At 34.4% G+C, this 120534-nt stretch overlaps 3 protein-coding genes across 8 annotated transcripts; all 3 read left to right on the top strand.

The window, feature by feature from the left end:
- Window positions 1-8691: 8691 nt before the first annotated feature.
- Window positions 8692-14975, top strand: LOC120636388 (nuclear receptor subfamily 2 group E member 1-like). The gene is made up of 4 exons (XM_039907845.1): window positions 8692-8751; window positions 13598-13834; window positions 13914-14626; window positions 14708-14975. Exons 1-4 carry the CDS (start codon window positions 8721-8723, stop codon window positions 14888-14890), a joined length of 1164 nt encoding a protein of 387 aa, XP_039763779.1. The 5' UTR covers window positions 8692-8720; the 3' UTR covers window positions 14891-14975.
- A 15594-nt stretch (window positions 14976-30569) lies between these two features.
- On the top strand, window positions 30570-49428 carry LOC120636700. Of its 4 annotated transcripts, XM_039908287.1 has the most exons (7): window positions 30570-30762; window positions 30855-30956; window positions 31294-31622; window positions 32070-32264; window positions 35172-35254; window positions 47052-47197; window positions 48251-49428. In XM_039908287.1, exons 4-7 carry the CDS (start codon window positions 32084-32086, stop codon window positions 48261-48263), a joined length of 423 nt encoding a protein of 140 aa, XP_039764221.1. In that variant the 5' UTR covers window positions 30570-30762; window positions 30855-30956; window positions 31294-31622; window positions 32070-32083; the 3' UTR covers window positions 48264-49428. The 4 variants fall into 4 exon arrangements, 1 of the variants encoding a protein (XP_039764221.1); XR_005659392.1 differs by lacking the exons at window positions 47052-47197; window positions 48251-49428 and adding an exon at window positions 42983-43003 and having other exon boundaries at window positions 31294-32264; XR_005659391.1 differs by lacking the exons at window positions 47052-47197; window positions 48251-49428 and adding an exon at window positions 41412-41972 and having other exon boundaries at window positions 31294-32264.
- Window positions 49429-55683: 6255 nt separating this feature from the next.
- LOC120636364 (calcium-binding mitochondrial carrier protein SCaMC-2) lies at window positions 55684-107919 on the top strand. Of its 3 annotated transcripts, XM_039907813.1 has the most exons (7): window positions 55684-56111; window positions 58800-58923; window positions 59316-59403; window positions 63066-63177; window positions 105362-105520; window positions 105977-106553; window positions 107372-107919. In XM_039907813.1, the coding sequence occupies exons 1-7, from the start codon at window positions 55938-55940 to the stop codon at window positions 107554-107556; spliced, it is 1419 nt and encodes a 472-aa protein (XP_039763747.1). In that variant the 5' UTR covers window positions 55684-55937; the 3' UTR covers window positions 107557-107919. The 3 variants fall into 3 exon arrangements, with proteins under 3 accessions (XP_039763747.1, XP_039763748.1, XP_039763749.1); XM_039907814.1 differs by lacking the exons at window positions 55684-56111; window positions 58800-58923; window positions 59316-59403; window positions 63066-63177 and adding an exon at window positions 85849-86180; XM_039907815.1 differs by lacking the exons at window positions 55684-56111; window positions 58800-58923; window positions 59316-59403; window positions 63066-63177 and adding an exon at window positions 86230-86334.
- The last annotated feature ends 12615 nt before the right edge of the window (window positions 107920-120534 follow it).

Below are 120534 nucleotides of genomic sequence, written 5' to 3' on the forward strand. Positions count from 1 at the left end.
TTTACAATGAATACTTAATTGTTACGAAATTATTAATCACAGATTCTCCTGATTTTCGCGGAGTATATAAAGCTTAATTTTCATAGTTACCATTGGCAAAGTAGCGCCTGCTTCTATTCAATACATCAGATTAATACAAAAATAAACTAAGTCCCTAGAATTTACTTGAATTCGCTAATATAGCGATATAAGTACAACAAACTTTAAACGTTTAAGTGCGAGTCGGACTTGGTCAAAAAGGGTCCCGTACCAACGTGCATCATGAAACACTACAAAGTATTAAAATTATTATTTTTTAAACATAAAATCACGTTTTTTGTATGGGGACATTTTTAATGTTCAATATATTTATATAATGTGTATTTGGTGTAATATCCTCACTAATACTCTGTAAAATATATCAACATCTACCTATAACATGAGATACCTACAGCCCGCCGACATATACACACACATCAGGGGTTAAGTAATAGGCACCCTTCGGGTATGGTACCGTGAAAATCGGTAATTCAGAAACTTCTCTATTATAATTTTATGGTACGACAGATCAAATTTCGCAAATTAGTATGCCAATTATAATATAAGTTAGATCTGAGAAAGTATTAATTAAATCAGTAAATAAATATCAATTTCATATTGGTTAATGGCTGTCTGACTGATCTTCCCTCTAGACCTATAAATATAGACCTATATCTTTAAATTATCACGAGAACTTACTATAATTCAAAAACCTTAATAGTAATTTCAGCTCGTTTAGATTTAACTTTAAAAATAATAATAAGTAATGTAACAATGTCGCTACCTACCAATAATTATTTTAAGCTAAAAGGTTTAAACTTTAAAGCTTATAGGTGAGCGGAGAGAAAGTTGGAAAGAAAAATTAGGAGTTCGGTTGAAGTCATTCGGTGAATTGTCTGAAATAATAATGTGAGTGATATTGAGTGCGAATTTTATCAAAGCAATTCTTAATAATATATACTAATTTATTATATGGGACCAGTTCAAAGAGCTAAAATCTATCAAGTTTGATACCTTTCAGATCTTAGATTCATTCCAATCTGGTTAACTTACATTGAACAAGAATCGAGTACAAAACTATTAAAATTTGTATAAGACCTCTTTAGCTATTGTCTTTACGGCACGATAATCGATATAAGTAATCATTAATTTTACTATCACATATTTAAATCGGAAATTAATTAAAAAACTACGTATGGTTTCACCGATTTCTGAATGCTATATACAAAATTAACGTGATTATTCCGCTTATCAATTTTTCACACACAATAGGCCGGGCGGCGTAGTCACCCCGCGCGGGAATTGGGGATGAAACTCCGCAGCCTGCGCGTGCGTCATTTCACCACCGACCGACGTAAACAACGTAGGTACATCATCCACAGTACGTCATTTTTTATTGCCACTTAGTGAAGTTGTGTGCTGTGCCGTGCTGTGACTTATTGTGATGTTTTGTGATTAATGTAATTGGTAAGTACATTGTTACTTTGCTGTGCTACTTATATATTTTTATTTCTAGCGATTTTGCGCGATTTTATATCTGCCTTGCGAAATTTTCATCTCTTTTTATTTACATCTTAAATTATTAGACATGCTTGTTATAACGTTGTAGGTTAATGATATACCTATAATATAATGAAAGCTTTTCAGGTTCCTTTTAAAATTTCATTACGTTAGTAGGTAGTTAATTGATGGGATGATTTTTAATTCGTTAGATGTACCTGAGGTATTAAGTAAACAGATAACATTATGATTTTATAAATTTGACTATTAAACAGCCTCTTAATTAAGTCGATTTTCTTCGGTTACTTTTCTTTTATGCCTTGACTGTATTACATAAAGCATATTTTCTTTATCTTTATTTATATGATATTTATAAGTATTTTTACCTACCTTGAGCTTTGCCAATTTGTTTTATTATGAATCTCTAATAATGTAAAGATTTATTTACTTCTTCCCTTTGCAAATATTTCCTGGATATAGTTTTTTAGTGCTTTATTTATTCTGCGATAATTATTATTAAAGTTTCTGTAATAGTATGCCTACTATAAAAAAACAAACCATTAATATATATAAATAAATGTTTTAACTCATAGCCGTTCAAATGCCGTTTTAATTTTTTTTTCTTTCATCTATAAAGTACTTATAACTGTAACGAATCATTAGTTCAGTAATTAACTTCTTACTTAAAAATAACAAGATGTAAACATGCTATATGTAATAACAGTTACTCCATGATAAAGAAAGATTGTATTATAGGAAGCTACAAAGGTTTCACAATATTTTTTATACGAGAAAGTCTAGCTAGTTTTAAAGTCAGAACACTGAATTACAGATTCAATACAGCATTAAATCTAAAAAGAATTAATTTAATGTTTATAACTACGGTGTAGCGCTGATAGCTCAGTGGACATCGGCTTCACTTTCGGGTGGCCGAGTTCGAATCCCAGCACTCACGTCTAACTTTCTAATTTACGTTCGTTTGAAGCAACTGGAATTTCACATTCTTCAACGGGAAAACATCGTGCATGCCTGACAGTGATCCATAATGTTCTTAAAGGCGTGTGGAGTCCACCAATAAGCACTATGTCAGCGTGGTGGACTACTGCCTAAACCCTTCTCATTTTGGGAGGAGACCCGTGTCCGTGTCCGTCCGTCCGTGTCCGTGTCGCGTGATATGATGATGATGATTATATAACTAAGTCTCCGGACCAGCCAGCTTAGAAATTGCACCTCCACCACTTATCCGTCTTCAGTTTGACTCTTGATTATGTATTCTTATCGATTGCTGTTATTCGTCTTATATTAGCCAAAGATGTAAAGAAGACGATGCAATTTTTTAACGACGTTTTCTTGTGTATGTTATTCATACATATTATCCCTATCCCTATCCCTACTAATATTATAAATGTCAATGTAAGTTTGTTTGTTACGCTTTCACACAAAAACTACTTAACCGATCCTCATGAAACTTTGTAATCATATTCTTGGAAGTGTTAGAAGTAATATAGGATACTTTTTATCCCGACGTTAAGCTCGGTTCCTTTGGGAGAGGGGATGTTGTTTTTGACGATTTTACACCATAACTCCGACAAATTATAACCGATTTAAATAATTACTTTTGTACTATGGAGGTTATGATATGTGTTTAATTTTGCCCAAACCGTGGTTGGAGATAGAGGACAGAACTCCTCAGCGGACAGCAGCAAATCCCTCATTTAAGGCTTAGCGATACTGAATACTTTAATTTTTTTTAGAACTACAACTAATTATAATGCCACATAAAAAAACAAAATCAAACGAAGACGAAGTCGCGGGCAACAGCTAGTCATGAATAAAGAATGAAATTAATGGGTTATCATTTTTTTTTTCTTTTTGCAACACATAGGTACAGACTTGCCATTTTACTTTATTATATATTTACATATATTACGTATATGCCCAATTTATAGCGAACATGTGTTTGTAAACTAATATATACCTATCACTTATGCTTGATCATAAAAAATAAAAACAAATTAAAAAATTAAAAAATTTAAAAACCCCCGCCTTTTGATATATTGTACATTATTCTACTAGTCAAGTCCTTTCATTTGATAGCCATATTGAGGGAGCTGTGAAAAAAGAATGTAATTAAAATGAATAATTAGCGATCGAGTTAGTTTGGTTATTGGTATTTTACAAACTCCTGCCTCGGATAACACATTGAGCCATCGGTCCCGGTTATTATCACAAACATATCACAATATGTACAATAATAGTGATGAGCCCGCCAACCCTTATAGGTGTAGCGTGGAGGGTCTTAGCTTCTTCTTATGAGAGCTGTGTCCAGAAGTTGTACATTAATAGGGAATATATTTAAATGGAAATTAATTCGATGTTTTTACGATAATAAACAACACATTAAACGCTTAAAGAGCTTAGGTATATAAAAAAGAATATTTATATATATTATTTTGTAAATGAAAATTTTAATCAAATCTTCTGTGTAGGTACTATAGAAGTTTTTAAGATTAGCTATTTCAAATAGGTAGGCGGTGAAATAATAATTAGGTATTATATATAGGGGTTGTTAGTGTAAAATTTAGAAGGAAAGTTGCTGCGGTAGGTCGCCACAGCATCAGCTCGAATGTCAAGGATCCTTTGTCAAGTATGCGGGTGTTGAGAGGAATACTTTAGAATCAAAATATCATATTATGTTCGTGATAGATACTAAAAGCTAAATAAATAAAAAAAAAAAACAAGATGTAGGTACAACGCGTATGTAGTTTATATTACAAGCATAATTTTTGTTTGCGTCTCAATAGAATATGTTTATTGCTTGTATACAATGCCACCCAGCTGTGCCCCGCCCGTGTCACTCGTGGTGATCATCTGTAAACGAAATTAATTTTTAAGGTAATCACGTGTAAATAATTGTTCATCACGGGGAACACCGCGGTTCGCACTAAGTAAAAATTTAATTTTGAAGATTTCTGTGACAAACTATATCTATTGTTAAAGGACATCAACGTGTTTTCCAAAAATCTTTAATGAACTACGCATGGCCTATGTCTTAATTGAGGTTAAAATTTATCTCAACTTTAAATGCCAGTAAATTCCATTCTGTACATTTTGCTTAAGATAGTAACAAACATCCATACATCCATCATCATCTTCATATCAACTCATTACCGGGAACGGGTCTCCTACCACAATGCTACCGGGTTTAGGCCGTAGTCCACCACGCTGGCCCAGTGCCGATTGATCACATACTTTTACAAACATTTTTCTACGAGTAGAACAACTAAGTACTATTTAATACTTTTAAATCTGAGCTATACTACGCTGTAATTCAGTCTGACATTGAAACGATACTCTCTTAGAAACTGTAGTAATAAGTCTGAGCTCCATCCATTATTTTTAATATGGAAACTACAATATGGACGTATCTTATAAGCCAGAATGAATATTTTTAATTCAATCAGCTGTTAGAAGGTATACCACATAAACACATAAACATCCTCTTGAAATCATGTCTTTATCAATAGGAGGATATAAAGTTAAGACCTACCACGCTGTTCCAATGCGGGTTAGATGTCTTAGGTTACACTAAGTTTAAATTATCTATTGTTTTAACATGCTTCCCGAGACACAGGAATGGTACACCAAAAATACCCATTTTAGTTATCGAAAAGTCAATCGATCACTTTGCACAGTCCTATTTAGGCCACAACAAAACACTGAATTTCAAACTGTATTTAATTTTTTTAAACCAATACAAATACATTTATTTCAGACGAATTTCTACGTTAATACAAATACTTTTATTTAAAACGAATTTCTACGTTTTCGTAACAAAGCCTATTTTTTTTCAACTGTCTGGTAAACTATAAATTATCCGTGCTCAACTCTTTCATTTCTTCTAATTCCACATTCCTACAAAAATTGAACTTAAAAAAAATTGCAAGTATATGTAGTATTTCAGTATTATTTTATTCATATACCTACCTAATTAATTCCATATATACGGTGGCTCGTGTATGTATAACGTTTATTTAAACATCAATTATATTGTTTAGAAGTTAACTTCTTCTTATACCGTATAGTAAATTAAAACATTTTTCACACAATTGATTCTTATCGTGATATTTTTGAAACAGGTTCCAGTTAAATTATTTTTATAGTGCCTATAAGGAATTTTCGTTTTTGAAGTTAAGATTCAGTCAAATTCTGATCAGATTATAAGCTTGACTGGTTCATTTTAACCAGCTACTGCCTATGGGATTATACATTATAAATGTAGATGATTTACCTACTTCTACTTTTGCGGTGGGTTCGGGAGTTGTTGTGTTCGTTTGTGTGTGATACATTCATTACATTTCATTTACATAGATAGCCTATAAGGTTTAGTTTAGGGCTGCATTTGTTTTTAGGATTTATATATTGTATGTATTTATATGTTTAGGTATGTATGTAATGTATCTACACTTCACATAAGTAGATGTCTAGTATGTATCGTAAGTATACCACAGATGTGAGATTTCTCTCGTGTACCTAATGGTAATTTCTAGCGTTAAATTAATTTACAATTTTATTGAAATCGATAACTGGCGACCGTGTTAATATTCTAAATTAATTTTCATTCACTTGTCAACTCGTAAAAGTTTCGCCAGTAATGTGCTTTGGTCACGGTTATTGACAGTTAATTTTGTGTTGTTTTATCATAAATCAGAGTTGACAACTGCTTTAGACTCAGATTATAGACCAATTTCGTCATTTAAGAATAAGATAGTTACATATTTTTTCCTTAATCTCAAAAAAAAATATTTTTACAACGTTGGAAAGAAACCTATTCGGTTTGTAAAGAAACCTAATTATTCAGTGATATCAGTACAATCATCATCATCATCATTATCATAAAAACCCTTTACCGGCCCACTACAGGGCACTGGTCCCCTCCCACATTGAAAAGCGGTTAAGGCCGCCACGCTGGCCCTGTGAGGTTTGGTGGACTCCACACACCTTTGAGAACATTACGGAGAATTCTTAGGTTTCCTCAAAATTTTTTCCTTCAGCGTTGAAGCAAGTGATATTTTAATTGGTTAGATGTGCGTGCTGGGATTCGAACACGGCCCCGCTAAGTCCTTCCCATTGAGATAGTACGATAGTACCGTTTAAATCAAAGCCTTTTACTTCCTTAGGTACCAAATTTTTAGAATGTTTCCGAAATTCTCAATTTAGTAGAGAGTTTTGTACAACCGAATTAGCACAAATATCTAAACTAAACCAAATTGCCAGGACTTAAAATAGAAAAAAGGTTTTGCTGGGACGTTTGGAAAGAACGGCACTTTCAATTTAGTTCAGAACGTTGTGTACGTACGGCCGCATTATTAATATCGGATCATAACTAAATTGGTGAGACTAAAAATAATGGGCTGTGGTAGCCTTGCTTGCTTCCTTGGAACCAAAAAAAATACCATTTTATAATTAATATAATTGAAATAGATAGTCAGTATGTCCATACTTGTATGTTCTATTTTATTTTATACTGACAACATTATTAAATAATCAAACAATGAAAGTATTTAGTGAGTGCAGTCAGCTCTATGCATTATCCTTACGGCGTATTTTTTGTATCTCAATTTTAAAAGCAAGAAGCTACCGACTTTCCGATGTTATTATTGAGCATGCTTTTGTTGTAAACCCTCCGATGAACACCGGGCCTATTCGATCCGGCCAGACTCATCCGTGCTTTTGTGCTTGCGTACTTATCGGGATTATCCCTAGATAATTACCTGTTTTGCGAAACTGTAATAATTATGTATAAAAAAAACAACTTTGGCTTCTCAGTGTCCGACAAACAAACAATGAAGTGCGAAGTCCGAGCTACTGTGGATTGCAACGAATTTTCTGTTGACTCAAATACAATGTTCTTTGTGGACTCAGATTAGGAATTAGGATATTCTCAGAATCGTAACCACAGACCAGAATAATAAGACAATTTTATAGCTACTGAACAAAGCATAAGCTTCAATTATGGAAAAACTAGTAATTAAATACTTTTATTTTATATACTTACGTACTAATCTATAGTCAGAATATTTATTCTCACTTCAATGCCAGATAGCATAAAAATGGAAGTGACTGTGCAAACCGATATAGTAAAACTAATTGTCAAGTAAATGTAGATGCCTTTTTTGGATTGTTCATTACATTTTCAAGACGTTTCTGATTTCTGATCTAAGTATATACAGGCTCTTATATTAAAAGAGGGCGAAATCTCAGTTACAGATAAGAAGAACTAACCATATTGTGTACAAGTTCATGAACCGCCAAAATTTTGTCATTGGGTTTTATTGCGCCATTGGTTGCCTAGAAGAGAGCGCTATGCAGCGATAGATTTACTTTTCTGTAAATTGTTTCTTGGTGTACAGCAAAAACTGTATTAATTATATAATTTTATTTATTCATAAGTGTGTAACTACATTCATAAAAAAAAAATTATGCGTTAGAATTACAAATTCTGTCTTGTGCCATTACAATAATCAGTTATAGGCATTATATATACGGCATTATCGTTGTTATCTCCGGTCAAAATTGCTTCATTGGTCACAATAATTCATTGCTTTGCATAAATGTTCATTCACTATTTATATTACTCCATCCACAATGAGACATGTGAATTTCAGTGCTAACCAGAGTTTTATCTCAAACTTATTAATTTTAATTTTGTTAAAGTTTTTTTTTAATACTAAAGTTTCTCACACATTTACAATTACTACTTTGGGAAAACTGCAAGTGCTTAAAAGAATTAAGTGTTAACTACTCAATAGTACTTAGGGGTAAAAGCCGTTTAGTTCAACGAATAGCCACTAGAACAATGTGAATAATGAACAAAATCAGAAGTACCACTCAGCTTTATGCCAAAAAGATGTCAGCTCTCTCGCAGGAACAATAGTTCATTATTTTCGTACATTTGTTGCGATTATTACGTTTTCTTTTCTTTTTCTTTACACTTTGTATTATTTTTAAGGGTCCTTATAAACCACAAGGGATCGCGCGCCACTTGAAGGTTAAATTCGCATGCAACTAGTGTGTGAAAATCTTACCGTTTATTTTGTTACTTATTAGAAGCTAAGCTCTTTTCGTAGTTTGAGATGTTCATGTCATAAAATGGAAATATTCTTTGTTGCAGATGATGGTAGAAATATAAATAATTCAGAATGGAAATGCAATCAATACAGGCGTCTTCGAGTAAGTACCTACCAAGTAAACTTTAATAATTACTTTTGTTTTCTAGTGAAACTTAACTGTCAAATAATCAGCATTAAGTGATTTTTGTGACAGTTGTAAACTAGCCTACAACTGTCATCATTATATTAGGTACGTGATTTGTATTGTAAACGAACTAACTGCTATCATGTCTGATTACGTATTATAAAGTCTGGGTACGCAAAGAAAATTGTAAGTTAGGAACCTATTAAGTTTTAGTGTCAAGAAATTTAATATCAGTTTTATTATAGAGCGGCGCGAAGTATGAGATTTTCACTGTCTAGCCCAGTACCCCGAAGAGAACTCTAAACTATCGGTTGATTGGACGGAATTTGACGGAACTGTGTGTGTGTGTGTGTGTGTACTAATCGTTAAATACCACTAGTTCGCACTGGAGCAGTGTAACGACGTCGACGTCTACAAAACTCTTTATTCCCCTCCCCAATGAAAGACCTCCTCTTTATTTCTCTTAAGGATGCAGATGCAGACGACCTGTGGCCTACTTGTTGGAAAGTTGCTATATCGATTAAGTATGGTCATCGGAATATCTAAAGCTAAAGAGCTTGTTTATTTAGTAGTGAGAGTCTCTTGAAAAGCATAGTTTTAACTAAAAAACTCAAGTTGCAATCTTTCTATCTAGCTAGAAAAATAATACCGACTTAATTGTTACTTGTTACAAAAATACGCAATTTCGGTTGAAGTATCCATGTAATATTTTTCTTTCGGTTACTTTGATTTGAAAACAAAACGACTATAAAATAAAATAAACCAAATCGGTTTATAAATGACGGACCTCTGAAGTAACATTAAAAAAAAAGTGGAACAGAATTTATATTTTCCCACCTTTTTTTGAAAGTCGGTTTTAATATATCATAGTGACACTGTGTTTCTCGTTTACGTGATCATTTTGTTATTAGTTACTGGGAACATATTTTTGTTGTTAGCGACTAGCGAGATGACGTGTCACACCTAATTTAGCTACAGGTATTCCCACGAGCGTCGCCTGCGCATCTGCCTCCGCTCTCAGCTCTCACCCTCCATCACCCCGCAAATTGGGCTATTGATAACAATACTGGCTATTATTTCTACCTTGCTGATGTATGTTCAATAATTAAGTAGGTACTTAGCGTTGAGTAGCCTGTTATGCTTAATATTTCATAGGATTGAGAAGTTTATCCGTTTTTGCATTATGTGACAGGGAATTCCAAAAATAATTTCTCGTAAACGTTTGATTTCGGAATATAATAAAGTGATAGTTTATCCACTGAGATACCCGATCAACTATCGTTTGCGAAAGATGCAGAAGTCATTTGTGGGATTGAGTATATGCTTTTATAATATTATTATGATTCCCAAGGTGATTTTGAACCTACCAATGCATTATTTAAAACAATGTGTGAAACACATTTAATAAATCGTGGTTACTATATGCTTGAGGAATTTAATAACGACAAGGCTGCTTGGAAGCAGGCTTTGCGCAGGCAAAATAGAAAACTGTAAAATGATGTTCAAAATGAGCAATCTACTGAGTTTCGTGCAGGCCCTTCTCGGTGGAATCTGCCTTCCAAACCGGTAGTGTCCTGGTAGAGTCACTACAAACAGACTGACTTAACGTCTCATGAGCGCCAATAAACTGGGCCTACTTGAAATAAATGAATTTCGATGAATTGATGATTTAGGTTCAAACTATGTACTGTAGGTTCTAAAATAAGTAAACTGTTACTATAGGTAAAAACAACATAGGTTCATCATCAACCTATTAAGGACCATGCGGACCAGGGGTACGGACATAATCTTTCTTAAGGATTAAGAGTTCTAACTCTCACATTATCACATACCTATTAAGAGATGATAAACCCGAAGGACGGGGGCCGTCACAATTTCCTTACTTCGATCTGGTTCTACGAATTTCTTACTTTTATTCGAAGGAACGTAATCCTTAGTGCGCGATTCTAAGATAAGTTAAAGTAACGTCGTATCAAGAACGGCTTTTCAAGTATCGTAAATTTTAAAGTGTGATGTCTGTATAGACCTGACGGCCGACTGGCGCAGTGGGCAGCGAACCTGCTTTCTGAGTCCAAGGCCGTGGGTTCGATTCCCACAGCTGGAAAATGTTTGTGTGATGGACATTAATGTTTTTCAGTGTCTGGGTGTTTATCTGTATATTATAAGTATTTTGTCCCTACCTATATAATTCGTTAAAATATTCGCCAGTAATCTTAGTACCCATAACACAAGCTACGCTTACTTTGGGGCTAGGTGGCGATGTCGTAGTATATATGTATATTAAAATAAAAATAAGTATTAAATTTTATTAAACTATTTTTAGAGTATTTTATTGACGTGGGAATAGAATAACTCATTTCTAAATACATTTTAAAAGACCCGGATCCCTATCGGTGGCAATTAATAGTGAGGTTCGATTAGCCATGCGTAGGTCACGCGATGCTTAGACACAGGTGACTGGTCCCACGGGGGATGGCAGGGATGATAGCCATCGCTAAAAAGGGATAATTTTATGATACACTTGCGTTTGCCCGTGTCTTTGTATGCATACCATTATATATATATACAAATGAATCATTGAATACTTTTTAATACCTTCACTTCAAGTAATTATATAAGCGCAAGAGTGTGTGTGTTTATTTATACTTTTGCTTGCTCGTTACCGATGGTCGGTTTGACATCTACACCGATATTGATGAAACACACACATACCTGGACACATAAATACCTGGACCTTTATCCCGAAAACGTACGCGGGATCCTTCCTCGGAGGGTTTAAATAACGTTTGTTACCTATGTACGGCTTCACGCAGCAAAACAGATATCGGCTAAATTTTGTATAGAGATAAATTGTTTGCTGGAGACGGATTACTATAACCGACTTGATCTAAAATCTAACGGTTCCCGATTTTTGAAAAAAAAACCACTGAAAACACTGACTTCGGCAATTAATGGCTTCCTTTCCTTATTTTGAAATACGAGTACTTACACTAAGAGGTAAGTAAGATTTAAAAAAAAGAACGAATAGAGTAGTTCGTATACTCATTTAATAATTTAGGTTATTGGTGGTCCAAAATTGAAATAAAATGTGTTCTTTTTTTTGCTTTGTGTTGCTATGGTAGAGTTATAATAAACTCCAATTAGATGTGATCTTATGATTTTTATCAGTTAACTGCCGTCAATGGCCTTTTCATCCCGATATTATAAATTGTTCTCAAGCCCCACTTCTTGGCTTTTATACCACCATTGTCTATAGCGGGGAGTTTTGTGAATCTTTTTTTTATCATGTAATATTCGACACCGCGTTTCCTGCCCCGCAAGTGTAGGCATTCATGTGCACCGTCTTATTCGGTATGTCTTATTGTATGGAAGTGCCTTTGTGCCTTTTCGACTATAGCCCTGTTTGGAGGTGTATTAATATAGACATATTATCTGCTCTTGCCTCTTGCTGAACGGTTTGTTGTGCCGATGCCGTGGGACCGTATTGAGGATACGCGGACAAAGGAGATTAAAATGTACGATTTTTTCATTTTGTTCCTCGTCGCATAATAGTTGGAATCGGAATCGGTTTGAATACTGATTATGAGTACTTATGCATTTGCAATTTGATAACTGACGACCTCTTTTCTGCATCGGTGTGCGCTTTGTGTTTTAGGTCAACGGTTTCGCGGGCTTACCTATCTGACGCGGACGGTGAGACCACAAACTTTTCATTCACTAAAAAAAAATGTCAGATAACTGCGTATCATATTTACGTTCCGAGAATTCCGAATCTAGGTATAAGGTAAAAAACTGGGTTTGTTGGATATATCCCTTTTAGGTCAGTAAAATAGATTGTACTTCTATTAATTGATTGGTTTAAAAGCCTACAATGCTAGGTATATTTTAAATAGATTTATTTAGCAATACTAACTGACGTTCTAATCAAAACGTCATTTTCAATGTAAGTAATGAGTTATTGTAATGATAAATTGCGGGGTGGAGTTACCCTCGTCCGGGGTGGGACTTCTACCACCCTATTTAGATTCGCTTGCACTTCCTTGTGTCATATTAAAACTTTAAAAGTGTCAAACACTTATCTACCTAAAGTAGATTTATGATTGTTGTTAAATCGTTACGTTATATCATATACTTTCTGGCTATTTCCGTTTCAATACGTTATTGCGTTGTTTCTTTAAACAAACTAGATTGTACTGCCTACCTTAGTACATCGATTTCTATGATGTTTCTATAAATCGTTACCTTAACAAATATTTCTTTGTTGGTTCTGCTCCGAAACTAAATAGAAAGCAAAGTTACCCCGAGGTAACTTAGCCTAAATATAGTTTAAGAAAAATTAGACATCCTTAAGAAAATTGTAATAATGTAACTCAAAGTACCAACATTTTACATATAAAATTAATTATTTGAGAAATTATAGGCTTTTTAAATAAACTATTTCAAAAACTATCGCTAGCTAATTCGTGGGCAACAGCTAGTATGAGACATTTGAATGATTGCCAAACCAACATAACTGCCTGGTTACTGGCAGACTGGCATGTCGGACACATCACAGATCTCAAGGATAGCTTTATTTCCGTGAAGGATCCAAAATTATAATTTGTGTGTTTACGAGTTTAACGAACTAATTGGTGTATTCCACCCCAACGCATCGGAGAGCCGTCGGTCACGGTTATAAAGCTAGCCTATTGTAATAATTATCGCTAAAGTTCTTAACCTCTCTTTTATGAAACAGTGTTGTGCTCAGCAATGCAACTTTAATAGATAGATGAACAATCTCATAGTTATATTTTTTAATCTTTTGTTTTGTATTGATTCTTAGGTCGCATACTCTACGACGTGCCTTGTGCGGTATGTCGAGATCACTCATCAGGTAAACATTACGGAGTGTTTGCGTGCGATGGTTGCGCCGGCTTCTTCAAACGCTCGGTGAGACGGGACCGCCGATACGCGTGCAAATCTAGAAACCCTGGCGCCTGTTTAGTAGATAAGGCGCATCGCAATCAATGCCGCGCTTGCCGTTTGGCTAAATGTCTGGATGCAGGCATGAATAAGGATGGTAAGTCAGCCATTTCTGGCTTACTTAAAATATATGAGTCATTTTAAGTAAGTTATTTAACTTTAAACTTCTTTTTCAGCCGTACAGCACGAAAGAGGGCCAAGAAATTCTACCATACGAAGACAAATGGCATTATTTTTAAAAGATCCCCTTCCATCAACAGACATCGGCTTATCTCCACCGGTTCTAGATTTAGCTCTACCTAAACATAATCTGCTCCCACCATTACCTTCTTTGCCACTTTTTCACAGCCCCTATTATTCTTATAACAGGCTAAATCTTATGGGCTCTGTACCCTCGTGCCACGCAAAAGTTATGTCGTCCCCAGTTACACCAACTATTCCAATTACAACCGATCCTGAAGCAATGTGTGAAGCGGCAGCTAGACTTCTGTTTATGAATGTGAAATGGGCTAAAAGTGATCCGTCTTTCAGTTCCCTATCTTTATCCGATAGACTAGTATTATTAGAGGAGTCGTGGCGCGATCTTTTCATTATAGGTTGTGCTCAATTTCTCTACCCTCTCAATTTAAAAATTCTTCTTAATGGGAAAAATACGATTTTACATTCCAAAGATGTGGATGAGTTTCAAATAATGTTAGCTGAACTGTCGAAAATTCGTCCAGATACAAATGAGTATGCATGTATGCGGGCGATTGTTTTGTTTAAAACCACTTTTAGTGACAAAAACCCCATGGACAGTCCCTCCCAAGCAAATGTTGAAGTGAAAAAACTTCAGGATCTTCCCGCCGTTGCTGCTTTGCAGGATCATTCTAAACATGTTCTAAATGAGGTAAACTTGCTTTTTTTTCTGAGATACTTCATACCGAATGAAATAATATTATGTTACTGACCATTTTGTCTTTTTTTGCAGTACACCGCTAGAATGTATCCACTCGACATTACGCGCTCCAGTTGTTTGCTTCAAATTATGTCTGACATCCGAAGAGTTTCAAGTGTGACAATCGTGGAGCTCTTCTTCCGGGCAACTATAGGAAACATTCCTATTGAGAGAATCATAAGTGACATGTACAGAAGTGCTAAAGATATGACATAAAAGAAATGTACGAGTAGGTATATATTTGACGCACATCATAAAGAAAAATAGACTTATATTACCTAAACCTAAATAATAAACGTTATCTTGGTAAGTGTGTGATAAAACCTAGTTTTCATTAAAATGAAATGTAACATTAAGTATTTTTTTTAATTGTATTTCTGTAGGTACATAAATGATTGTCTTTCTTTTTACATTATAACCTAACCTAATGTAGCTTTTGACCATTGAGCAGAATATTTTTTTTATATTTAATGAAGGGATTCAACATTGTTATTATTACTTAGTGCCTAAAATAATTATGTCTACTTTATCTACTTGTGGTTTACTAACTTGTGCGTACTTCAAAGTCAGGATTTTGTATTATACCTATATTATCTGAGAAATTCTGTTCGAAAGCTCGAACGCTGCTTTATGATCACTGTAATAGACAGAAATTATGTGGATGAGATCCTGACCTCTAGTTATGAAGAATAATTAAAAGATATAAATTATCCGTTAAATAATTCAAAGAAAGTGCAACGGTGCTACGTGGCTCTTAAATAAGTCATACATTCGGTATACCAAATTGTCAAGTTAAGAAATTACTGTTTACATTAAATTATTTTCTGTTGCGTTTGCGTTGTTATTGAGTTTGCGGTTCTTACTGCAACTGAAAAGTTTGCTCGCGTATAGCTTATTCTGAGATTCGAGCAAAACCTTCAACATGCCAATTTTTTTATCCTGATAAGGAAAATCTCGACTGTAGGCCTCAAAGGTAGTCTCTCAGAGTAATGAATATCTAGCCCGCACAGAACTCAGATTTTGTTCTGAATTCGGTGGTTTTTTGATATTTTTACAACATGCCCCACTTAAACAATATGATACTCCTTTCGAAGCGGTCAGTTTGGTTTGATTTGTGTATTGTCTAGTCAAAATTTGTAGATACCCACCCATTATTTGGGATAAGTAGCGTATGATAATAATCGTATGACTTGGAATTATTATAGTACTTTTAAATTCTACTCTTAACCACAATTTGTTTCTTAAAAATTGAGTCTGTGTATGAAGCGATGGGATAAAGGTTTAAAGAAACAAAGGACTGTGTAAGTATCATTACGCTTTTGTAGTGGAACCTGAGTAACATATTAAATCAATGAGTAGTAAACGCTTGACGTAGCCTGACGTAGGCTGACGTAGGCCGAAGATGTCGAAGATTTTTTGGGGTTACTAAAGCTAAACTTTCCGTTTGTCTGTCTGTCCGTCTGTCACCAGGCTGTATCTCACGAACCGTGGTAGTTAGCTAAAATTTTCACAGATGATGCCGCTATAACATCAAATACTAAAAAATAGATGTTGCAGATGTTTGTCATCGGCGTTTATTAAAATTTCTAAAATCGCATACGAACCGTTTGTTTTCTTTCAATAAAAAGTAGCCCATTTAGCCCTCTGTCCTATCAACTCACTCTATGCTAAACTCAACTTGTAACTTAGTTGGGGCGTGAATGAAGGAAGGATGAAACACCCTTTGGCATGTTTCATTAGTAAGGATTCCACGGAACCCTTCCTGCATTTTTCGGCAGGTTTTTTATTGTATTAGATGCTTGTCGTTTGGACGCCTCATGAAAAGCAACGATGACGGATAAGTATTTAAAAAAAATGGGCCTACCCACTCTTGCCTTGAGGTTACCCAAGTTATACGTAGAGGAAACACAGACGCCGGAACGCCGGCGTTTCACACTTTAGCGGTTCATGACAGATACGTGGATGAAATGCAAACCACGTATAGTTGCCATGTAGATTCCTGCGATAAAATGGTGACAAAGCATCATTATAAAAACGTTCAAATTTACTCAACAAAATGCATTTCTTGCACAGATAAGATTTCTATGCCAAGGGAAATCAGGGTCCTGCTCTATGCTTTGTGAGTGCCATTTATTTAGTACAACAATTACGTCCAGGTTTAATTTAGGCAGACGTAACGTAGTTTTAAATATACATTTAAAGTACTTATTTAACTAAGCTGTAAGTTCTACGATTAAGATTAGTACGAAAATAGCGATAAGTACATATACTTATTACTTATGTAAATAAATAAATAATTAAACCTATTTCAATTTTATTTATGTAGGTACTTATTTTAGATGTAAAAGGTGATATTATATTTAAATACTTATATGAAATAAAATATTTTCTGAACTACTACATTCGTGATTATTTTTTTTATTTCTCTAAGTAAAAATTTTGGTTTACTTCCAGTATAACCCGCTTAATAGCCGCGAAATGGCACTGATCAAGTTTCGGAGCCGTAAGTTGATTGATTATTATTATTTTATTATTATTCATCTTGATATACGCATAGTTCGAAGAACGTGTCTTCAGGCCCTTTTCGTAGTTTAAAAAATTATAGTCAGATAAATATTACACTTCCTAACTAAGTTAAAACATAAAAACATTGAAAATTTAGGTACTCTGTTGCAGCCTAAAAGAAAGAACACAGTTTTATTAAAATAAGATTTTTTGCCCTTTCAAACGTCCGCCTTGAACAATCTTTATAATTTTTTTTTATTAATAAGCTCCTATAAAAAAGAGGTAATGGTAGGTGGTAGGTGTTATAAATTTGATGTATATATCTATGTGACTACCTATTATCTACTTGTACTATAACAAAAAGAGGACATTTTTCCAAAGTAAAAGTAAATAATAGATCTGTCCATATCTTCCGGTTCGATATATAGATATGTTATCAATCAATACAAAATGATCAATTACAAAATGATCTTTCATAGATATCACTAAGTACTTTATTAGTACGGTCCGGTCCGCCGCTGTCCGCTGTTTGTTTGTTTGGGGGACTTTTGTATGCTGTAGGGAGGGAATTAAAATCCCTCATGTGCATTATTCGATGCAGTCATCAGTGATCTATTTTGAGGGTTAAAACAGTAACCAAAGGAGTAGGTATTAGTACTGATTTTCGTCTTCGCAAATCATATATCAGCTTATGTCCAAATTTTAACGATGTTATCCATAATTATTTTTGGAACTAGGTAGGTACTAATTTTTCCCAAACTTTGTCTTTACGTTTACAGTAAACAATTTTAAAGCATAGGCATTGTGTAATTACTATATTAGGAACAAAAATGTCTGATTGAAAATTATTGATATTTGTTGTAGATAGGTACTTCGTTCTTACCTACTATTAACAGTAATGTTTTGCAGGTTCTTTAAAGAATTGATTAATTTAGTTTCGTTAGAAGCCTTACAACCTTGTGTTGTCTCTTTTAATAAAAGCATCAAACACATTTACATTTTATTCATTAAGTACCTATAGGTAATTTTTTACCTACTTAGTTACCCTCCGGTAGTGATGTCATCGGCAAACAAACCCAGTTCATCTCGCGAAGCCGTGACATGTGTGTGCTTCGTTTATATTGTGTCTAAATCCCCGTTTAATCTCCAAATTTTATCAGCTTTTGTTCACTCCCATTCATTTTTTTCGCAAGGCTGGGGTCTGACAACAATGATTTCTAGACTACAATACGAAATCAACCTTTACTCAAAGGAATACAGTCGAAAATAAATAGGCGAATTTGTGAAAGGGAATTAAGGTAGTTTTAACTTTATTTTTATAGAAATAGGATTGACTTCGTAACGGAAGTTATATTGCAGCGACTGCCCGCATTAACTTTTGGAGTTTAGTATGTCGGTCACGTCAGTCAATTTGTGTATTGTCAATCTGACATAATAGCGATACCATCCCTATCCCCACGGATTTATTGGTGAAAACCCGATGAAATTTACCTCGGGGTTTAGACAAATTTATTTAGCATCCCTGTTCCGCCCGTCTGTTGGATATTGGTAAAAAGAGATAAAGATAGTGTAAAATTTGTACAAAAGAATTATTTATCCAGATATGGCCCGATTATTAAGTGATTTCATAAAGTTAGTATAATGGTAACACTCTATTATGTCTCTTTGACAGTCATAGCGAAATCTGGGGATGTTTTATAGACTCTGCATGTTTATCAGACACAGTAGGTAGGTATTTTATATAGGTTCTCATCGGTTTACATGTTATGTCGTATTGCTGATTGGTACAGACCTCCTGACCGATTTTAGATTGCGATTTAGAGCGAAGTTCGCCACGCTGCTCCATTTCAAGTAGATGGCCTTGTCGATTATTAACATTTATTACGAGACCAATGTTTCGTAGTATTAGAGTTTTTGTGACAGAGCTTTTCCAGGGGAGTACCTACTACCGCCATGCTTAGTTCTGCCGCAAAGCAGCATTGCTGTGAGACCATAAGGTCATAACAGGTAGGTACATGAATAAAGCTTAACAACTACACTAAGCCAGAGAATGATGCACACGCCAAGCAGGGCGGAACTTTGCAAAACGTGTCCCTGCGAAGTGTTGCTCTGTTACAGGCGATGGATTTCAGCTTATATATTAATAAAAAAAAATAATAGAACGCTTTTAGCAACTTTTTAAAACCGTTAGTCAAACCCACGACTTCATGAACGTAGGTACCTTGCACTAAGAGTACCTACCCAAGCCTAAAGGGTTATTACCTACACTATCTGATATCAAGGGACCGTTACCGTAAATCTGACAGGTGTAATATGAAACGGGAGTAAGGGGCGCTAATTAGAGCGACCGGCAGGGTGATTACGTATCTCGCGACAGCAATGCGATAGGCGTAAATCTTGCAATCACTGTTGCCAACGTCACTTTTGTTTATTTATTGTATGGAAAAGTGACGTTTGACAGTGGGGATTGCAAGATTTACGCCTGTCGCATTCAGCCGACCAGGCATATAATAAGTAATAACATTTAAAACAATGAAAAAACTTTTTAACAAATGCAATAACTTTTAAGATAGAGGGGACCACAGCGTTGTACAAGGAAGAACGGTGAATGCAGTCGTACCCATCCAGATCGCGCAAGCATTTTGATCTATACTTTCAAAGAAACTTACTTATCTACATTTACAAGATTATCGAAGTGTCTATTAAAAGTTAAATGGGTGTAGAAAGAAATCACGCCCACCAACTCGCTTTGGCGCAGCGTGGTGGATCTATGCTCTAAAATCTATGAGAGCGGTATAAAACAGTCGACATTCGCTGAGAGATAGGACTATGTCCAGCTATGGAACGTTAATAGGCTGATTTGATCATAGTGATAATGTTTATGATGATAAAGGTGGTGATGCTAATGGTGACGATGATGATAATGATGTTCCAAGAATACTTACTGAATACTTATTCGAAAGCTTTTCTCTCATACAAAATACTGTTTCACCCGTTTTCCTTCCCTTCTATTTGGGATTCCACAACCGAAGGGTGCAGACGGGTTTAACAATACCTAAAAAAAATACCCTGAGGATACCCCACGTTAAAAAAAATATAAATGGGCGAAAGCCTTAAGAGAAAAATGTTACATTCTGTTCCAGTACCTATCTTGTTTTCTTTAAAGAAATATTCCTGAGGTATAAACAATGCATATGTCTTACATTTTGTATGAAGGCTTCCGTCCCTTCGTGCGAGTCTGACTTGCACTTGAATGGTTTATTTATTGGCAAATTTTTCGCTTTAATAGTGACGGTACCACAAACAAACATTTTGCGACGTACGAACTCATCACGAGTTAGGGCATGATTGATAATGTAAGGGTAGTGTAATAAGTTACACAATATCTTCGCGTTCCCACCCACCCGGTAAACAGGGTCCTAAATAACCTGTAGCTAAGTGTAATGGGAGTTTAGGTAATAGCGCTCTACGTGCTGGCCGTGGGACAGTCGAACAGCACGAATTTACGCATAATTTGATTGAAATTAAGAGTAGACAGACGGTCGCGTCTTCCCATGTATTGTTTTTTTTTTAATATATTTCTGTAATGTGCTTCACCATTAGCGCTGGTAAAAGTCCCGTGGCCAGCATGTTGTACCCATTTCACTTGAGAAATTGTTATAAATGTGTATAATAAATAATGGAATTTTAGATTCGATGAGAGAAACGAAACGAAAATCTGTTTACAGCTGCGTTGGAAGAATTATTTCGGTACGATAGTAACGTATTAAATCAAGGCTTTAAGATGGATGTGTTACGTCACTTATACCTACAGATCAGCATAATTACAGCATAATATATCATGCATGCATTGTATGCATATATTTATGACGCCAATTTTCATCTGAGACCCAGAAGCTAAAACATTAAACGAACAACAGTTATTAGGTATACTAATCTTTCGACCAAGCTGAAAATATTGTGATGTTATTCCTATTCAAACGTTTTTGTAATGAAATTAAAGCTGATCTCGTCAGGATTCAGAGCTTAACAGCTTAAATAATATTATTTGTATGTATCAAGCTTACATACCAAAATATAACAATTTAACAAAATATTCAATTTCAAACATATAGATTTCAATAGAAAAATTTAATTAAACATACTAAACTTATTCCTCTATTTAAATTTGGCAATACAAACTACATTAACAATTACAGACCCATTTCAATCTTACCAGCTCTTAGTAAGGTCTTTGAAAAAATTATATTAAATCAACTTTTGAACCACTTTAATGTAAATAACTTACTACATCCGGAGCAGTACGGTTTTACTAAAGGTCGTAGCCCTACGGATGCAGGCGCTAAACTTTTAAAACATGTGTACGATGCCTGGGAACGTTCGCATAATGCCATTGGTGTTTTTTGTTATCTATCCAAAGCATTCGATTGTGTTGATCATAAAACCATGCTCTTAAACTAGCCCACTATGATATCAAAAACGTTGCACTAAATTTGGTTGCCTCTTATCTCAGTGACAGAACCCAAAGACAGGTTTGCATAAAAGACATTAAGTCGCAGGGGTCAGCTACGTCAATGGGTGTCCCACAGGGTTAAATTTTGGGTCCCTTTCTATTTTTGGTGTATATAAATGATCTACCACACCATGTTAGTGAAACCTGTGACATTGTACTGTTTGCAGATGATACATCTCTAATTTTTAAAACTGATTGAGGTAGAGATAACTGACGATGAAAGCCGTGCTATGTCGCATGTGTCGCACTGGTTTACTGTCAATAATTTACTTTTAAATGCAAAAAAAACTAAGTTTGTGGAATTTATTTTACCAAATGTAAAGAAAGTTAATAAAAATATAATAATAAATGGAGAATCACTAAAAATGGAAGATTCCACAGTTTTTCTGGGCATGACCTTAGATTGTAAACTTCAGTGGGGTACCCATATAGATACACTAGCAGGTAAACTAAGCTCGGCTGCCTACGCTGTCAGGAAAATTAGACAGATTACTGACGTAGAAACGGCAAGACTTGTTTACTTTGCGTACTTTCATAGTGTGATGTCTTACGGGATCTTATTATGGGGCAAAGCTGCTGATATTGAAACTATATTCATAATGCAGAAAAGAGTTGTACGGTCAATATATAAACTTAAATCACGTGAATCCCTCCGTGAAAAATTTAAAGAAATAATTATCCTTACGTAGCCTCACAATATATTTATAACAATATAGTATTTGTAAGACAACATATTAGTCTTTATAAACAAAAAGTGGATATAAACAGTCGACTTACAAGAAAGGTGCAGAAGTCATTTGTGGGATTGAGTATACGCTTTTATAATATGATTTCTAAGGTAATTTTGGACCTACCAATGCATTACTTTAAGTTGGATATATTTTTTTTACTATTACGCTAACTTTGGCTCTTCTATTTTGGACATTGATTTAAACATAGTGATTAAGCTCAATTTTTGTGTTTGTCGTTATATAGTACGAACTCTGTTTCAACATGTTGAAAAGTGGACGAACAATCAACAGCCAGTCACGCGAATTGGTTGTGAAGTTAAAGGAATACTTTAACGAACGAACACTTTACAATACATAATCATATCGATCAAGTACTGATACAAAGTTGAAACGGTTTATCGTGAGTATCGACTACCGAGTCGTATGGTTCCATAACTAGTTACGTCGCGATGACAAATGTCAAAACGGGCCTATTACTTTTTTACGACTATACACATACAATATTAATTGGATATTATTTCCACTCGTGCGCCAAACGAAAAGCTGTAGGAGAAGATAAATTTGTATCCATTCCCGGTAGAGATAGATCATTGTCTCCTGCCCATGCTAGCCTTGCTGATACATTTGTAATGAACAGTATTTTGTGGTCAATTGTGGTAGATTTACCAATCAATACTACTTTTTACCTGCGGGAGAGTTTGCCCACCACACCGGGCAGAAGACTGGTCTATGATCTCTGTAGATTGCAGTAGTAACACGGAGGACGCTGCTACCAGTTCTTCATTAGTCTCTGTAGTAGTCACCTCGTAAGACACCAGCGGTGGTGGTGACTACTGATCTGCCGTCGCGAGTATCCTTAATTTGGCTATCTTCTGACTTCAGTCTTTTAATAATGTCCGACTATTTTGAAAAGGCCTCCTCTCATGGGAGGAAGGGTTTTAGAACATAGATCTATCGATCTGAGAATCTGAGAATTCTTAGCAAATAAACTCAATACCTAACAATTCCTTTCCCTGGAATGGAAACCAGGACCTCGTATCGAACATGTTACATACCAACAAGTGAAGTAAGCCAAAAGTACGAAACCAACATTGTAAAGCTATTAAAGTAGGTGAATATGTACATGGGGCTGGGATGACAAGCGGTCAGAGTGGGGGATTTGACCGTTCACTTCTTAATATCCGAGGCTTCTCAATATATGAGGCTCCAGGAATACGGCATCAAACGGCAGTTTTATGTGGCACATGCTCACAGCCAGACAAATCAGTTTGGGGAAGCATTTTCCACGGGTGCGATCTTAAGAGATCCCGGAGCTTCCAATCATGTGCCGAGGTACAGTGCGCAGAAGTCCCAGAAATCTCAATTTTCTCCCCCAAGAAGTCTGGTATCTTGTAATCACGAGATTTTTTCTCCGTCAACAGAATAAAATGTATCTCATAGTACTATTTTTGATATTACATATGATTCGGAAAGACGGTTAATTTAAAAGCCCGTGCAGTCGATACAAATCTTTTTATTGGTTTTCAAACGTTTACAACAATAAGATAATATCCTAAAATTAAACTTAATGAACTAAGCACTTATACTCACATTAATTTATCACTGTGCTATGTAAAGGGATTCCTGCTTTGTAAGTAAGAATATGTTGTCCTACACAATTCCGTGAAATGGTTATTATATAGGCCGCCACTGGTACCCAGGTATATCGTTGTTAATATTTGATTAAATACTGAAAGGTAGCTTGTATACTATAAGATTTATATAACTTTGATAACGAAATGACGGGGTTTTAGATTATTACTAACATTTAAAAAATACTATAGGCAGGTTAAGCGGGCAATAGTAAAAAGGTTAGGTAAGGTAATGATATTAAAGCTAAGGTTCTTGATTTGGCCAGAGTCTGTCGTAAGATTTATAACCCGTATTGGAAAGTATTTTTCCATTTTACATGATCTTAACGCCTTAATAGTCAATAGTCAATAGTCATTTATTCATAAATATTAATATTAAAAAATAAGCTATTTTTGTAACGTTTTAGTTAATTATAGCTATTTATTAAATCCATGGCTCGTTTGTTCATACTAAATTATTTATTAGAAAAAGCGTACTCATTAGATTTTATTGAAAGCCGACGCCAAGCAAATGAGATTCGTAATTTTCAATAATTTCATAGGTATGCACACACTTTGTTTTTAATTACTTTCTGATAAATGTAATTTTAAATTAGATAGGTACCTACCTAAACAGTTATTACGGTCACTCTCTTTGCCAGTGGAAGTGATCAAAGTATATTTAGGAAGAATATTAATTCTTACATGTCGCAGCCTTCGGCTTCCCGTTGTATACATGCAGTGGTTAAAGCAGTTGAAGCTGTATTAAAAGTGTAGTTGAAACATTGAACGTAATAAAATTTTAGGTTCTTCAAATAAAACGTAAAGCATAAGCCAAGCATAATAATAATAATAATAATAATAAAAGCATCAATTTAAACATTTATTTTATTTTAACAATCATAAATAGGTATTAACAATTATTAACAATCTTAAATAGGTATTACATTTCAACTTATTTCTACTTAGTATTTCCAAAGTAACAACTGTTTTGGTACAAAATTACTTTTTATACTAGACACTGGTTATTGGATTGGCATTGATGCTCTCCAGCATAAGCCTCTCCAAGCGTTCTCCACAAAGATCTATCCCTTGCTTTTCTCTTCCAAATTGTTCCTGCCACTTTTTAATATCGTCTTCCCACCTACAATACTGTCTACCCTTACTTCTCTTTTTACACGCTTTTTATTAGCTTCACCTGTATGTTTGTTTGTAACCAACTTCTTTGGGTGCGATTTTGACCCACTTTGAACAATCAGATTTGATTCAAACTTTGTAGACATATCGAGGATCGATGACAATACACTAATCTGAGAAGATTATTCCAATTTTCAATAAATTATAGTTAAAAAAAAATTAAAAACACACTTTTATAGAAAACCGAACTAAAAAATAGAAAATAAATTTTAATAAATTTAAATTAAGAATAGTGTTAAAAATTTCAATAAATATAAATTAATAATACTGTGAATAAAAAATATATTTTATTTAAAAAAAAGCGTGGAGTGCTTTTTAAGATATCAAAATAATAATCACTCTACTCATATCTGTCAATAAAATATTTATAACTATTGACACCATGCACCCCATGCTTTTTTTACAACAAAATATATTTTACTTCCTAATTGTTGTTAACCTAATTTTATCTTTTAGTTTTATGTTTAATATACTTCTTTCCATTCTGTGTTGGCAAACTTCAAGTGATTTAATGTTTTTATTTGTGCAACTCCTTTTTGTATAACTGGGTTTGGTTTTTTTAATTGGTATATCTGGGTTTTTCATGGCATCTTTTAGAGCCCAATATCTTTTCCATCCTATGCTTATTCTATTTTGGATTTCTTTTGTTGTGAGGCCTATGAGAGATATTATTTGGCCAAGGTATGTATGCTCATTTACATATTCCAATTCAGTAACATTGTTAGGTATAATAGGAATTTTAATGTAATTTGTCACTACTTTAGTTTCGCTGATGTTCATGAGCAGTCCAACCTTATCGCTTTCATGTACTAGTTGTTCAATGATGTCCTGTAAGATTTTAGGGTCTTCGCATACTAGTATTAGATCATCGGCGAAGCCAAGCATAAACATTTATTAATATTGTTAGCATAATATGTAAAATATGATAAAAAACTTTGCCCAATGCTGCCACGTCTTCACACAGACTCCCAGGCAACTAAGTTGCATTACCAGTGTCTCCCAGGATCTTCGGGCTACATATATTGGGCACTAGGCACTTTACAGAAAACTTTTGCGGGGATTGGGTTTTTCTCTAAAAACTACTTGAGCACGAGAGGGATGCGACGGTCTTTCCATGGTGCTAAAGTTAGTTATTGTTAAAAAAAAAATAATATATATCTAATTTTAATTAAAGAAAAAGTTTAACAATATGTATATTTTTCTTCTTTATTCTAGTTTTTTTTTTTTTTTTTTTTAATGGCTTGCGTTTGTACCAATTGGGTACGATTTACTTCGCCAATGTCACGTGGGAAGGGGGAGACACGCTTTTCAGAATCGATCGGTGAAATATGAGGAAGACCAAATTTTAATCTTGACGCATTTAAATAAGTAGCAGATTTTTTTGCTTCTCCTTTATGAGTTAATTTCCAACAGAAAAACAGATAATTAGAATGTTAGTCGGTTGGAGATAGGAATGTTCTTACATATATATTTACAACTTAATATTATTACACTTAACATATTTACATAGGAATCTACAGAATGGGCTAAACACAGACATTAACAGACACTCAACATTTAGAGGACGAGGAACTTGGACTGGGAGAACATCATAGAGGGGATGAAGGAGTTTAGGGCAAGAGAAGAGGATATGGGAGACAGTGCCTTCTTCCAAGCCACATTCACATATAAAGTGATCCCTTATTCTAATCTTATTCAGGTGAACAGGCGTGCAGGCATGGCCAAGGCGTAAACGGCATATTGTAGATGTAACCCACCTATCAGCATATTTACAAGAGAAGAACCATGGACGTCTAGGGATATCAGTTTGGACAGAAGCGTAATATTTACCTTTAACCGATTTGGAATCATTCCAAAGTGACTTCCAGGATCTGATTAGATATGTTTTTGCCAGTGCGCTGATATCCTCAGAACTGTTTTTGAAATGCTCCAGGGAGCCCAAATGAACAGCTGATTTAGCACATAAGTCAGCAGTTTCATTACCCGTGATGCCAGAGTGCCCTGGTATCCAGACCAATAATAGAGCTAATCCATTTTGATGGCAGAAGTACAGAGCCTCCCTGATCCTTAGAGCAATAGGGAATCTAGACTTACTCCGGAATGGGTTTTCCTTAATGGAGTATAAACAGCTAAGAGAGTCTGTAAAAATAACAGTTTGTTTTATGTTATGGGATCGGACAAATAAGATTGCCTCCAGCAAGGCAACAGCCTCCCCTGTAAATACCGAAGACTCTGGAGGACACTTAAATTGCAGAGCAATTCTAAAGCTTGGAACCCAGGAGGCTGCACCAACATAGCTTTCCGGGGAAAACTTTGATGCATCAGTGTAAATAAGGAGGTGGTTTGGCCAATTTTGACAAACTATGTTATTAAACTTTACATTAGTATCAAGGGCTCCTTTAACTAGCCCAAGATCTGTGACCACGGCAGGATAAAAGACTAGGGTTTCAATTCAATTCAATTCAATTCTTGTTTATGGCTTTTGTCTGCGCCAACTGGGCACAAGGTATTTCGCCAATGTCTTGTAGATGACGAAGGCACGAAGGAGATTGATCGGTGAAACTAATGAAAAGTTAATTTTGAATTTGTACCAAGAAATAGTTGTTATTAGCTAGTTAGCTCTTTAACCTAAGGACACAGACAACATATGCATATATATCTTACACGGATATTTTTTGTACATTATACTTTAATTTTATTACTTACTATATATTTACATAAAAATCTACAATAAGGACTGAAAACAAACATTAAAAAACATTTAACACTCAAAGGACGGGGGACTTTGGGAGGAAGAATGGTGGGATTATGAAGGTTAACTCATGTTTCTTGGGACGTAAACTTTTACAGTTCCACTGTAGCAGGGTTATTGGGCCCATTTTGGAGTAGTTTAAAAAGTTGGCTTAAGTTTTTGGCAACGTTGGGCGGTAAGGGAATTTCACTACATGGAGCGACAATACTAAGTAGAAATTCAGAGATAAACTCAAGCATTTTACCTTGGGAGGGAGGGTTCTCAACATTGTTGTTGAGAGCGCATCCATTAGGAAGGGATGAGGAGTAATCACCGACAATAGTCTGAACAGCTTTTTTATCGTAGCCCTTTGCTAGAGGAGCTCGGGGACGAGGAGAGCGGAAAACTGTTTGCCGGTAGGAGGTTTTGGAGGAAGTTACATTAGTAGGAGTAAACATTTCTTTTGTTATCTCAGCATAGGACCTGCGGACAGGAGGAAACTGAGATGATGCTTCAATGTAAGATTTATTATTCTGAGACATGACCATTTTAATAGATTGCTGCCTGGAGAATTCTGGGCAGTCTTTATCAGTAGCAAAATGACTACCAGAGCAGTGTAAACATGTAGATAATTCCTTGATGACCAAACATGAGTCACCTGTATGGGGCTGAGCACATCTGTAGCATCTGGGCTTAGATCTGCAGATTGTTTTAATGTGGCCAAAACGGCAGCAGTTCTGGCACTGTATTGTTGGAAGTTTATATGTTTCAACTGGCAGTGAGGTGTGGTATGAATATACCTTAGCAGGAAGCATTTGCCCCCTGAAGGTTAGGACAACAGATTGGGTAGGCACCCAAGTGATGACACCCTCTGTGACAGATTTTCTGTTCAGTCGCCTTGATTTCAGAACCTCACCACAGCCAGGCGGGAGCTCTAGCGAATCAACAAGCTCGTCCATCGACCAGTCCACGGGAACTCCTTTCACCAGCCCCATTCTGGTTATGTTGTATGTGGGAATTATAGCTCTATATTTGCATAACTTCAAAACTGGACTAACCAGAAAGTTGTTGGCAGCTTGGGCAGAAGTAAACTCTACAGTAATTTTGTTGCGGCCTATATTTTTGACGCCGTCGTGGATAATTGAACCAATTTTGTGTTTGTGCAAGAATTGACCGAAATTTATAGCCCGTAATGACGCTCCAGAGGATGGGTCCTCCACTTCCCGTGAGACTTGGACGATAAAAGGCCCATTATCATCGTCAGAGTATGACTTGGCGCCTTCGGTGAAGGAAGGATGTATGTAAAGGCTTTGAACGGATGGGTTTACCAGAGTAGGATCAGTTATAGTTTTTTTGGCCGCATATACGTTGGTATCCTCTCCTTGTCGTTTGCGAGACGAGGCTGATGCCCCCGGGTCGGGCGGCTCAGGAGGTGTATCTAGATCCATTTTACTGGAAACACTATAACTACAGACACATAATAAATATTTAACCAACACCAAATACGGTTAGATTTATACGAATATCACCAATAACAACTATTTCTGCTGCTGTGTAAATTCACATAAAACACCGAAATTACACCGGAATCTCACTAACACGTGTGCACAAATTGACAGGCCAAGTTACAGTTCAATATAAACAACACCAAATCCTTTTCAAGACGAGTTTACAGTAAAATCAAAGAAAAATTTGAGAAAACCGCGTCCGCCATGTACGAAGTTTCCCGCCGAAAAAACAAAGACTAGGGTTTATTCTAGTTATTTATTTCCTAAATAAACTTCAATCTCGAATTCACATTAACTGTCACTTATACATTTTTTAATGTAAGGCAAAGATATTTCGTCATACAGCCTATATAAATGTTATTTCAGTATTTTAATCATCAAAAATTCTGATTTATTTTTTATAGCCTACATAACAAACTAATAAAATACTAAATTAAGGAATTAATACAAAATAACTACGTGTTTTTATAAAAGAAGGATATAATATTTTACCGATTCGTTTATTACAACTAAGGCCATCTCTATTTCTTCGAGCTTCGAATTCGAAACTCACTTCAGTTCGCAAGTGCGTGTCAGGTGTTTAGAGAATATCATATCAAGGTCATGTGAGATCGCTTTCGATGTGATCTTTCTCACTTAAGTGAGCTTCGATATCGAGCTGGCATTATTCAGAATAGCCTTGCTGGAGTACTTGTGTAATAAAATACAGACCAATATTTTTTGGCCGTGAACCACCGCGAATTTATTGTTGGGCTGTCAAACGTATGTCATAAAACGTAAATTATGATAACAGCCCTATTGTTTCGAGGCCCCGTTGGCTGATTTTGAAGTTGGCCCTTAATGTTATAAACTTAAATAAAGTATTTAGTTTTTCCATAATTTCAAATGTGATTTCCAACTGTTTATAGAACAACACCTACTTTTCTGTTTTGTGAAATGAATTTCATTGATTTTATCTACAATTTTTGATTTATGCCACATTTCCTAGTGCTCGCAAGATTTAGTATAGTACTTGGTATCGAATCGAAAGTATCGAGTATTTACTAGGATCTCTCCGGAACGTCTCTACCAGGCGTCACTGAGCGTGCGCGGTGCGCGCAGCCTAGCTATATGTAAACTCTAGTCAGTTATTGATTGATTGTTTAACGCCATTTTAACATTCGAGTACATTTGGTTGAATATTAACGTTTCGTTTCATATATTCTTGAGCAACTGTTTGTAACAACTTGATTAACGATGCCCATAAAACGCTTAGTTATATTGAAAAGGTCAAACTAATAATAGAATGACGTGGTTAGTATACTTTGTAGTGTAGTCCATGGAGTTAAAATGGCGTCGTAAATTGAATTAATTGTGTATTACTTTAAAAACTCTTTATGTTTAAGGTTAATGTATGGAATGGCAGCCTTGAAATCGGCGTTACCATTTTGGATCCCGAATATATGGAGCTTCCCGCAACGGCCACCAAACTCCGGAATACAGCCTGCGTATTTTCTTTATTTATTTTTAATTTCAGTATACTTTCTAGAATTAATTTTCTAGACCTATTTCTATAACCAATCATCTGAGCAACACAATAAAGAAAATACAACACAATAAATAAAGAATATAGTATATATATAGCTCAGATGATTGGCTATAGAAATAGGTCTAGAAAAGTAATTCTAGAAAGTTAGTACTAGTCTAGTAGTATTGATTGTATATATATATATGGTCTCAGTTTATCATATATATATATTCTATAATTAAGTTTAATGGCAAAACATCAAATATACTTAAATCAAAAATTCATAAATCAAATTATATTGTATACTTCTTTTACAGATAATGTCTGGCAGTTCTCAATTGCTTCATTTAAAAGGGCAGAAAAGTCCGCTGTTTACCCTCATGGTCTGTTCGTGTGGGATATTGCCAGGAGCTTTCCCGTCGTGGTACTAGGTCCTGTGGGTGGGACGTCAAATTCAATGCATCGTCTCCTGTAGGTGGGACGTGAAATTCAATGCGTCGTCCTCTTCGTCGCCACTGATGCCTGCGTTAACCAGGCACCAGCACCATTAATGTTGGAAGTAAGAACTCACGAGGCACTGGAAGCCAATTAAGGTCCTGTTTGGATCAGGGCTACTCGGTGGAGGTGTGTTCTTTCAGATAAAAAGGTAAATAAGGTGCTGCTTTGAACAGATAGGTGGTTGTTGCAGCGGCGAGAACATTCCCGAATAGGGTTGACGTCAAGAGGCCGGATTAAAAAATACACCGAATCCAAAAAAAATAAGGCAAGGAATGAGAAAACAATATTTATCACCCCTGAAGGGCACATACGAGTAATAATGTTAATTTGGCCCTTAGGTCTTATCCATGTCAAATTAATATTTTCAAACTTTAGAAGTATGGAGTAACAAAGATTATTTTTTATGATTTGTTTAATGGACTAAATAAACTGAATTTAAAAAAAATAATTAACTATCCCAAATAAATAACCGGAAAATCTAAATTGGCAATTCTGTATGGGAATTGAGACTTCGGATTACATTCAATAGCTGGGCGTTCTTCATGTCGTATGAAGTTCACCGGACCATCTCGTTCAATATAATAAAATGTTGCAGTTCCAAACGACTTGATGCAGAACGTCAAAGTGGAAGAGGTGATTTGTGTAGTTGCAATCATCAACATCGACTCAACTGAAATGGGTTCTTTGTTGGTTCCCGTAGTTCCTGTCAGCGAGACACGTCGAAGAAGGGCCGCCTTGCCTTACACCTTCCACTACATACATGGAGGGAACATCAAACTTTGCAGTTCAGGTATTTTCTTTTTATTTGACACTCAAACCATCATTATCATCATCAACCGATGACCGGCCCACTATAGAACACGGGTCGCCTTCAGAAGGGTTTAGGCCGTAATCAATCACGCTGGCCAAGTGCGGATTGGCAGACTTCAAACAACTTTGAGAACATTATGGAGGACTCTTAGGAATGCAGCCCCAACCACTGGGCTACACTTAATTACTTGGACATTTTGTCAGAAACCAATTTCAAATGAAACTTTCAACTCACCACTGCAACAAACCTTGATAACCAATGAACATAGAATTTCAACTAAAGGTTAGTTTAAAATGTTTTGCGCACAGGTAGCAAGAAGGCAAACAGATTGTCAATTTTTTAAAACTTATTTCAGCTGTGCCCTTAGGAAATTGCTTTAAAGCACATTAGTTTCATAACTTAAACATTCAATAAGATATATTAGTTTATTTATATATCTAAAAGAAAGTGAGGTCAGTCTAAATATAGCCAAAAGAAAGCTAAACAATCACGAAGTAACATAGGCTATAATTGATTTTCTTTTTCTAAGCTAAAAACTACATCCGATTTGTTTTTTTTTACAAAAATATGCGTTAAAAACAAAAACAAACGCGGACGAAGTAGGCGGGCAACAGCTATTTATACCATTAAAATAATCTAAGATACGCTTTGGAATAAGTCGCCTTAAGACATGTTCTTTATAAATAGCTCCTGAATTAACTAAGTTGGTAAATATAAATTCCGGTAGCACTTGGTCCGTACAATAGAGCAGACAACTTTATAGTTTATTACATAGTAGCTGCTATTCGCAACTTCATTCTTTTTTTATTTATTTTAAATCCCACAGGTAGTTTTTTTGGGATATAAAGTGCTAGCGAATACCCGTGACTAGGTCTGCGTTGGATTTCAGAATCTTCTCCAAGGAGGCTGTACTCAATGATATGTATCAGAGCAGTTCGGTGTCGGTCGTTTCGCTGTTCAGCCGACCTGGACTAGGTTTCAAGAAACCAGTTCTTTGAAAAGAAGACCAAGATCATCGAAGAAGAAAACTATGTACTGAACTGAGACGATGGATATCTTGTGAGACAAGCTTTACGAAATTATAAGATTATCAAAAACAATCTTGAAGATGTTAGAAATGTGAGTGTTAGCGTATGGACTTTCAGGAGGAGACTTCTAAAATAGAGAGACCGTAGAATAGAGCAAGATTATATTTTCAGATGAAGCTAGAATCTCTTTATTTGGTGAGGACCGATGTTGTAAAGTGCTAAGAAGACCAGGAGAGCTTTTTTTAAAGAAATTAAGCCGTACGGTGGAGCCGTACGGTGGAGCCGTACGTATGTTTTGGGCTGGCATAACTTCAGAAGATCGTACAGAGTTAGTTTTCGTAGAAAATGTAGAAAATGGCTCTCCAAATGCACAACGCCACATAATGAAACTCTTAATTCCTCATGCTCAACCAGCGTTGGCTGCTACAGGAAGTGCTGCTGTGTTTATTGAAGAAAATGCTTGAGCGCACCAAGCGAGGTAGATGCTTACTTAAGAGAAGTTGGGATTGGCAAGCACGAAGTACCGACCTCAATCCGATTGAGCATGTATGGGACTTCCCAAAACGACGTGTTACATCTGTACAACCAGCCCCACAGAACATGCTGGAGCTTTAAATTGCTACTACGGCCGAATCGTACTTTCATAGTGTTATGTCCTATGGAATCTTGTTATGGGGTAAAGCAGCTGATATCGAAACTATATTTATATTGCAGAAAAGAGCTGTACGGTCAATATATAAACTTAAATCACGCGAATCCCTCCGTGAGAAGTTTAAAGAAATAGGCATACTTACTGTAGCTTCACAATATATTTATAACAATATAGTATTTGTAAGACAACATTTTAGTCTTTATAAACAAAAAGTGGACATAAACAGTCGACTTACAAGAAATGGTCATAAATTAGTGTCATCTGCATATCGTCTGCGTAAGGTACAGGGATCATTTGTGGGATCATTTGTGGGATGATTCCTAAGGTGATTTTGGACCTGCCAATGCACAAGTTTAAAGAATTTGTTAAAACACATTTATTACAGCGAGGTTACTATACAATTGATGAATTTTTTAATGACAAGGTTGCTTGGAAGTATCCGGCTCCGCTTTCAGCTCTCACAAGATAGAAAAATGAATGTTAAAATGCAAAATGTAAATTGTTGATGTTGGAAAAGAGCAACTGCTGAGTTTCTTGCCGGCTTCTTCCCGGTAGAATCTGCCTTCCGAACCGGTGGTAGAATCACTACAAACAGACAGACTTGACGTTTCAAAAGTGCTTATATTAGGCCTACTTGAAATAAATGAATTTTGAATTTTGAATTTTTTGAATTTCGGAACGCATTCCCCAGGAACTCATGAAAAACCTCGCCCAAAGCATGCCACGAAGAATTGCAGCAGTTATTTCAGCCAGAGGAGATCACACTCGATATAATTTTTTTATGTTATTGTTAGTAACTTTTAGTAAATAAAGGAGAAAGCCATTTGCGGTTTCTTATTTTTTTGTTCAAAAAGAGTAATATCCTAAAAATAAAAAATAAAACAAATTAAGATTGACTTATTAACAAACAGAAGCTTTTTAACATCAGGAAATAGTATTTTTTTGCATCATATGCCTTTTCTTAACTGTTTAACATTACTCAAAGTACTGAAATAAATCAAAAGTGCCAGTGTAAACGTCAAAGTTTGTGTACATTATTATTTTTATGTTAATGTTTTGATAAGAATTAATTTAATACCATAAAAAAGTCATAAATTTTAAAAAATGGTTTTAATTTATAACCTATTATACTAAAGTGTTAGGGAGGAAAACTAGCTGCTGTAACAGTATGTGTTGTAATTAATTCGATGTCAAATAAATTTTCAGACACAGTGGCAATGCGTACGTCGGGATATCAAGATGCAGTCGCCATTGTCAGCCAGCCTCTACGTCGCGGTCGTCGGTTTAGGGTGAGATTTGAACAGATCTTGTAGTTTGTAGGTAAAATTTGCATTCATAAATTCTTTAGAACAAACAGGACGCGAACTTTTATTACGTAATTTCGCTTAACAATTTTTTTGGCCGGTTGTTGTGTCGTGTCGTATTTCAATTCCCATACCATCCAGGGGGGATGGTATTTAAGTATCATATCACGCCGAGTATCATACCACGCTTAAAATAGCGTTTTATTTCGACGCTATTTAATCTTAAGTATCTTTATAGTATTATTAGGAATTCTGTGTAGATTACAATTGTCCTTTCTAGTATATTTTAGAATAAAACAGGAACCGAAAAAATAATCCAGCGGCCGCGTATTTGCTTCGTATTGTGTAACGAAAGGTCAGCTGCAAACATTGTTTATAAAGTACATAATTCTATAATCAAAGACGTCTGTATTCTTCTTTTTTATACCCGTGCGAAGCTGGGACGGATCGCTTGTTACTAATTGTTTTTAAATTAAGTTTCACAATCCGTATTGCACAATAAGTAGCCTGAGTACAAAATTTGCCGTCAAAAATCGAGAAGCCGTTTTCGCATATCAAACGCGACGCGTGTATTGTCAAAGTATAACGGACCTAATGTCAATGGATTAAAATCGGGGATTCTTTTACTTCTGATTTTGTTATACAAATGTTCCATATAAGCCTGTGCTAAAGACTTGTAGGTGAACTTGAACTTTAATAAAAAGGAAATACTTACACTATATAAGCTATCTGGCTGGGCGCAGTGTTTTCATGTTTTCACCAATGGACAGATAGATTCTTGAGGAAGGTCCATGGATCCCTCATGCGTATTTTGTTTGAACTTGCTAATCGGCTATTTATGCATCACCCTAGTACCCATAAAAAATGCAGGTGAAACGCAGAAAACTGCTAGGTGCAATAATCGTCTCAAATCAAAACAATAATACTTAATATACCTGTCACAGTTACTTTTTACAAGAACTACAATCTATAACTAAAAGCTGCCTGAGTTCTTAGTGGGGTTTAAGGTCGTTGAATGGTTTTTACACTTCAAAACTGAGTATATTATCATTTTTGGTTCACGGATAATAAGTTCCCTTTAAGCTTTCTCCCGTCCTGTTTACTCTAAAGTTAATTGGAATGAATTATACAAACTCATATCTGCAAATACTGCGATTTTTTTTGGCTAGTTTATGTAGTTTTTTTGACAGCAATAATCCGATTCTTATTGTTTCATATACAAATAGCTATCATACAGATGGTTAAATACCTTTCAGTATCAATTCGCAATTCCATTATATTTCAGTGGGCGTTGTAGGTCGAAGTTGTAACACTCAACTTACCGGTCGCCATAAAACTGTATGTATTTGCTGTCTATTTCGGATCGGATCATTGATGGTTAAATATTTCTATTGTTATCATGAATACAAATTTATGGTAAATTCATAGCTTATTCGTTACTGCGAATTCAGTAAAAATCTTAGAGACAGTACGGCCCAGATAAATTGTCTTTGCTAAGCGATATCTTAAGCAAAGTAAGCATTACATTAATTAGATTGACTTTAGCATCTACTTTCGTCTTAAGTCAACCTAATACTAAGCCAATGCTTAACTTAGCCATACTACAGAGTTATGTGGACTTTTAAGCATAGATTTCCCACATTGTTCAGAACTTTCAAAACGTTTTCACTTTAATACGACAGAATGCATGTTGTCCTATGCCACAACTCCGGCGGTATCGATTAGGCAAACGTAGTCGAGGAATTTCATAAAATCTCACAAAATAATCATTAAAAAATTCACTATAAAAATCCAAACTCCCAACAACAACAGACGTACTAATAAATAATAAATAAATAAATAAATATACTACGACAATACACACATCGCCACCTAGCCCCAAACTAAGCGTAGCTTGTGTTATGGGTACTAAGATAGCTATTGAATATTTTTATGAATATAATACATAAATACTTATAATATACATATAAACACCCAGACACTGAAAAACATTCATGTTCATCACACAAACATTTTCCAGTTGTGGGAATCGAACCCACGACCTTGGACTCAGAGAGCAGGGTCGCTGCAAACTGCGCCAATCGGCCGTCAAATCGTAATGGTCATTGATCGAACAGAACGACAAAAGCACACAGTTACATTAACGCATTTCAAATTTCTCGAAGTCATATCATAACGTAACGTCGATTTTAAAATATTGTAAAAATTCTAGACTACACTAGTTTTAAATACAATGTTGATGAGTGTTGTATATTTACGTGAGATTCAATAATAATCATTGAAAATAAAAATTGTGCTCAGCAAAACTATTCTCTTAATCCCGTTTATTTAAGTTGGTATGAGTGTCAATGCTTAGTCAAACTAGTTCCTCGCGGAGTTATACTTTTGAATAACGTAAATAATGACTATTTATCTGGGCGTAAGTGTTCAATAAAGGTATTTACTACTAGCTGTTGCCCGCGACATCGTCTGTGTTTGATTTGTTTTTTGATGTGGCATTAAAATGAGGGGTTTGCTAAAATCTCTAACCACAGTTTGGGCAAAATTAAACACATATTATAACCTCTATAGTACAAAAATAATTATTTAAATCGGTTATAATATGTGGAAGTTATGGTGTAAAATCGTCAAACACTAATCCCCTGTCCCAAAGGAACCGAGCTTAATGTCGGAATAAAAAGTATATATATATATTACTTTTAACACTTCCAAGAATATGTGTACAAAAGTTTTATGAGGATCGGTTAAGTAGTTTTTGCGTGAAAGCGTAACAAAGAAACTTACATTGACGTTTATAATATTAGTAGGGATGGATTGATATTCAATGGTAACAATAACATTAAGCGAAACAAAGACTATACTTATTGTTCAAACCTTCTTTTGAGTGAGTGTTTTGGCATGGGCATAATAAACTCTGCACGTAAAAAAATCTCCCATTCGTTGTCTACCCTTTGGGACTTACCGCGATAAATTTTGGATTTCCCATTCCCAAATCAAAAGAATGTTGGTAGTTGGTACCTTTAATTAAAAAAAAATTAAGGACTTTCATACAGACTATGCAACCCCTTATTAGAATGATGAATCAGATTTTTGTTTTTATATACAACGTGTAACGGAATTACGAAATAAGTATATTTAATGAGGAATCACCCTTTAAGAATAAGATTTCAATAGAGGAATATTAATTTTTCCATAGAAACTAATTTAAAACATTTTAAGTGTTTAAAGCCTTATTGAAGATAAAAGATCGACACGTGCATAGTACCTACGCTACGCAACGCGTACTTTATTAAAGTGACAGGAGTCACTTGATTTTACTTTTGCATGTGATGTTAGGGCTGTATCTGATTTCTTCCAGTAAAACTATGGCAATGGTTTACTCAAAAAATTTTAGCGTTTCTGTTTCACAGATAAGTCTCAGAGACAGTAAATAATGAACCGCTAAAGCCTTTGAAGTATTATTTCGGTTTTCATTTACACGTTGTATATAGATTGTGATGTTGATGTTGTAGCATGAGTTAACGTGAAACATATATATTTTAATTTCAGTTATTTTTTTTTCATGGTTCCAATTAGAGCATCGAGAACTTATCTTTAAAGTACCGGTATCATCAATTCCAGCATTAGAACCGTGCCGAAAAAGAAATGATTACTTACAGTTATTGTTTTTTCATATAATATTTATATAAAGAGTGAAGGGAGATTGATTGATACAACGACGAAAGAATGAACAGCATAATTAATTTGTATCACAACTTAACATCAATTGACCCACTTGCTCGTTTGCCCGGTATTAATATACAAATAAGCACTTTTGACAAGTCAACAGAGGCATGAGATACATAAGGAATATGTTGCCACTCGAAAAAACATGGGTTTTCATGTTATAAGACACAAGGTCTAGAAAATCCTAGAACAGAATATTTTTTGTTATTTTATTTTAGAACACAGTTCCGATGCTCTAGTTGTAATATTTACGAGTATAACTTGATTTAGATTGAGCGAAAGCAGAGTATCATTTTAATGACACTGGTGATACCTGTGCTTCTGCTACTTGTTGTATTGTTTACTCGGAAATATGATTTATTGCTGAAGTGTATTTGCTTGCTGTTGTACTATTTTTACATATTATATTCTCTGCGCTTTACCGTAGGTTAGGTAGAACTTAATTGTACTTTATTTTATGTCATTATGCGAAAGTGCGCTGCGATTTTGATATTGCGATGCGAATGTATGTAAATGTGTGCTAGCGTAATATTAATAATGCTTGCGATTGATGGTTCAATTCACTGCTAAATTGTTCTTCTTCATTTTCTTAAGCTTTTATACGGTGCTGTCTTAATTAGGCGTTTCTTATTTCCATTAAAAGTATTAATGCTGCTGGATCTGTCATCACGTCTTCGGATTGTATTGCTCCAATTAGCACGTTATTGCTTCAGCTAAAACGTTGATCGCCTATGGTTTTAGTCAATTGACAAGAAGAGTATAAACAAATAGTGATCAATACAAAATACTGTCGTGAATCAGACTAATAAATTCTGATGTATACCAGCAAAATAAAAGGCAGTTCATAATATTTGCATCTGGTTCTTCTTTTTCTTCTGCTCCTGGACTTATTTCCGTACTTAGTTGACTGGAACAGTCCGTTGTATACAGTACCACCACCACCACTGGTAAGGCTCCCCGTTGGGTCACTAACCAATCGAGCGCACTCAAGAAGCTTAGCTCTTATTTTAGGTCGGTTAAACCTAAAGAAAACCTTAGTTTGTCGGATGCGTCATTACCATAACATCTCAGGTTTACTTTGGTTGTTTTTGTTAGAGTTTGTAAGGCTCTATGACAGTTCAGTAATGGTTTGGATGAGGTCGCGCGTCATTGGCTAAGGCTTTCAGTACTGCCTGCCTGTCATTGTTTATGTTTATATTTAAACCTATTCTGTCCTTTCCGATCACCAGAGCTGTGAAAGACACGAGTTGTTCTTACAGACAGAAATTATGCCACAATTTGGTAACTTTCTGCCTCACGACTTTCTTGGATTGGCATTGTCCCGGCCTTTTCCGATTCTAGTGGTGTCTTAACCTTTGTCTTTTTCTTACTAGGTCTGGATCTCACCAACAATGTTTTGGTGCTTGCTTTGTTTTCTGTCTTTAGTGTGCAGTTTTTCATAGCATTCCGTAATTTGTCGAACGTTTTGATTTCGAGTATTTCGTTGTTACCTGTGTTTTCACATATCAGGACTTTGTATTGCTGTGTGTTTGTTTTACTCGAAATTTCCCCGGGTGTTTATTGTGCATTGCATCTTGTTATCGACTTGTTTTAGAATCAAGACAGTTGCTGGTATTTTCAGACATAACCCTTGAGATTAAAGGAATATTCTTTTATTGACGTTTGTTAACGTTTCATTATCTTTTAGAAGGTTGAGGGCAGGCTTTAATATGTTTAGTGTATTGGGCCGCAGTCTTGCAAAAACATTTTAATATGTATGGCGCTTTGGGCTTGTACTTGCGTTGTAGTATATAAAGGGCTTTAGTCATACAACATATAGGTATTGATATTAGACCTCGTTCCTGCAGAAACATTGTAATATATTATGTTGGGCTTTGGCTTAGCAGTTACGTTATAAAATGTATAAGCTTCTGGACCTTGCAGCCACAACCGGCGTGGTCTTGCGCTGTAACTTTGCAGATACATAATATTAGGTAAAGGGATTCGTTCGATCAATTATTTACTAACCGTCCGGTCTAACATAAGCGTTTAAGATCAGTCTCGAACGTCTCGCTTCGTTTGACCGAGTTAGAGGTAAGGTTCGGTGAACGATCGTGTAAGACGAGTTCTTAGTCTGTCTCAGTCAGAAAATCTGTCTCCACATGGTCTCAAACTTCAGGTGGATTACGTTTCTGTTAGAAGTATTTTTAGAGCGGAGTATAATGGCTAGTATCAATATAGTTTCAGTAGTATACATTTCAATACTCTGTTTAAGTATCAAGATATTTTTGTTGAATTGAATCATCAGAACCGTACTTTGCGAATTTATTTTTATGCTCTTTTTTATATACATGTTGTTTAGTATTTATATATACTTTTTCTTCTTCGATTGCTGTATAGGAAAATTAGCAAAAGGTCTCTTTACTTATTTTCCTAGACATACCTACGTCGAAGTTGATTGTCACTTGCCACGCAACTAGATATGGGCGCCGCCATATTGTCCCCCCGCCGGCGCCACCTGTTGTCACGCGGCGTGAATGACGTGAGGACGTTGATTAATCAACATCTCTTAAACAGACTAATACTCAAGCTACTGTGTCAGCTGAAATTTTATATAACCAACGAATAGCTGGTTTCATACATTTTAATTAAAAATTATTATCATGACCCTCAAAGAAAAAGATCGTTTAGGGAGCCAAAATTTGACCAGGACTTCTTAATTTTTTTTTTTATAATTAAATTACATTATAACGGGATTGGCCACAATAACAAAGTAGACAGAAATTGTGGATACTACAGGCAACGGCAGCAACGCAGCTGATAGCTTTTGCGCAAACTATCTAAAGAAAATGGCGTTAGCGTGTTTTTAGAGAGCAAAATTTGACCAGAACTTCTCTTCTTTCTTCTCACGAAGAAGACTTCTGACCCTTAATAGTCGAAAGAACTATTATCTAAACATCTATTTTAACTTTAAATCAAAGACACGTGATTTGCGACTCGTATACAGAGTGTATTAAGAATGAAATTGAGCAAAAAAACTAGCCAGTGAGATAATAATCAAAAACATCCACGCCGCCGACACTTGATGGCGGCGCCCATGTCTAATGACCCAACAAAACACTGTTTAATAAGTTGAATTGTCATATAACAAAAAATCTTTTTTTAAACAAGTGAACAAGCATTCGAGCATGTTTCACCTCACAAAAAAGTTCATAATTTCAAGAATCAAATGTTCTTAAATACCAGTACGTTAAAATTCGGTTCATTAGTTGTATGGCATTTAACTGGACATTTAAAAATAGGTAAAATAGTCAAAATTCTTACTCAAATGATGACTCACACACACTACATTATATTTTGCTTTAAACATTAACACATTGCATTAAACATTAACACCTTCAAATTACATAAAAGGCATGATGACTAATTTTGAAATCGGCTTCTCTCTAGAGGATCGTTAGATTTTGCTTTTTTTAACTGAAAATAATACCTATTTAACTTCCAAAATAAATAAAAATACGTTTTTATAGTACATTAATCATATATGATTAGATAAATTCATCATTCAGTTATCATGCCTATTGCTTGCGCTAGTCCTTAAGAAAAAATAGGTATTAGTATTGCGATTGCCGATTTATGATATTGCTGGGCGATTATGCTTGCAAGCAGACTTTGACGAGCTCAGCGTCGACCATATGTTCGATTCTTGGTGATTTATAATGTATTGCTTAAGTTTGTTTTTGGGGTTATCAACCGCGGGACATTGCAACCCTACTCCAAATTAAAGAAGGAACGTTAGCTCTGCTTATAAGCATAATAGTTTTTGATATAATATTGTACATTTACTGCCAATGTTGTAATTCTAGCTATTAAGCAGAACGATATTTTTTCCCTTAAGGCTAACATTACTAAGTCCCGAAGCTACGATAGATAACCTCTAGGTAGACAACCTCGCGCTTACGTATGTGTTGTATGGCAATAGTTTAGCAAAAAAAACTTTTATTTCAGGTCGGGCACTCGATATAAAAGAGCATTTATACAAATTAAATTGTTAAGATTAGCTAAATAAATATTAAACTCGTATAAACTTGATATTTTTATCATTGACCACTTGATCTATTTTTTTATAGTATGTGAGACATTTTAATATTATATTCTCATTCACAATACCTTTTCTTTTAATTATATGGTGTTATTATATATTTTTAATATAACTGTAACTGAATTATATATTTTCATGTACTTTGTTTACTTTTAAGGAAACATTACACTTAAATAGAATAGTTAAATATGAAAAACGTTTGTATTAGTGTAAGTGTTTACAAGTAAACCTAATAAATAAAATAAAAGTCAGATAAAACAAACAAGTTAAACAATTAAAAAACAAAAGTAACATTAAAAATACAAAATTTACCGCGAAATATTTCGTTTTACTAAAAGGTACTCACGGATTAGCTTGTGTTGTTTAAGTGTTATAAGAGTGGGACAAGCTAATCCGTGAGATGTTCCCATGATGACGGTAAATTCATGTAAACTATTTAATTAATAAAAATGGTGATCAATGGACAATAAGAAAGAATTCACTGTCGAATTGATTTAACTAAATTTTCCAGTTTAGTTTTCAAATTTAAATTTTATATAAATGTCCCGTATAGGTTGATATTCATTTATTTTATTTATTTATATAAGTTGATATTATGACGACGAAGATAAACGTCACTATAACGCTTAGTCTTTAATTAAGTAATCAATTAATTCTTTGTATTGTGAGTGTAAGTGGAAGAATATCGTTTCTGCTCTTTGGCATAATCATTACTTATAATTATTTGTTTCTATAGTCGGAAAAATGTAATAGGCCCGTTTTGACATTTGTGCAAGACCATAGAATGTAACTTGGAACGAAACTGAAAGAAACAAAAAAATAAAAATCAATTACATACAGTGTTTTAAAAAAATACGTAAATTTTTTTGGGATGTTAAATAATATGAAAGAATATATCGCGAGTATTCTTTTTGCGCTTACTTCATAGTAGCATGCAATTTATGATTGTTGCGAAACGTTCCGAAAACAGTTACGTTCTCAGTCTTTTTTTTTTTTATACTAGAGCTGTAACCATTTTTTTACTGAATATCGAAATTAAATATTGTGTAGTTATCTTTACTGCAAAGAATGAGCTTGGTTCTCAAAATGGGTTCTAAATAATGAGTCTGAGATGATGTGCCCGCGCGCACTGCGCAGTTTTTCGTTCCTCATCTTGTAAAGTTGACTGTGCGCTCGTTTAAGTTTGATATATATTGTTTACTATTACGTTAACTATGGCTCTTCTATTTTGGACATTAATTTAAACATAGTGATTTGACTCGATTTTTGTGTTTGTTGTTATATAGTACTAACTCTGTTTCAACATGATGAAAAGTGGACGTATAATCAACAGCCAGTCACGCGTATTGGTTGTGAAGTTAAAGGAATACTTTGAACGAACGAACACTTTACAATACATAATAATATCAATCAAGTACTGATACAAACTTGAATTGATTTATCGAGAGTATCGAGTACAGAGTCTTATGGTTCCATAACTAGTTACGTCGCGATGACAAATGTCAAAACGGGCCTATTACATTTTTACGACTATAATAATGACCAAAATATCATAAGACTTAAAATAATCAATATTTGAATTATAATCAACCGTGGCCTACTGCACTTGAATTAATGCATATTTTTAATGAAATTTAATTTTTTGAGCGTGTACAAAGTCTATGACAATTTGTGTCATTTTGCATTTCAACTTTGATATTTATATTTGCCTGCTACTGCGATAATTTAGCACTGCGAAATTACGCTGCTGTTGCTTTTTTATGTCGCCGCTGTGAATTTGAGCTGCTGTTTTATGAGGTTTTGTACGTTTGGAACAAATTTGGACGCTGATGTAAGTACTGATTTATATATATTTCTTTAGTCGTAAGGAGAAGTATTCGTTTTGAAATGTTAATATAACCCGCTACTTATGACATGATTTAGACCTACACCTTTGGTGACGACGGTCGCATTTATCTTAACTCTTTTGCATTTATATCATTAGAAATTATCAAGAATTTTCATTTCAATGCTTACGTTAAAATTAAATAACAAAATAATATTTTTTTATATAGCAAATTCAGACTAAACCAGTCTTATGACATCAGTTACTATAAAAATCAAAAAAGAAAAGAACTCATTACAATGAATAAATCCTAAAGAATAGCACACCAGTTAGAATTTCGTAATGCTTAAAGGTTGTAATATTAAAATGTAAACGTAATTTCAGGCTTTGCCAGTCTTACGACGGAAAAAAACGACTGCTTCCGATAAATAAATACAAAAATTCATACTAGTTTTATTAAAAAAAAAAAAAAAAAAAAAAAAAATACATAAACACTCTAATAGAAGCAGGCGTTACTCTGCTGATATACATTTGCTATACTCCGCGTAAAGCGGGAGATAATAATTTCTTGAATCTATATATATACTCCACACCAAACAGATCTTTGGACATGCATCTACTCTCAACGCACGTATCGCTCCGACACCCGAACGTCGTTAAGATAAATTGACTTTTTGAATGTTATTTGACTTACGCAGTGAGTCGTATGCACCAGGATGACGTTAAAACTCAAAGACTTGCGCCCGCTTCACCCGAGCGGGGAGGACGCGCATTGAGGATAGTACCACTACTCTATTCTCAAAAAAATATTCTAAATTTTGAACCACCCGGTCTTACAGGCATTCACGTCACAAATGGCGGGTTAAATTATTCGTTCCATATTTAAAAGTGTTTAACGTATAAGTTTTCTTAGTCTCTACGCGAAAATGTAAAAAGTCAAGTTTACATCAACAATTGTTGTAAGCTCTTCGAATGAAATTGTTATTAATCAACCGCTAACTGTAGTTGAACAAAAAAATAATTTAAAATAAAGTTTTTTTTTAATTTACATTTGTTTCGTATCTATGCCGTAAAAATACAAGAAGGTCGATGCGATGTAAACTTGAACTTACGATGCGTATAAATATTTTGGGACATCACGGTTGATTTTTGTCAAAGTTTGATCTTTTGTAATTTTATCAAGATTGATTCAGCGCTTGAGCCGAACGTAGGTATCAAACGAACAAACGAAAGGGTGATTATTTTAATCAGCTCACCTTTATCTTGTGTTTTATATTTTACTTTTTCTTATTGCTTGCGAGTCGGAGTGTGAACGATGGCAATCGATACAACGCGAGTGTTAGATTGCTTTCTGGACGAAATATAATAAATAAGTCTACTGTACCGCATAAGAACCATTGCTGTGTAGAAGTGTTATAAAACTCAAAGACCTGCGCCTGCTTCACCCGAGCGGGGAGGACGCGCATTGAGGATAGTACCACTACTCTATTCTCAAAAAAAAATATTTTAAATTTTGAACCACCCGGTCTTACAGGCATTCACGTCACAAATGGCGGGATAAATTATTCGTTCTATATTTAAAAGTGTTTAACGTATAAGTTTTCTTAGTCTACGCGAAAATGTAAAAAGTCAAGTTTACATCAATTGTTGTAAGCTCTTCGAATGAAATTGTTATTAGTCAACCGCTAACTGTCAACCGCTAACTGTAGTTGAACAAAAAAATAATTAATAAATAAAGTTTTTTTTAAATTTACATTTGTTTCGTATCTATGCCGTAAAAATACAAGAAGGTCGATGCGATGTAAACTTGAACTTACGATGCGTATAAATATTTTGGGACATCACGGTTGATTTTTGTCAAAGTTTGATCTTTTGTAATTTTATCAAGATTGATTCAGCGCTTGAGCCGAACGTAGGTATCAAACGAACAAACGAAAGGGTGATTATTTTAATCAACTCACCTTTATCTTATGTTTTATGTTTTACTTTTTCTTATTGCTTGCGCGTCGCAGTGTGAACGATGGCAATCGATACAACGCGAGTGTTAGATTGCTTTCTGGACGAAATATAATAAAAAAGTCTACTTGTACCGCATAAGAACCATTGCTGTGTAGAAGTGTTATCGCTACAGTATACTGTTCATTTTGCAGTTCCGAGTGGACAAATTAGAAGACAGCTGGGAAGGCAGCCTGTCCATAGGTGGGGTGCCATACGCCTCCCTACAGACTCCGTGCCAGAGTGTGCCATGCGGCTCGATCCACCAGCCTGGATTCTTTCCAGCGATTTACAGTTCAATGTTAGTAAATTTCCCTTATATTTAACTATAATAAGACTAGATTAACCTCGTACCACCTAAAAAAACGCCATCTATTGAAAGTAATCCGAAGTGGCAAACCATACAAAATAGAGTATTTTGCGGACTGTTTGTATTTCATGCTTAATATGTAAGTATGTCTGTCAGATACTCGAAAAGATATAGAATGTAGTCTTTTTGAATAATTACAAAATTTGTCTAAAAATTTACTTCGACTGCGAATCGCGAGGTGCTAGATTAAATTTCCGGGTTTGGCTTTAAAGGTATTGGGTTTCCGACAAGAAAGTTTCAGCACTAACAGCGGACGGTGTTAGGAACTTGGTGGTTTCCGTCGCCTATGGGTCGGAGAGTACTTAGAGACGTCGATCCCAGTTATTATCACTCACATATTAAGATGATAGGAGTTGGAAGCAGTCAATTTGCTTAGGAGCTGCTTGGTGGGGATGTTTTCAATATTCTCGTCTTCTATGAAAGAGAAGGGGCCAATGAAGACACTTGAGTGAAAACGTTCACTATAACAGGTAAGTGGTATGAGGTATACCTCATGGAATTATCTTCCTTTTTTATTTTTATTATGTACCGATAAAGCGGCATCAAAAATAAACATTCCTTGCAAATTTAACGTCTCTAGCTATAACGGCTTATGAGGTAAAGCCTGCTGGCAGACAGACGGACGAATTGACACTGCCAGCGGGGACTTAGTGTAGGTTTTGTATCTATTAAATAGATACACACAGTGTCTTAGGTTCACAAGCAGAGGCGGTAGACAAGGTACGGATAGGACGTGTGCCAACACTTTTGACTGTGTAGTAGTGAGCCAGTGAATTGTAAGTATTACCGGCCATTACCAACGAGAAACCAAACATTGAATATGTATAAAAAAGGCAAGTAAGGTAGAAATTGAGTTTTCTCTCCAGCTTCTAATGTTGTTTAAGCTGCTTACCACCTGCTACTATTGCCGTTATCATAAGTGATTCCAAGTAATGTAAAAAGCGAGTAATTCCCGATTCGATGAGTTGTTTAATTTGTTTGCAGCAGGTGTGAATAATTTATCATGTCAGTAACATATCTGGGAAGTGAGGAAATCGAGCGACTGCTGCCTTTCTCAGCAGCCGTTTCTCAGGTTCCCTCCCCGAAAGATTTGTCTTATTTATAGTTGATGACTTTATCTGTAGTTCCTAGGCTATGCTAATTACTAAGTAATAGTTATTCCGCGAAAAATAATTTGATATTTCCGTCCTGAATATTTTGTTTTGATGTATATAAGAAGCTATTTTGTGAATCACGGTTGTCATTATATTATGGATATTACGAAATAATAATTGTATGCGTTTTAGATTTGTGGTTACATTTATGTATGTATGCGGTACAAGACGGAACTACCATAAGAGTCCATTCGCGGTTGTGCTAAGCTCAGTGCCCGATCAAAGATTTAAGTCTCTGGAACTGCACGAATTCGTAGTCCGCGCACTCGCTCTATCTCCCTTACTGTCATGCAAAGAATGCGGAAAGACGATGAATCCCGGCGAATCAAATCGGGATAATCGGATATTTTGATTGAATCATTGTATTTTAATCGGTCTTTAGCAAGTGTGCAAAGTTTGAATGAAATCTGTCCGTTCAAAATAGCGCCCTAAGGGGCTCCTTACAAACAGACAAGTGTAGCTTATATAAAGCGTGTAAAATGATTAATTAATGTTATAAACATACAAGTGAAGCTAATATAAAGCTTGTAAAAATTATAATTAATATTTGTTATTGTGGCGGATGCCTGCCATTTTGAATACTAAAAGCGAATAGCAATTCACTTAGACATTAATCTAATTATTGGATTTTATGATTAGTTTACCTTTTAATTGCGCGAGAAACATTTAGTTTATTTAAAATAAACGATAAAAATATCATTTGAATGCAATATGCATTATTAACTAGACAACAATTAAAACAAAGTTGTGCCTTCGTGAAGAGGTGATTAATTTTAATAATAATCTGAATACTTTATGTTTAAAATGATGTTTTATAATTGTCAAAAAGAGGTGATATAGTTAATTAAAAAGCGAATATCTCCTGCTTTTGATTTATGTTTTTCGTGAGAAGTTATATAGTATAGAGATTGGTATGTAATTGGTAATATTTGCATAGCTTATTTTTAAAAAGGGTGTTATAAATTAGCTATAACATGGACAAGCTCGACGCTCGTGCACGACGGCACATATGTGAAGCAGTAAAAAAAAAATTGTGGTGCAGTTTATTAGGCTGCATAAAATAAGTGAATCATTTAAGGTTAATTGTATATCTTTTTATAACAAATTACCAGATGAAATCCTTGAGATGTCTCTCAATAAGTTCAAAGTTTATATAAAACGTAAGCTTATAAAAAAACCTATTATTATATTAAGCATTTTTTGTATCATACATGTATGTATGATAAAAAAAGCTTGGGTATGAATTGCTCTAACTTCACAGCTCAACGTTAAATGATGGTAATAGCAAAAAAAAAAACGGGCTAAGTTCGTTGTGGGCTCTTCTTAGACAAGGGCGCGTTTGGAACCCTGCTAGCTTTAGTTTTAAGTTGTAACGAATGCAGTTATCTACATCACTAACCTTAGTGTAACATGTGAAATGTATGAACGCTTCATAAGTGCCTGTAATAAGGTCTACATGAATTTGAATTGGCAGTTCATCAGGGTCAGCTCCTTTCTGCATGACTTTTAGTTTCTTGATTACTTTTTTAACGGTAATGTTAGCGAACTTGAGGAAATAATTAGAATTACATAAGTACTTAGGTTAGAAGGATCGCTCGTGTCGTAAACGAAAAAATATAACGTCAAAAAGTATCACTAGGACCAAAAAGAAGACTATAGTGAAGACTTGCTGGAGTTATTACAAGACGTCCCTTTTTTGACTAGACGCAACATGTATGTACATACAATTAGATGGAGCCTCTGCACATTATGCCGCGTGATTACGTCAATTTATCACCGCGAACTATCCAAGATGTAACACTTGTGACATTGTACTGTTTGCAGATGATACATCTTTAATTTTCAAGACTAACAGAAGTGAAGACAATTCTGACGATGTAAGCCGCGCTATGTAGCATGTATCTCACTTGTTTACTGCTAATAACTTAGTTTTGAATGCAAAGAAAACAAAGTGCGTGGAATTGATGTTACCAAATGTAAAGAAAGTTGATAAAAAATAATGATAAATGGAGAATCATTAAATATGGAGAATTCCAGTTTTTCTAAGAGTTACCTTGGATTGTAAGCTACAGTGGGGTGCCCATATAGAGACACTAGCGGGTAAGCTCAGCTGCTTATGATGTCAGAAAGATTAGACAGTTAACAGATGTTGAAACTTCTAGGCTTGTTTATTTTGCATACTTCCATATTGTAATGTCGTATGGGATCTTGTTATGGGGCAGAGCTGCTGATATTGAAACTATATTTATACTACAGAAAAGAGCTGTGCGATCGATATATAAACTAAGATCACGCGAGTCCCTTCAATCAATCAATCAAAAATACTTTATTACACACAAGAAAAAAATAAATAAAAGAGTCAAAAACAACAAAGGTGTAACAAAGGCGCGTATTTCTCTTGGTGCCAAATTTAAAGAAATAGGTATACTTACAGTAGCCTCGCAATATTTTTATAATAATATAATCTTTATTAAACAAAACAAAAGTAATTATAAACAAAAAGTCGATATAAACTGCCAAATTACTAGAAACGGACATAAATTAGTGATATCTGCATATCGTCTGAGAAAAGTACAGAAACAAAAACAAGTAGAGAAAGGTACATGATACCGAAGGTAATATTAGATTTACCTTTACCTAAGTTTAAACAATATATTAAAACACATTTGACAAATCGTGGTTACTACGCGATTGATGAATTCCTTAACGACTGCTGCTTGGAAGCAGGCCACTCCGCTCTCATCTGTCACAAAACAGGAAAATTTTAAAGATTGTTAAACTATAAAATGATGTTGGAAAAGATAAATCTGCTGAGTTTCTTACCGGCTCTTCTCAGTGGAATCTGCCTTCCGAACCGGTGGAAGATTCACTACAAACAGACTGACTTGACGTTTCAAAAGTGCTTATAATTTAGGCCTACTTGAAATAAATTAATTTTGAATTTTGAATTTTTGAATTCAATCCAAACACCACACTTCGTCAGGAGGCGATAACTCTTACGAAGGACTGTGATTCACATACGTTCAACATCTCCTGAGGGTGCTCCGGTTTCGGAGCGAAACATGCATAGAGGGAGTATACGTATTGAAGTAATTATAAATTACACCATACAGATTCTCCTGCAGATTCTCCTACTCCGCGAGTATAGCAAATTAAGCTTAATTTTCATAATCTAAAATAATCTACAGGTATTTAAATACACATGTTGTATCCTATCATAGTTTCTTATGGGATTTTTTTACGCATTAGAACTTTATCGTAATTATAGTATAGGATATGCGAGATATTCTCATTTACAGTATTATCCGGCAGCGTTTAAAGTATGCATAGATATAAGCACTGTTTACAAGTTATATATATAAATAAAACATAAAATGTTATATTGGTGATTAGTGAAGTGTATGATGTAATATGTATAAAATATCATCGAATTAGCTCATGGTTTTCTTTTGGTTGCGTGTGTTAATCTGATGAAATTTAAAATTATCTACACTCACTAAAACGATTTGAAAATATCCTAGTCCCTAATTCTCTTCTTCATTGCCTTTACGCGGTAAATTTTGATACATTCGTTCAAGTACTTTTTACGGGCTATGAATATAATCTTTTTTAAACCCAGATACTGTTTTATTTGCACTGTTGACAAGTTTTAATTTCGGTAACAGGTTAAATTACGGTTACTCTATCGGTAACAGAGTACCGGTTAAGAGTTGCGAGTTATCAAGTATTTCTTTTAAATATTCTCACAGCAAGCGAACAAAGTAACATTGTGGGACATTAATATGTCTGAGGACGGTGATCGGTCAAATACGAAAAGAAAAATAAAAGTAATAAAAGTATTCCTTTCAATAAATAAAAGAATTTTCTAAATTAGTCCACACCTGAGGAAGAGATCAGTTAATATCCATAAACAGCCATCAAACACCATCAATAAAACAGAACTGCCTCCATTTATAAGTTGGAAAACAATAACCATATAACTGTTTAAAATTAAAAAATATTTAAATGCTATCTGTCATCAATAGGTTTGTCTACATTAGCATAGAAAAAAAAAAAAAAAAATTTAACTAATCTCTTCTTTTCATGCATGTTTTACAATTCACTATAGTTTGTCATAACTCATAAATAATCCAATAAAATAATTAAATCCCCAGTGGGTCCAAATATTGTCATGTTATTTTTAAGTACCTGCTATCTTTGCCCCGCGGGTAGTATCCAAACCGGTACTCAAAAGCAATGTTCCTAAGATAATCTAGTTCAAACATACAAACACTTCTGCAGCTTTATAATCTATAAATATATATAGGTATTTAAAACGACTTGTATTAGTATAGAGGAACTACGTCCGCATAGTCGTTGAAAAGCATTTGAGATGATGGTGCTAGTTAATCAAAATCATTTTCTGCCGAATTTATTAAGCTGCTCGCACATTACATGTTATGCGTTTTTTAATAAATGGAATTGCGTGTGGATTAGGTCAAGGAAAGCATTTGCGTGCGAGTCGACTCGCTAAGGCTGTAATGTGTCATCGGTATGAAACGTAATAAGTTTTTTCATTATTAATGTATTAATGTTATGTTTATAAACATAAATACAGAAATATGTTTTTACGTTCTTTAAAATGAATACATAGAATTATTCAATATCATTGCGAGATATTCTAGCTCTTATTTGTAAAAAATTATGAAGCTATAATTTAGACTTCTTTAATTGGAACTGTATTATTTTTATGAATTTAGATAAAGCAGTTTATTTTACTGTCCATGATAGCTAATCGTACTCCTAATATGATCGTTTTCGCAAACTATTATCATCTTGTATTTGCGAGAACTAATTTTAACATACTCTAATAACCTTTATCTGTAATCAAGTTTTAATAACGCGATTGTTGATTTTATTCAATAAAATTGTAATTCATTAGTTTTTGTTTTTTTTTATCACATGAACCTACCGACATAAGCAGTCATAAAAAATTATGTTAAAAAGAAATAGATAATTTAACAATGTAAATCTAACACTACCACATTATTAATTATATCTCTACACAATACTTGAAAATAAACTATTACATTGATTTGCGAACTGTTTTTATTTTGCTCCCCACTACGTACTATCCACTTATCTTTGCGCAAGGGTTTATCAATTACCGAAAAATATCTTCGGTGGGATAGGTACCCAACCGATAGAAAAAAAAGGTTTTGCAAACTATCAACATAACTAATGATAATATAATAGCCTTTCTAATGAAAAATAATAATCAAAATCGGTTCAGATTAGCCGGAATTACAGTTTTTGTGATAAAAAATATATCTAACCAAGGCCTTGAATATCTACTGTAAACGTCAGTGTCTCAGGCAGAAGGCAGACAAAATTTATATCTCCTGACAGGGAATATAAATTTTATATATAATAAACGTGTCCACCTACCAAAGCAGGGGAACATAGAATAAGAGAATTTTACCCCCGTTTATTATTATAGTCTTAAAAATATAATAGGCCCGTTTTGACATTTGTGCAAAACCATAGAATGTAACTTGGAACGAAAATGGAAGAAACAAAATAAAAATCAACTACATAGTGTTTTAAAAAATACGTAAATTTTTTTGGGACGCATAATAATATGAAAGAATATATCGCGACTATTCTTTTCGCGCTTACTTTATAATAGCATGCAATTCATAATTGTTTCGAAAACAGTCACCTACGTTCTGTCTTTTTTTTTTTTAATACTAGTGTTGTAACCATTGATTTTTACTGAAAACCAGCTTCATACGATTTTAATCGAAATTTAATATTGTGTAGAAATCTTTACTGAAAAGAATGAGCTTGGTTCTCAGTCGCAAATAAAATTTTGATTGGACGATACTGGGTTCTAAATAATAAGTCTGAGTTGATGTATCTGAGCAAGCGGCACCTGGCTGAAGCGTTCCCGCGCGCACTGCGCAGTTTTTGGTTCGCCATCTTGTAAAGTTGATTGTGCGCTCGTTCAAAGAATATTTTAAAACACATTTATTACAGCGAGGTTATTATACAATTGATGAATTTCTTAATGACAAGGTTGCTTGGAAGCATCCGGCTCCGCTTTCATCTCTCACAAGATAGAAAATAGAATTTTAAAATGTAAATTGTTGATATTGGAAAACAGCTACTGCTGAGTTTCTTGCCGGCTTCTTCTCGGTAGAATCTGCCTTCCGAACCGGTGGTAGAGTCACTACACACAGACAGACTTGACATTTCAAAAGTGCTTATATTAGGCCTACTTGAAATAAATGAATTTTGAATTTTTAAATGACACATACACAAAGGTATCAAATTTTGGACAGGCACAACGTCACAACAGCCTCTTTAGGGCTACAAAAATAACCCTACAAAAACACAAAAACAATGTGTTGCTATCCTCCTTATCCGGCTATCTTTAATCTATGGTTGGGGCTACATAGTCTGTGCTGTTATTCCTTGGAATTATGGAGGGTAGAGGTAAGGAGGATCATCTGTGTATATGAAAAAGTGTCGTCAAAATGTATTAAATTAGGATGGCGCCACATTTGCATCAAGGTAACTCTTAAAAGAAGCGCCAAATATAAATATTGTTAGAGTAAACTTGAAAAATAAACAAGGAAGTAAGGTTATATTTATCACAATATTTTGTACAACGTAAGTTGTTGAAATTCTCAATAATTAACTACTTTAGTCGATAATGACATTAAATTTTTTAACTCGGCATACTTCAATTCATCTACGATTGCTACATTCATACCATACCCTGTGCATCCACCAGCGCCATTGTGGAGGATTTTTGAACTGTTATTTAGCGCATAGAACTGGACACTTTTTCAACTTTTCTCCCATATAAGATGACTCTCCTTACCTCTACCCTCCATACTTGGAATGAGCTTAGAATAAAATATATTTTATCTGTGAATCTAACTGCGCCATCTATGGGTAATTATCCCTACTACTACGTGACAGTTATAAGAATAATATAGAATCAAGTCCTAAATGAAGTCACATTGAAATATTCTTTTTCTTTTTTTACGTATTAGTATTTGAAATAAATAAGTGAGTTTAGTCATTACATTGAAAATGAGAAAAAAGTTTTAAAATTCCGCGTAATTATTGAAGTAGACTCAATTAGACAATATTTTAAGAGTTGCCATATGCCAAGTTGTTGGGGGTATTAAAAACAGATGCCGCTACTTTCTTTTTGGCCAAGAAAATTAGCACACGCCGCGTCGCAGTGCTGTATAATTTTTCAATGTGTGTGTTATATGTGTCACCATCTGTCACACTCACACTAAGCATTTGCACTCACAGACCGCAGTAGTGTCTAGGAAGTCAGGAGATACCTGTCAAAAAGCAAAATTCCCTTTAAATGAGACTCGCGAGAGATTCTGTAAAAATGATTTTAGTTGCATTTCTATTAATTTAGGCTAAAGTAATGTATGCCAATACAAACGTATTAGAAGACATTTTAACTCGTTGTTTAAGTAATAGTACTTACGCTGACGATAGGCACCATGGTGCAGTGCCATCCGCCTTTGGAAATAGAGGAACTACCAAAAGAAGACGAAGAAAGACTAGAAAAGCTATTTTCTAAATTAGACACCGATGGAAATGGAAAAATTGACATCCACGACCTGTCTGTTGCACTCAAGGAGTTGGCTCCACACATAAATCGCAGCTATGCAGAGGTTAGAATTTGAAAATTAACTTTGCTAAGTTAACGGTACATCATTAAAATAGCCTGTAACTTTCATTTATTTGCACGTCACCAACTTTTCTATTGTTCTTTAAAATAGGAACAAGGTTATCTATGCAATTTATTAACTTTTTATGTCATAACTATGAAAATGTGTTTCTAATTTTGTATTTTAAAAATCATAATACTTAAAATTACCATAAACTAAAAGTTGCTACTGAATTTTTTAACAATCATGAGTTCAAACTGTACCACTGATCTGTTTAATTTCAAACTTCTAGGACAAGACCACAAAAATATGTGTGAATACTGTAATTCTATGTCATGGATACAATGGACAAAAAAATTTGGGTGCTTCTAGTCCTTTAGTTTTCTGGTGCATGTCCTGTCACTATCATAGTGTTATACAATGTATAACACAAAGTTAATCAAAGAAACCTCAAAGAGCAGGTCCAAAGTTAACCTCAGAACCTTAATTGAAATCACTATTTCTGAGTATTCATGTTAAGACAGACCACTGGCATTAAATGGTTTCATAGTTCTATTTGTTCTAGTGTCTAGAATGATAAATTAATTATATGTTTCCAACCACTTGGTAATTATGTAATACCCAATTGAGATTTGAAGCAATTTTAAAGATTTTTGTAACTAAACGTCATCATGTTTTCCTGTACTCTTCAGGTCATGTTAAAAAGTGACTATGACTCAAGCAAATTTAAATATAATAGATGGGACAATTAAAACATCCTATTTCCTCATATTGGCTTTTATGTTGATGTTTATTTTTTATTCACAATATTGCAGCACTGGCTGCTCTTTAAACTGTATCTTTGCAGATGTTGTGGCCAGAGTGTGTTGTTTATTTAGTTAGCACTGTCCACCTGCAGATGACATCTATAATAAAAATATCAATGAGTCAGCACCCATTTAAAATTTGGGTGCTGATTTTATAGTCAGGCATTGGTGGACAAGAGGTGATAAGTAGCTTAAGTGACATGGCTTTTATACAGCAAAAACTTCAGAAATGTAAAAGTTTCAAATATTCTGCACTTTCTTGAATGTCTGTACTGGAACACCACCCACCACTAACACCTAGGGCATTTAAAAATAAAACATAGTTAAAGTTGTTAGAACAGATAAAGTTGAATATAATCCCATCTTTTGACAAATAAGATAATCAGCAAAATAACCTATTTATATGTACTTGTAAATGCAGAGTTATAATAACCTTAAATAGTAAAATTCCAGTCATAACAGATCACAAATACATCATTAATTTCATCAGATGATTCAATAATAGCCCTACAACCTGCATTTGAATTGCTGTAGCAGATAAAAGATTTCATCTGAATGTTATTTATTATCATTAACCTTTTTTGTCTTTGCACACAGTTGCAGGGCTCAACACTGCTCCAAAGCAAGATGCACATTATTTTTAACTGACATTAAATTATATATTGTAATGATACCTAACACCAAAACTACATATTTTAAAGTTGGAAACAAATATGCCATATACGCATCAATCTCACGCTATGCCAAGCTTGTGTCACATTGAATATAATTTAGTATTATAATTTAAAAAAGACAAGTTTATTATTATGAGTACATAGTAATGATTGATGGTTAAAAAGAAATAATCTGTAGATTTATTTAAGTATTTTTCCATTTAGTAAGGGTTGACCTATAGATTACACTGTAACTGAGTTTCCTTATATGTAAATTATATGTAAATCTTTTACTTGCAACATGCAATATACATATTTTTATGTTTCTGCTCTAAGTCAAAGTAGTGATTATTAGGTAAGTATTGACAATGTGTGCAAAATGTTTACTTGTATCCAGTTATAATATTATGTTTAGTTTTATAATATATTTTTGGCATGTCCTATGCCAACAATATAAATAAACTCTCAAAACTCTCATACTCTGTTAACTATAATAAGTTGTATTGTCTGCTATTACATATTAAAATTACATGTTTTAAAGTTACACAATGCTGCACTTTCACACATAATCTATTCTCCATCCTTCCCAATTTGACTTTTTTTTTGTATATTTGTTACGCAATTACTCCTAAATATACACCGATTTTGATGATTCTTTTTTTATTTGGTATGTCAAACCTCAGAGGTGGTCCCATTTTAATTTGGTAAAGATCTATTGGAGAGATCCTGAAATAATCGAGAGAACTCTTCAAATATTAAAGGCATAACTTGAGCATTTTCATTGGAAAAGTACCATTTGACTAAATGGTACTTTTCGTCAAACTGATGATTCAGACCAAAGATGGACACCAACACAGTAAAATAAGTATTAAACTACTTGCGCTTCAATAATGGTATACAGTAGATAAGATTTTTATGTTCGACTTCCCTTTAACATCGCTGATGGTGAAGTGCGCATAAAACTTCTCAGCCATTAACGCCGGCTTCGGGAAAAACAAATATTTTGTAGAAGGTTATAAGTTATAATACTTAGATGAAATTGCAAACCTATCCACTAAAAAGCTTGAAAATAAAAATATTTGACAAAACAACCCAACTTTGTAAAACAACTAAAAAGCAAGAAATAAATATTTACTACAACATTTTTCAATCGGTTCCAAGAAAAATGTCGGTACATTTAAAAAAAATATTCTCATTTGATTTGTGGATCTGTAACATTATTATATTTTCAGAAATTTCTGGCAAAAACCGGAAAAGATCCTGGCGATGTTACACTATCAGAGTTCATACACTATGTGCGAGAGCATGAAAAGAATCTTAAGCTGCAGTTCTCCCATTTGGATAAAAATAAGGATGGTAAGTATATTTGTTTAATCTGAAATGTATTGTTTTATAAATATAAACAATAGAGTTAAGAACATACAGAAACCCGTGTACACAACTAATATTGAAGCATCATAAACCACTCCACTTTTAAGTTTTTTTTTACCAACGGTTAGTCACTTCATACAATATAGCAGTTGTAAGTAATAATTTTACCTCAGAACGTATACCATAAAAAGTTTGTGACCTAGCACCATTCTGCGGGTGTAAAGTGAGATATTTTTTTGTGAACACAATGCACTGCATACAATAATGGCTCAATAAGGCTTCTGTATGTTCCTAATTCTGTGATAAAAACCTTCAAACATTTTATTTTTCACTAGAGATAAATATATGATAAAATGAAAAAAAAATTCTTCTTTCAGGAAAAGTTGACTTGGAAGAACTGATATCGGCTTTTGCTGACTTAGGGATTGCAATAGGCAGAAATGAAGCAACAAATTTATTGAAAAGGTAACTTATTAATTTATTGTAATTGCAACGGTAATTTAAAAAGAAATAAGAACAGTATTTGTTTTATTGGTTATTATTAGAATGAAAGATTCTAATTTAGGTCAATGGAACTTTAGAATGATGAATTAAAATTCCAAATTACTGCAGAATTCCGATGAGTATAAATAATGTACCCTATCTGTGGACTATGCATAAAAGTAAAATTTTAATAAACATGGTTTAGGGGCGTCCCAGATGTGAAACCTTAGAGGCCTTGTATCAAATAGTTAATTAAAAGAAAATTCTTCAAGTAGGAGAATAAAAATAATTAAGAATGAGGAATGAAATTAGAAAAAATGCAATGCAGATTCACTTTCGCTTATTGTTGTTTAGGATAGACCTCTTATACATAAAAATCAATCAGAGGAAAAAAAACCTAATAGTCAGACTCGAATGTTTCAGAAAAGCCCGTTGGCCAAAATTCTGGTAAGTCATGCCTAAATGTAGCTGCTGCTGGGCTTGCTCATAAAAATGTACATAAACAGAATATCTTATGTGCCGTTAATGTTCCGAAAATAACAAAAAAAAATATTTAAAAGTTTACGAATAAAAAACAGCTGGTAAACCTCTCAAACAGATTAATGGAGGCCGTTATCTTTTCTTTGTTTTGAGATTGGTTTAAATTTGTACTGCTTGAAATTTCGTACTCAGTATGATATTTCTATCTCACGAAGACTGACAAGCTTTGGTTGTAACAGTGCAGTGTACCTACTACAAACAAGCTTATTTATGGGTATAAAGAAATCCTGAATTGTAGACCTAAATATTAAAATCGATTATTTTAAACTTATGGTAAAAAATAAAGGTATAAATATTTTAAATATTTTTTATAGGAGCACAAGTTTTTATATTGCCGTTTCCTGGTGACGCTCCAATAATGATTGGCAATTTTATTAATGCCATACCTACCCGAAATGTCATTCGGATGTTATCATCTGAAGTGGAATAAATCTTACGCGTACAAAAATAATACTTTGCAGAAGCCACGCACAACATCAACCCTAGCAAAATTGTCTTCGTAAGATACTCGTTGTATATCGTTATGTAATTTTTATAACTGCCTTAAATAACTTAGGTGATTGCGCTTAATCATGCAACAAGATTACATATCATCATACTGATTCCATTTTACGATTACCAACGTAGATGTTAAAGTTGTTAACTATACCTATAAGAAATCATCTCAGAACGTTGTCTGAATAAAAAATTGTATTTCTTAAGAGTATCTACATTCATTGTTGGTTTGTCGAAATAATATTCTGATCTGCAAAAAACACTAAGCTTTATTTCAACTAATTTAACGAGCGGATTTCTGCGAAGGAATGCCTGCTTAAATCTTTATGTAACTAACTTAAAACTAAATTCATACGGATTACTATACAAGTCTTGCCCGGGTGGAGTGGTGTAAAGAATGGCTGGCTGCATTGCCGCCCTTAACCAGGCTGATGCAAAGCGAAAGCCTTTTAGTCTCAGGTGAAAAACGCCTGCTTCTGTTGAATATTGTTGTATATACTTTTACAACTATTAAATCAAATTAGCGCTTCTCAAGTTGTTTTGTTTTTTGATCACAATACATCAGCGATACAGACTTTAATGTAATTTGGCACATAGAAAAACAAGTGTCCTGTACATAATATATATTAATTTTTATTTCAGCGAATGCGAACGACATCTTAGTATTATTAAGACAAGTTTTCCCCTTAAATCTTTAAAACTAAAAACTATTTTCAAATCGGAATGCTAGTTAAGATCAGCACTCGGAAACAAACTAACTTCTCAGCTTTACTGATTTAAATAATGTAACACACTGTCACTAAACAACACAATGGTCTATTGCCATACAATTCGTCGCGTCATTTATTCAAACGCCTTAAGGTGATCGGAAGTCTTGAATGCAAGTATATAACTATTCAAGACTGATCGTCGATAATTATAGTATGATTTCCATGTCTTAAAATAGCACGTCAATTTAAAAAAGCGTATGTATTCACTGTAAATTAAATACGAACAAATAAGAAGAACTGTACAAAGTCCATATTATAATTTTAAAAACCTACACTACGTATACTAACCTATCATATCCACCTAGGATATGATTTCTAAATTTTTTATTTAATAAGTTGCCTATATTTTTCATGGCGACGCTAATTATTAAGGACCCATTGAAATATTTAACTATTTTTTTTAAGTATGTTGTTTTTGTTGTAGACATGTTTCAGTAAACATTACATTATTATATAATACATATTTAAGTTGATTAATAATAATAAATATAGTAATAGGTACATATAAGTAGAAACAAAGGGGGTAATAGGTGTTGCAAGTGGTAAATAAAAACAAGTGATTACATTTAAATATTCATATATAACATTTTACCTTTCATTTAAGCATTAAATCAATATAAAACCAGCAGATCAAACTGGTCCGTTAAAATAAAGGTACCGACAAAACCACATACATACCTACTGGCTACTGTATTATCAATCATATTTGTTATTTCTTACCTAGCAATTAAACATGCATAAGCATAGATTATTCCTCAATATTTTGTTTTAAGCTTCTCGCAAATGTATATTTTTTTGGTTTCTTCGTACCTCGAAGGATATGGGCCAGATTCGGCCCATTTTTTTTTAAATAACGTCTGCGGACTGAATCATGCTAATTTAAAACAGTATTGTCAGATTGTAAAAAGTTTAAATATGACAATTACATAAACGAATCAACACAAATCACACAAAAAAAAAATCTGAAGCACTCATGCTAAAACTAAATGATAAAAAAATTAGGACAACATATCTACACCAGCCCCAAAAAATCTTGTATTATAAATAGTGATAAAATCGTCAAAAACAACGATAGCATCTTAGAAATTCTAATTGCACTTAAAGCAACTCCAAACACGCTCTTCGATTAAATATTCTACTTATCATAACAAAACAATTTTTATCATTTTAGCGCATACTGAATGAAGGAATGACAAACCGGCGTAGAAAAATTTACTTCATAAGAGCGTTGCTAAAAGGTTAGGTATAGGTCAAGATTATTTTATTAAGAACAAAAAAAAGCCATGTGTTATCTTGTTTTGTTAGATTAGGGATTACAGTTTTATCCAGTTTTCTCGCAACTTTACTTTACCTTACCTGCACGTGAGATTGAGTGAGGTTTGCCTCGACCTTCTCCACCCTAAAACACCTGACGTAATTAATAGACTTAGGTTGAGTCTCATTTAAATCTGAAGATTAATAAAATACATAATGTGCGTAAACATATTTTGCATGTTATTTTTATTTTGTGCAGTCTATTTATTTGCAAGTCCTAGTGCAGTTTTCTTTTAAGATACTAATACGCTGTTAATTTAATTGAGACATACTGACAAAAATTTTTCAGACATAATCGATTGGTAACATCAGTTTTTTTTTTAACACAACCTATCTTATGTGTTTTTCAGTGATATGTTTATCTTCAATTGGCTTTAACGTTTTATATCTTTAACTCGAAATATATAATTTGATTCTAGTCCGTGGACCTTTCCTAAAGTGGGCCGAATTGTGTGAAGTTTTACCAATATTCTTTGTCTTGCTCCAGTGTTTTTATCTCTTTCATGCGTCTGAATTTGTCGACAGGATGGACCAGGACGGGAGCCTGAATATCAGTTACGACGAATGGCGGGACTACCTCCTTCTGGCACCGGCGACCGATATTCACGCGCTCATCCATTTTTGGCGGCACTCCACTGTAAGTTATGTTTTATTACTTAAGGCATAAGCCAATGCTTTTCTTTCATAAATTGCGCTGCGTAAAAGAACGATTACTACTGCAGTCTTTTCACTTTTATTTTATCTGTGGGTATATTAATAATACATACACTATTGATACGGTATTCTGTTCGCATATATTATAAGTGTAACTGCGTAAGACTACTACCTCATTGCTACTTCTGGAGTCGGTTTTCACTTAGACGAATACCGCAGTAATACACAGTCTGTTGTTACTTTTATTACATACCTCTGTACTACCACTGCGTTCTATTTCACTTTAATGAACTGCGTAAAATACTATTTACTAATATATTACAAATCCTTGCCTCTTTTTATAAGTCGTTTGAAAAACTATGTTTTATATATGTAGCGTTATAGTATATAGTTTATTATAATTATTATATGTATGAACAATATATGTATTATATATAATAATTATATGTGTAGTATAAGAATTTATACCATGTAGTTTAGTTTGTATTATTTTTATGTAGGTGGAAATTTTTATTGCCGCACCAACCCGTTCCGTATAAGAACTACTTACGCCAAAGGTTGTCTGGGAGAGATCGCTTTAGCGATAAGACCGCCTTTGCACACCTAAATTAGTTTTTTTATATTTTTTATTTGTCAATGTGTTTCTCTTTGTATTTTGTTTTTGTGTGTGCAATAAAGAATTTTATAATAATAATACTAGGAACGCCATTACTACCGCAGTCTTTTAGAAATACGGCGTAAAATATTACTGCTCACCCCACTTCTACAACTGCTGTCCGTTTTCACTAATGTTTTCGTAATTCTATTATTCATTATTTATGTTAAAATGTTTTAAAGGATTATGGCTCATCCATAATCTTTCGCTTACTGCTCAGGCTCGGGCTAAGGACGTCAAAGCAGTTCCGATTGGCAGGCTTTAACGTTTATTATGACATCTTATTGATTTCCTAAGTCTGGACTCGACCCAGATATCGAACCAATGCCCTCGCGATCCATGATTTTTATATAGATCCTCACCGCGCACACACGAGATTAATAAAACATTCTAAGAGCGCCTCATGCATAAATGTTGCCAAATTATTACGGCTACTAATTAATTCTTTGAGTAAAAAGTAGTTTTGTCTCTCACAACACCAAAGTGTTCAATAACACAAACGAGAATAAATAAGTGTATTATGTACACTGTGACAATTTAGAAATGTCGATAGGTTAATAAGAATAATGGAGATAAATTAATAAAGTGTGTTCAGCTTTTCAACCGTCCTTACGTCGCTATTAATCGAAGTGAAACTCCTATAGAATCGTTGTAATTTATAATTCGATGTAACGAAAATGCGTCACGATAAAGAAACAAACCCATAAATGTATAGGATTAAATTGGCGAGAGAATGAGACTAAATACATTACACATATATTTACATATATTACATATATTTACATATTGTTTAGTTACCATGGAAACTAAACAATATGTAATATAATATTTTACATTAAAATATTAAATAATTTTTTAGCAAAATAAAAAATAATAAACTTTATATTTATCCTAATACTTCTGATACTCTGTATTCATCTCAATCTCTCTAGTAGGCTACTTTTTCAGAAGTTTCTGTTTGTTTATTAATTTCACAGGTTTTTTTTAAACATCGAATAGTTAAAGTATCAGGTTTAAACACTGTAGCACGGCTAGCATGGGCAGGAGACAATTATATCCTCGGGGAAAGGATTACATTTATCTTCTCCCACAGCCTTATCAACTCTCAGAGCATTGGCGCATAAGTGGAATTAATATCCAAATAATATATGTGTATTAATTAATAAACGGGGGTAAATTTCTCCTATTCCATGTTATAGTTTTTTAGCAGGTGGGCGCTTTAATTATATCCCTCGTCAGGGTATATAATCGGGGATAAATTTTTTATCTCCCTCCCGTGCTAGCCCTGCAGAGGTGATAGATATATCTGTATGTTTTTGTTGCTGTTAATATTAAGTATAAACTATCCGACGTTCAGGGTAAGCCTAGAGAAGCCAATGTTAGCGCCACATTATGCAACTGCAGGATAGGTGTAAATCTGAAGCCGGGTTTAACACAGCTTTACATGCAGGCCACGGTCATTTTCAACTAGATAATAATTAAGTTTACTTCACATGGGATCATAAAGACGTGTTCATGCAGGGATTTTTTTTTATTAAGTTTACTACGTGCAGAAAGTACCTTACATACCAAAATACACGTTAGGTACATGTACATTAACGTTACATACTTGTATTGAAGTATGGATAGCTGGAAATAATCTGGCGACACGTCCAGCTATTTTAAATGCCGTATAGTGACAGCAGAAAAAAAGACAGTTATCATCACCCCCTCTCCCCGCGGGTGTCATACGAGGCGATTAAGGTAATATAAATGAATATAACCGGTAGCACCGATTTCTGTTCTACTATTACTAATAGGTTGGAGAAAAAGTCTTTTAGCATTATAGTAAGTATGAACTTGTAATAAAATCTCTTTGGCAATACTATTTGTATCTGGCTGGTTTTGGTATCATTAAAAGTTTAAATTTTGAAGAAAATAATTCCAAATTCAAATTAGTAAAATGTGTGATTTTTATTTGTTTTTTGTATTGTGAAGATGAGTGAATTTAATGAAGAAATTCGATACATTTTAAAATTTTACTACAAAAAAGGTAAAAATGCAAAAAAAAAATTTGTTTTGTTTATGGACCTTGTGCAGTGTCTGTGAGAGTAGCACAAATTTGGTTTAAGCGTTTTCAATCTAGAAATTTTGATGTCAAAGAACTATATTAAAAAATGTTTTGAATTTTCTTAAAAAATGCGAAGAAACTTTTTCCCCAACCTAATAAGAACTACGATCAGCAATCTGCCCAGGTGATCATTTTTTTATTTATTTATATTTATTTACACACTAACATTTTGCATACCTTATAATATATTAGAAGCCCACTGTCAACTCTTATCATCATCCGCAGCGTATTAACGTCCCACTGCTGGCCAGAAACTTCTCTTATTAGACAGACGGTTTTATAGCATAGGTACACTTAACACGCGGCTCTATTGGGTTGGGGCTTAACGGCTATTATCAAAAGTAACTGATAATAACCGGGACAGACATCTTAAGAGGTAGGGTACTTAACTTATATTTTTTTCATAATACATAATTGAATTACTATCAATGTCATCATAGATCTGTGCGCCCCTGAATTTCGTTAGAAGCCCTACAATAATAGTGTCGGTTGGGGTGAACGAATTCAAGGAATCACTGTATGGTTTCTAATAAAATGTTTCGTGCACAATCGAGACATTAACAAAGCATAGTTCTTGATGAAAATTTAATCGTGCCATCTTATCATTCCTTCTACGGAGAATCTGTAATTAAACATTTTTCACTTTAGCTCTTGAAGGTCTCCAAAAAGTTTATAACTAGAATATATTACAACGTGGAATTTGCGTAACTTATGTGTGGCAAGTGATTTAGCGATTCGGTACAACGTTGCATAGAATGCTAGCTATATCCTATGGCAAGGTTGCGGTCATACCCCAGAAAATTTTGGAGAACTCTCAGGCATGCATGTTTCCTCACTATGTTTGTCTTCACCACATATTTACGAAAAAACACACATAACTTAAAAAAGTTAGAGGTGCGTGCTGGGATTGGAACTCGGCCCCACTAAAGCGAAGGCGAAGACCTAGCCACAGGGCTATCACCACTTCAATTATTGGGTTTGGGTTCGGTATTTGGGTGCAAGAGAATAATAGTGACTGAATCGAAATATTAATTATTAATTCTTTGGTCCGTCGCCATTTTAGACTGCATCATCACTTACCATATGCAGATGAAATTGCAGTTCATGGCTTTCTTGTTGTGGTATTCTTAGCAAATTTATATCGTGCGAACAACAAGCAATCATGTTCCCATAAACATCCACATATCGTATGTCCTAATGTCTAGACAATTCGGCGAGAATTGTCGAAACCTTTCTAAGCATGCAAGCAAATCTGTTTAAAAGAATGTGTCTTGAGTAAAGTCAAACTGCTACTTATAAATTATACGTTGCCGATTTGATTAATCACAGGGCGGTTGATAGATTGACAAGACTATCTATCAACCGCCAAATTCATTTTGTTCAAGAACTTTGGTCAAATGATCTTCATCCATCGACCCATTTCATCCATGTCATCCATGTTCTTATAGGTGAGGTTGTTATTTCGATTCAGTCACTATTATTCTCTTGCACCCAAATACCAAACCCAATAATTGAAGTGGTGATAGCCCTGTGGCTAGGTCTTCGCCTTCGCTTTAGTGGGGCCGAGTTCCAATCCCAGCACGCACCTCTAACTTTTTTAAGTTATGTGTGTTTTTTCGTAAATATGTGGTGAAAACAAACATAGTGAGGAAACATGCATGCCTGAGAGTTCTCCAAAATTTTCTCAACACGTGTGAAGTCTACCAAGCCGCACTGGGCCACCTTGGGAGACTACGGCCTAAACCGGGGAGACCGGTGTGTTCCTAGGAGTCCCACATACCGCTATTCCCTCAGGGTCACGCCCCCCGTAATCAAAAAAGAAAAAAATAGATACGTGCTCTCGGACGCGAATGACGTGACATGCTATTTCTGACATGCTATTATAAATTCTAAAGAGGCTGTTTGTCTGGTATCTTTTTACCACTGCACACATTTTGATAGAAATTTTGCCAATATCCTTCCTCGAAAATAGGCCGGCAACACTGAAATCATATTTCAAATCGGACCAGAAGTGCCAAAGATCATCACGTTAAAATAAAAACACAAACTCAGATTCAGCTTAATATATTAGTATAAGATTAGATGAAATGTTATTATTTATTACCAAAATATTATACAGGAGTACCAATATAAGCTAACATAGATTATTTTTAAATATTAAATTTAATTGACATGTTTAATATCAATCGAAAGATTACGTCTTGTTTGCCGTTCCTTACATATTTCGTATTATCTTTTTAACCATTCGTTTAATTTATATGCAGTAAAAGAGAAAAGTCTTTTGTTTTAAGTGCCTACTTGAGACGATAAGTTTACTGGTTTTGATAAGAATTCTAATATTTTAATTATTGTTTTAATATAAAAACTTCTTTTTGTTACTCAAATATAAAAGTTATACATATGCTGTCGCGGACTATCAAGCTCTACAACTTTTCTATATAACTCAAACATATTATATCTCTCATCGTTAAGGCAGCGTTCGTAAGAAACATTTTCGTTACTTTGGAAATCTGACTACTATGAAAAATTATTTTCAGTTTTTAGGTTATTATACAACTTATGGCACTCACAAATAATTTACTACGCACGCTTAATATTGGTGAAAGAATTTTCAAAATCGATTCCAGAGATTACCCACGACAGTGTCACAAATTCACAAACTTTACCTCATTATAATAATAATATTAGCATAGATAGATTTGCGCTTTTTAAATCGTAAACGTAATCGTAATGACAAGTCTGCTTGGAAGCAGGCTACTCCGCTCTCAACTCCCACAAAATAAAAAAACTGTTGTTAAACTATAACATGATGTTGGAATAGAGCAATCTGCTGAGTTTCTTGCCAGCTCTTCTCGGTGAAATCTGCCTTCCGAACTGGTGGTAGACTCATTTCAAACAGACTGACTGGACGTTTCAAAAGTTCTTCTTAACTAGGCCTACTTAAAATAAATGCATTTAGAATTTAGAATTTTTAAAACCACAAATATCTATACAGATTTTACCAATGCATCAATGAGAATTCAATAAATATTAAAAGTAATGTAAATCTGAATTAGATGTAGTTTCTGTTTTGAAATAATAAATAATCAAATAAACGTAACTATCACACCTTAAAATCTATTACTTATTTTAAGGAATCTTAAAGCTTAGCAAGAAGTATTTAGGTCTGCAGAGAGCGTTTTATCAAGGCCTAAAGGGAATCGTTTAGATTGTATTGACATTTGATATGGTATTCTTGTATCTGAATATAAAACGAATACACAGAATAAGAAATACAAAAATAAGAAAAACAACAAAAATAATAGATGCTTTAGAACATTCTCAAAAACTAAAATGGAAATGGACGGGTCATATTGCACATATGGACAAGGAAAAATGGACAAATAGAGTAACTACCTGGCAAGGTCCAACAAACAAAAGGAAAAGAGGTAGACCGAAAGATAGATGGGTTGACGAAATAATAAGAAAAGCCGGTGAATATTGGTTAACTAAAGCAAAGGACAGACAGTCGTGGGGAAAAATGGAGAAGGCCTTCACCCGTATAGGTGTCCATAGTGAAACTTGATTTTATTATTTATTACTAAGAATTTAATATATATATATATAGGTATCATTTTTTATGCATGCACATATTATAATGTATTAATAATTGTTAAAAATGTATTATGGAAATAAAGAGGCTATAATAATAATAATAATGGAATTTGGTGTAGACAAGTGTGCGGTAATCAATGTAGAGCGAGGTAGGGTTGTGAGCTCTGAGAATATAGTTCTTTCAGAAACTATTATTCTCAAATCACTTCGTGAAGGGGAGACCTATAAATATCTTGGAATGTCAGAAGCACTTGGTATTGAGGTAGGGCACATGAAACAGGTAGTGCAGGAACGCTTCTTTAGCCGCCTGAAAAAAGTACTAAAGAGTCTTTTATCAGGTGGTAATAAGGTACGTGCCTTTAATAGCTGGGTCATGCCCTTACTCATATACACTTTTGGCATTCTAAAGTGGACTCAAACTGAACTGGACACCCTGGATTGTAAAGTTCGCAACTGACGGCTTACCGTATGCATCACCCACGTTCCTCTGTAATGAGGTTGTACATCCCACGCAAGTGTGGAGGACGTGGTCTTCTGAATGCCAAGAACCTTCATAATCGTGAGGTGTGCAATCTTAGAGATCATTTTCTTAGAATGAATATGGGTATGTGTAAGGATGTCGTTGCAGTAGATAAGGGTCTTACTCCACTATTCCTTGGCAAAGAGAACTGGCGCAAGCCAAAAGTACTTAGCAACTCAGATCGTGTGGCGGTATGGAAGAGTAAGGAGTTGCATGGCAGATTCTACAAGGCCCTGTCGGGACCAGATGTAGATCAAATCGCATCTGTATCCTGGTTACAGTTCGGTGACCTATTTGGGGAAACCGAGGGTTTTGTCTGTGCAATTATGGACGAAGTCATCAAGACGAGAAACTACCGGAAACACATTATGAAAGATGGCACTCTAGACATATGTCGAGCGTGTCATCGTCCTGGGGAATCCCTCAGGCATATAGTTTCCGGGTGTTCTCATCTTGCTAACGGCGAATACTTGCACAGACATAATCAAGTAGCCAGGATAGTTCATCAACAACTTGCTCTTCGGTTTGGCCTTATCGATTTTGAGATGCCTTACTATAGGTACGACCCGGCGTCAGTTCTTGAAAATAGCAGTGCATTGCTCTAATGGGATCGAACGATTATCACTGACAGGTATATTAAGTTTTTTTTTTATAAATTTTTAATAGTGTTTTTTTTAATTTATTCTTAAGCATTGTTAATAATTTAAAAAAAAAAAAGAAAAATAATAAATGATAGATAATAATAATGGTGTATTCTTGTATGAAAAAAATTACCCAGACATTCAATCCATTGATTAGAAGTCCCTTATCACATCTATTATTATTTATTGTATTGAATCAGTCATCGCTTTTGTAAGAATTCCACAATCGATCACCTTGTCACGATATTACTGCCTTTTTCTTGTTTTTACTTTTGTTTAAGTTTGCGCAAAAATACGACGTCACCGCTGCTGTAATATTTTCAAACCGTCCAGAGTGTTTGGTGTGAGATTTTTGACCTACATATAGATATTTATTCGATAGCTTGACATTTACTACGATTTATATGGTATCGATTGAGCGCCATCTAGTTACAATACTGGAAAACGGTATTGTCAAGAGATTATAGGCGGTCTTTCGATATCATATTAACTGTATTAAACTTTCACGCGACAAAGAATATTTTTCTAAATACCCCTGGAATGTTTAACCGAGTGGTTTTGTAAATCTAGATTACGTTGTTAATAATTAGACGTCCATAGGTTGAAATAATGACAATAAAGACTCAAGGACGGTACTCATCTGGGCTCTAATCGTGTTGCGAGCATTCGTTGTGTATTTCTTACTCAAGAACATGCATTAACGAATCAAACATTAAATCGTGAGCACATCTTTAAGAATTATTCACAAAATCGGTTACATAATGTTTTCTCACAAAACAAACGTTCCTGCATTCTTTCGCGAACTAAACTTTCTCTCGCGAGCACAACTTTAAGATTAAGGATTTGTTTTTACGTAGGTACCAAACCACAGGTACCAACCAAAGCAAATGTGCTTGCTTAGTGAGCTTACCATATTAAATCAATGTGCTTGCGTCACAAACGCTTGCGTAATCAATGCTTACAAACTAAAGTATACAAAACGAATGCACCCGGTCAATCCCGTTACATTATTGTTGATACTCAATAGCTTGCAAGCAATCACATTGCTGATTCATACCAAATAAATCTCTTTGAATTCTTTATAGGGTTGTTGTAATAGTTGGACATAAAGTAAATATTACGTATGCAACGTTTGTGTTATTGCCATACTGTCTATTTTATTGCGTATTTATTACATTGATTATGTAATTACGTTGTCATTATTGTTTAAGTAATAAGGTTTTGCCCTCTTTGACAAGATCTGCTTGATTAGTGTGCTTATATAATTTTCCGCATTTATTATTAAGAACAGTTCTAAATTTTAAGTATGTCTTCGGCGATATAACTCCATAACGCCTGCGTATCTGAAACTATTATGAATCTGTCTTAGAGGGTGTATAAGTATGGCCTATAGTTAATAGGTACCTCTTCTGAGATGGAGGACGGAACTCCTTAACAGACAACAGTAAATCTTTTAGTGATTTAAACTTTAAACTCGTAATCAGTGGCTTGCACAAAATATCCGACCGGGGTAGAACATAAAGTAGGCATAATCGAAAGTCTCTTTCGAGTCAATTAATGTATGCATGAAATGCATTTTCGTATCAAACTTTATGAAAGCCAGACATGCATTGGCGTGCACTTAATAACACACAAAAGCACTGACTACCCTAAAGTATTTTTAATCTTGTATTTGAGAAGGATTTATCAAGTCATTGCTCGTAATCAGGGAAATAATAAATTTGACCGTTTCCTATGAAATCAATCTCTCGATATGTTACCAAACAAATATTGTATCGTTATTTGTATTAGAAATGCGAAAATATCTATTTCTTATAAAATGTTATCCTCGTTCGGATCAACCAATGCACGCATCTAAATTAAATTTGGCACGGAGATAGCTTGCATCCTGAAGATGGGCATAGAATATATTTTTATGCCGGAATAGTACCATGAAAACGTTTTCTACAGGATTAAAAACAATCTTCTCTATCTATTCTATTATTGACCAGTGAGATTGACCATCTCAAAAATGCACAGCTTTTTATATTCAATCGAAAACGGAAAACCGAAACAAACTGATCAAGTTGCGGGCTTGTTTGTGTTAGTCAACAGTAGGTACTTTTAAGCATTAATTACTAGCGAAAAAGCATAACCAGATACAAAGAACTTCTCCGAAAGACCTAGTCGATTCAGATGCTCAGAGAGACTGATTTTGCGAATAGATTATAAACATTATCCCTTTGAACTGAAATGTTGCTCCAGCAACAGAAACATTCCCAAGCAGGGTAGACGTCAGAAAGACCAAAAAAACACGTTTGAAAAAGAAATATGCTAAACCAACATAACGTGAGATAAGGTAGAGAAGAAGACAGACTGACATTGAAAAGGAATGGCGATCGGTTTCGTCTTTTGTTGAAATCGTATTATTCAATGTCAAGTTCTAGTAATCTGTACACATATAAATAAGTAATGGGCACAATTGAATCATGCTTGCGAATTGCGAATCAGTACAAGCGTGCTCTGATAGGTAGATTACCGACACAACGCCAACAATTTGTATATTGACAATGAAGAAGATACGAGATTGACCTCGTTGTTGTGGCACAGGGTTGCCCGTTTTCTCTTTAGCGGTGTTTTAGAGCAAAATAGTTCGTCTTTCTGTCACCATTTTTTATTTCAGTATCTACTAATGACGATCACCTCCGGAATGCCTACCTATAAATAAAAAAGCCTGTCTAACTTCATCGCAAATCAAACACAATATTATATATGCATATTATATGTGTGTTTGTTTGTTTGTTTGTCCGGTCTTCCTTCACGCAACTAAGCAACCAGTTGACTTGATTTTTGGCATTGAGCTAGTTTTAAAGGACGAAGAGTCCTATTGGCTACTTTTTATTCCAGGTTAATAAATGGTTCCCACGGGCTTATTAATAAACTACATTAAACTAAGACTAAGAACGCAGGCAGCAGCTAGTCAAAAATCTCATTAAAGGTTTTTGTTTAAACTCTCTCTTAATCACCCTATAAATTATTATTTGATAAGCCGTTTTAATTACTATTTATTGCAATCGAATCGAAAAATAAAATTAGTGTTATTAAAACTACATATTTTTTTTACATTATAATGTTTATATTTTCTCGATTGTATCAACATCGATATAAAAAAAGTGAAAACCTTAGTCTGCGCTTGCCAGACTTAAGTAACTAACACTTTAGCCAATTTTCTCGGATTATATGGGTCGAGGACTCTGCGCCAATATGATAGGAATTATATGTCTGGGCATCTTGACCTGCGTCTTACTTGCTTGGTTAAAACTGCTGCTATTAACACCAGCTTCTGATTATGATCTTCCTCTTGCGACCTGTATTAGACCCGCGTCCTATATTAGTCAGACGTCCTATAATATGTATAGGACGTTTGTACATAATATTGCAATGATAAAAAGATTTGAACAAATTTTTGAACTTGAACAAAAAAGATTTCTATTTCAAAAGAACACTAAATAATATTACATATGCGAACAATTAGTTAATTTTGAAACGTCAAGAGAGTGTTTGAAGTGACTCTAACACCAGCTCAAGGCAGATTCTACCGAAAATAAGCCGGCAAGATCAGCAGTTCCTGTTATTTATTTAACAATAATTGTACAATCATTATTCTAACTTATCCGAGATGAAAGAAAAACCGGCTGCTTCCAAGCAAGTCTCTGAGAAATTCTCGTTAGTCGTTTGTTTACTGTATAATCAACGTTTTGTTTATAAAGACTAACGTATCTTCTTACAAAGACTATATTATTATAAACAAACTCAGTTTACACATTGTCGCTGAACGAATTTTTGACAGCGCGATGATATAATATATGCGTGATTTGGTGTTAATATTTATATGTATGATTTAAAATATAAATATTTACACCAAATTGAGTTAGCATACTATGAAAATCCTTTGAATCTTGTATTGCTCCAATTCTCAGCGAATCTTACTTAAGCCTTTTAATTCCCCATATGGCGCCTCCTTTCCCGTATAAGAGCGTATCCAGCGACTTAAACTATATTATTAAATAACGTGTTTATCGAGGCACGGAGATGGCTTGCTCCACTTTCCTACTTCCAGTTTCGTACTAAAAATTCGACAATTTGCACCCGGGGTCAAGGGGACCGGATATAATATTCTTAAAAGATCTAGTACCCCGGCACATAGCCTTAGAGTTTGAAAGGAAGATAGAAAACCTGGCGTGTTAGCCAAAGCTCTGTCGGAGGTACAGAGTTCGATATTCCGGCACACAGGTATGAACTTTTAGGCTATTGTATTTTTCTTCAGGCTCTTCTTTAGGCTATGTATTCCTTTTCTCTATTCTAGTTATTTTTCTATGGTGTCCAAGAAAACTTTGTGTATTCATTTCATTTATTCACTTACACCCTTAACTCTTCTCAGTTAGGTGTTTTTTAAGCAATAAAATATAACTTCTTAAACGGTAAATAAACATCATCGTGAAGGATCCTGCGTGCCAGAGAGTTCTCTATAATATTCTCAATAGCGTGTGTCTATCGTACCAAGTCACCCAATCTGCACTTGGGCAGTATGGTCGACTATGCTTTTCTCACTCTAGAGACCCGTGCGGCGCGTGCCTTATAGTAGACGTTAATGTGTTGACAACGATAATGCACAAAATGTGATTAATATTTCACCTAAAAATTATTTTAATATTCACATAAGGTTGACAGATGATGTCAACTTTTGTTGGGTCTATGGACTTAACGAGGCACGTAAGATAACGCAAATCAGATAGATAAATCAGGTTTACCCTAAGCCTATTTTAAGTGGGGTTTATCATCAAATAAAACTCTTGACCCTTACTGCCTTGCTTGCTCTCGCAACTGTTTTTTTAAATGATTAATTTAGCATGATTATAACTTAGAGACCAGCTCACATGTGTATATGACTTTTTAAGTGCTAGGTAAGTAGCTCACCTTGATGTCTGCTTCATTATTTTTTTCGGACTCGATTTCCTAATAGGTATTTAGCGGATTGGAACGTCCTTCTAACTCAATATGAAAACTGTGGTGCTCACAGTTAAACAGCCCGTAATAAACTAAATATGTAATAGTTTATAACGGACTGTTTTAGGTACAATAATTATTTACTTTTCTTACAGAATGAATTATCCATACTCACGTACAGAGAAATCCTAAAGATCCTATAAATGCCATTCCATTAGCAATCATTCATATTAGAGTTACATAGGTATACTTTGAAATTATTATGCGTTTTTTCAAACGCATAATTTAATAATTTTAAACGTCTTCGCAATTTTCAGTTCCGTGAACCATTTGATTCAATGCTGCCATCCTTAAAATTTTACACCGAGGCAGGTTGGAAAAAGTGGATATATAAAGTCTCTTCTACGACCGATTCAACTTCGAATTTTAAAAAAAAACCTTTTTTTTTTAGTTTATTTTAACGCGCATGTTACTAAAAATAAATGAAAACATTGTCTATATAAAAAGACAAATAAGTTAAAAATAAAGTATAGATATAATGGAAACGGAGATTTACGGATGAAAAATATTGGGTAATTAATCTCCTTTTAAATCGACTAAATGAATTAGGCACTAGAAAATAAACATTATTGTCATTCAGGATAAAAATATTTATTATTCATAATTATAGTAACGAAAGAAAGAAAACATTATAAGTAACAGAGATTAGAAACCTAGTTAGATTAAACAGAAGGTCATAAAGCAAATAATGGAAATTGCAAATAGTTCAAAGTTTCCCAGGAAGTCGTCATTCAGATATCTATGAAACATCCGGTTTGAAGAGCTAGCCCTGGCCCGAAGCGATATAACTCGATAATTGACGAATCATGAATCAAATCGGCGGGCGCGTCTGTGGGCGGGCCCATTACGCGAACTCAGGTACGTCATCGCGCGCGATATGAACATGAATGATACAATGCCCTTGATCAATTAGATGACGGTGCGCAGCGAGTCAACACATACAAGTAGAAGATTGAAGAAGAAGCTTGTTGGGATTCCCAAATAACTGCATCTGATTAAACTTATTTAATGGTCAATATTACCAAATCTGCAGTGTGGGGACGGCAGATTAGATAGAATACAGTTATCACCACCCCTCCTCTTCCCGTCGTACGAGGCGACTTAGAGAATTTAACAGAGTACGGGCAGCAGGGTTTTGTGCTACTACTACCATATACTGCGGTCACCATCCCGTCTGCCAAGCGTGGTGATTATGGGCAAACCAACTCATGGGATAGGCCTTTCGTCCAACAATCGTCTGTAATAGGCTGACGATGACGATGATGATGATGATCTTTACCAAATATAAGTTTTTGTTCTCTGTCTTAAGTAATTCTTTGGAAAGGCTAAAGCGTAACGGAATTTTCACATGCAGGAATATACAGTGTATGTCACATCCCACTTTTTATTCTCAAAATCTCCGCTAAAGAATAGAAAAGGGGTTCAGAAGTGATTTTATTTATCTAAATAAGAAAAAAAAAAAGAAAATACCCTACCTAAGAATTGTCGAAATATTTTTTGAAATGGTCAGACGAAACAAAATAAACACGGAAATTATTTTTAACGTTCTATGAGTGACCTCATGCTTTTTCTTTAGAATAAATATGAAAAGAAGTACGCTCAACTCGGGGAAAGTACCGCATTAAAACCCTCAAACATCTAGCGTGAAAGAGAACTGTACTTCTCGACTTATAATTTGTTTGCATTACTTGAATATTTAACAGTACACACAAACATAAAATAAAGTTAACACACTGAAGAAATAATAACCATTGGGGCGTGCAAAAGCGGTTTTATCACTAAAGCTATCTGTTCTACAAACTTTTGTGAGTAGTTAATTATTTACGTAACGAGTTGGTGCGCCAATTTAATTTTGGTCCTCGAAAACATGAGTAGTTAATTATTTACGTAACGAGTTGGTGCGCCAATTTAATTTTGGTCCTCGAAAACATGAGTATTAATTTTTATATTACACATGGTTATTAATAATTATATATCAAGCATATTTATATACAGGATTAAATAAATAATACAAGAAAGCCCTCGGCCTATAGTTGTTTACATTTATACTAACAACTTTGGTTCTGAAACTTTTTTAAACTCGATAGTTTGTGAAATAGTTTACATAGATACTATACTTGTTACTACTCTGTAATATAACTTCGACAACAGCGCGCGTATCACGACTCCATTTTGCGGTCCATGACCCGACTATGCGACGTTGTCCAATGAAATGCATTTGGTTTCACAGTGTAATGTCACTGTACAGATATAACATAATTTATATATTTTTTTCCATAAAATAAATTAATACTTAATTTTGAAAAGTCGTAGAAAAATAGTTGTTAGTTATAATAATAGAAAATACAAGGCCAAGAGCTTTCTGCTATTTGGTTATTTAACCCTGTATATGTTTCTTTATTATAGTACGTTCTATATATAATGTTAAAATAAAAATAATGGTTTACAGATGAATTTTCCTTTTTTTCGAACAAATTTGATTAATTAAATTGGTATTAAAAATTTACAACTGTATTTGCGGTTAATGACTAGCCACCTTTGACTAGTCGTCACTAGATAGCGTAAACAATAAACATCTTACGGAATAGATATTAGTCAATAAAATAACACATTATCTCACTGGGAAAGATTACGTTGCTTCTATCCTTACTTTACTAATATTATAAATGTAAAAGTAAGTTTGTTTGTTAGGCTTTCACGCAAAAACCACTTAAACGATCCTCATGAAACTTTGTACACATATTCTTGGAAGTGTTAAAAGTAATATAGGATACTTTTTATCCCGTCATTAAGCGCGGTTCCTTTGGGAGAGGGGATTAAAGTAACGTTTTACACCATAACTCCGACAAATTATAACCGATTTAAATAGTTATTTTTGTACTATAAAGGTTATAATATGTGTTAAATTTTGCCCAAACTTTGTGTAGATCTGATGAATATGGTTGAAGATTGGAGGACAAAACCTCTCAGCGGACAGCAGCAAACCCCTCATCTAAGGCTTAGCGATACTGAGTACTTTAATTTTTTTTTAGAACTACAGCTAAATTGAATGCCACATCAAAAAACAAAATCAAACGCAGACGAAGTCGCGGGCAACAGCTAGTAGTTAAATAAATAAAACTTTCTGATGTGGGTTTTCTTTTTTTTTGTAGGGTAGTCCGTGACGCACGCATCAGTAACCCTGCCAAGAGTCTTCGTTAAGAATTTTCTATTATTTTCTCGAATTTATGGTTAAAGCATTTCTGCTGTAGTCACGGTCATTATCATCATTTTGAACCCATTACCTGCTTACTACAGGGCACAGGTCTCTTAGAATGAGAAGGGTTTAGGCCGCAGTCCACCACGGTGGCTAAGTGCGGATTGGTACACTTATGGAGAAGTCTTAAGGGCGCCTTACTTGGTCACCGTTAAAGGTGACCATAAAGTGATATTTAAATGCTCACATAACTCCGAACAGTGAAAGCCCCCGGGATCGAACTCGGTCCCCCAGAAAGAGAAGCGAAGCCTTCACTAGTCACGATACTTACTACAACAAACTGTAATCTGCTTCATTGGTCCGTTGGCTTCAAATTTTTCTTTAATCGATTTTAAACCTGGTGGGGTGGTCTTTTGATTGTATTGATCTGAACCCTAGTTGTAAATCCCGTGCACTCCACTGGCCATCAGGTGTGTGATGTGATTTAGATAAGATAAACACTGCTCACATAACATTTATCGTTTGAGATAGCAGGTACAAGATAATCCTCGAACAATAACTATATAGTCTATAGTGAGATAGGTATAACAATTTATGTAATAAACTAGACTAGATCGGTCTGCTAGTACTATTCGGTAGGTAAGTACTTAAACATGAATAGTAGTCATGTTTGAGTACTTACCGTCTCCGTTAATGTCATAAATGTGAAAGAAGGACATACTTACAAACTCATTTCCGCATTTATACCTAATCTTATATCTTTAAACGAGCAATTCTTGTATATATATAATTGGAATCTCGGAATCGGCTCCAACGATTTTCATAAAAATTAGTATACAGGGGGTTTCAGGGGCGATAAATCAATCTAGCTAGGATTCATTTTTATTTGTGTTTTCCGGTAATAAACGATTTGGTGCAACGAACTTGCACGGGTCAGCTAGTATGTATTATTACCGCATTTATATTCTAATACTAGCTGTTGCCCGCGACTTCTTCTGCGTTTGTTTTTGTTTTTCGAAAGACATGTGGCATTCAATTTAGGTGTAAGTCTACTGAAATATTAGGTTGTGTATTGTTATATAAAAAAAAGAACTGGTGTAGTTTTTAAAAATAAATTCAATTCACATAATAAACAATAACTAAAACTAACTGTAATCAGTCTCAGCTCCTCCTATCACTTACAAAGAATAGTGATCGTTGAAGGAAGAATCGAAGTCCTAGCACTGAGGGCCTCATAAATGTGGCAGCACTTTATGTATTTAGGATAGCTTAGCCTTAAAAGACGGGTTCGCTGCCGTCCGCTGAGGAGTTCTGTCCTCTATCTCCAATAACATTCATCAGATCTACACGAAATTTGGGCAAAAATAAACTGATATTATAACCTCTAAAGTACAAAAGTATTTATTTAAATCGGTTATCATTTGACGGCGTTATAGTTTAAAATCGTCAAACACTTTCGTCCCCTCTCCCAAAAGAACTGAGCTTAATTTCGGGATAAAAAGCATCATATTTAGTACTTCTATGATGCATGATGTTTACAAAGTTCCGTGATGATCGGTTTAGTAGTTTTTGCGTGAAAGCGTAACAAACAAACTAACATTCACATTTATAATATTAGTTTATTAGTTTATAGTATTGTGATGAATTTGGGGGTATTGGAAATAATTAGTATTTTATGTAATATCAGAACTAAGCTTTATATGAAACCTTAAACTTTTCTGAATCACAAATATCTTTTATATCACTCTCCAGCCCGTAAGAGTTAAGCTACATCTATGCAAAAAACCAAATTGATTCATTTAAATGTTACTTCGTGAACTTAGGGCAAACCAACTTCCTCTCTCTCTTGCTCTGCTAAGTACCAGCTCGATACTAAAGATCCTGAGGATCACCGTACAAGGAGACTCATTGGTGACGAGTCAATAGTTAGTAGACTAAAGTTTAAAACACCGTTAAAAAGTGGCCTGTCTTTCGATATTCTATTATATTTTTCATACCGGGCAGTAAGTAATAATGCAGTATAAGAATATAAGAGTCTAAACCTAACAAGGAGAATGGCTTTTATCTTAAGCCCATATTCGGTTTCCGGAACGCTTAATCGCTTAGTTGTAAAGGCTTTGTCGGTAGGCTGGCAGCCACGGCCAAATCCTCCCACTAGACAAAAACTTTTCTATCATCGAACTGCGAGGCATCGTAAGGATCCAAACCGTTACATGGATGATATCCCATAGATTCGTACAAAGCGCAACGCAATTATATTATATATTAATAATAATAATATTATTTTTTTTTCTTATTAATTTTTAATAGTGTTTTTTGTTTTTGTAAGCATTGTTAAGATTAAAAAAAATGAAAATCAATGAATGATAGAATAGTAATAATAATAATCATTTATTTCAGGCTTTACCCATAAAAATTTGCATCAGTTCAGTTCAAGTACATCAGTAAAAAAAATAATTAAATCCAATTAAAATAAATGCATGTTAAAAAAAAAAAAATTAAATATTGAATGCCCTTCCGGCTTTTGCTTTCCTCGACTGAATAGGAATCTTAAGGCATGATCTTCGGCCGTATCATAAATTACCCTCAGGCACAAAAAAGCACAAACTTTCGCATTTAGAATATAATATAGCAAGGAATAAAGCATAAGATAAATATTTATCGAACAATGCATAGATAATAGACAGGTCTGTCTGTGACATATCGACACGAGTGTCACAAACAAATTCCCTTGATGGAATAACTAGTGATAATTAAAGATAAGCTGTGGGGCTACGTCGCGTCGTTGTAAATACGAATGTTTGCGGAAAATTTTATTCTGTTTTAGTATCACTGTACCTTTGATAGGTTATTTTCCATTTGCATGTGTTTGTTTTTATTTACTATTTGTCTGTTAACGCGTGCCGCGCGTTGGACGCTTTGACCCTCTCACCTAGCATCTAGTCCCTCACTAACTAACGGTCTCGTAAGACTTGGCCCCCAAAATGACAAAATTAACAAAAGTACCTAATCAAATTTTCAAATTTTTATAAACCCTAGCATGGACGAGGCAAGGTCAAACATCTCCAACATGTTTCTAATCCCCGAGGAAAAAACTACGGGGAATTTTAATTTTCAAATGTCTGTGTTTGTGTTCTTAGCTTTATTTAATGAAAAGCGGTCCAAGAATGCCACCACCACAAAATGGCGAATTATATTTTTTTTTACAACTCCCTCAAAATGGGTATCAAATTCAAGGGCTGGACTAGTAAATTACTGTACACAATATTGAAACCCATGGGTTTTAAATTTTAAATTTTGGACACGGATTTGAAACTTGACACATTTTGTATGAAGAAGTTACTATAGTTCTTAGTTAAACTACCCTCTGTAACGGTGGTTTTCCTATCGCAGCGTGTGGGGCATTCGAATTTCTGTAACCAAAAATTCTCAAGCATGAATCATTTTATCGACCCATTATTGGCCCACTACAGGGCACGGGTCTCCTCCCACGATGAGGAGTGAAGGCCTTAATCCACCACGCTGGGCCAGTGCGGATTGGTGGACAAGCATGAATAATCTGTGCACGAAACAGTTTGTGCCCACCAGAATTAAAAAAAAATTAAATAAGTCCAGACGAAGTTGCGGGCAGCAACTAGTAATTATTACAATAAGCTAGTTCAAACATTTTCGAGATATGTACCTATTGTCACTGCCAAAACATAATGATTAAAGTCTAATGATAATATATTTTATCACAGTCCAATGTACCTACCTATGTATTTTACGCAATTATTGATATATTATTTTATATAAATTACGTAGAATAATTACATTGGACTTGATAATAATGTGTACAATAAGCTAGATAGGTACCACTTTTTTATGAAAATATTATTAGCGACTAAAATTATTATCAGTGAAAAGAAAACTATAACCTAAAATTGTAGATCGAATTTATAAGCCATCAAGATGGATCAATTCAAAACTACTTGCATCAAAAAATCTAAATCAGTTTCATGTGAAAGAGACTGGCGCCACCAAAACTTTAAACGTTAAAGTAAAACTACTTACATTGTTATTACTTTTTCTAACTATATTCCAGTATAAACTCTGTTTATTTAACAACACAAAATAGTATTTATTGCAAAACATTTCTAAGGATGACCCTTTTGTAAAATAAGTGACAGTTCATTTAGAAATTATTGCTGAATCATGATCATTCTGCGTAGATACCGTCGATTTGTAACGTGGATCTAGTCATTGTTTTTGTCGGGTACTATCTAATGCGTTTATTTTATTATATTATTATAGTTTTTGTTGTTATAGCGAAAACAGAAATACAATATCTGTGAAAATTTCAACGAAATAACAAAAAATTCAGGGTACATTTGATTAACCCGTTAGGTACAGAACCCTTAGAAGATAATATCAAAAGAAACGCTTTTCAGATCGAAATATTTTAATGAAACTATACTAAATAATCCAGTTGTTACTGCGTTAAGTGAATTTTTAATAGTAGATTGTTTTGTAACGCTGCATGCTGCATGCTTTGGAAATACCAGTACTGTATTACCAGTAATAATACTGTTTTTTTAGACGTGCTGATATAGAGGTAACAACTACCTACTTTGATTGTGCCATAAAAAACAGGTTAATGTTAGGCAATTTGACTTTACGATGACACTTGGATTTATCATACTGTAATTTACAACTAATAGGACGATATAAGAAAACACATTGAAGCATAAAAAATCACTCTACTTTAGTTGACAGTAATTATTTAACCTGTCATATACTAAACGTTTGCCATGAAATGGGGAAAATGGGAAAAGAAGAAGAAACACTTTATTTCACGGAAAAGAAACAGTAAGGAGTATACAGTACACAATGTAGACATGCAAAGGCGGCCTTATTGCTGCAAGCAATCTCTTACAGGCAACCTTTGTAGATAGGACTTACAGCAAGAGAACGGGATAGTGCCAAGAGTGTTAATAGATATACATTATACATAAGTACCAAAATGTAAAAATACAAATACATATATAAATTAAATAAATATACGTAATATATAAATATAAAATATACATACCTAATATATAAATAGAAAATATACATAATAAATATAAATATATAACAAACATAATATATATAAGTAGATTTAAAAAAAAATATATAAAGAATCTACTTCAAGTAGTAGTAGTACTTCAGACGACTCTTAAATATCGGAAGGGAACTACTTCCACGGATTTCATCAGGCAGATTGTTACAGAGTATAAAGTGAAAATTTTTGTGAGATAGCATCATTTCGCGGGTGTGAAGTGAGCTGGGCGTTATCACTCTCTTTGGATACAAAGCACTGCATGCAATAAGGGCTAAATGAGGATTCTATATGTTCTTAATTCTGTGGGTAAACTATGCCATCAAGCCAAAAGTCCGCACTGAGGAAAACATTTTATCTTACCCGGCTGGAGTAATCACGTAAAATAGACTCCTTTTAAGCTTTTCCGGAGTCAACTGAATTCTACCATGCGAGTTCCTTCTGAACCTAAAGAATAATGTAATACATACCTTCTCAGAAACCAGTCAGCATTAACTTTTACTTTCTTTTTATCAGTAGGTATAAATGTGTAGATTATTTATATCAATTTATTACTAAACAAATCGCGCGATTTAAATGCAACCGTGTTGTAATACAATATTATATCTTGTATTACAATATTAAGACATTGTTGATACGTTCCTAATTTTCAAATGTTGAGCTCAGGAAAATCTGCGAACATTGAGAGACTAGGTTTTACCCTCATTTTGTAAGGTAAAAAGCCTTAATACTTACGATAATACATTTCCTTGCCCTGGAAATTATTGGAATTAAGACTTTCGTTTTACTATATTTTTCATCTATAAAGTTTTTTATTTTTACACTAAACTTAGGCATCACTTATATTGAATACATAATGATTTAAGCGAGTTTCATTTAAAAAAAAAACGGTTCACCAACTATTTGTGAATGGCTGATATATGCCTAGGAATCTCCTTTGAATAGGCGTTACATATTTAGGCATTGGCCTCAAGTCGTTAGTTAAATGGGTCACCCTTTTGCCAACCTACCTATGAATATAATTTTGAACACTAAACAATTGGTCTCGTTTCGTTAATTTTCTTTATCGAGCTAATTTATTTATAAACTATATTTGTAGACCACAAAAAGAATGGACATTACAAGAGGAACCTTAAAAAGTAGGCTACAAAAGGCAGTTATGCCTTATGGCTTAGTTTAATGTGTTACCCGCATCCATTTTTATAAAGACGTCGTAATCGCATGAAATTACGTAGCATCATGCACATGGCCTCGCAAGGAGTACCCTTCTTGACTCCGAATCCGAATCTGCTGACTGCAATAGAATGAACTCCATCATCTTTTTTGGTTACGGCCACCAAATTTTCTATAACTAAACGCAAGGCATCTTATCGCGTTCGAAGTTCACAGGATCAAAGGAAAAGCTACAAAACTTTGACGCAGGCAGCAGGAGAGGGTGTTTATTAGGGCGACAAAGACCGGCTAATGTCTTGGATGGCCAAGACATGATCCGAAAAACATAATATATGGGTTAAGCTATATTTAGTGTTAATTTATTCAATATTCAACCACGTTATATTTGCTAGTCGAGTCACACATATAAAATATCAGTTGCTATGGCTACAGTTCAACAACGATTAACGATTTCCCAATGCATCGTTTTCCCTGCCGAGCCCCTTTGAACTTGTCCGTTAACCTTGGCGTACACGTTTTTATCAAATGCCACGTTTCGTTGATAACTGTGCGAAATATCCAGTCTTTGTAATTTTCGGTGACGGTATGGTTGTCTGCCGCTGGGCGCTTACAACCGTTTCGAAGCGGATCTCGTATGTCGGGCGAACGGACTACAATCACTTTAGTCAGTCTTTCCTCTATAGTTAGTGAGGAAACGCGTGTTCGCGTGAATATACGCGTGCTCGATGTTACGCCGCGCCTCGCTAAACTGCAATCTAACTAAAGTATTAAAAATTTGATCTGATAGTATAGTTCCAAAGAAGAAATTCATCTGTGATTTAGTTTTTATTATTTTACATATATATATTAAAGTTACTAAAATAGTTGTTAAGTATACACTAAAAATGTCTATGGAGTTGGAAGAAACCACGGTTCCGACCGGCGATGTCTTCGAGGATTTTCTGGACGTGTTTCGTCGGTGTTTGGCAAAGGTAAATGCGATGTAGTTCCGGGTTATCTCAGCCAGATGTACTACTATCCCGATACCAGTTTAGCTTTAGACTTCATTGAGATCTCGAGCCATCTTGTTCTATAATCGTCACGATCATGGATGAATACAATGACGTCCTCGAATGGATACTTAAGGTAAATTATTGTTGTAGTTCACGTTTTAATAACGTAACCGTTTTATTTCTTGCAAATAATTTGGAACGATTTCAAGGCACTCATCATCTTATCTATTTGTGGAATTAGTTGTGTTCGTAACTTGTAGCTAGTAGTAGAAAAAAGTGCGTATTTAATAATAATATTACGTGTACCAATTTCATTACAATATTATTTTCTCTCTGTATTTAATTAGCACGCTGGCACGCTGTTGCTAAGGAGTTAGATTTAACCTCGCTCTACAGGTTGAATACGTAATTCAAGATACGTCACAATGCACATGATATCAATTTGGACAGCTTGGCGTGACTATCGTCACATGAAACTAAAGAAAATTACAAGAATTACATATGCTTTTGATAATGAATCGTTAACTTAACTTTATATACTTACTTAAATCGATTTATACCAAACAGTTAGGTACCGATTTCTGTAGGAATTTATCCTACGCACAATACAAAGCTCTTTCATCATGTGTGTCTATAAAACAGGTAGTCGATAGTTAATCATTTAAAATGTTCTGATACCAACCACATTTGTTTTTATTTTCTTTGATTGTTATGAATTTCTCAGCTATGGTTTTGCTTCTAATTGGTTAAATCACAAACAAGACCGAATTTATTAGTAAATAAGAACACAAAACATTCTTTCGCATGCAATACGAGTTGTTAAAGAACTGTACGCCATTACTTACCTACCCACTCTTAGATAGGTGCCACCTATAATTTTTTATAAAAAAAATCATATGAGTGCTTTGCGAATACATTATAATTTGTCATGATCAACTTTCTATTGTCCTGTACATCACCACTTTCTATTTGTAGTGAAATTGTCCGGTTGAAACTCGGACGATTATGCTTAAATTAAGTTGCTTGGTGTGTTTATTATTTGCTATGCGAAGTGCCATTTTTTGTTTTGACTGCCATCTTAAATTGTTAAATTGAGTTAAATAAAGCATGTATGATTGGTCAGGTTCACTAATTGTTTTTAAATATTTAATGGCAATATATTCGTGTTACCGTGTGCCAGGCCTGGGTTACGACAACGCAAATCAATGGACTTGCTTTGTCGTAACCAAATGATTTACCGTGACTTAAAAAAATAAAAATGTATGTTGTACGATAAGAAACATCGATCTTAAGTGTGATATCAAGGTCAATTTCAAAGTTAGGGATGATAGGAAACTAAGACAGTTTATCGATAAGATATTATACTTTAATTATAACCCAACTCACCTGAGAAATGAATATTAATGTTCCAAACGAACAGATTGTGGTTTCAAACTGAAAAAAGGGATGCGGTTTTTTCTAGTATCTGTTCCTTTGCTATCGACTTTGATTTTTCGTTAAAAGGAACGCTCTTACGCTTTCAATAATTTTCAAATCCGACTTATAGTTTTCGAGATAAATGCGTTGTGAGTTCTTATTTTCAAACTCGTAAACGTTTGATCGGACTAGTTGTGCCGCTCGATTTCTCCTGCTTAAAATTAAAACAACTATGGCCTGTCCCTTTAAGCTACCTGACTATCGCAAAAATGTTTTTGAATTGGACTGGTTTTTACCTGAGATAAGCTCGTAAATGTTTCAACGGTCATGCAAATTCTCCGACTTTATAAAATTAAGTTCCTATATTGGCATAGATTTCATAAATACCAAATGATTATATTCATAAAGGTCATCCAATATGTCAACTAGGTATGTAACTATACTTTGTCATTTGACGATGAAGGCGTTGTGTGTAAAAAAATATTATAATTTTTGACAGACATTGAAAAGGGACTCGGGAATAAGATTTTCTACCTACGGATACTTATCCGATCACGTGAAAGTGTACAACGTTTAGTATGGATTCTCAAAGTCAGCCATCTAGTGACAATTTTGTATCCCAATATTGGAAGTAGAAGGCGCTGCTTCGATTCCATATCAAAAAAAGTTCCAAAATTACACACTTGGCACTCATGTTCGCACTTCGACCGACTATCTAAAGTTTATAGTTTTAACCATTCGTCTGAATAAGTAGTAATATTTAAGTATACAGGTACAGATCCTGTAATAGGTACTCGGTATTTAGTTTCAACTATGCCACAAACCTATACCATGGTTTACCACCTGGTGCAACTTACCGCTTGTAAATTTATATCATCAGTACTATCTCATGTCTTTGTTATGTTAAACCATGGGACCTCTGGGTTTATGCTCTCTAAAGAATACGATTTCCTCACACAATCAGCAATCGCTCATGTCGGTTAACAAGCGAAGTGGTCAATCGTCATCAAACGTTATTGAAATATATATCTAAGTAATTAAAAGGATATCTAAATTTAACTGAGTCACAACTCAGAACGGGACAATAACGCTGCGAATGTATATATATATTTTTTTAAGTAGTTACTTTAGAGCACGCGATTTTTTTTTTGTTAAATAATTAAGGGGTTTTTGTCGCTTATTAACATCTTCTGTACTGTAGGAATTAAGCAACCAAATAACAAAAATTTGATATTTTTTTTGTGAAGATCTTTGCCTATATAGCGTCAACTCCACTGTTCTTAGAAGGTATTGCCGAGTGTTGTAATTTAAACTTAACCACAACACGAGTTATTTATTGTGAGAGTCTATAACGTATTCTCACGATTATTTTCATAAATAAGTTGATTTAATCGTATATCTTATCACGCTGAGATGAAGTTTCTAAAAGTGCTACATTCTCACTGAATACGCTTAGAAATAAATAGTCATCTGAATTAGGTAATCATGAATGAACATCGAGTTCATGAATCAGAAACCATGGAAGAGTGAAATCTTATAAATATCACTCGCTCAATTTGTGTCTGCTATCTGCTGAGTAGGTCTATTTTATGTGTCGTCACGTAAAAATTGCTTTACAAGTTAACTAATAGCAAATAACTGTTAACAGAAGAATTAATCATATTTAGTTATCCTATTGAAGTTTTTCACAAATCAAGTTTGGTACATAATGTTTTTACTTTTCGAAGATTTTGAAACGTGCGAAAGATGGCGAAGTTCCTGGCGAATTAAAAAAAAGAAGACTATTTTTTCTTCTCAAACCTCTACCTGTACGTAAAATGCAATTTTCAATCGGGTAAAATATAACAAAAGTTGGCCATTACCGACGATATTCGAAACAGCATCTTTCTCTATCTATATAACTATATTTTTTAAAAAAGAATATCTACCATTGCTCTAATTTATTACTGTAAATCGATTAAAAATGGTAAAAAATGACTTCTGTGTTTGGAGAGAATTTTATAGTCCTCTCCAAACACAGAACGCTTTTCTAAAATTTAACATTATAAATCTGTTTGTTCCGACCGTATTCGTGCGATGTGTTGTAACTCGTGAGTAGACTTTGGCTCGTCTGATGACGCGTCATACGGCAACACTGCCGGCCGATTGCGTCACTTTAACCGTAATCTGTATCCTCGAAAGATGATGGCGATGTGGGGAAACCCGCATTCATTATTTGCACCGAAACCGTATCAATAGTGATTCATATAAAAAATTTGATAGTAGCTAGGGGAAAACAGATGTCAGTCAGCTGATTGTGGATTATAATCATAGCATCATAAGTACCATCCTCTGTTTATGAATGTCGCAGTGCTGGCTACAAGTAACATAACATTCCGATTTCCCTTTTTCCAAATATCAGCAAAATTGGTTCAATGTTTAAGGTTTGAAACGAAATATGCAAATTGCCCTGAAATTTAAAAACCAGGATAGAATGTTTTCCATATCTGTTAGTTATTCTCGTGTTGGTTGGCTGTTTAGCGCGGGATTTATGCTTCAAAACATTTTCTATATCCTGTGGGACGAAGATATTCTCTGCAATAAGTAGCAAAAAAAAAGGTAAAAATTGATTAAATTAAATAATAACAAGGAAGACTAGAAACAGCTCGTTGTCCTGCGTTCATTGAGACACGTGTATAATATACCATATTAAAATGAAAATAAGGCAATGCATAATTAATTAAATAAAAACAATATTAAAAATTATTCCAAACATATAAATATAATATGTATATATAATTAAATAAAAATAACATTCAGAAACAAAGAAAACAACAAAATTGGCTCTATTGCAAACCACTGAAATATAATAAACAAAACAAATAACTGTGTAGCGCAAATTGCGTTAGCGTATGCTTATTTCTCAGCAAACGCCAATTCAAACCCATTTCTAGCGTCCAAACAAACTGTTGAAACTTCAGCAAATCATCATGATTTCGACTTTGACGTTTAAATGTTACAAACAGACAGAAGAAACAATTAGACAAACCTCAGACAAACATAGGTACGTGCATCCTTAGCAAAAAAAGGTCCTAATGACCTTCGTAACTCTCGTAGTTTATGAGCTACGTTAGTTCTTATGTAGGACAACACCTTCTAGGCACTTAACATACAAATCATTATCTTGCGACGTTTATTTCTTGGAATTGAAGATAATTTATTTTATATCAGCCTTTATATAATACGAGATAGTTTTATTTATTTATTTAATAAATTGATGAATCATAATTTAGGTACAATAAAAACACTCGCTCTATGTTGAAATCGAAAACTAAATAAAAATCTAACAATAACGCACGTAATTTACTACAGTTAAAGACAAATAAGTAGTTGGTATAGGTACTTATGCAAAGTCTGTTCCTTGTTTGCAACGTAAGGATGAAGTGTTACAACGAGGTTATAAAGTTGATATGGAGAAATGTGAGATTCTATAAAATATAAACCTAAAATTCAAATTATTGAAACATAGCTTATAAGCTATGTTTCAATACCTGTTACCTGAACTGTGATCGTTGTAACACAATGATATTCAAAAAACTCGTATGGTGCTATTATGACGTTACACACAATCAAACCAGCATGTTATCTCTGCCTAATCAGTAATATTAACACACTTATAACTTCGAACTTCAACGTCATAATATCAATACTATGCTATATGTTTATTCAAATAAATACAAAAGTTCTTGTTCTTAATGGAGAATGGATCTTCACTTTTTACATTACTCACTAACTGTGACTCTTGACTTCGTCCGAGTAGTATTTATGTGTTTCGATATATTAGGAAAGTTAACAGAAACATAGAAATAAATCTAGCAAGTTCCAAAATTTGGTCCGATGGTTCTGTCTTCTACAGAAGCAAAAAGACAGATTTAGGTGACTCTATAAAAGGCAGTTATTTCTAAATAGCAGACAAACAGTTAAGTTTAGTGTCATTGCGCTGAAGGTCGTGAGGCGTAGTCCACCCTACGTCAGTGGTGGATAGAGAGAGCTATGCTTAGATTATCTCTTAGTGAACGAATTAGAAATGATAAGATCCGTATAAGAACTAGTGTTACCGGGATAGTTCAAGGAGCCGGGAAGCTGAAGTGGCAGTCGGCGGGGCGTATAAGTCTGAGAAATTATGAACTTTCGGGCCGCGTGGCTCAAAAGCGTGGATTTTTAAAAGTTTTACGTGACAAGAAAAAAACGCGTGTGTAGACTTAGGGCGCATATAACATATTAGCTGCTGACCTTTCTTTTCAGAAATGCCGCTCAAATCCGCCGGCCTAGCCTTATTGTGAGGTTTAATCTTCAACAGTCAAATCTCTATGTAAATTAACAGGCAAAATATAATATTTATAAATAAAAAGTGTGTACACAGCTAAACAGCGACAAATATGAAAATGGAACGCTTGAAATGCGCGAATTACACGCGGACCTCGGTGCGGGAGGTTGAAAGCTATAAATAATTATACTAACGGAAATATTCCCGCGTAGAATTAAAGTAGGTAGTAGTGTTTTAGTAGTAGCTCTTATTATATTTTTGGACAATGCGTGTTTTATTAAATTTTAATATAAGAGCACAGAATTCCGAACAATGTAAGAGGCCGGGGCGTTGTACACTACACACCTTTACAGCTTTAAGCTATGCTTTTGTGAGGAGCTATAATTTTTTTTTTATCTCAAAGTGCGATTTTTACCTTACACTCATTGACATCCAGGTATCTTTACATATACACTCATTCCCCGTGTTCTCAAAGTTTTGAGCATCGTCGCAAGGATGCTTGTCTATCTCGGTATTCTACAATATTTATATAACTGAAACTGTTGGATTTTTTTCGTCTGACACCGCTATACCTTCAGAATACGAGGAATCGCAAAGAAATGCAACCGTACGTAGTTCATATCCTATGGACACGTACGAAGCGCTTTCTACTTCTTAATAAAAATTCACAGGAAACGTTTAAAATACTCGTCGTAATATAATCGTCTTCCGTTTTCCTCACAACCTATAAATAATATAAGTACCGTGAAATTTAGAGTGAAAAGGCATATTCAAGGCTAGCGTGCTCTACTAGTTATAGGCAGCATTATCACTTAACACACTCCTCTATAAATTGAAATAGAAATGTCTATGGGATGGCTGATTGTGGCAATACAAAACAATAAAAATCTGAAAAATTCGCCAATGCGTGTGTGCATTCGAATTTTTAATGGAAGTCCCTATATAATGTCTACAAACAATTTGGACAGTCACTAGAAAGTCGACCTGTATAATCTGTGCGTTTGCTCAGTAATAGAGTGTATGTGAGGCGAACATACCTATAGATTAATAACACCGTTTACAATTAAGATTATTAAAAAAAATACTAATTGCCGCTAGTTCTTAACACGTTTGATTATTTACACTTGTGTTCTGGCCTTGAAAGGATGGTGCAGCCAAGTAGTCACAGTGCAAACGCAAACTCACTAACCCATCTAGTTACCGACTTTCTCCTCAAGATTCGAATTTGGATTTTCCTTAATGCCACAAATAAAGCCTGCCGGTCGCGTTCATAATCACAACGTTCACACTCTTTTGTTACCTATTATTATTATATCAGATATAATAGGTAACAAAAGACTGTAGGTATGTTACATAATCCCGTACCGACCTTCGAACATGTCCTAACATGCCATAATTACGTCTAGCCATTTTCCGTCTTAACTCATATAAATAGGCCACGAAAATGGTAGACATAGGTACATAGCTTACAGAACGTGGATTGGTCTACAGGAAGTTGTCGAGGCAAGACATCCTTTCTTGCCCCGGGAACTTAACATAAATACAAAGCGATTACGTATGTGCAGCAGTTTCTATTGAATAGAGGAAAAAAAATGACAATGGTATCTTATTTTAAATGCGTGAATGTCACGCTCTAACTATAAATGGAACGGTAGTTAGGTATGTGACGAAAGTAGTTATACAACTTCACATGGGTTCCGGGTGGTTATAAATAGGCAATCTGTAAAACTGGCTCACTTCTGAAACAAATAAATTATGTTCACAGAATCGTGAATGAGTGTCGTCATACAAACATACAGGTCATCTAGTCAAAAATAAAGAAGTGGGTACATTAGCTTCGGTAGGCTAAAGTGAAAATTATTAGGTTCTCAGACAAATATTTGACGGCCGACTGGCGCAGTGGACAGCGACACTGCTTTCGGAGTCCAATGCCGGGTTCGATTCCCACAACTGCAAAATGTTTGTGTGATGAACATGAATGTTTTTTAATTTTCTGGGTGTTTATATGTTTATTATAAGTAGTAAGTATATAAATATTCATCAGTCTGGTACCCAAAACCCAAGCTACCTTTGTGGCTAGATGGCGAAGTGTGTATTAGGATAGTATATTTATGTATTTAATTTAAAAAGAAAAAAAATGAAAAAAATTAATGTAGTAATGGAATCATGTAAATCATCATTTCTCATGATGTCCAAACTACGTTAGTATTTTTATGTAAGGGATTGTCTAAAGTTGTCGATAAATTCGTTTGACGTCGCTAACCGTATTACTGCAGGCAGCAGCCTAATTTAGTATCAGCAGTTCGCAGTCAGTAGTTAGCTTATGTAATACAGTTCGTTCGAAACACTATTTAAGACCATAACAATTTTCCCCAGCGCATCCTGGTGGATTTTTTTAACACTTGGATATTCCGTACTGTCTAGGTTGCGGCAGCAGGTCAAGGTAACTTAATATTGCCGTGCCATTCGGTTCTATAGAATTACAGATATTTCCAATTGAATAGACAATGCCTATTAATTTAATTGTATAACTGAAAGGAAAAATCCCTGCACCATCTGATGATAAGATAGAAAATATGATAATTTCAAACGCTTTACGCAAATAAATAAAACTGGCATTCAATATGAAAGTAATTTTGGACGTTACTGTCTAACTTTCTTTAATCTTAGTAAAAAGGGTTCTTAAGCATATTACGCGCACGGAGGAAATGTGAGTTGGCATTGTTAATAGGTATCGATAATATAGGCCAAGGGTGCCGACAACTCATATAATAATCGGTCGAACTCACTGGGACAGCCGGTTGGCGCAGTGGGCAGCGACCCTGCTTTCTGTGTCCGAGGCCGTGGGTTCGATTCCCACAACTGGAAAAAAATGTTTGTGTGATGAACATAAATCTTTTCAGTGTCTGGGTGTTTATCTGTATATTATAAGTATTTATGTGTATTATATTCATAAAAATATTCAACAGCTATCTTAGTACCCAAAACACAAGCTACGCTTACTTTGGGGCTAGATGGCGATTTGTGTATTGTCGTAGTATATTTATTTATTTACTGGGGCCTCGCTGATAAATCAGTGGCTTTATGATTATCATAATTATCAACCAGGCCACTACAGGACACGGGTCTTCTGTCAGAATGAGAAGGGTTACAGCCTTTGTAATGCAATATCTTGGCCTCATAGGGATTTTTGACTTCACACGCCTTTGAGTTGAGCCATGGTTTATTCTAATCATTGATTTGCGCGACATCACAAGTCGCCGTCATAATAAGCTAGTTAAATAGATAGGTACATAAATAAAGCATACTGTTGACACGTGTGTGCCAGGTGTAATATTGATGTGGTGACGACACAATAGTGATACTACAACGCTCGTTGTAGGTTGCTACTATATTTATTACAAGTCGCAAATCAAATCAACATACACGTAACAATATCGTCCTATCGTCCTCGTGTCCTACTACCGCATATTTTTACGTAGGTTTCAAGAATAAACCACGTTATTTTGTTAATCTTAGACTCGTTAAAAACGCATCGCAAATATCTGGAATGCCGGATACTAACCTAAAAGCGAAGGTACTCACCTTCGCTTTTTAGATCGCATTTTGGCGATAAGGCCGCTAACTGTACACTAGTTCAATATGACGTTTTTGTTTTTATTGTATGTGTTTCTAGGTGTACCAAAAATCATATTTACTTTTATTCTTACCTGAATTCTACACCTCGTTTGTCTCGAAGATACCTTTTCATTCTTGAAAGTAGAATTTTACGAGGTGTAGCGGTTTTTATTTTACTGTGAGGCAATTATAATTGTAATTGGTAATTGCAGCCAATTTCTATACATATATTTAAAAAAAATATATCAATGGAGTTTTTTCCATTTGACTTCATTTTAGCCCTTGACTACAATCTCACCTGGTGGTAAGTGATGATGCAGCCTATGATAGTAGCGGGCCAACCTGTTAGGGATTACCGTAACATTCCCCTAATCGTTTTCTCTCGGGACGTCTTTGTTGCTAGGGTGGTAACTAGCCATGGCCAAAACTTTCACTTCTGAACATTGGTGTTTCGGAGAAATTTCCACGTTCCAAGAATTGTGACACTTGCATATCTACCGCCTCCCACCCTGAACATCTAGTAAAGGCAGGAGATAAAAATGATATCCACCGAATCCACCGATTATATCCCCCAGACAATGGAAAAAATTCACGTGTCATTCAGCAACAGGAAATAGGAGATTTATTTTCATTTTTTTTTTAATTGTGAATAATGTTAACTCACATATATAAAAACAACACGATTTAAAATTTTAACAAAAACATCCACTTCTCCGCTTGCGGGTCTTTTGAATGCCGAAGCAACCGATTTACCGCCGTTTATAAATACACGTATATTATTTTGATATTAAATTCATCCGTGCCCCAATGCTGGGGGAGTTAATAAAACTGTGGAAGAAGATTTTGTCCTTTCTCGGGAAGAAAAATGTCTCCTGCCCATACTAGCCGTGCGTAGTGAGGTAGCGTAGTGGACTGCGGCTTCAAACCCTTCGGATTGTGGGAGGAGACTAGCCCTATAGTATGCCGGTAATAAGTTGATATGAGGGTTGATATGATGAATAAATAAAAGTTGCACCTGCATAGACACCATACCAACCCTTCATTAAATTTTCATAAGAAGTATTGTCGAATAGATGGCGCCCTTGTTAAATTGAAGTCGGAAATAAATAAATTGTGCACCTGCATATACGTACATCAAGTTTTCTGAAGCATTTGTAATTGCATTATGGTTGATTATGATTGGAAATTGGAATTGAGTTTCAAGCATTGGGGCAGCGTGGTGGGTATATCCTATAAAACCGTCTCTCTTGTTCCGATATGAGACGAGCCCCGCTTAAAAATAATTGTAGTAAAAAAAGAAATATAATATATGAATACTCTTGCTCTGTGTGGCGTTCGGTGACGGCATTATTTTGATCATTTATTATTATTATTTTTTATTATTTATTGTTTTATAAATTCTTAACAATGCTTAATTATAATACTAATATCAACACTATTACTCTCCTCTCCGCTTGCGGGGCTTTTGATTGCCCAAGCAACCGGCGGCGGTCAGGGCTCCAGAGTGAGGAACCTCCTCACAATACACGCCGTTTCAAAGACTACTTACTGCTTTCTGTATCTGACCCTTGATCCAACAACTAACCGAAAGCTTCTATTATTATTTATTAATTATTATTATTATTTATTAATTAATATTATTATTATTATGATTAATTAATTGATTAACCAAAATTCGCAAGTTGCCTTAATACTATTATGGTGTAATCATAAATTCTTAAAAATTTTACCGTACACAAATTTTACAATATGTATACCTTTAAGGAAATTAAATAACAATATTGGAACCTACCTACTCGCTACATAAATCAAGTTATTGCATATAAATAAAATTTCCCTCAATATTAATATGTAGGTACATCGTTTCAAGTTTAGAATTGTTAGTAGGTAGGCAGGTACTATTAATATACTTTAATATTAACTGGCAATCTTATTTAAAACTATACCTTTATTTATTTAAATTTAATTAAAAATATACTTAAAAAAATAAAAAGCAAAAGGCGACCTTATCACTAAAAGTGATCTCTGCCAGGTAACCTTAACGACAGTACACAATAATACATGAGAGACGGGAAATCGCAATTACAATAAACAATACATAATTTTACACACTAAAGTACATACTAAAAATAACTAATATAATAAATTATTAAAAGAGATAAATAAAATAAGATATATATATATCTATAAATACAATAATATATATATATATATATATATAGATATATATAGATATATATTTACTATAGATATATAAGTACACATATACGAACAACAAAATTATAATGACAAATAGTGATGCCTAACACGGCTTTTGAAAATAGCTAGGGGATTTAGAGCGACGAATATCGTCAGGGAGTGCATTCCACAGCGTTGCAGCTTTTATTGTGAAGGATTCCGAGTAACTTTGAGACTTACTATAGTTGTTTCTATAGTTGTTTCGTATGGTTTCGATCACGTCTTGTTACTCAAAATGTGGCCTATTGCCCACTGCAATAAACCTACTATATAACACTATATTTTTTTTTTTAAACCGGCTTGGTAGCGCTTTCAATCATATGTACTATTCAGTTTTATAATATTTCTAATTATTATTAATATTTCTTTCTAAGTTTTAAGCGGCCAGCATAGTAATATGTCTTAAATTTTGAAATAAAATATTAGTAATGTAATGTTTTCAATTGCACTATTAGTTTATGAGATTCGCGCATTCAAAATTGAACCCTATAAACGTACAATCACAAGCCTCAGTTTTACCATACTAAGTATCGATAAATGTACATTTTAATTTAATTTCGAAGCATGATATTATCTGCGATACAATGCACATTAACCTAATCATCAGTCAGTATATTAATTTAATTTAAGGTGACACTCCATAGTTATTTTCGTAATACTTTTCAGTTATTGATTTTGGCAAAGTTGATTTGGTTATTCAAAGATATTTATGAAATTTTTCTCTTAAGTAACGTTTGATCGGATCGATACGACAGGGGGAGCGGATAGAATTTTTTATTCCTTTGTGTCCCCTTGCGGACTGCAGCAGGGGTAAAGACTTGAATAATTCCGAATTAGAAATATGATCTGTGTTTATTGTAATAGAGACACAACTAAATTATTTTTCTTAAAAAGATTTTGACTATACTATAAATGCCACTCTCCTTCGTAATATGGTTAGAATCTAGTACAAAGTTTTCGCTTCACGTATTTTTGTAGAAGATATGAAATGCCACTGAGCGTTAGCATGCCATTTTTGATTAAGGCTGCAAGATACATTCAATTTAACCTTGTTACATTCTACTTCGTGAGACCACCTTGGTAACGAAATAGTGGGCTCGTCAAATCAACCTTGACACCATTTTTCCGACAAAGACTTATTACCTAAAACATTTGACTGATTGAATTAGGTAAGGCTATCCTTTCATAATATACATGTTGTAACGCCGGAACATTCATCAATACGATTGATTCGATATACAATCGACGGTTCTGTTCGAGTATCCTTAGTAGACCCAAATTAAAGTGTTTTTGTTTTTCTATTGTTAAGTTTATGTCGACTGCTTATGTAGGTCATTCTTACATTTTGAATCGATATGTTCAATAATATATAAGTACATTGGATATAGACGGAAGCTACTACTAGGTAAAGTAAACAACTAACATTTGATAAAAATCGTTAAATCCTTCCCAAAAATAAAAACGACTAATTGATTGAATCATTATTTAGGATGTCGGTTGCAAATAGCTTTCAAATTCTTCTATTGTGAAAATTAACCTTAAAAGTCAGAAAGGCTGATTTAACCAATCGTCAATTAAAATGGTTGTACAAAGTTGAGCGGGTCGCAGAAACAATCATCGTAACATTTTCGTACGTCTCTTGTAGCGTTGATTATCATTTTATTAACTAATCTACTACGAGTAACAAATAAATGTTTTCAATGCTGTTTAGAAATTAACTAAAGATTAACTACAGATTAATGAAACTTGTTTAAAATCAGCGTCCCAATTCTAGGGATAGACATGTAGAAACTATTGTTTCCCATGTAGACTTTGCTTTTACTGAAGTGCAATGATGTTTACAATAACATTCGAAACTTAAATACCAAAGGTACAGGATATGTCTTTGAATATGAGCTGGTAACTGATAAAACCAACAATTTGGCTAAGATGTTAAGACAATGCACGTTTTGTAGAGAGCTGATTAGTTTAATTAGCTTATCAGTGATCAACATCATTAATTTAATCAATGTTAATCGCTTCAGATATTGGGATTCATAAGATTTCATTGATCTCTTTTAAAATTTAAATGAGTGCTGATAAGTTTTAATATGACGTATGAATATTAAAAGTGGTAGGTAGGACAGAGCAGTAATTGCACAAAGCATGAAACACAAAATACAATTGAAGCATGGTCGTTAATAAGAAATAATTACTTGCCAAAAAATAGTAATAAAGGTATCATGGCGTTTCTCACTACCATCTTAGATCAGTTTTTTTCAATATTGTTCACGCTCTTGTGTAGAATTATAAACCTTATTTTAGGAACGTCAAGGTATGTCATATAAAACAGTATTTTTTTCAAATAATACTTTAAAAAATATTGTTTTATTGCCAACTATAATACTGTTATTAGTATAGTTATAGGTGTATATAAAACGTGCATATAGTGTTTAACTTTAAATAGCTTTGAAACAGGCGGAGGCTCTCAATTTGCGATATGCATTAAAACCTCATAATGGAAATAGCCGATTACGTCCACTTTCCTAATGTAGTGGTGAGCGCTTAATAAGTGGGAGGTACCGAGTTTAATCCCCGCAAGGGGAAATCCAGATATGAATAATTTCTGAATTTTCTCTGGACTGATCTGCCGTGACTCGTTACCATCCTACCGACGAAGAATTGCCATCAAGCGCTAAGAATTCCGGTACGTATCATGATACGTAGAAACCGATTCGATATATAACTGTTATAATCCTAATAAGTTAATCTGGTATCTTCTTAGACTGTGTCATCATTTACCATTAGGTGTTGCTACAATCAATGTAATGGAATATAAAAATATATTTTTTAAATATGTAAGTAAGTTATGATTGATGATGCTGCCTAAAATTGAGCGCGCTCGCTCAGAGTTGAAGCCGCAATGGCATTCTAGATCTATGCGGTGTGTATCAGAAACAAGGAAGTGAAGCGTTTCATAGTTATCGCATGAGAAATATGTCATACAGAAAAAATATGGTGTTATATTGTAAGAAAGTTAGTAGTTATTTGAATATTCCATATTATACATACCGGCAAAAACTTGTCGCCTAGAAATTTAGCGTTCCGCGGAGAACCAATAAGGTGTATGGTTTTAATATATTAATCGTGTTTTTCGGATTACCTACTTATTAATATAAACTTAAAAAAAGCCAAACGAAATATATATTTTTTTGTATTCATCGCGTCTTCACGCTCATCATCATCATCACATCAACCGATAGACGTCCACTGCTGGACATAGGTCTTTTGTAGGGAGTTCCAAGTTCCACGGTTCTGAGCCGCTTGGATCCAGCGGCTACCTGCGACGCGCTTAATGTCGTCTGTCCACCTCGTTGGGGGCCGACCAACGCTGCGCTTACCAGTTCGGGGCTGCCATTCCAGCACCTTGGGACCCCAACGTCCATCTTTTCTCCGAACTATATGCTCGGCCTATTGCCACTTCAGCTTCGCGACTCGTTGAGCAGTGAGCTATGTCGGTAACTCTGGTTCTTCTACGAATCTCCACATTTCTTGTGATCCGAGCATAGCTCTCTCCATCGCCCGCTGAGTGTCTCTGAGCCTTCTTATGAGGCCCATAGTTAACGACCATGTTTCAGAGCCATAGGTCATCACTGGCAACACGCACTGTTCGAAGACTTTTGTCTGCAGGCACTAACACTCACATACATGAAAATTTTAACAAATTTTTATTTTAAAAAATTATATTTATTATTTATATTGTTATTATAAACTTATGAAACGAAACTTTATTTTAATATAAACTAAATCCAATTCGTTAAACACATTTTAAAATGAACGAATTGCAATCTTTTAAACCAGAATAAACAGATATGAAAAATATATTAGATATTAAGGTTATAATAGTATATTTCGATACATTTTATCACTATCAAGAGAAATAAAAATAAAAGAGATTTTGTATCTTATACTTTTTTTCCTTTCAGATATGAAAGATAATTTGACAAATTGTATCTATCGTACTGTCTAACGATAATGACATAATGAATGACGACAGTAAACGAACAGGGGATGTAGTGTTTTCTCGTTAAGTTTTTAAAGCAATGTCTTAAAATAATAATGAAATTTTCAGCGCAAGGCCTAATAAAATTGTGTGTGTCCGCCGCCACTAACAATATTATGCTTTGGGAATATATACTCGCATTCCTAACCATGATGCTAGATTCGGAAGCCATGATTTTACTAAGTGTTGCGGTAATTATATGATATATTTTATTCATTCAAGGGCAATTGTATATATTATTATATTTTATAAAAAATTACCAATTGAAATCTTTGAGATGTCTCTCAATAAGTTCAAAGTTTATATAAAACGTAAGCTTACAGAAAAATTATATATTAAGGATTACTTAAACGGTAAAAAAGCTTGGGTGTGAATTGCTCTAGCTTCATAGCTTAATATAAATTTACTGGAAAATGGTGATAACAAAACTAAAAATTTACCCGTACTAAGTTTGTTGTGGGCTCTTCTTAGACCAGGGCGCGTTTGGAACCCTCGTAGCTTTAAATTTAAGTTGGCGAACGAAGTTATCACCAACCCCTTACAATTATGTAAATAAATATGTATGAACGCTTCATAAGTGCCTGTGATAGGCCTACGTGAATAAAGAAATTTTGAATTTGAATATGAATTTATATTTTAACAGTACCGTGTTACATCTACCAATCTCAATATCACTACAGTATTGATTTGACTTATACGTTCGAAGCCCTTCTTGTCCCCTAACAAGCTGCTATTGGTGTACTTAAACAATTATCGCAGCATTAAGTTAGTGACAAAAACCAGGATGATGGCTTATCACGCTCTGTTAGATACCTACATAGGTAGGCATCGCCAATTTCCTTACTGCAGTCTGTTAAAACTTACTTCATAAAATGTTTGGCCCGACTCGAGGAATTGAATCGAATATGCAATTAAAGTAGTAGCAGTGTTTAGTGAAAAAATAATACGTGGTATATTTAATTCACTTGTAACGTTTGTCATTTAGTTACCAACCTACGCTAGTGGTTAATTTCTTAATGAAGTTTCATACGATTTCCTCTTACTTTATAACGTACAGTTAATACTTATTTCTGTTTTGTAAAGTTAATGACATAAGTGAACGTTGTTGTAATTGTTGTAACAATTATGGCATATTCAATTAATTTTAAAGTTTTCTCGTTTTTATTAATCACAAAAGTGGCATACAGTACCCCTTCTTAGTTTTATATCTACTATTGTATACTTGGGTATACAATAGTAGATATAAAACTAAGTGCACTTACTCTATATCTAGACATAATATAGTAGTAATGAATGGTGTCTTCACTGTTATATAACTCAATGTATTTAATGCGCATTTGTTACCTTACAACAGACTGAAAAAATAACGTATCGCTACAAAATCCTGCTGAGTAAAATATATAATAAACACAATCACGATGTCATTCCTTGTGAAATTGAAGACGACGCTGCTATGTCCGGAAAAGTGTTGTAACATTGCTTTTATACTTAGATCATTAGATCAGTAGTACATTATTCTTATTAACACCTAGTCTATTATTCGTAGCCTTTGCACTGTAAATTATTAATTACATTTTTAAAGGGCTTTAGTATTTAGCTCTGATGTGCACAACTGGAAACTGTTTGAGTTATTTACGTCAATGTCTCTCAGTTGTTGTTCTTTAACAGACACTGAGAAACATTTACATAAATGCTTGTAGTATATATATATACTACAAGCATTTATGTATATTATTCATTAAATAATCATTAGTAATCTTACTATTCATAACGCTTACTTCGGGGTAGATGGCGGTATGTGTTTTGGCCATGTTTTGTCGTAATATATTTATTTCATTCATTTTTTTAATATCGACGATGTTAAAACTTACATGAATCAATAGCTGGAATTTCTACATTTCTTTTTATATGAGATAACATCTCATAGAGTAACAGATTAACGAAGTATAAGCAGTTAAAGTTTTTATGGTGGTTCTGCCGCTGAGTAATAAAAATTAATCCGACCGATCGCGCGAAGTGCATTTCACTAACATATTTCCTTATATTTCAACGGAAACGGGTTCAATGGGAATTCAAATGGATTCCAAAGAAATGTTTTTATTCATTCGAATCTACATTAACAGCCTATACTGACGGTAGGAAAAAACGTATCTAAAAAATAGCAACCTACTTTAAGCAGTGACCTACAAACGAGTCAATTCAAAGATTCTCTTCAATCGCACCTTGAAAATATCATATGATTTGACTGAGTGTTGACCTTTTGTTTATCTAGGTTGAAATTACCATAAAACAATAGAGTCAATTATAATAATATTATTTTTAAGTTTATTTATTACCGGTACCCTACCGGTAAAATTAAAAATGACACTTGAGAAGATTTTGTCTTTTACTATAATTATTTGATGCCAGCCAGGCTTGTAAATAAGCAAGGCTACCGTAGTAAAATATTCAAACCCCTTTAAATGTGAACATTTGTTACACATACTTATTTTAATTAGGTATCTTGTGACGGTAGTCTATGCCAGAAAATATTGCGAACCTCGAACTACCATGTTCGAGGTATCGCGATACTAGAAGTCCCATCTGAACAACAAGGTGTAGGTAAACCTGTTCAGTGTACTATGACTTGGGCCCAAGTCTGCTACATATTAATTATATATTATAACCAACGAAAAGTTTTAGGAGATTTGCAGTATGTTTCCAATCAGCAGTGAAAAATATTTTCTTTAATTATGAAAAAATTATGGTAACCGAGCGAAAAGTAGACACAGCTCGAAACAGTCGTGGTCTCGATCTCAGCGGGGCCGTGGGCATTGTCTAATGTCTATACCTAAATAATAAATAAATAAAAACTTCAGTGTTGCAAATTCAGATTAGACTCCTAATTTTGAGATTAATTTGCCTTTTGACTTTTTATACTTTTATTTACATTTCTTTAATGTTGAACATAGGAGGATATGTTATTTTCATTACCGCATCTTGTCAGATTCAATTAGTGCTAATTAACGTGTCGTTCTTTAGCAGGTAGATAGGTATTTACTTATGTGCCCTTACCATACTTTTATTTGATCATATCAACCCATTGCCCGTGCCCTGTAGTGGGGCCGGCAACTACAGGGCACGGGTATCCTTCCACAAGGAGAAGGGTTTAGGCCACAGTCCACCACTCTGACCCAGTGCGCATTGGTGGACTCCACAAGCCTTTGAGAACATTATGGACAACTTTCAGGCATGCAGGTTTTCTCACGATGTCTTCCGTTAACGTTGACGCAAGTGATGTTTTAATTGCTTAAAACGCACATAACTTAGAAAGTTACTGAAGCCGAAGCCGTAAACTATTCTTGTTGAAATATTTTTTTCACAAAAATTATTTAGATTAAACTATCCTGTCATTTTGCAATTTAAAAATGAAATTGAAGTAGCCCGCTATGTTGACTACAAAGGTAAATTATAATATTTATAGCCAGCAGACAACTCATAATAATTATCATGTCCGTTTCCGTGGGTCGCACCGAGTAATAGCAAGTAATTTTTTTTCAGTACCTCGACATCGGCGAGGATATGAACGTGCCTGATGACTTCACTCAGAGCGAGTTACAAACAGGGAAATGGTGGCGACATCTACTCGCTGGTGGCATCGCTGGCGCCGTTAGTCGGACGTGCACGGCTCCACTCGATAGACTTAAAGTATTTTTACAGGTGAGCAGTTTTCCATCTTATTTTTAAGCTTATCTCCTGACCCCGCTCGATAATAGTGTGACCTAGTCGCGACTGATTATATAGTGAATTCAAGTCAGTAACCGCCTTTAAGGGTGTCTGTTTTTGACCTTCTATGACAGGCTTGATATAATCAGATCATTCATTTTTATTATTCATGCAAAGGAAAGGTAAGTCTTTTGGTCCAAGAAACTTCGATGCGTACAAAAACTTTTTTGCACGCATCGCCTAATTATTTATTATTTTGTAACCTTACAAAATTAAAAATGACAAAAGGTACAACATTGCATGACCAATATTCAAGCCATATTCTGTAGCAAGTCGCTGTTCTCACTTGTTATCTCTTACACCTGATAATAATCGCTCACGTATAAGTATAAGTAGTGTCAGTAAGATGCCAGATAATTCTGTAATGAAAAATTTCCTATAAAATTTCAGGTGAACCCTACTAGAGAAAATATGACCAAATGCTTAGCAAAAATGATAAACGAAGGTGGTATTAGCGGTTTGTGGCGAGGTAACGGAATAAATGTTATAAAAATTGCGCCTGAATCGGCGTTAAAGTTTGCTGCGTACGAGCAAGTCAAACGACTGATAAAAGGAGAGAAGAATAATCAACCGCTAGAGATATACGAGAGGTTCGCCGCCGGGGCCACAGCCGGCGCGATTAGTCAAACTGTGATTTACCCACTAGAGGTGCTAAAGACAAGATTAGCTTTAAGAAAAACAGGGCAATATAGCGGCATCATGGATGCGGCGAGAAAGATATATGCTAGAGAAGGACTAAAGTGTTTCTATAAAGGATACATTCCAAACATCCTGGGTATAGTGCCTTACGCCGGCATAGATCTTGCGGTATACGAGACGCTGAAGAAGAAGTACATAAATAAATACCAAGCCCACAATGAGCAGCCGGGTGTTTTGCTTCTGCTTGCGTGCGGAAGTGCCTCATGCACGCTGGGACAAGTCTGCTCCTACCCTCTCGCCCTGGTGCGGACAAGGTTGCAAGCGCAAGGTATGATTGTATTTTATTTGGATCCTCTTGCGTCCGAATAGATGCTTCCACTGCCTCGTTGGTCGAGTGTTTCAAATGGATCAGGAACTGGGTCCCATTTCTGGCAAATAATTGCTTAAAATTGAGTTTGTATGCCGTTCCGTGCGGAGCCATGAGAGCCTGGGGGCTCACATTTAGACCTAGATCGAAGGGAACGGGTTTGATGGCCGGCTTGCACTTCTAGCTTTTCGTTGTTTACACCCACCATCTAGCCCCAAACTAAGCTTAGCTTGTGTTATAAGTACTAAGATAATAGATTAATAATTTATTAACAATATACATGAATACTTATAATATACAGAAAATAACGCAGACACTGAAAAACATTCATGTTCATCGCACAAACAGTTTCTAGCTGTGGGAATCGAATCCACAGCCTTGGAGTCAGAAAGCAGGGTTACTGCCCACTGCGCCGATCGGCCATCGAAGTTTAATGTGCGTTTTCAATAAAAGCCATTAAATATCACTTGCTTAAACGTTGAAGGAAAACATAGTGAAGAAAAACCTGCTTGCCTGAGAGTTCTTAATAATTTTCTCTAAGGCCTTGCCAAACCTAAACCAATCTCATTCTGTGAGAAGATTAGGTTTTGCAAGTTTGCTGGTAATAGGTTGTTGATGATGAGTTATTGTAAAAATAAATCTCAGAAGGTACCAGCTCCAAATTATTACGTTAGCTTTGCCCTCCCACATGAATTGAACAGCGTCTTAAACCGTCTCGTCAGTCTTGTGTATCCTTGATTGATTGGTGTGATGAATGAATGAATTAACTGTTATTATAGAGAAAGCTGCGAAAGGCGCCGAGGGTACGATGCGAGGTGCTTTCCGCGAGATCGTCCAACGAGAGGGGGTTCGCGGCCTGTACCGCGGAATCACGCCTAACTTCATCAAGGTCATCCCGGCCGTGTCCATCTCGTACGTGGTGTACGAGTACGCGAGCCGCTCGCTCGGCGTCAACATGACGTGATGACGCACCCGCACCCCACCCCAACCCCGCTTGCATGCTCTGGGCGCGTGTCGGTCTCTGCCACTCCACTACACACGCGACTCAGCTCGAGACAACATCACATTCTAATCTAAGCATATGTAGGAAATTTTTGCATTTTTATGTAAATAGCTCTCGTATACGTTAAGTCTATTATTTATTTTACTGTCAATTTATTCCATTTTAAATTAATGATACCGTATGAAATTGTTTAACGTGCATTGTCTGTTAACTTAGGTTTTGTAACACGTTGACATATTCTAATTTAAATTGGTACGAACGTGTTAATATAACGTTATGGCTTATGCCATCTGTGATTATTTAATAAAAATATATTTTTTTTTATTTTCTTTTGTTATTGTTTTACCCCCAAGGTTTATAATTTTGTTACGTTATATTTATGTTTGTTATCTTTGTTGCCATCCGAAGTTGAATAGTATTATGTTTTCATTATTTGTTTTATTAAACTTTTATTTTTTGTAAGTTCAAATTAAGATTTCGCATTCTGTTTCATGCTATTACTATGAAACCATAAAATTTAAAATCTTTGCATTCAAATGCATTCAATACTTATGGTATTTTTATTGTACGGCAAACGTTGCGTTTATTAACTTTCACATTCAATTTTATTATTTTCGTAACTATGACAAATTTAACGTTATATTCAATTTCTCATTTGTATTCAACTTGATTAACAATGAATGACACAGGATTTTTAAACATCGAAGACTGATGTGCTGTGGTTAGATTTTTTCAGGTTTTCTCGGCACCCATGGTCTTGGACTGCTTCTGTCTAGTGACTTGCTTGATGTTGTCTGTCCATGTAGTAGAGAAAGTGGGGTCTAAGATTCAACATCGAACCCTATCGGCATATTATGCCCGTTGCCACTTCAATTGCCCGTCATCAATTCATATTAACAGGTCTATAGATATAGTAAACACTATATCTATGGACTTATTAATTTCTGATTTAATTACTTAAAGATCCCTCTCCATCATAGATAGATCCATGGTAAACGAACATATTTGAGTGTATTCATAAGCCATCACTGCCAACGCGCTCTGTTCGAATATTTCGATCATCAAAATATAGTAAACTCTAATTCTAATTAATAGTGTTAAACTATTTATCTAGGTATGTTATTATCAATGAAAAAAAGCAATAAGATTAGGAATCATAAACATAAATGAGTAGGTACGTATTCGATTGTTTCACATTAAATTGTTAAGGAAACAATATTCGTCCACTTAAATATTTAAAACAGTGTCCGATTAAAAAATATCGCCTTTAATGTTTGAAATAGATTTACAAGTGAATTCAACCGGTTTTCTGCGCAATGGGTACAGATTTCAATTTAGACAATAGAATTTGCAAAGTATCGTACTACTTAGATATAATATTAAATGAGCAATAAGGCCTACTCATTTTTAATTACACGATCAGTTTTTCATTTTTAGTTTTGTTTGATTATTTAATTCTAATATTAATATTTTTATCGTTTTTGTAGTTGTTAATCTTCGACCTTGCCTTAATTGTTGTTAGGCCATAGTGCCTGCCACCTATATTCAAATCATTATTACGAAGTTTGACAGTGCATCCGAACCCACAGTATAGATTCCACTAATTAATACGTACATAATCATTGCTGTAATCCGTAAAGTGACTTTATTTGATTTTAATTAATAGCTGTTAAAGCGGTATCAAATACAGCTAACATATTAGTGAAAAAAAAAAAAAAAAATTAGACTAGAGACGGTAATATACACACTAGGAATTTCAACTCTACCTATTACGAGTTATAATATATGGGATTCCATTAGCTTCTCGATCTATAAAAACCGTCCCAGTTATTATGCTTCTAAATTCGCTGACGTTTTAAACTGATTACTAACTTATATATAAACGCATCTTTAGTATACACAAAAGCTTTTGCGTGGCTTTACCAACACATTTTTAATTCAGCCAGCAGAGGCTGTCGTTTAATATATACACAAAAGCAATGCCTACCCTATAAAAAAATACTATAACACCTATAAAAAAATATAGAGTTTTTTTCCATTTAATGCCATCTTCCTATTTTGCCATAACTGGCCAAATCTACACGCGTTTTGATGCATTATGTGTCGTCGTACTCATGTTTGTGAATATGGTGGTATACATCGATATTTTACGTAAAGTTTGTTTGATTGTTATAAACTATTGGCTGTTTCATACTTAATGTCATGTGGGTTGCTAAAATATCTCCAAGTTTAGTAATTGAAACTGATAGTGAGAAAACATTACAATATAGTATAAGTGAATAGTATTTCAATAATATACAAGTTTATATCGTTTTAATTGTAAACTGTGTTATACAATCAGTTAGATGTTATTACTCACGACAAGTCAATTGACACCAGTGCGTTAGGGGGCGTCCATAAATTAAATGGTGGTTTTTTTAAATTTTTTGTCCCTCCCTCCCCCCCCTGGTGAGATGTCGTGAGATTTTATTCAAACCCCCTCCCGCATCCTCCAATCTCTCCACCCACATTATCACTTACGTAAACGCGTTGAATGATCTTAATCGTATTACGATTACGCTTAAGATTAAATCTTAAGCATGTACAATCTGGATTAAGATTAAATCTTAAGCATGTACAATCTGGATTAAATGGACCAAAATAGTATAATTTTTTTTTGGTTTCAATCAGAAAAAAATTGCCTGATATTTGCCGAGGACCCCTACAACTCCAACCAACTCCAACGTAAGGTAAGATGAGACTAGACTCGACCCCCTCCCCCCCTTAAACATCTCACGTAATTTATGGACGCCCCCTTAAGACTTACCGCCTTCTTAATGAACGTGGTATACCGTTGGAATATTTACGCAGTGTCTCGTCACGTTCTGTAATTTGAAGTGTAACAACACAGCGTAATTATTATAACGTTACGCCAGGTTTTTGCCTAAGGTGGTTAGTAATTAAGTTAGAATGTAACGATGAAATTACGTAATTCCGACAAGTTTGTGAAATAATTACGTTTCGTCTTACATTTAAAATTACAAAGAAACTTTAACGTCGATCTTTTACAAAAAAAAATATCCTAAGGCTGCAGAAGTTGGGTTAGATTTAAAGTTAACAAATTTATGCCCGTTTTCACTAACGACGAAAAAGACAATGTTTAAATAAGTAACATCTAATGTAAGGCGATTCCTAGGCATAGTTACATTTAAGTTTCGCCATTCAATTTTCACTAGGCAACTCAAATAATCTAACTTTTCTATGATTCTTGCGACAAGTTGTCTTATGTCTTTGTATTGTCATATTTTAAATGTTGAGTATGGATTTAAGGTAATTAGAAAAAAAAAAATTTACTTCTGTTTCGGTGCCGTAACTTTAGATGGCGCCTAACGTCGTTAGTCATTATCTAAGTGTTTTTCTACAAGCATTCCCTAAATCATTAAGCATCCGATTTAAGTTTTCTTGGGTTTAGTGAAAGCGGGTTTATATAAGTAACTTTATAAAACTGCCAGTTTAATTCACTCAAAACCAACTCGACTCAAATTAAAGCATTGAAATGTGAGTTTTATGCCATGGGGCATAGTGTTGTTTAAGTGTACGACGTGAGTCATAAACTAATGACACCGAAATTTAAGTTTTCTTTGTCACATAACATAAAGCTCATATTCCATAGCTTTTATTTCAGCCGAGTCGATGTTTAGTTGATGTGTGCGAAAACCATTAATCACTTGGAAGCAGTCTTGGTACAGGCCTAAGGGATATATTATAATACCAAATGCGTTATTCCAGGGTAGTGGATTATGAAAAAAAGAAATAGATATACCCGTTCTTTGTATACGTGGAACCTTCCCTTCAAGCGCATTAACATTTACTGGCTATAATGATAACGACAAAACGAAATAATAATCTTATTGCCTATAAATGAAAACAGTTATAAACATGCATGGAATGTTTATAGCGCTTGCCAACTGCTTTGGTTCTAATGAACGGAATGAAAGGAAGCTTAGGCATTGCCTTTAAGTTGGAACCCATGCTACTGTGTTGTGAAAAGCCCATTATATCAAAATGGAAAGTTGCTGCCTGATATATATATGTATCCTGAAGTGAACATAAAAACTACATTAATGAAGTACCGTATGGTGGATATTTTGTCTTCAAATCGCGAGAGATCAAAATTTATAGGATAAAAGTAAAAATTTGACTAGGACCTAGTCTGCTTAATATTAAGTTAAATAAATATATTATATACATTATACATAGTAGATAGACAACAAAATATTTTGTTAATTAAAATACAGACACCTAGATTTGCTAGAGAATATTATGTTTTCGTATTTTTAATAGAACTTGTATTAAGGTAAAGTATTGCGTATATTTGGAAACCTCTAGCGGAGGTTCGGAGTCCAATACCCGTATTGTATAATTTCTTTGTTAATTTGCACGCTCTCTACCATTTTTTTCGAGTGTCGAAACACAATAATGTCAGAGAAATACGGACCATTCTGTACTACTGAGTTTTATTTCACGAACATACCGTTAGCAGCGCTAGCTGTAGGATTTTGGTCGAAATTAGGTTGTAAAGCAAGAACTATAACGTAAATTAATGATAACTCTGACGTTAAAACGTTTCTATAACTGAAAAACAGGGTCAATAGCGAACGTGTAAAATTTCAAACTACTGGTGGTGCTGGAAAGCGGATATGCTGTAAAATTATTAGACTCTTAGACATGTCGCTGCGCATTTTACGCCTTGTGTATCATTTGTCCGAGCTTATCACCGCATCCATATCGCAGACGCGTATGATTATTTCTTATTTGGACCGGTGGTGATACGCTGTCGTTATACGAGTTCTGCGAGTCTCATTTAAACTTTGGATTGGTAATTGCCGTAGAGGGATATCAACAATATAACGGTTGGAATTAATTAATTTGGTATTATGTAACCGTTCCGGCGTCAAGATTGATCGACATTCAAATAGGCTAACTTGCATAAAAATCTAACTGAATTTATTAAAAATCACCAATGCAAATTACTTCACCCCTAGAGGAGATCTGCTAGAGAGAGCTGCTATGCTTGCAACACTGAAGTCAAATATCTACAATATGACAATCGAAATCGTTTTTGATTGGTGCCATTTCACTATTGGTTAAAATAAAACTTTTATGTGTGTCAGAAACAATCGGCCAATAACAAATTGAATTGCTATAATCGAAAATTTGCAATCGACATTCAGGTCTTCTCTGAATATAGGTACATCTATTATGCTACAATTTTATTTCTAAAGATCTCTATGTGTTTGACTTAATAAATAAAATATGAATTACTATAAAAATTCTGCGTCTCTATAGTTATGTTCGCAAAAATCGAGTATCAGTTGAGGATTGACCTTAAATTATTAGGTACACAACGTTGCATTTCTATTTAACACGGGTTTTTGTATGATTTCGAATACGGCTAAGCTAGTACAAAATAAATTATCTCAATTTGGACTATCATGGAATCATCGTGGCATATGCGACTTGCTAGACGTATTTAACGTACAGCATAGAACCGCTGGTCTAGATTTAGCACTGACTTTTATTTTTAACGCTCTGGACCGGCTTATGGCTAAAATTAAAATAACCGCTTAAATTTTGTTTCCTTTTGTTTGTGGTGTGTGTGACATCCTACGATTGTCTCCGAAACTATTAATTCCGTTTTTTTAATAGTTCTAGTTCTAGTACCTGGGGCATTCGTATTTCGTCACACTTAATGCGCCAAAATGGGCTCTAAATAATTGGAGACAAAAGCAAAGTGACAGCACTCTGTCTAGCGATAATAATAGAAGTCAGTGAGTGGTAGGGTGTGATTGTGGCTATTTACCACAAAACCGACGTATATATACTGCCAAATTATCAACGCTTCGGACTCGTTAAGGCAAAAAAGTAAGCGGCTGACTGGCGGCTAACTGGCGGCTAACTGATGTTTGCAAAAGCTGTTTGTAATTTGAATAAGAATCAGTTAGCCGCTGTCTGTATCACTTTGTCTGAATGTCTGAAAAAATGGCAAACTGCGTGCAGTTTGCATTGTATAAACGCTCTGTCTTAAATATGTGGAAACACCTTACAAATAAACGTGGCATAACTATTCGTACGTTATGCCACAAGCTATTTGCCTTATATGTCCGAAGCCTAAATGTTGCGAGACTGGTTGCTGCATCGAATCTGATAAGCATTTAATTGGATGCCATAACCCTTCCAGTTCAACGAGCTTCCAATTTTTAGCACAAGTCTGCCAAACTTAAGACTGTGCTGTCACTTACCACCATGTGAGATACGCATTCAGGCGCTAACCTGTTTGCGAATTAAAAAGTAAAAGTAGATAATGTTAACTGTCTTTATAGTTCAAATGATTCCGAAAAATTGTAATAAGCTGCCTTTAGAAAATAAGTATATCTAGTTTTAAAATAGAAAACGTGGTTTATATGAAATTGTGCCTGATGCTTAAAAGTAGGTTGTTATACTTTACGTCAGGGATGACGAACTATTGGCGTAGTTATCTACCGATACAATCGTAATCGACGTAATTTTTGACCCAGTATCCAAATATAAGTACCTACCTAATGTATTTGGAAAGGTTACTTAAATATAAGCACTTGAAATGCCAAAAAATTCAATCTGAGAATCTACAATGGTTTCTAATCGCTAATGTAAATACCTACTAAAAATATGTATCTGTTGTTTCACAAAAGCTTCTCAGAGATCACTGAGTCTTTTTTGAGTCGTGCAATCGGATAAATCAAAATGTTAATGGTCCCGTTGCGGAGTGTATTACGGACGCGACGCCAAGCTCTTACCTAAAATATTTTAGTCGTTGTTGCGTTGTTTAGGACATCAACATATTCGTAAATTCTCTCACACAAGTAAAAACAAAACAGCCTAGTGTGTGACAGAATGAGAGGGCCCAGATTATGTCATTTTCATGTCAACCGATAAATAGTGTAACCATCAGGGAATACAAAGTCGAGCTTAGTATAGTCATGTCAATGAGTCAAGTGTTGACATATATAAAATAAAAAAAGTAATAAAGATTCCTTGAACAAATTTACACTTCAATAATCAGCGCATAGATACTCTAATTTACTCGTAATTTATAACGTAAGTGTAAAAGAGTTCGCCCTGCTCTGCGTAGAAGTACCTACTTGAAACTATGCTCTATTTCTTCCAACTTGTCTTATTAAGTAAATCATGTATTAAAACACATAAAACCAGTGTTTTGAAATAATAAAATTAAATAAAATAACGAGAGATGTGATTAATTTATTTAGGTTATATTATTTTTTATTTTTTTATACCATGAATTTCATTACACGGAAAAATAATGAAAAGGTGGTTTATACAATAAGATAAGTTAGGTTACACAGAGTATACAAAAAAAATCGATGCGGTACACACTGGGCAAACGAAACCATTCGTTGACGCTCGTTGCATAGATATCGGAGTGTATCCCATCGTATGCCTCGTTGTAATCACTTAAATCATGATAATTTAACTTCGTAAGTATGAAAAGCGATTAAAAAACTAGCTACCACTCAATCATAACATAGTAAACGTAAAATAAATAAATATATTTCTGGTTAGTTGCTTGAGGACGATCTACATTGATTCTCTATTATCTTTAATGGTCACTCATAATTCCATTCAAGTTTAAATATATGATTGCTACTCGATATTTTTTTTTATGTCTAGTTAAAATAACAATTTCTATAGTATCTATGCGTGTTGGCTATGTTGTAATGCGCATTTTCCTCTTGTTTTTTTTGTAATAGAGAGTTAGTAGAGCTACGCTTAGAAAATTGTAGCTGCAATGGTTAGATGTATTATCATTTTGATATATAGAATTACGATCTACCGATTTTAATGAAAATTGTACCTATTGTTATCTACTCTGAATCTTGTTAACTTTATTGTATCGAAGCAATATCTTTATAAATACTAATAACTATTTGCTTAAATATTTAATCTTTTACAATTAGTCGCATAAAATGTTATAATAGGTACTTAGAGGTATTAATCAAAAAATAAACTACAAAAAATTACAAAAAGAAATCTGTTTATATACATATTTTAACAGTTACGAAATAATACTATTTTTATAGTTTAAGTAAATGCTCTAGATATAGGTACTTAAAAACTGGAAACTAGGTAGCACGCATAAAATGCATTTGTGTTAAAATTGAGTTGTACGTTCATCATACTTATCTTTAAAATAGATGGAGGCGTCTAAAAGTAATGGCATTTTTTTAACTGCATGAGGCATTGTGAAAAGAATGGCACTTTTCAGACCTGTCCATTTCTTTAGAGCTATGTGTAGGTACAACAATTATCGCCAACGTATATTTGACTAACATAACATGCCTTAAAAGGACTTTATAACTCGTTTATTGTTGCTGTGAATTGAATTGACTTAGTGTAAGCTTAAAATGAGTGACAGTAGGTATTGTAACTATTTTGTTATAAATTCCAATAAATCATTTATAATTGACGTTATTAATTACATCCTAATAAACTTTCTCTCTAATTACGTATTGTTTTTTATCATACCTATAACTCTTTAATTCCTACCTAAATAAAATTTTAAAATCCACAATCAATTTTTTTTTAATTACTCCCAAGTACCAAGAGTCAATTTAATGAATAATAAAGTATTATAAATAATTTTCAATTTTCCCTCGGGAACAACAGTCGGGATAAGCGGTAGCCTATGTTCTTTTTCATGACAAAGGCATGCCAATTTTCATCCAAATCCGTTCAGCCTCAGTTCACATTTGTAATATAATAAATACCCCTTTGCGGACAAGTTGATCCAGCAGTAAACCCATGCTGCATGAATGCATTGACTCCGCCTTTACGCTAGAATAACTTGACTCAGTTTTAATATTTTCGGGCGGAGTGGCAACGTCGCGAAGAAGAAGCCGCATCAAAAATATTTGATGAAAAAAGTTAAGTGAGTTTTTGAAAATATGTGATCTCCTTACAGACTTGCCCCACTTGACCTCATTAGTTTTTACAAATGTAAAACACTTAAAAAGTAATATTCAAAATCATTGGTAACTTTTATTTTTGAAAATAGTCCATAACGCTCCCTTACAACAATAAGATCTTGTTAAATTCCAGTGACCCACTTGCAGCATGCAGGGTCCAAACTGGGGCAACTTGTGTGACAGCAAAGTATTCTTATGTTCGGTATTTGGATGCAATCAGGAAGATGATATGTGTATTTGGAAAGCAGTAGTTTTATTTTGTGGTTTGCTCGGGCATTTTTATTGAAGAAATGAAAATTATTTCTATTGTCTAAGCTAGTTTAAACTGCACAGCGATATATCCAAAAGCTTCTCCAGCCGAATTAAAAAATATCAAATTATTCAGTCGATTAAGTCTGACTAATCACCAAATAAAAAAGCAAGTTAATATTATGAAAACATTTCCTACAAAGCCTTTTGGCACATCCACCCACAAATGCCCACTCTGTCGTTCAGAATCAATTAGTTATCGAGTACTCGTTATAGTGTAACCCATATTTGCTTCGACCTCATTAGCGACATTTAATTATTGAGTTAGTTGTTAAAGAAATCCCGAGCCATGTTTTTGCATTTTTTTTTCTTGTTTACTTTTATTTGTATCCTCCCGTTTAATCTTAGATTATCTTTATTAAAATCATTAGAAAGAATTAATGTTACTCGTTATTATTTATTTTGGATATGAAGATTAACATATAATAACGTACTTGTGATTGTAATATTGATGAAAGGTTTGTTTGTGGCGCCATCTAGTTACACTAAGGGGAACTCCTAATGTCAGCGCCATCTAGTTACAGTTCGGGGAACTGCTAATGTCAGCGCCATCTAGTTACATTTTTGGAAACTGCTATTCTCAGTAGAGCCATCTAGTTACACTACGGGGAACTGCTGTCTGTAGCGCCATCTAGTTACATTTTTGCGAACTGCTAATTTAAGCGCCATCTAGTTACACTACGGGGAACTGCTGTCTGTAGCGCCATCTAGTTACACTACGGGGAACTGCTAATGTAAGCGCCATCTAGTTACACTACGGGGAACTGCTGTCTGTAGTGCCATCTAGTTACACTACGGGGAACTGCTAATTGCAGCACCATCTAGTTACATTTTTGGGAACTACTAATGGCAGCGCCATCTAGTTACATTTTTGGGAACTTCTAATATCAGCGCCATCTAGTTACATTTTTGGGAACTGCTACTGTCAGCGCCATCTAGTAACATTTTTGCGAACTGCTTATGTCAGCGCCATCTAGTTACACTACGGGGAACTGCTAATGTCAGCGCCATCTAGTTACATTTTTGGGAACTGCTACTGTCAGCGCCATCTAGTTACATTTTTGCGAACTGCTAATGTCAGCGCCATCTAGTTACATTTTTGGGAACTGCTACTGTCAGCGCCATCTAGCTACATTTTTAGGAACTGCTAATGTCAGCACTATCTTGTTACGCTATGGGGAACTGTATTTAACTGTATGTGAGTATAATACTTGGAAACAGAGTGGTCACAAGGTGGCTTTCGATTTCCTAAATAAGTAAAGTTGTGGAAGCAATGTAATGTAGTATAGAAAAACTATGTTACATGTATAAACAAGAAGTGTAGTTTTTTTTTATACACTTGGTATTTATTACATAAAACACCGTTTTTCTATTATATTCCCAGTTGCGGAGTCCTTTGAATGTTCGTTTTGGCAAAGCAACCCATTTTTAGACTTATTCATTTCAATTGACGTCTTTCAAAGCAAAAAAATATTTCTATGCAGCTTACACTTTGCCAAAATGTCATTGTCTTTACTCATCTTAAGTGAAAGCACCAAAACGGTGCATACATATTGTAATTTTACAAAGAGTTAATAATTTGTACAGTCTAGGGTAATATTACCTACTTAGATATGAAAATTCCAGTGATTTACATGTACAATTCATTAAGGGTCATTGTGAGAAATATTTTGCATGTTTTTGATTAGAACAGGCACATAAAAATTAATTTTAAATCCATTTATTTATATGCATTTGCTAAAAAAAATAGGAAATTGTTGACCCAGGACCCAGATAATAACTTACACTTTATTAATTAATATTATTATTGAAGCTAAATATTTAGGTTCTTAATATTATTCTTCCTTATGACATACTATTAAAGTATTATTTTTTTGTAAAAGATATCATTAAAGCCCACCAATTTGGATTAGAGCAGCGTTGTAGGCTATAGCCCTGTCTCCCCAAGGAGTAAAATAAATCAACTGGACTGACTCTTATACTGTATATTAAGCTTCTCTATAACTACTGTTATTGCTTATAAAGTTATAACAACAGGACTTTTGGAACAAGTTGTTTGTATAGAGCAACCTCTGCTATATATACTGTCGGTATAAAATAATGCTCGGGCTCCATATATGATACCTAAAATCCCAAAGGATGTTAGAGATATACTTATCTTATGCAACATCAGGCACCACCATAGTACCAACAACTTTTAACAACTCCATCACCAGTACATACTACTCATGCTCCGCTACAACAATATTTCGTAAAGTATATCTTTTCCATCATAAATCATTTATTCCCAATTTGTAATGTTCTATCACTATACTTTACTCCTTTTCTCAAATAATTAATTCAAATCCGTGCTAACTTTTCTTTCCCGCCAAACGATCTTGTCACACTCGCGTCCATATAAAGTAAAAAAATAAAGTAATAAATTGGGAAATCCTTCCGTTTATCTATACAAAATGAAACACAGTATTCAATTTTGTCAAAACTTAGATTTATTTAAGGCAATATGTTTTTATGTGCAATCGCAAAGTATTTTGTGATTAACGTTTATAGTTTATGATAATTAAGACAATATAAACGTTTATAGTTTATGATAATAACAGCGTATGTCTTGGCAAAAATGCACATGTTCAGCGTTTATCCTAACAACAGTGCCCAATATTAACTTTGTGAAAACGCTCGTGATCAACGTATTTGTTGGCAAAAACGTTGTTACACAAGTTGATTGTTGATGTTCAACGTATAGTTACACAATTTGAGCTTTTTTTGCTCCAATATTATAATACTCGATGCCCAACAATACTGCACAAATTGCAGGTGATTGAAATATGTTCTCATGACACCATTTTATTTGTATAACTTGAATTATAAACAGCTTGCTCGAGAAAAGTTTGCAAAATGAAATTTCCGTTAGACTGCGCCCGGGTTCAACTAATATTCCATACGCTACAGCGTTTTATAAAAAACTAGCGTATCCAGCCCACTTCGCCGGGCTACATTTTGCTTTATTTTATTTGAACAATAAACTTACATCATTAAATTTTTAATTTAAGTCTCATAATATATTAAATCATTTATTTCTCTCAGTATTTAAAGTTACGAAACTGATTCGGCAGATCGTGAAGTTTACGGGACTCGTAAACTGACACTTGAACTGGACAGATGAAATAAACTCGGAACCGTACATCCACATGGCCTCCGGCAGGGATCAGACCTTAGCCCACTTCTTTATAGGCTTTACACATCTGACCTCGAACAGTCCTTCCTCAGTTTTTGTAAAATCTTGCAATACGCAGATGAATTGGTGCTTTACAAATCTACTTCAGATATTACTTCTCGCTTGCATTCTGCTTATATTATGTTTTATAACGGCCTAAAGTTTTTCATATCTATGCATATTATTCTGCCCCTTAACGGCCCTCGTCCCGCTAATATGAAAGATTTATTGTGTAGTATTTTTGGCCCCTTCGCAACAAATAAAAAAAATTGGTAAATTCGATGAGTTTAATAAAATCAAAGTTTATGGATAATTATTTTGTACAAGGATTTTGAACCCGCTTCCCTTTCCTGCACAGTATAAAAATATAGTGTGCAGGAATAATTCCTTTTTTTGTTTCGTAATAAGAGTTAT

Source organism: Pararge aegeria, chromosome Z (genome assembly GCF_905163445.1).
Source record: "Pararge aegeria chromosome Z, ilParAegt1.1, whole genome shotgun sequence".
Classification (NCBI taxonomy): domain Eukaryota; kingdom Metazoa; phylum Arthropoda; class Insecta; order Lepidoptera; family Nymphalidae; genus Pararge; species Pararge aegeria.

What these genes read in the sequence shown, in the direction of transcription:
- LOC120636388 (XM_039907845.1), top strand. Translation starts at nt 8,721, where the DNA reads ATGGAAATGCAATCAATACAGGCGTCTTCGA. An exon ending in ATCAATACAGGCGTCTTCGA is followed by an intron (nt 8,752 to 13,597) that starts GTAAGTACCTAC and finishes ATTGATTCTTAG; the next exon opens with GTCGCATACTCTACGACGTG. An exon ending in CTAAACATGTTCTAAATGAG is followed by an intron (nt 14,627 to 14,707) that starts GTAAACTTGCTT and finishes CTTTTTTTGCAG; the next exon opens with TACACCGCTAGAATGTATCC.
- LOC120636700 (XM_039908287.1), top strand. Translation starts at nt 32,084, where the DNA reads ATGCAGAACGTCAAAGTGGAAGAGGTGATTTGTGTAGTTGCAATCATC. An exon ending in CATCAAACTTTGCAGTTCAG is followed by an intron (nt 32,265 to 35,171) that starts GTATTTTCTTTT and finishes ATAAATTTTCAG; the next exon opens with ACACAGTGGCAATGCGTACG. An exon ending in GTCGCGGTCGTCGGTTTAGG is followed by an intron (nt 35,255 to 47,051) that starts GTGAGATTTGAA and finishes TTCATTTTGCAG; the next exon opens with TTCCGAGTGGACAAATTAGA.
- LOC120636364 (XM_039907813.1), top strand. Translation starts at nt 55,938, where the DNA reads ATGGTGCAGTGCCATCCGCCTTTGGAAATAGAGGAACTACCAAAAGAA. An exon ending in TTTGGATAAAAATAAGGATG is followed by an intron (nt 58,924 to 59,315) that starts GTAAGTATATTT and finishes TTCTTCTTTCAG; the next exon opens with GAAAAGTTGACTTGGAAGAA. An exon ending in ATTTTTGGCGGCACTCCACT is followed by an intron (nt 63,178 to 105,361) that starts GTAAGTTATGTT and finishes ATTTTTTTTCAG; the next exon opens with TACCTCGACATCGGCGAGGA.